This window comes from Lathamus discolor, chromosome 10, assembly GCF_037157495.1.
Source record: "Lathamus discolor isolate bLatDis1 chromosome 10, bLatDis1.hap1, whole genome shotgun sequence".
Lineage (NCBI taxonomy): Eukaryota > Metazoa > Chordata > Aves > Psittaciformes > Psittacidae > Lathamus > Lathamus discolor.
Window position 1 is genome coordinate 1159842 of NC_088893.1, and position 144179 is coordinate 1304020.

Genomic DNA, 144179 nt, shown 5'->3' on the forward strand with positions numbered 1-144179 from the left:
AACCCAGCATGCCACCCAGAGGCCATTCCTGTTTTCCACTGGTGAAGTATATCAGCACGACAATTCCTAAGCACTGCTTTCTCACCATCATTCTGTTTGAGGGTTTCTCTTTGTGTTCGCATTGTGAATTCTTGTCCTCTTGGTCCTAATAGAGCAAGTTGGTTAGATGGTATTAGTGTGGTGTGTTCATCCAGAATATAGAGAACAATCAAAAAGTAGATGGCAGGTACATAGAATAGAAAATGTAGTTATTTCTTTGGAGCTCCACTGATTTTTCACACATGTCAGATAGGTAAACAAAGTATCTCTCTGGATGTTATTAAAAGTCAAAACCACGTTGTACATTTGAAAATCTCTGTTAGTAAAGAGTGCCTTCAGGCAGCTCAACTTTTTAATCTTGATTTTATTTACTGAACAGAATGTGAATAAGCTATCAGCGAGATTAGGAGTGAAAGGCGGAGAAACTCAGTTACCTGTATCCTTTATGTGATACTGAGGAACTAATTTGTTCAGTCAACTAAACCATGTTTCTCAGAGCTGTAGGGAAGTTGGACATTGTTTTGGATACTACTTTTGAATAATATAGTAGACATCTGAGTAGGAGGAGGGTTGAAAGAACAATGTGATCATGGGGAAAAACCTCAAACTTTTCAACCATTGTTGTCAGCATCCATGATTATTCATTAAGATGTTTCCATGCTCAAGTGATGAAGTAGCTAGATAAATTTCCAGATGTGAAAGCCTCATTTCTGATTAAAAGCAATAAATTCATTAAAAGATGCTGCCATGACTTGCATTTGCTATCAGTCATGCATGAGTCTGTGAAATGTAAGTGAATAGCAGCTTCAGCAACCTTCAAACTTAAGAAAGAAAGTAGACGAAATCTTCTTATAAACAGCCAAGAAAAAAATGTGAATTGCATGTGGAAAATGAGAAAGCTTGCAGGGATGGCGTGCTGTAAATAGGAGTAATCCTGGATGCAGCACAGATATGCGGCAAAAATAATACAAACTGAGGTTACTGGTGTTTGTTCAGCCTCTAATGTGACAGCATTATTCACAGATCTTTCGGTGCTATCTAAAGATTTGAGTAATCATCAGAGATAGGACAGAATAATGACTAAACAGACTCATTTAAAAAAGTAAAATTGGCCCTTTCTGAAAGGAAGATTAATACTGCTCCAAATAGCAAATGTATGGCTATGGGCCAGACATTGATCATGTTACAAGGGAACCTGTAGCAGGAACAGAACTGCTGTTTCCCTTTTTCCAGTCATCGGGAACTTCACCTGACTGCCATAATTTTTCAAATATGATGGACAGTGACTTAGTAACTTCATTCCTCAGCTCCTTCAGGACCCGTGGATGGATTTCATCAGGTCCCATGGACTTGTGCACATTTAGGTTCATAAGATGATTAAGAACCAGATCCTCTCCTACAGTGGGCCCAAGGTCTTAATTCTCAGTCCCTGCCTCTGCCTTCCAAGACTTGGGTGGTGTGGTCAGAGCCTTTGCCAGTGAAGACCGAGGCAAAGAAGTCATTCAGAACCTCAGCCTTCTCCAAATCCAGGGTAGCCAGTTCTCCTAATAGCTTCTGGAGAGGGACCACGTTGTCCCCAGTCTGTCTTTTATTTGCAATGTAATTATAGAATCCCTTCCTGTTATCTTTCACATCCCTAGCCAAGTTTAATTCTAACTGTGCCTTAGCTTTCCTAACCTGCTCCCTAGCTTCCTGGACAGCATCCCAGGCTGCCTGTCCTTGCTTCCACCTTTTATAAGCCTCTTTTCTCCTTCCTAGTTTCCTCAGCTGCACCTTATCCATCCAAGGAGGTCTTCTGGCCCTCCTGCTGCACTTCCTTCTAGCTGGGATGCAACACTCCTGGGCGTGTAGTAGGTGATCCTTGAATATCAACCAACAGTCTTGGGACGCCTGCCCTCTAGAGCTATATCCCATGTCTTGAACCTGAGTCATTAAAGCTAAACAAAAAGTCATATATATATAAAAAAGTTTACCTTTTATTTTTCCCCTAAATGTGTGAATCAGATTAATTAATTTTGCACTTCTGAATACATTCCCAATGAACCCAAGAGCATGTGGCCAAGGTCCTTGCATATAACACGTTCTGGCAATAGAGTAGCATAAGGGCTTTTCTAAGTGTTGTGGTTTAAGCCCAGCTGCCATGCAGCCCGCTGGCTCACTCCCCCACATCCTCCCCACCCCACCCCACTCCCAGAGGGATGGGGAGGAGAATTGAAAGAATGTAACTCCCACAGGCTGAGATAAGAACAGTCCAGTAACTGAGGTATAACACAAACCGCTACTGCTGCCACCAGTAATAATAATGACAAGGGAAATAACAAAGGAAGAGAATACAACCACTCACCACCCGCCGACTGATACCCAGCCCCACCTAAGCAGTCATCTAGCCCTTCTGGGTAACTGCCCCCTGTCTATACACTGGCCATGATGTGCTGTGGTATGGAATACCTCTTTGGCTAGCTTGGGTCAGGTGTCCTGTCTCTGCTTCCTGCCGACTTCTCCTCCTCCCTGGCAGAGCTTGAGACTTGTAAAGTCCTTGGTCAGAGTAAACCTTACTGAGCAACAACTGAAAACATTGGTGTTATCAGCGCTATTCCCAGGCTAAAAGTCAAAAGCACAGCACTGCACCAGCTACTAAGAAGGAGAAAAATGACTGCTACTGCTGAACCCAGGACACTAAGTTATCATTTTTCATCTTTAGCCATAAATATGTATCTACAGTAGGACACATTCCCCTAACTCTGCAGGTGCGGGTTACACGAGAACTTGGCTCTCTAAGTGTGTGAGCATCTGTATTACCAGTATTGCAAGGAAGGGATAAAAGTCAATAGAATTTTTATGACTGCTTTAGCCTCTAGCTAGGGGAAAAGGGGATGAAGTCTGTGAGTCAAGCAATTTTCTGTCATTAACTAATGAATATTTCTGTTTTCACTACAAAGCACTCTTTTGTGGTATGGGAAAAATAGCTGATGACTATGGCATCATAGATGATATAGGAAGACTGAAAAATACTGAAGCTTTAGCAACTGGGAATCAATAATAGAGATTGCCATTTTCATTTTTTAAAAAGCAGAAATAGAGAAATACATTGCTGGAATACCAGCATATTCTCATAACAGCAGTAGCCTCTTGAACAGAAGCACAGTGGCTTCTGTCTTTTCAACTATGGAACTAATTAGCTGTTGTCACTTCCAATTTTTAACCTTGGTCTATTTGTTCATTTCATTTTTATTCTGTCTTTAATTGTAGCACATCCATTTCGGCTTTATGTGGCATCCAGGATTAAAATCCTGTGAATGAGTGAATGAGCAGACAGCAATGCCTCCAAGCTGAGCATACCCTGTGTGAAGGTTGTTTTCTATGGAATCACCGTAGCTACCCAACAGAGACAATTAGAATATATCTGCTCCAAAATGCCCTCTGTTAGAGCATTGGTGACTAGCTAATTACAGGCACTTTTACAGCCCACAGAGACAGTAAGACTCCACTGCCACCTCAATAGAAGGGCTCACAATCATCCAGAAAATACTTTGTTGCTTATCTTACAGAGGGCTGAAATCTGGCAAAGGACTTGCTTCTTTCCAAGGTTAGAGCCTTTACTTACTCACATTGTTGGCTCATCTGGTCTGTGGGCTCTACTGACTGTCATTTATAGCCTGCATTAGTATCTCCTGTTGCATTTCTGCTGGAAGAGTATCTTAAAGAGAAAAATGTATGTGCCAAGTTCTTTGAGTGCCAGTCTCAGAGTATTCTTCTGTGTGGTCTTCCAGTGTGTTTGGATGGATCTCCATGTTATTCCAGCAACCTTCTCCAGCTTATCTGTGTGTGAGCTTCGAAGCATTTCTTCTGCTTTATTGTTGACCTGATACATCTGATACATAATTCAAAATAATAACTAAAGGTAATTACACAGGTTTTGATTAGAAATAATGGATGCTTAGCACCTAGTAACACAGACTAACACTTGAGACATGAAGTTAGTATGCTTATGCACTGTTCAACTAGAATTCACAGGTTGATTAAATCTTGCAGGCGAGAGTTTTAAGCTGTTCTGATCTCCTATGGACATTAATAACAGGCACGGCATTTGTATAAGGCTACAAGCTGGAGATGTTTTTGTTTGGTAACTCAGCAGTGAGGCCCTGGGCTCTAGTGCTTCTCTGTGTAAGCTGACTCGAGTGGTATCAGAGCTTTTGCCTGTATCCTAGCTATGGAACAGAGAGTTAGATCCTGAAAATATGCAGAGTTAGATCCTGAAAATATTAACAGGTACATGTTAATAAAAAGAGGTGGTGGAGCCTGAAATGACTCTTTTCCCACCAGCTTCTTCAAGTATTACAAAACGTATCTGGAGAGGCAGCATGGGGACTCTTGTAATAAATCTAGATTGGCCTTTTGCCAAGAGGAGTTATCATTGGGTTCAAGGATCTGGGCTTCTCCTGAGGAAATAAAAAAGCCTCATAGTCTCATGTTTCTATCTGTACAGTTTACATTAAATTAGAATCTGTTTTATCCATTTAGCAGTCTGAATAATAAAAGCTGTATACAGCTGCACTAGCACTGTGCTATGCATTTTCATGACAAGCTCATGACTATACTGGAATTGCAACTGCAATTCAGATGTTAGTTACCGTATCCCAATTTTTTTTATTAGGGCTTCTTTTAAGTACACATGCCAGGGAGGGAGGGGAAAAGAAGAGTAAACAGCATTTAAGATTTTAATATATCTCTATTAAAGACAGTTAATGTAAGGGAAATACAAAAATTGTATGTTTTCAGACTGACAAGCATAATAATTTTGCCAAAGCATGATTCAAGTAACTGTCTAAATATTTGGAGTGTCTTCTAATAAAAATACACTCAACCTGTTTTCCACACTCAGATTAATTTGAAAGCAGAAATGACATACAGTTCAAAAGAAGGCATTAAATCATAAAGGACCACATTGTTCTCTCCTGGAAATCATGATTTCGTATTCAGGCTAAAGTCTTAAATATTCGTGTATTTTGCCAGCTGTTTAGCAGCTTGAGGTACTTTGAATAGTTTCAAGAAACTGACAATAAGACTTGGGCAAAGTAACATTCATTGGTGGAAACAGCAAAGTAAAGTAGACAAGTAAGTCAAGGGAAGGGGAGAGGATGAAAGGAAAATGGCAAACTCCCTTCACCTCAGATTTTTCCCCAGTTTGAAAGGAATATGCGTGTAAGAGAGTATCCTGCACTCAAGGGGAAGCCTGTAGACTAAAAATGGATAGTTACACATGGCTTGCAGGCCTCAATTTATGGTAAGAGTGGCTGTTCCTTATGGTGACTTTTCCCTGCAAATACAATAAAAATAAGTTATAAGAAGAATGCAGTTGTAGATATTTCAGGCTTTAAAAAATACCAGCTGCTTACTGCATTGGCTAATAAATCTTTGGACAACCAACATTATTTATGAAAGAAATAGATTAAGTACAAGGTGCCATATGTTATATAGTATGTCATTTCCAAACAGAACTTTAACAACAAAAACTTAACTGCACCTTGGCTCTACCTGTGACATAATATACTTGTTGCTTTTGGACTTTTTTTTTTAATACTTATGCATTTTGTAAAGTGCTTTATGTGAGCATGTAAAGTATGTGTTCTGAATTAAAAATGTGTTGGGTGGTTGTCTGCAAATGCAGAATACTGGATCAGTATGGCAACTGTTTACTGTGTGTTACAGCTTTGAAGGGGTTTTGTTTTTGTAGATTTGTTCTGGTCATGCATGGTGTAGTTTATTTGGGCTTTATTTTATCTTGTGTTGAGGAAGATTTTGCTACTTAACTTACCAGCTCTAAAGTCAAGATGGAGTAGTTTGGTCTGTAGAGAGAAAGTGTAAGAGTGGTTGTATGTGGTCAAGCCAAAGGAGGTCCACAGCCACCCTGAGGAGTATCAGAATACGGTACTTGTAGTGTAAGTGAAAGTCCACAGAATAATAAAACTTACTTACTCCTTGTCACACTGTATTGCAAAACAGCATTAAATAAGTATCCTACAATATTTGCATAATAAAATCTGCTGCCTTCAAACTATAGAAGCCAACTCCTCACATCAAGTGTAAATACAAATTTAGAGTTCAGATTTTAACAAATTAAAAGCTCAGATTTACTTTTCTCATTCAGGCTTGGAGCTAAGTGGTCTCTGATTTGAGGAATGTAAATTCTGGATCCCTTTAAACTAAATGGCAATTTTGTATTTAACAACTTCCATAACCTTTCCACTCCGTTTGCATACAGAATACTGTCGTACACACACTGTGGTGGTTTTGCTAGGATCAAGTTACATTTTTGATTCGTGAAGAAATGCAGCTGACTCCTGAGAGCTGTGTTCTTCACAAAAAGTGCCTCGCATGCACTTCCTTTCCAGCAGTAAATGAGGACTGAAAAGAATACCTGCTTATCTGTCTGTTCCTGAGTCTTCCTTGTTAGCAAGCAATGTGATAAGAGCTCCATAAGTCTAGTTAGTCTGTGTCTAAGACTGCATATGAAGACAATTCCTAGCGCATTGGAAACATGGACCAAACTGCCTAAGTAGCTTTAATGTAGAGGTAAAACGAATAAAATGCACTGGGGGCAGCTAATATTCAGTTATCACTTGTTTTTAACAAGGTAGAGGAGGACTCTGGTAAATCAGGAGAGCTCTTTGGAGACTGATGTAGCCAGCCATTGGATGTCACTGTTGCACTACTCAATCCCTGCTGGAAGACCATTTGTCTACTAAAATTCTCTCTCTTAAGGAATAGATAAGAACTGGGGGAGGGGATTCTGAGTTAGATTCATCTCTGCTTGTAAATTGAAGCCAGTAACTTGCAGAAGATTGAACAACACAGGCAGGGTTTTTTCTGTCAGTGTTGAAGGAGGCAGAGTCCATTAAGGCATGGAGGCGAGTAGTTGCTCGGTTGTGATGAAGAAGGGAGAAGACTGTCTCAGTGACAGATCCTGGGTTGATTCTTTTTAATTTTGATGGATGTACAATGGAACAAAGCACAAAAAGCTTTAAGAAGGAAAGAAAGAGGGACTAGGCAGTGTAGAATGCTTCTTTTCTTCCTACCTTAGGATAAGGACACTTTCTATGTGAAATAGGAGTATATCTCATGCTTCAGTCTCCTTCACTGAAAATTGATACTTTGGGTTTATTTCATCCCCATGTGGTTATTGTACTCTTTATTTTTGATGGAGGTACAGTTTGGATCATCAGCCCCTAACTTGTTAATGCGTGCATATTATAATGTTTGTCTTATAACTTTGATCAAAGCACTGTATAAACATGTTTGTGAGCAGTAATTATTGTGGACCTATTAAGGAAACAATAAAACATGTATCGGTCTAGCAATATAAGGAAAATCAAAAGCAATGGTTAATCCAGAGTTCTACATCAAAACTCATCCCGAATAGGCTGCACTGGTTTTATACATTGTATTTGTGCAGTTGCGTCCAGTGGGAGAATTTAATTTTTTAAGGTTTCTACAGCTTACTGGGGAAAAAACAGTTCAAATTATCTTAGATATGAGCATTAGCTGTCCTAAAAGTTGGTAAATAGATACATTGTGTTATAGGGAGATATCTCTGGGTTTATTGTTAGACCTGGCTTTATTTAACACCTTAATAATCTAGAAGGCATTCTAGTAAGCAGACTGGCAAATAAATTCACAGGTTATATTACATTTTAGAAGAGCTGTGAATACCTGTGAGATCAGATGATAAGTTAAAGAACATGCAGTTATGAATATGACAGAAAATAATAAATAAATTCATCCAGAAAGTGTACAAACAGAGAAAATAGTGTTTAATTGTCCTGGGTTTACCAGGAGCCATTTTGCTCCTTCTTAGTAACTGGTGCAAGCTCTGTGTTTTGACTTCCAGCCTGGGCAGACAGCTGATAACACCGATTGTTTTTAATTGTTACTAAGTAATGTTTATTCTGGCCAAGGACTCTGTGAGTCTCATGCTCTGCCAGGGATGAGGGGAGGCCGGGAGGAAGCAGAGACAGGACATCTGACCCAAACTCTGACCAAAGGGGTATTCCATACCACAGCACATCATGCCCAGGATGTAACGGGGAGTTACCCCGGAAGGGCTAGGGACTGCAGGGTTGGACGAGGTATCGGTCAGTGTTGGGCTGGGGGGAGTGGGGCGAGTTACTGGTTGGCTGGTGTTGAGGTGTTGTATTCTTTCCTCTTGTTATTTCCTTTAGCACTATTATCATTGGTGGTAGCAGCAGTGATTTGTGTTATACCTTAGTTACTAAACTGTTCTTATCTCAACCCGTGGGAGTTGCATTCCTTTTGATTCTCCTCTCCATCCTTCCAGGAGCAGGGGGAGGGAAAGAAAGGGGGGGAGTGAGTGAACGAGGTTTGTGGTTGGGTTTAAACCACGACAGTTCTTTTTGACGCCCAACGTGGGGGGCGAAGGGTTGAGATAACGACAGTTTTTTTTGGCGCCCAACGTGAGGCAAGCTCCAGAACACCTACAATACATTGATGACATTATCGTGTGGGGTGATACAGCGGAAGAAGTCTTTGAGAAAGGGAGGAAAATAATCCAAATCCTGCTGAAAGCCAGTTTTGCCATAAAACGGAGTAAGGTCAAGGGACCTGCACAAGAGTTTTTATTTTTAGGAATAAAGTGGCAAGATGGACGTAGACAGATTCCCACAGATGTGATCAACAAGATAACAGCAATGTCTCCACCAACTAATAAGAAAGAAACACAAGCTTTCTTGGGTGCTGTGGGGTTCTGGAGAATGTACATGCCAAATTACAGTTCGATTGTAAGCCCTCTCTACCATGTGACCTGGAAGAAGAATGATTTTAAATGGGGTCCTGAGCAACAAGAAGCCTTTGAGCAAATCAAACGCGAGATAGTTCATGCAGTAGCCCTCGGACCAGTCCGGACTGGGCCAGATGTCAAAAATGTACTGTACACCGCAGCTGGGGAAAATGGTCCTACCTGGAGCCTTTGGCAGAAAGCTCCAGGGGAGACTCGAAGTCGACCCCTTTGTTTTTGGAGCCGGGGGTACAAAGGATCTGAGGCCAGCTATACCCCAACTGAGAAAGAGATACTGGCAGCCTATGAAGGGTCTCCAGCTGCTTCGGAAGTGATTGGCACTGAAGCACAGCTCCTCCTGGCACCCCGGTTGCCTGTACTGGGCTGGATGTTCAAAGGCAGGGTCTCCTCTACACACCATGCAACTGATGCTACATGGAGTAAATGGGCTGCACTAATTACACAACGAGCTCGAATAGGAAATCCCAGTCGTCCAGGCATTCTAGAAGTCATCATGGACTAGCCAGAGGGCAAAGATTTTGGAATGTCACCAGAGGAGGAGGTGATGCGTGCTGAAGAGGCTCTACCATATAACGAACTGTCAGAAAGTGAAAAACAGTATGCCTTGTTTACTGATGGGTCCTGCCGTACTTTGTAAGTGTCAGAGACGGAAGGCAGCCGTATGGAGTCCTCGGCGACAAGCTGCAGAAACTGCTGAAGGAGAGGGCGAATCGAGTCAGTTTGCTGAGGTGAAAGCCATCCAGCTGGCCCTGGACATTGCTGAATGAGAAAAGTGGCCAGTACTTTATCTCTACACTGACTCATGGATGGTGGCAAATGCCCTGGGGGGGTGGTTGCAGCAATGGAAGCGAAGCAACTGGCAACGCAGAGGTAAACACACCTGGGCTGCTGCACTGTGGCAAGATATTGCTGCCCGGATGCAGAACCTGGTGGTGAAGGTACGCCATGTAGATGCCATGTACCCAGGAGTCGGGCCACTGAGGAACACCAGAACAACCAACAAGTGGATAAAGCTGCTAAGATTGAAGTGGCTCAGATGGACTTAGATTGGCAACATAAAGGTGAATTATTTTTGGCCCGGTGGGCCCATGACACTTCAGGCCATCAGGGCAGAGATGCAACATACAGATGGGCCCGTGACCGAGGGGTGGACTTAACAATGGACACTATTGCCCAGGTTATTCATGACTGTGAAACAAGTGCTGCAATTAAACAAGCCAAACGGTTAAAGCCTCTCTGGTATGGAGGACGATGGCTGAAGTACAAATATGGGGAGGCCTGGCAGATTGACTATATCACACTCCCACCAACCCGCCAAGGCAAGCGCCATGTGCTTACCATGGTGGAAGCAACCACAGGATGGCTTGAAACATACGCTGTGCCCCATGCCACTGCCCGGAACACTATCCTGGGCCTTGAGAAACAGATTTTGTGGTGACACGGCACCCCAGAGAGAATTGAGTCAGACAATGGGACTCATTTCCGGAATAACCTTATAGACACTTGGGCCAAAGAGCATGGCATTGAGTGGGTATATCACATCCCATGCCATGCACCAGCCTCTGGGAAAATCAAACGGTCCAATGGGCTGTTAAAAACCACACTGAGAGCAATGGGTGGGGGAACTTTCAAGCATTGGGATGCACACTTACCAAAGGCCACCTGGTTGGTTAACACTAGAGGATCGGCCAATACAGCTGGCCCAGCCCAGTCAGAACTTTTACATATTGTAGAGGGGGACAAAGTTCCTGTGGTGCACATGAAGAATTTGCTGGGGAAGACAGTCTGGGTTATTCCTGCTTCAGGTAAAGGCAAACCCACTCGTGGGATTGCTTTTGCTCAGGGACCCGGATATACAAGAACTGGAGATGCTGGGGGTTGAACCCAGCTTGTAATACAAGAGCAGTACTTCAACACAAAGGGTAGTGAAAAGATAGTGAAGCCAGTATGATTTTACAATGACAAAATCATTAGGATGTTTTTTTCTTTCTTGAAGGCCCCTGTGTTCCTGATGCTATAATTCTTTATTAATTTATTTAAAAAAAATCCAAAAAACCAAAAACAAAACAGTGAGTTTTTCACTTCTGGTATTTAAATAAGAAAAAGAATTAGTAAAAAAGAATTCAAGCATTTTTTGAAAAGTACTGTGCTTTTTTAATCTTATCTTGATATATTTGTGACTTAAACTGTAAATATTACTTTGACAATGCTGATTTGTTCCGCATCTGAAAAGCTGACAACAATTGTCAGAAGTGAAGGTAGGTTAGAAAAGGTCAGCAAAAATGATTGATTAAATGACTAGAAAGGCTGATTAAGAGAAAGCGGCAAGATAAAAAAATAAAAGCAATTTGTCAAAATGATGATAAAATACATGTATTATAAATATCTGAGAACACTGAGTGATAACTAGGTTCAGAAAATATGACAGATTGCTTTAACTATGAATAGTAACAACAAGAGCGCTACTAAAACAAAAAATTAAATCAAAGGATATTTACCAAAGTAATGAGTAAATTATTCTAGATGGTAGAAGGAATGTAAGGGAGGAAGTAATTAAATAGTTTTTGAAACTGAGCACAGGATGTGAAACCTGGCATTGGTAGGTGGATAAACTAGAGAGAGCCCTTCCAATTCCTAATCCCAGCTTCAGGTTTTTCCTCTACTAGATACATGATTTCTGTCTGCCACCTTCAGGACCAGATTGGGGAAATACTCAGATTGGCTTGTGCCAGCCCTTCTGCTGCCATAGGTATCCATCTTTACACAACAGGACTTCCTGAACAAAATTGCTACCTTGGATAGTCTCAGTATGTGACGTCGCGGGTGTAGGTATATGCATGTTCCTTTCTCTTTGAGAGGTAAAGGACAGTGACAAACAACTCAAGTTTAGGGGTAAAAATAAAAACCTGCATACTATGAGAAAGCTAACTCAGGCATGGGGAAGCTGACGCTTTGCAGGCTGTCAAAGACTGGCCAAAGAATGTGAAATATTCCGAAGAGGGAGCTTTACCTGTTAATGACAAGTAGCAGTGTAGGGTACAAAATGGCATAGCCTGCTCAGGAGCATGATGGCAGTGAGACAATTTTCATGTTTTGTGAACAAGGAGGTGTTTAAGTTTCACACAGAATTAGAAATGTTGACCTTGCTTGTATACAGGGATGCAAATAACTGCTAGCAGCAGGCTCTCCCTAGGTGACTCTAGAAAAGATAGCAGGTTTTGTATGAATTTTTAGAGTTGACCACTCTGCCGGACAGCATGAACAGTTTTTTTTTTTACTTTTAGTGTTGATGCTTTAAAAAGCTGCTTTCTGATATATGCTGATGACATTTTTTCTAGCCGTACCTGGAGTGTCTTAATTGGTTCTGCTCATGTTTAACTTATTTTGCCTTCCACTCAATTACCAAAAGATTCCCCTCCACTAATGTCCAACCACATGTTCTTCTCTTCTATTTTACTTCCATCTATGTGTGTTCCCTCAGCATATACAATACACAATGGCTAAATACAACTTTATATTGCCCCATAGACAGTTTTGTCTCTGATTACAAACACAGTTGATATTAAACGTGTCAAGTAGCCTGTTGCAAAGTATAACTTGTGTATGCAAGTATAAACAAGAAGAATTCCTATGTAAATGTGTGTCCTGGGTTGAGCAGCAGCAGTCATTTTTCTCCTTCTTAGGAGCTAGTGCAGTGCTGTGTTTTGATCTTTTGGCCTGGGAACAGTGCTGATAATGCCGATGTTTTCAGTTGCTGCTCGAATGTTTGGTCTGCCCAAGGACTTTCTGAGCCTCATGCTCTGCCAGGGAGGAGGGGAAGCTGGGAGGAAGCAGAGACAGGACACCTGACCCAAACTAGCCAAAGAGATATTCCATACCACAGCACGTCATGCCCAGGATGTAACGGCGGTGAACCGGAAGGGCTGGTGGGTCTGCAGGGTTGGACGAGGTATCGGTCGGTGCTGGGCTGGGGGGAGTGGGACGAGTTATTGGTCGGCTGGGGTTGAGGTGTTGTATTCTTTCCTCTTGTTATTTCCTTTAGCATTATTATTATTGGTGGTAGCAGTAGTGATTTGTGTTATACCTTAGTTACTAAACTGTTCTTATCTCAACCCGTGGGAGTTGCATTCTTTTTGATTCTCCTCTCCGTCCCTCCAGGAGCAGGGGGAGGGCAAGAAGAAGGGAGGGGAGTGAGTGGACCAGGTTTGTGGTTGGGTTTAAACCACGACAATGTGTAATGATTAGGAAGGAACCTTTAGCAGAGTCAAAGAAGATTGCAAGTGTGCATTTGTAGGCTCTGATCCAGCAAAGTCCTTAAAAACCTTTTTTACTTAAGAAGGAAAGCAGCCCAATTGAAGTTAATGGGACCATTCAGGCTTAAAAATAAACACCTAGATTGAATACTTGGATTGGAGCCAGGGATATTAACAGGCAGGAGCCATTGTATTTACAAATTGTCTTTCTCTCAGGCAGCAAGCCAGTAAAACAGGATCTGTAACACAATCTGTAACAATCTGGGATTGACAGAGAATTAGAAGAAACAGGAAGAAAGGAAGAAACTTCCACAGAAAGGAAGTAAAACCCCCTGATTTTTGAATCTGCTTGCAGACACTAATAGTTTCAAAGACTGAAAGAAGCTGCTTTAAAATTAAGGGCTTGGATCAAGCTGCTCATTTGATGTAGTAACTCAAACATAGACTTAGCACGCTTGGACTCCACATTTCCCTGCCATTAGCTGTGCCTTTATGATGTCAGATTAAAACTTCCTATGCCGAACTTTCATGGTTTATGTGGATCTATCCCAGGGCTTCTAGCTGCAGGGGAAGGAAACTCAGTTTGGTCAAAAGGGAACTAGGGAGTTGGTTATTTTTCACCCAATGAGAAGTGCCTTTCTAACATGGCATTTTGCTAAAAGTAGTAAGATGTGTGCTGCATGCTATTCACTCTCTGCTGGCTAATGATGCACCTTCAGTCCCACTTCTGTCTAATGCTCTGTACAAATGTCTTTCGCTGTCTCACATGCAAAGAAAATGATGCTGATGAATAAAACAAAAGAATTTGCTGACTTCTGTCTGAAGTCACACCAAGTACTAATGAAAACGTTAGATTTGAAGGCAACTCAATACAGAATCTCCACTCTGTTTTCTTTTATGTAAATCACACATTCCAATTGATAATAAAATGAAATTCCTTTCCTTACAGCGACAAATCTGAAGAACATTATGCAATGTGAAATATGCAACTTTGTCAGAATGTTGTCAGGTAGTACCTTTCACTCTGGAGGACTATTTGTAAGCACAGGGAAGCATCAAGAAAATAGTAATAAATTGCTTTGTTACACTGTTCTGGCAGCATTAATAAATCAATGTGAAGGGGAGTTCTGAAGGGCAAATGTTGCTGTAGGTAGGTGTCCAATTTAATTTTACTCAAAATTAATATTTCAGATATGATAAGTGAGTTGGCAGGAACACATTGCATGATTAATTCTATGGAGTCAAAAGTGCTTTGATGGCACTTTAATAGCAGCTTTACTGATCTCAAAGTCCCTTCAACTAAACAGTGTGCTTGAGTTCCCAAATTACGTTATTAAACCTGTTTTGTTGGTTTGTAAATAATAAAATGTTTCATATTAAAAGGTGAAGTTAATACTGATCCCAGTTCTACCCCTGTAAACTAGATGGGTATTTGACTAGAATTTACTTGGAAATGTAGCAGTTTAAACAAAATCAGGTAAAGGTCAGCCTTTTGAGAAAAAAAACATAACCTATTTTGTTAGGTATCTAATTCTCTTGACCCACAGGAGAATTTTTAAGTCCTTGTTTTTTTGCTGGAATAAACCAGAGAAATGTTTGAAGGTTCATTAGTATCCAGTCAGGAGGGACCGAGAAAGTTTTTGAATGTAGAATGATGTTAACAACAAATACGCTTTTTGTTTCATAGTGAAGACATTTCATCCCTGTGTCACAGGGACCTTTGCAAATGCTAATCAGTGAAGATTTGCAGTACCCTTGTCAAATTTAATACCTAACATTTGTATGTACAAAACCATTCTCTTTAATGGAGTTGTCCTTTGTATTGGACATCTGCTGATATGCCAGCTTCTGAAGGAGAGTCTTCTATTATTGTTATAGATAGAAAAACTGAATTACAAAAGGGCAAGCTCACATCTAAGTTAAATGCTGCCTTGAATTTCTAAGTATTTTACAACCTTTTGCTGATCATTTCTGTTGTAAGCCACAGAATTCTAAACTCTTGAGACAGGCTAGGTTCTAGAAATTTGTAAGAGTAAAAAGGCATTATGAACAGAGTGTTTGGATGCATATTAAAAATGAGGAGAAGATGCATTTATGCAATACAGATGAAAAATCATGCAGATGCATAAAATGTATAAGAAAACTGATTAACTTAAGGAATGTAAATTACCCTTATGTTTATGCATTTCTTCAATTCAGAATATTCATTAAATGCCATAGAAACAAGACATGTTGCTAGCTGTTTCCAAGAAGGTAGTTCTCAACCTGATTTACTTGTATTTTGAGCATAGTATATATATTGAATTTGTGTAGAATCTACAGTTTATACCCTTTGCAGCAAAACACACACAGGAACTATTTGGGTGAAGTTTATGCCAGCTCATCTTTCCCAAATTTTATCTGTTAATGTTAGGACCTGGATTATGCCGGGTTCAATGTACAGCCATTAAAGTCAGGAAATGTTCGTGGCAAAAATAATCTCACTGGCAGAAGTAACGTGGAGGCAGAGGTGTTGGGTGCAGGGGTGCCTCTGCTTTTCTGCTTTCCCTGCTGCCCTGTGTGCTCCCTGTGGTCTGGTTCTCAGCTTCCCTCCCTCAGCACCACCAGGGGGATGTAGAATTGCATGTCCCCACTTCACAGTGTCTGCTCCTCAAGCTACATGAGGAAGACAATCAGCAATGAGACATTGTAAATGGGGACAGAAAGGCATGCACAGCTTTTAAAATGAGTGTTGCATCTCTGCTGTATCTGTGCCTTCCCTGTGGTGTGATACTGCTCCAGACTTCCTTCTGGTGCTCTTAAAACCTATCAGATTGAACAGGAACTAGGTTTTGTGACCAGCTTTGAATTGGACCCCATGTACCTTAAATCTGGGTGATAGCCCAGGGTGTCCCCTAAATATTCCTGGTGACAGCTGGGCTTGTCAGAAAGCTGTTTCCTGCACTGAGCACATTTTCTCCATGCCTACCCTCAAGCACCTTGCCACCATGAACTCTGTTTTGTCTCCAGATCCTGGCTCTGTTTGCAGCAGATCTGAGCCCAGCTTTGCCAGAGACTCACTAGTTCAGCCTTTCTGCATTGCAAATACACAGAAGACTGCCACTTTCTCTCCTGTTGGAAAGCCATTAGTAAAGAACAATGTAAACCAGGCACTGTTTGACATCCAAACTCCACCCGTCAATCATGGAAGAAGCATCGTTAGTTTCTGAGGGGCTTTCTTATATATCAAGATGAGTAAATGGAAAGGTGAGAATGAAAAATAAATTCCCTTATATAAATGGAGCACTTGGATTATAAACTAACCATAATGCTTTGTTTCTGTTGCAACACAGAGGGACCGAAGGCTCTTACGGTAGCAGTTCTCTGATTCATTCCTTGAAATTAACGCAGTCTTTTAATTTGAGGCTGCTGGTTTGGCAAGAGAACTTCAGAAACAGCACTTTGATGTCTTTTTGTAGCTGAGGAAAAGCCTTTAATTAGGTCACCTAAACTTAATTTGCCTTTAAACGGTTCTCTTTCACAGTTCCTTTTTCCTTTCCTGTCTTTGATGTTTCAAAATATATGCCAGTGATATTTAAGTTTATTTATTATGCACTGGCATTAAACCTTTGTTATTAACATTTACTTATATGCTTGAAAATTGTTTAATTAATTAAGTGTATAAGGATAATTATTCATTCATATTTCATTTAATATCCTACATGCTTGTCACACTATATATATATATTGTACTCTGTAGCAGTACAGCCTGCACTGCATGGGAAAGGGTGTTTCTTCTCCCAGCACAGTGGCCTTTTTGGTTTCAATTCCATTTCTAAGATGAAAATTAATTTTTACTATTTCTCCAAGAATGGACCAACTTCTGATCTGAGCTGCAAAGTTAGACACAGACAGATCAGCCTGAATGTGGGAAAATATTATGGAAAGAATTCTATAGGAGCTAACGATGGTGTTTGATTGTATTATTTAACAGTTCTTTAAATATATTGTTTGGGAGGTTTAGAGAAGGAAAGTTTTGCTGCTGTGCATGTTTAGACATGCACAGTTTTGATATGGAGTTCATACAATTATTCTCATCTGAAGAGGGAGCAGAAACAATACCAAATGGCCTGTTGAAAGGATAGAGTTAAAAGCATCCTTTTCAGCCCATGCAGTGGTACAGACCATTACCCGTGCACTGTTAATGATCTGTATTAGCAGCCCCATACCGAGCTCAGTGCTAGTCATGCCTGGATCATTACAGAGACTGAAATTCAACTCTGGTAAATGCTGATGAATATTTGTAATGCTAGTCTGGGAGGCACCTAATGACTGAAATGGATTTGCACAAAGCATTAAGCATCTTTTGTGCTTGATCTGAGGGTCTCAGAGATGAAGAAATGGTTCAGTTTGGGGGATGATGTGTTCACAGGGGTTCTTCAGCTAAACCAGGAACTGGGTATTTTTCAGCAGTTGGTGTAGCAAAATGACTTTTTTCGCCAGGCTGAAGTATGTGCACCTGTGTCTCACCTTGTTGAGGATGTAGGGACACATGTTACCTCATCTGGTATAATAAAATAATTCAGTTGATAGAATAAAATAATTAGTAGGGAAAAAATAGACCAGTTTGAGGACAGTAAGCTGATGGTTTCTATGAATATGGTGCTATTCTGAGAAAAATTAGTAAATGGCATTCTCCCATCATTCCATCATTTTCAGATCTGTTTTACTTGGCTTTTTTGTTTGTTGTTTTCTTGTGTGGTTTTTTTTTTTTTTGTTTTGTTTGGGTTCTTTTTTTTCATTTTGTTTTTGTTTTTTAGGGGTTGTTTTTTTTCTGCTTAAGGAGAATCCCACTTTAAAACAGAAATAAGGTGTATATATAACATCAGAGATTAGAATACATACGTATGTCCCTTTTATATTCAGAAACATGTCTCCTTGTCACTGCTGTGTTTATGGGCCTGCTATTTTGATTTTTATTTTTTTATAAGGATGTGGTGATATATCAGAATGTCAGAATTGGGTGGCTAATAGCAGAGCCCTGTTATGTCGAGAAGGGGAGCTGTTAGGAAGGGTAGCTATGCTTGTGTGCTAAAGGCTATAGAAGAGACTTATTAGTCATCTTAATGCCTCTCTTTTTTACCTAAACACCATTGTTCCCTGCAGAGCATTCTCCTTGTTCTCTATAGTTGTAAGCAATCCAGATGGATGGAAAGCCGTTGTCACTACAATGAAACAAAAATTTAACAAAGGACAGGATCACAGCACTGTGTACTGAGATTTTTAGGCAGCTGCATGTGGTGAACAGGAAAACATTGAAGCTTTCTATGTCTGCAGGAGATGCAGAGACAGAAAGTGAAGACGTCAGACTGTGATCAGAAGCAAAGCATTATTCTTCCAGTAGTTTGAGTGGTGGGTTGTTTTTTTTTTTTTTGTTTGTTTGTTTGTTTTTTGGTGGGTTTTTTGTCTTTTACACAAAGCATGATGGGGAGCAGGGGAAGGGGGGTTGTCAAATATGAGATAAGTGACATATAACAAGGAAGATTTTGTGATCCAGCCTTGGGGAAACATTGGCAGAAAAATCTGACACCTGATACATCATCTGGTACATTCCAAAGGGGAAAAAAATGTGTTCTTGGTAGTTTCTGTAAACACCTCAGAGACAAGACTTGCCTCTGGCTCAGGACGGCATGACAGTATTGATAAAGAACAGAACTCTTACAGATGCAGGGAAATTAATGTGAATTTGGTATTGAAATGCTAATGGTCTCTTTCAGTGCATCATACGTTGAAAGTGAAATCACACAGTATGTTACATTTGGTTTTCCTGTTCTCACATGCTGTGATTAGACTTCACAAATAGAATCACATTAGTTGTATGTCATCTTAGCATCTGCAATTGAAACTCAAGGCTGTAGCTTGCAGCCTTTTGACTGAGATGCAAAAGATTTCCTGGTAGTACCTTTTTGTAAAAGAATTTACTGTCCTTGTTTTCATAAAAAGATCTATTTTTCCCCCATAATTTTAAAAAATTTGGTAGCCCACTGAGTTATTTCGTTGCTCAGAGATACTTTTTTTTCTGCTGACAGGTGATGAATAAGGAAAAACCTCCTGTACCAAAAGGTATTCCTAATGCTCACATTATTGATAAACTGAGGTGAGGTTCAGTGCTGTACACACTGAAAATAAATATGTGTAAGGGAAATTTTCCTGCAGGTTTGGGATGATTGTCAACAGCTTCTTTGCCATGAAATAAAATTAGTCTAGACCATTCACAAAGAAGATGGGGAAAACTGATTTTTGCTAGTTGGCTTTTCTAGCATAGATTTTGTGATATCACTTTAGAAGATTACTTTGGAAGTTCTGATACATAACTCTGACTATTAACAAAAGAAAGCAGCAGCTCTGTTTGACAGCCCACACCAAGATATGGCTTAGTTGTACAGAAGACTTTCTTCCTTGTAATGTAATACCATAGAGCTTCTAAAATTCCTGTGTGCTAGATATATTTGAACTCTGGATATTGACTTTTATTCATAGCACATTTTTATTTGTATTTTGAGCTCTAAGGATGAACCAAGATTAGACTTACATGTCTGGGTTCTTGCTAACCTTTTTGTGTTTTGTGCAGCCCTTCATACTTGTGCAAAATGACAGTCCAGTGCAGTGGGTTTGATCTCCAGGGCACAAACAGGTAAAGCAAGACAATTTTCAGACAGCTACACTGAGTTTACACCTTCACTAGAAAGTTGTTGAGATTTCACGAACTGAAAAGGTATGAAAATCTGTTGGGTGTAAGATGCTGCCTAGTGAAGGGTCCCTGACTTGCTGCTGACCTGCCATGGAGCCAGCATTTGTACACTCCTCAAGTGGATACGAGTTTCTCCCATTCAGATTTAGTAGTAACTATGTACAGGATGTTAGACACTTCACATAGTTTCAAGTGTCTGCACCAACATAAAAGACAGTAGAGAATTTAATTTGTAATCAGCACTGATGTACCTGATTTGCAGTACGGCCTTGAGTTACCCTTACACAGGCTTTTAGCAGGCTTACCTCAACTTGGCTTACTACCAGACGCCTGTCTGATATGTTACTTCGGGGTAATCACTGTAAGACTGTGTGAATCTGTAATTTCTGGACTATTTTTATAGCAGCCATTGTTAGTGAGATTCTGTGAAATAAATAATCAACAGTACTCTTTAGTTCATATTTGCTTATCTCATTTCTGATAAGTACTTGGGACCTTGCAACTAATAAATCATTGACGGCAAAAAATAAGAGTATCTGCCCAGTATCTTTCATCTTTCATGAAGAATCTGTCATCTAATTGACACCTTTAGTCTGAAGTTTCTGAAACTGTGTTGCTCTTAATAAATGTTAACTAAGCATTAACTTGTCATTGATCTGTGCATGTTAAGGAAAAGCAAAGTCAGCACACACAAAAAGCAAAGGAGCACTTCAGATTTGCATTTTGCTGTAAAATGCTCTGATTTTTGCAGAATAAAGCAGCAATGCTCAGTGATAGGCAAAATAATCCTTGTATATCACCACTGGGAATTAAAGTGGCATAACTGAAAGACAGGCTGCTTTCACAATAGGATAGCTGCTAATCTGGTCCTCAGGTGTAGTCAAAGTACTAGAGTGTTAAGGGATAGGTGGTTTTATTAGTTGCTGTACTCACAAAATTACTGTATATTTCTCTTGATGTTTTAGGGGGATCCTGAATGTCTTAGACACCAGCTGCTCTTTCTTTCTTAACTGCTGCCTCTGTCTTACCAGGGCTTTCTGTTACACAAACATTTGATTCAGCTTTCAGCACAAGCAAGGATAAGAAGTCTCTTGGAAATGTTAACTAGGTTGCAGTCAGAGGAGCGTTTTTTTTCTAGAGAGCATTGGACACCACTGAGATAGGAATTCTGAACTAGTAATGAGAGGGCTGGCTGGCCAGCTGCCCTGCTGCCTCTTTGAATGAAAATAGGGGAAACTTCCAGTGGCAGTAGCAGATTTTACCTTACATTCTATTACTGGTTATGCTTACAAAATAAAATTGAGGTCTCAGCCTAAACTAGCCAAATAATGCTAGAATAGCTGTGGTGAAACACAGTGTACTGGCAAACTGTACAGCAAAATGGGCTTTATTGCTGTCTCTTGTACTGATTACTTAGAGGAATAATTTGTTCCATTTTACCTCTGTCCACAATAAAGCTTTTGCAAACATGACTGATAAATACTGCAAAATCATACTCTCAAAGAGTGCAATTTTAAAGGGTCAAAAGGTTTTGTTGTACCTGTCCTTATTACCATTATTCAGCTCTTACAAGCTGTAAACCAACTGGGCAGAGAGAGAGTACTGGGAAGAGGAGAAAGGGGCTCACAGCTGAACAATTGTAGCAGCTAAGAAATTTATTTCAATTTCTGTCTGCCTCTATCGTTCTTATTTCGTTAAAGTGCTGAAGAGGAAAATAGTTGTGAAGTATGATATTTAAGGAAATAAGCTGTCTGTGGCTATTTAAAGTGTCTTGTTTTTCATAAAGATTCATTCCACCTCACCACAAAAGAGAGATTTTTAATTAGACTTTTGAATCCCATTAGGAAAAACAAATACCAATACTTTACTACTTATATATGACTTGATGCAAAACTGCTGAACTAATTAGATTCTAATAGTGCTAATGACTGTCATTTCTTATTAATTATAAATAAATCTAATGCAAGACCATATAAAAAAATGTTACTGCCTGCTTCTACCCTTAATATAAAGCATTTTTATGTACTTGAAGTAATTTTCTTTTCCTGTTCCATGTCGTTATTTTGTATCACTTTATCATAACTGGCATTCTATTTTCAGGTGGATCTAGTCAGCAGGTAGAATCTTTTAAATGTACTAAGTGGGGTTTACATTCTTAGAAGTATTGCAGCAAACATTATGATGTTGTAAAAGACAGCAAAACCAAAAGATATCTCAACATTTGTAGGAAATCTGCTTGAAGCAGTCAGGTACATGGAAATTAATAAAGAGCTACAGAAAGGTTTTCACTAAAAATATGATTAATGGAGGAAAATGTGCTGATAAGTAGGGTAATACAGTGATGCAATTATAAAAAGAAGTCTGGACACCTCTGCTGCTGTCAATGGTTCACAGTGACCTTGTTCAAAATGTGAATCGTATATCAGGTGACACATCAAAATGTTTCTGGAAAACAGCCCCAGGCTTTGACCTTTCAAAATCCAAATCTAGACTGCAGAAACATGGGTGTAAAAATTGAAAATGACTTGTATGACTCTAGCAGTAGACTAAGAAGTAAACTATGTGTCAGCGTAGAAGAGACCAAAAATAATTGTAGACATTTGTACAAATAATTTGAAACATGGGCATAGCTATAAACTGAACTTCATTGAGATGCTTAAAAATCAGGGTTCTCTATAGCTTAAAGAAAAGTACAGTATTTATTGTAGTTCTGGGTAGAAAGGTATGCTAACACCTCAGAGCTGAAGCACATGCATCAGTACATGTACTGTACATGCACATGTATTGTAGGAATTCTTTTTTGAGATTTATATCTGTATCAGTTATTTAAATAACTGTACTTCACAGCTGACAAAAATTACCCTTGGTTACTATTAATATAAATACTCTACAGTACCTTTAGAAAATACTGAGTGAATAACTTTACTCATGTTACTTTAAAGAAATACAAAGTGATATTTTAAATTGTTTCTCTAGGAGTGCTATCATAATGAGAAGATATATGAACTAGATAAGTGGGTTTAATTTACATATTAGGAGCCACTTTTTTCAGTTACGATTCTGTGAGACTTTATTACATTGTCCTAACTCTGGAAGCCCAGTTTAGGATCCAAGCCTGAGTTAAATTCAGTAACCAGAAAAGCGTAGCTCTGCAATTCCTATTTTATTTGTACAGACACGAATGCAAGAGACAGAAATTAGTCAAGAGAATTTTATACACACATTCCCCATTTATATCCAAATCCAGGCTAAATGTCACTGTCCAGGCAAAACTCTGTAGAGCTCTTTTTAAAAGTAAAAGCCAAGACCCTGCAGAAGAAACCCTGATACTATGCTCATATTTACTGCCAGCCCAGTGCTACTTGCAGAAACTGCCATTACTTTTGCTGTATTTTCTTTGTGACAGAATACTGCATTCAGGCCCTTAGGCTGCCTTTCATCCTGGCACTCAGTAATGGACAGTGTGTAAAAATCTGTAATCAAAAGGTAAAGACTGCAGCATTGTGTACAAACAATTGAGATATTTATCCTGAAAGACATCCAGGTTAACATTTTAGCTGGGGACACTAGGGAAAACCTACCTGTTGGGGTGAGTGAACTCCTTTCTGTTTTGTATTGTGTAGTGTTCAGCTGTTCCCCAAGCACATTCAGTTGTGTGAGCTTGCAGCATAGAGCTGCTGCAGGAGTGATTTTAACATGACAGCCTTCTGAAATTCACTCTCTCCTGGTTTCTCCTTGTTCATGTCCAGATTCCTATTTGAGCAGCAGATGCTGAAGAGTTCTATAACCTTGTCTAAACATAAATGTTGCATCACTTTCATGATACTGGTGTAGTTTCATCATTACTATCATCTCAGACCTCGCAGCAGATGTAGTTATCCTCATATAGGCACACCTCCATTGCATAACCCTTTCCTGTATGACTAAAGGAATAAACCGTATGGTGTAAGGTCCATTTATTGCTGTGCCATCTGTCATTCTAAGAATTACACCCTAACTTAGTTATAGTTGATCTATATGATTGTACAAGCAGAGAAGACATCTGTCTAAGGGAAAATAGAAAAGCCAATTCAAATCAAAGTAGATAAAGCAGAGTGATAAAAAATGAGGGGCAGCAGGAATTTCTTTATCTTTGCAGCACTATAAAAAATTTGTGTATTTGTGTCCGCTATCATGATTCAAAGGCCATTTGTAGAGACAGCCTCACAGAGCTACTGATGCAAGCCCTGTTGGCAGGATTCAGGGCTGTTTTGGGTCTCACCTATGTGACTACACACAACTATTTCTCCTCACAGTGCCAGTGTGTAGGGAGGTGCCAGAGGGGTGAGCTGCAGCCTCCTGATGCACATTCCTTGGATGCCTCCTCTTCTTTATAAAAGACTTTGCTTCATGGCAATATGACACTCACAACATCCGTCACATTACCCTCTGCATCATGTGAACTTAGCATCACCCCTCATAGAAGCCAGTAATCAACAAACAGCAGTAGAAACAGCTGTGGTGTAGTCTTGGCATTTGCAGGCCCCAGATTCCAGCTTAACTTTGTCAAAACCTTTGAGCTTGTATAGAGACTTGCAGGAATGCTTGAATCCTGTCAGAACAACCTCCTGCTATTTTGTGTGCTAGACCACTAGAAGCCAAGCAGGTGGTTTAAATCTCCCAGGTAAGTCACATATGAGGCCAGATTTTTTGAAATTACTGTTTCTTTTTTGATGCCCTTAGATATTCCTGAAATAAAGCCACAAGAAGGTGGCTTGGGTCTCTTACAGAAGCACAGAATGGTATAATTTATTTTATCATTTACTCGAGCTTAAATTAGATGCAAAATGAGAGTAAAGGAAGCGAGAATTTAAATCCTTTTTCCAGTCTTTTTGGTTTGCTCCTATGGTCCTTCAGCCCTTATGTACATGATAAAGTGAACGCTCTGTACAAAAAGTACTTAGCCCATGAACAAAACACCAGGTTAACTCATGACAAATTGAGGTGTCCTAGCTGCAAACATATGAGTCAATTCCTAAAAGTGATTTAGCTTGGCCCCGACAGTAGCAAATGTAGCCCTGGATCTAAATGCCCAGTGCTCTCTAATGCCTGCTTCTGTACGTAGCCTGTTTCTTCAGCTTTCCAGTACACTCTGATCTCTTGTACGTGGCTGCTGCCATACAGTTAGTCTCCAGCAAGCATTTCAAGCCTTAGCTGTCCTTTTCTGTGTGTGTCGTATTAGTGACGCCTGGAGGAACCAGTCTGAACAGAGTGGAGTTCTCATGGAGGTGGTGATGGTGGGTCAAACTCTGGCTCTGCTCTCCCTGCTGGTGTGCTGCTTGGCACCTGAGCCTCCTCATATGCAATATACTTCTGATGAGGGGAGAGCAGGATATATGCCCTGAGCAAGGTGGAAACAGGAAGAGAATTGTGGTGTTTGCAGGGCTTCTCAGGAAGTGGGATGGGAACACTGACCTGTCATTAGGCTCTCAGGATTGTGTCTAGGGCATTAAATCTTGTTTGAGTATATCACTGTTACGGCTTTTCTCTCACGGTTTCTTTGACTTCCTGTATCTCCTGTTCTGTTTTCAGATAAAGAACTGAAATACCATGGAGACAAACTCCTTATAAACACCAAGCAGACAGGCAGGTCAGCTGGTTTTCAGCACATTATTTTACATGACTTACTGAATAGGAGCATAGTGAAGGCTGGCAAAACATCCAGTTATACTGAAGCCAATCAATTGTCTCATGCAGGGAATAGAGATAATTCTGTTCATAATAAAAGAAGCAGCAGCTCTCTGAGAAACCAAAAGTGGCATGCTGTGTGATGTATCTCTCTGTTACAATTTCAAAATCAGAGGGATAATTTAGTTATGTTCTGTCTTTATTTGTGATGTTCTGAACAGCAGCAACTTTAATTTGCCTTCCCATACCACATTTATCCCTCTAAGTCAGAGATTACTAACCAATTCATCATTAATTACATCCAAGTTAACAGGACTACTTATAAATTAAAACAATACTCACTGTCTGGGTGTCACATTCTTATTTTTAGCCTGAGGCATAAAATTTAAAAAAAAATAAGAAAAATAAAAAACATCTAATTCTCATGGCAACCTGCTGGTGACAACAAAGTTACAGATAAGCATACTGTACACTCAAAACCAAGCAGAGCCCTGCATATTCTTGGAGAGATGGACTCAACAGATTTTCATTAAATTGCTTAATTATGTTTATATAAAAAGTACCTGGTTTCTTCTGATTTTAAAGTGACTGTCTGACCCAACAATGCCTTGGTTAAGTAAAATAATGACTGTGAAGAAAATTGCAGATGCCAGGCAGGGGTGACAACAACACCTTTCTGTTTCTTTTAGGCACGAACTAGAATTCTCATTCAGAGAGCAAATTTAACTTCATCTTTCCAAAGGAGTCATTGTGGTGCCCATCTTTGTGGGCAAATGAGATCACTCTGATCAGGTGTGGCTGTGAAATAGCACTTAATGTTATTCATGAGATCTAGCCCACCTGTTTCTTAAAGCCCAGCTGGTGTACAGGGGCTGTTTGCTCCTATTGTCCTCTAAGCTTGGGGAGGCACAGCACCTTTTTGAAAGATCTGAGTGGATGTCTAGAATGAGAGGTTTTGGGAATGGTCATTTGCTTATCTAGGTAATATCCTGTAGAAAAGTGTCCAAATGTAGATGTCATTAATTGATAAAATAAGTTAGTAGGGTTAGTTGTGCGTGTATTTCTACTGAAAGAGAAAGGAGACCAAAGTCTCTGTTCAATACTATTCCAGGGGAGAAACTGTGCCCTCTGCAGTATTGAGTTCATGGTATCCGGGGAACCAAAATTGTTCACTCAAGTGTATATTGAGGTCTGAGATGATACCAAGAGTCAAATACTGAACAAATATGGTTGCTTTGGCAAGCCTGACTTGATGTTTGAGTATTAAACTCTTCATAATATTATTAATCAGGCTCCTTTCCCTCTCTTCTTTTCCCTCCACCCCCCAGCAGAAATAAGCTGGTTTGTTCAGACCCACTGAATCTAAGCAGAATTCTAGGAGTGATATCTAGCTAAACACAGTCACAAAAAGGTTTATACAAGCTACTATGAATAGAAAACAGCAAATGCCATAAAACTGTAGCTGTACCATGCTAGTTGGCTACAGCTTGGATTATTTCTACCTTTCTGCAGAAAAAAAAAAAATTGTAGTGAATGCATTTGTAGTTAAACATCATGGTGAAAGATGTAAGAAAACAAGTAATGAAACTTAGATTTGTTTTGGGATTTGTTGGGTTCTTTTGGCTTGTCTTTTTTTCTGTGTACAGAGATACAATAGTGTAAGTGGCAAAAATCAAGTGATTTGCTTCTTTAATTTTGTCTGATCAGCTGTAGCTCTAGATTATCATAGAGATTTCCTGGAGATGAATCATTCAGTCTGCTTAAGAAAATGAGAAATGTTTAATACCAGTTTTCTGTTGAGAAACCCATGTTTAGTTAAACTGCAAGTTTCACCTAATGAAATAATTTGCCAAAATCTGGGCTATTGTCCATGAAATGGAGAGAGGCCAAATAGCAAAGCTTGTTGATTGATAGCAAAGACCTATTTTTGCTGTCAATTGGGTCTTTTTATTTCAAGCTGGACAAAACTTTAAGATATGGTTTTGTAAGCCTTTTGCAGCTAATTTGTGACATTTCGGGAAAATCAGGGATCATATATTCAGATAAAAAAACACTTAAGAATTTGTCATTTTTCATCTTCTTTTTGCCAGTTTGAGCAGATTTGGTTACGTGTTTCACATTCCTGCTGAAATAGCATTTGCTCCCATTTTCTCACTGTGCTAGCCTGCTGTAGCAAGGCTTGAATTAATTTATTGAAATTAATTTAAGAAATCAGGGGATCAGTGTTGGGACCGGTCTTGTTTAACATCTTCATCGCTGACATGGACAGTGGGATTGAGTACGCCCTCAGCAAGTTTGCTGATGACACCAAGCTGTGTGGTCCGGTTGATACGCTGGCGGGAAGGGATGACATCAAGAGGGACCTTGACACGCTTGTGAGGTGGGCTGATGCCAACCTCATGAAGTTCAACCATGACAAGTGCAAGGTCTTACACGTGGGTTGGAGCAATCCCAGGCACAGCTACAAGTTGGGCAAAGAAGAGATTCAGAGCAGCCCTGCGGAGAAAGACTTGGGGGTGTTGGTCAATGAGAAAATGAACATGGGCTGGCAGTGTGTGCTCGCAGCCCAGAAAGTCAACCGTATCCTGGGCTGCATCAAAAGGAGCGTGACCAACAGGTCGAAGGAGGTGATCCTGCCCCTCTACTCTGCTCTTGTGAGACCTCACCTGGAGCATTGTGTGCAGTTCTGGTGTCCTCAAAATAAAAAGGACATGGAACTGCTGGAGCAAGTCCAGAGGAGGCCACGAGGATGATCAGGGGACTGGAGTACCTCCTGTATGAAGACAGGTTGAGGAAGTTGGGGCTGTTCAGCCTGGAGAAGAGAAGGCTGCGTGGAGACCACATAGCAGCCTTCCAGTACCTGAAGGGGGCCTATAGGGATGCTGGGGAGGGACTGTTCGTCAGGGACTGTAGTGACAGGACAAGGGGTAACGGGTTAAAACTTAAACAGGGGAAGTTTAGATTGGATATAAGGAGGAAATTCTTTCCTGTTAGAGTGGTGAGGCACTAGAATCGGTTGCCCAGGGAGGTTGTGTGTGCCCATCCCTGGCAGTGTTCAAGGCCAGGTTGGATGAAGCCTTGTGTGGGATGGTTTAATGTGAGGTGTCCCTGCCTATGGCAGGGGGCTGGAACTTGATGATCTTGAGGTCCTTTCCAACCCTAGCTATTCTATGATTCTATGATTCTATGATATCTTTGAATCACCTCATAGCCATATTTTCACTAAGTGTCTCAGAAGGAAAAAAAAAAAAAAGGCAAAAGGCTTCTATTTTCTTTTAAGGATGGGAATTTTCGAAACATTTAACTGACGTATCAACAAGCCTTTGGTGCCTTTATGTTATTCAAAGTGCAAGCTATGTTTTGTTGCAAAAAGCCTGTGTCTCAGCTTTATTTTTAGTGTTGTCAAGAGAGCAGATTGGAAAAACTGCATTGATTATTTTTGTGTTTGCTTTTGCCAGAAAAAATGTTGCAGATTATTTTAAGAGATACTGCAGGTGAGTCTTTGCCAGTAAGGCATTTTCACAGTGATATCCTCCACACTTGTGGAATAAGTGGGAGCTGGCTGTCTCTAACTTTGCTTTGTATTGGTGAAGCTTGCAATATTCTTTCTGCTAACACCTACCTTCATGGAGGCCGTGCCTTAACACAAGAAACACTTTTTTCCAAAAAAATTTGTAGGTTCAAGGTACTGTATACCTATGTGAAGTTCTGCGAATGTTGCATGTAAGCAGAAGGTCTTCGATAATCACCTAAGATTGCAAGCCAAACCTTACCTAGTTCTGCTAAATAGCTCAGATTAGATGATAATACAGTAATGATAGTTACTTTTCATTGAGTCTGCCTTGACATCTTCTGTTCTTTGTTTTGTATTCCTGAGGGATGGAAATACATTCCTTCTGTTCTCTGGGTTTGCAATTAGGAACAGGGCTGCCTGAAGAACCACTGCTGCACAGCTCTGTGTTGTACAGTCTAGTAATTTTAGTCCTCTTTGGGAATTCAAGGGGAAACCTGAGGTACCAGATTTGTCAAACACTTTTCATGTAATATGCTTTTTCTCAGCTTCTCAGCTGCCGAGGATGACTTATTTGATTAAGAACCTTTTTAAAAGGTGCAGTCTTTATCTGTTTCATAATTCTCATTTGTACAATTGGTGTCTTCCTCCTATCCCCGTTCCTTCTCCAGCAGATGAATTGTTCTGCTAAAAGGTCAATTTAGTTTTCATTCTATAAATCTATACAGGTATTTTTGTAGGCATGATTGGGTAAAGCAGTATGTAAAGATGTAGATGGTCATATGTAATGGGGACCTCTTTAAAGGAGGATTGACTGCTGAAGCAGGTTGCTGAAGCAGATAGCTGTTAGTTCACAGAGGCATACACATATAAAGAGAAAATACATGGCTACATATGTATAGCTTTGTCAGAGTGAAACTGACTGATGGAGACACTACAGATGTTAAACAGACATCAGCTTGGAGGGCTCACTGGAATAGGAATTACTGGCAAATCCAGATGTCCATCTCAGATGCTGCCCTTCATCATGTCCTGTTGTGATGCGACACTGCCCTACACAGCAAAATGCAGTGCAATCTACGCTATTGCCTCTGGAAGAGGAAAATAAACATTTGCTGTCTATCAATTGGATAGCAAGTCTTTTATCAGCTCTTACGGTGTTTGTAAATGGTTAAGAGGGTAAGCATCCATAGTTTAACATGTTTGTTCTGATAACATAAACTAGTGTGTGGGTAAAGCAAGTTATTTCTCTCTGCATTGGAGTGCTGTACAGTGAGCTGGAGGTGCAAACTCTGACAAACAAACATTGGTTATAGATACAAAAGAATTATCACAGTCCATCTAAATGTAGGTTATGTTCATAGAAGTTGTTTTCTCTTGGCAGATTCTGGCAGTGGGGAAACATCAGATAAATGTTCTTCTCTTATTTCTCATTCTGCTGTCTGGCAGGTAAAATAGACAATGTTTCTTAATCTTTAAATTCATGCTTGTACCACTGGAGTCTGTGTCTCTGCTCCTGTAACCTAAATGTTCTAGCAAGTGCTGGTGACCCTAGCTGGGGAGACTGCAGATGAAGGGAGCCCAGAACTGGGAAAACTTCTGCTCTTCAGTCCTTCTCTGATAGCTGATAAGGGGAAGCATGTCCTCTGCAATTTAGGTGGTAGAGATGTATTTGGCTGCTAGTCATTCATAGCTGATAAAGAGGAAAGCAAAGCTATGAGGAACCTGAAGAAAAGTTAGCAGGTTATTTTGTCTTTTGAAAGGGGGAATGGACTGTTTCACTCAAGGCAGCTGACATGCAAGCACATGGTGCTCTGCCTCTTCTGCATTCAGTGCTGACCCAAACACTGCACATTTATTTTGAAATAATGTGTAAAAGTCAATTTTCATGTGTACATGTTGCTAGAAAGATTCCAGGCAACAGTTTGGGTGGAACTTGGAGGAGAGGGAAGCAAAGGTAACCTGAAAAGAAAATGCTTCATTTTTGCATTCTTCACTTTTATTTGCAGAATGTATTAAGCTAGGCTTGTATGTGCTGCCAACTGGATGCAGCCTGGGCTGCATGTATTTCTGTCACTGCTTTACCTCGATATCTCAAGTTTCTTTGCTTCTCCAGATGTGTGTTGATATTTGAGGATGCTGTGAAAACCTATCGTGTGAAGATGATACTTCAAGTTGTTTTCTTAGCGAGACAACCTGGAGACGAAGTTTGCAGTTGAGCAGATCATATTTCTTATGTGTCCTGTAATATCAGATCTGGTTGCTTGGCTTTTCCAGGGTCTCAGAACCAAAAGACTATGCAAGAGAGCTGTGGTAGTTACTTTGTAGTTTGATCCAATCCAGTTTGTTTCCTCTATCTTTGATGTATCTTACTATGACACAGAGAATATAAAGATTGTCTTAGAAATGTCCTATTGACTGATCTGTTAAGGAGAACATGCATGTGAAAATGCTTTGTAAAGCAGCAAAACTAAGCCTTGTGGCTAGGAACAATAGGCTTGGTTCTGCTCCAGCATCTGCCAAATCAAGGAAGTGAAACTCTTGTTTATTACACAAAAAAAAGATGGTATAGTGATGTTAGTGTTATCATGGGAAAACGACTGCACCCTAGTGAAGCATGACTCTAATGGTGGGGAATTACACTGCTAAAACATGTAAGTATTGTAGCATAAACACTGAAACATATACTCTGTGGTATTTTTCATAAAGGCTTTATTGCAGATCTTCTTGTATTAACATACTGTCATGAGACCAAAACTGGCATTGTCTTTGTCTGGAGCATTCTTGAGGGAAACCATACTTTCTTTTGAACCTTTATCTAGGGCTTATAAATGAAAAAAACACTTGACAGGATTTGTAGTCCTCATTAAATGATTATGATACTGGATTTATCTTGTCCTGTAGGTAAAAGCTGCTTGTCTTCTCCATTTCTTTACAGAGCAGTTCAGATGAAGCACTCCCAGAAAAGAGGAAATGGGCATAGTGGTAGAATTGCATTCTGGAGGGAATAAGACAAGATTGTTGTAACTACTTTACTGCTTCTCATAATAGCTACCTGAGTAGTGTGTGTAGGGATGTAGCTGTTTGGCACTTTCACTTGTTTTCTGCCCCAGAATCTTCCCAAGGGCCAGCCATTTGCTGTTGAAATTAAAGCCTTTTTGTCAGTGCCCTGATACATGTCATTTTAATGGCAGCATTTCATTGATGCCTGTGGCTCCAAACCACTTCTGAAGTGCTTTCTATTTTATCATCTGTGGTGATAGATGCCAGGTGATACAGAGGATGTGTATTGACTTCCAGGTAGTTGAGAACACCATTCACATTTACATGTCGTTAAACATTTTTGGGGGAGCATTTTTAAGTTGTGCCTCAATTATGCGTTTAATAACTCACTGCATCAGCTTCAAGGAAAAGGCTTCACTTTACTACTGGAAAATAAGCATGACAGTTTGTGTACTTAGCTGTGAATTCTTAAGATGGTGTTCTCTCTGCTCTGGCTTTAAATGGGTGAGGGGCAATGGTGGCAATGTTTTCTGGAGTCTTGGCAGATATTTCACCCACAGCCCATCATCCTGCTGCAAAATTACAAGCATACTCACCACTCCTTCAGAGAGACTAAATTTTTTTGGTGGTTTTATTTCCCTTATGAATAATGAAGGGCAATTTTCTGCAGACATATGATATCCCCATGTACGCAAAGCAAGAGAAGGTGCTTTGTTAAATATCTGTTTTGCTGTAGGCAAGCTGATCTGATTGCAGAGGCTGTTACATGGGGTAGCTTGCTGGGGAAAGTTTCTGGGATCATAATATAAAAGCTAATGGGGTATGATGCTAATAGGGAATGATTGACTTTTGGGTAGGATTTGTGGTTCCAGTGACGCTCTGACATTTTCACAAGTAACACCTCTACCAGCACAGCCAAGGAAAGCAATGCCTTGTGCACCCAGCTGAAAGGGCCGGCACCTTGAGCTGGGTGGTGCAAGGACATCTTGGATAAGGAGCCCACTGAATATTTGTCTTCTTAGCAGTATCATCTCTCTTCTAACAGGGTGTGGAGAGAAGGGCTGCATGCATGAAAGAGAAGGACATTTTTTCCATTGGCAGGACTCTGACATGTTGGATAATAAAATGATCTGTATATTTTCCCCCCTCTAGTCTGAACTGTACTGAAGCCCACACATAAACTCTTCAGACCCATAATGGTTTAATTTTTCAAAAGCTAATGTAACAACCTATCCATTCTCCTACAATTTCCATTTATTTTCTGTGTATTTCAAAATGAGCCCTTTCCTCTGCATTAGTATGTTCTGCCACCCTCAGTGCTTGGGGCACAAAATGAAAATTTGTTCAGAATTGCCATATAGTTATGACAAATACAACTTCTTTTAAGTGCAGGTAGAAAAGAAGTTGGGGGGGGTAGAGAAGTATGTTTCATATTTAAGAAGGCGATACACCTACCCCTACCTGAGAAGAAATAGCGAGTCCCATGGAAATGCTTTCTTTCCCAACCTTGCTCTTTAGTCTTCAGACAGGCAATTCAAGAAATTGTTGATAGTTCTCAATAGGTTTTGATTTATCTCCCCCTTTCCCTTTATCCCTGTTTACCTACTCTGCACATGCTGATCTCTCTTACTGTAATAACACTCTTAGAATCATAGAATCAACTAGGTTGGAAAAGACCTTCAAGATCATAAAGTCCAGCTATCACACCAGGACTGCCAATACCATTCACAGGTTTGAGACTACACTTGCATTTTTCCTCTATAGGTTCCTGCTAAATAAAAGTCAATATTCAATGGCTAGGGCGATGGACCTTGATGGCTTCATCAAATCCTGCTAGAGCTATCTGTAGTGCTAAATTATTCTGCATACACCACTGCAAATATTATTCTGTCATGGGAATAATTATGGTTTGGGGTTCTTTGCCAGATAAATCTAAAACGCGATCTCTTCCTTTCATAATCCTGATGAGCAAACATTTCAGGTCTGTCTACAATGGTTTTTGATGGTTGATGTGACAGAAATTGCCAGTCGATAATTTTCAATTTCTCCTCATCAGATTCAGCCCATTGCATGATTAATCCTACTGGCTGCAAATCATTATTGACAATCAAAAACTCAATAGGAACTCCATTCACCACATGATGTGCCTGTCTCCCACTTGATGCTGCTTCTACCATCACTATTGCTTGTTTTGGTGCTGGTATTAATTGCCTGGGTGCATTTAAGTCTGTGTCACCCTTCAAAAATTCGAACAACGGTTCTAAAGTTTTGTTGTCAATTTCCGATAATGTTCGAATCCAACTGATATTTCCTAACAAGACTTGCACATCGTTAAGTGTATGGATATCGACCTTAATGGTTAATTTTTGAGGTTCAATTGTATGATCTAAAGTTTTCCAGCCCAAATATGTCCACGGTGTGGTATCTTGAACCTTTTCAGGGGCAATTTGCAATTTATGTCGTTGTTAACACTGAACACTGTAATTCTTGCTTCACGGGTTCTAGGTCATTTTCCCCAGCCACCAGTATATCATCCATATAATGCTACACTAATAGTTGTGAGTGCCTCTCCCAAAACAGATGCAATGCTACATCAACATAACCTTGACACATTGTTGGTGAATTTTTCATGCCTTGTGCAATACCACCCATTGATATCTCTGCATAGGTCCTTGTTTGTTTGTTACAGGGACCAAAAAGGCAAATTTCTTTCTGTCTCTAAGATCGATAGGTATTATGAAAAAACAGTCCTTTAAATCAATAACTAAAATGTTCCAATCTCGATAAATCATTGTGGGTGAGGGTAACCCCAGCTGTAGAGGTCCCATATCTTCCATCACCTCATTTATCTAACGCAGATCATGTAACAGTCCCCACTTCCCTGATTTCTTTGGGATGACAAATACCAGGGTATTCCATGGACTTCTTGATGGCTGAATGTGTCCGGCTTGTAGCTGCTCCTCGAAAAGCTGTCGCAAAATGGCAACCTTTTCTGTGGTTAATGGCCATTGATCTACCCAAACTGGGTTTTCAGTTTTCCATTTCAGCTTGAGAATTGGTTGCCCTCAGTGGCCCATCCTAAAAAATTTTTGACAACAGGGTACATCCCATTTGTCCTAGCCAGTCCCTTCCCAACAGATTCATGGGAATTAAGGCCACATATGGTCTGGTGAAACCCTGAGATCCATCTGATGTTCGAAAGGTCACTAAATGAGTGCTTTGCTTACTTTTGGTGTTTCCTCCTATGCCTACTAAAGTTCCCTGGGGATTAATTAATGGCCAGTCTTGGGGCCAGTTTTTCTCGGCAATTACTGTTACATCCACTCCAGTGTCTACTAGCATATCAAGCTGCACTGATCGATTTCCCCAGCTCATCGTTATTCAAATCTGTGTTTTTGTTTGCTGAATCTCTGATGTCCACGTAATATTTGTTTCTTGTCCTGTGGAGTTGAAGCCTCCAGTTCCCCTTTTCTTTGACCCAGTTTTGGGTGCCTAATTTAAAAATGGTATAAGTTGTGCTATACGTGTGCTCTTACTGGAGGGCTCGGAGTCCATACCATTGCCTTAATCTATCCCATATAGTCCGCATCAATTACGCCAGGCAGCACAAAGATACCCTGCAGCGTTACACTCGAACGTCCTAATAACCGGTCACTAAGGCCGTGGCCTAATGGTCCATGTGCATTAAGCGCCACCGTGTGGACAGTAGGTGTTATTAATGTGACTTCTTCAGTCGTCACTACATCCACTCCAGCACTTCCGCAAGTTTTTGTGGCGAGTTGGTCCAAGCACCCTGAAGGTTGTTGTTTAGCGACGGGGGTCCTCTCACCACATTCAGGGGCATTTGTGTCATGGTGCACCCCTGCCACGTGCTGCGCTTCCAGTTTCCCAATCCCTAGCCAAGGGGTTTGCCCTCCCGATCATATTTGGACTGATATTGGTTGGCATAATGATGACCCTTTTGACATCGGGGGCACAATCCTGGCACCCGGTCTGATTGGCCCTTGGATTTGGCCGCTTTGCCTTTCGGGCATTGGAAGCTAAGGTGACCTAGTTTGCCGCAAAAATATCTTTTATTTTTGGCTCGTAGGGGTTGCATGGCAGCAGCAAATGCGCCGGCTAACATTGTTTATTACTGTTCTAGACAGCCTATGCAGTCCACAGCCTCTACCATCTCTATTAATGGTGCAGATTTTGACAGACACAGCAAAGCCTTTCTACAGTCCATATTTGCATTCTCAATAGCCAGTTTTAGTAACAAAGACTCTTTCGCTTCTGGATGATCAAACTGCCTATCTATGACTTCGCACAAGCGATCTATAAATTGCATATAGGGCTCATCCTTCCCCTGTCTTATTGCAGTAAAAGAGACAGGTTTCTTTCCCGTTTCCGGAACAGCCGCAAATGCCCTTAACACTAAGCGTGCTGAGTCATTTAAAATGTCTGGCACCATTCGAAGGTGAACCTCAGGAGCAGCAAACGCACCTGCCCCCATTAGACGACCTACCCCTACTCCCAGGCATGGATCGCCCTGTTGTTGAGTTAAATTCTCTAGAGCCTGCACCTCACAAAGCTCCGCCCATCTGTCCTTCCACAACAACTTTTGGGTTGGTGTTGAAATCAATGCTGCTGATTGATGACAATCAAATGGGGTCACAAGCTGTCCACCCAAGACATTTTCCAATAATGTTTGGGTAAATGACGATTGTAGCCCATTTTGCATCACAGCTTTACCTCCTTTACCAGTTCCCAATTGAAGGCCTGATGGGTCCGGGGCTGATTGGGCTGGACCACCACTGGAAATGCTAAGTGAGGGGTTAATTGCAACTTTTCCCCTTCCTTGATTCTGTCTAAATGCGTCTTTCTCCACCCTTCTCTTATTTTACTCCCTTCATTTTCCTCTTGTTGCTCCCCGCAGCTTGCAGCCATCATCATTCTGCCTGAACCCTTTTTACGTGAAACCACAGGTCGCATATGTGGCAACGATGTTATCTTTTGTGACATCACAGTCCCCTCCTCATCAGAACTTTCTGACTCACTTTCCTCCTGCTCTGCTTCACTCTCATCCGTCTGGACTGCTATTTCTTGTTTTGCTGACTCTCCACTGCGAGTGGATTCCTCCTTAGGGTCTCCAGTCACTAATGTTCCACTGACTTCCTCTGTCACAGTTTTTTCATGATGCATCTATTTTAGCGTCTCATATACCAAACGTCACGTCGACTGTGTACGTACAGCATTTGAGTCAGCCCTTGTAGCATGATCAAAGATCAGATTACCTGCTTTTTTCCAAATTTCACAGTCAAATACATGCAAGCGTTTCCACGGACAAATCTTTACTTTTTAACCATGCTAGCAATAGTTCCACATTGTTTCTTTCATATTTTATTCCTCGTCTCTTTAACATTTATTGCATCATCCTAACTATTGTCCTTTCTAAGCTCGAGATATTCGAACCTATCTTCTCTCTTTCCCTCTTGTCTCTCTGCTGATCACCTGAATTTTTCTCTGAAGCAGGTGAAGCTACCCCTGCAGATTTCTGGTCTGCTTGGTCCGGCTGGCAAGACAGTTGTTCAGCCAAGACTGTCCTCTCGAGAGTCCGCAGCCTTCTTCCACGAGTTGCTCCTTTTGTTCCGCAATCAAGTTGGGGTCACCATTTGAAGAGATTGAAGACACAGACTCTGATTGTAAGTCCAAAACCCTTCTACTTCAGATTACAAAGATTTTATACGTTTTAGATTATGTCCACACGCTCAGAGCTACAATGCGATTGGCTAGTTGCTGCTGTCCACGCGTGCAATACCAGCTTTTAATTGGTGTCCTGGGTTCACCAGTAGCTATTTTTCTCCATACTGTTCTGGGTTCAGCAGTAGCAGTTATTTTTCTCCTTCTCAGTAGCTGGTGCAGCACTGTGGTTTTGATTTTTGGCCTGGGAACCGTGCTGATAACACCAATGTTTTCAGTTGCTGCTCAAATGTTTGGTCTGGCCAAGGACTTTCTGAGCCTCATGCTGTGCCAGGGAGGAGGGGAAGCTGGGAGGAAGCAGAGACAGGACACCTGACCTAAACTGACCAAAGAGGTATTCCATACCACAGCACGTCATGCCCAGGATGTAACAGAAGGGCTAGGGACTGCAGGGTTGGACGAGGTATCAGTCAGTGCTCAGCTGGGGGGAGTGGTGTGAGTTATCAGTCGGCTGGTGTTGAGGTGTTCTATTCTTTCCTCTTGTTATTTCCTTTATCATTATTATTATTATTGGTAGCAGTAGTGATTTGTGTTATACTTCAGTTACTAAACTGTTCTTATCTCAACCCCTGGGAGTTGCATTATTTCGATTCTCCTCTCCGTCCCTCTGGGAGTAGAGGGAGGGAAAGAAGTGGGGGAGTGAGTGGACAAGCTGTGTGGTTTATGGCTGACTTTGTTTAAACCACGACAATTGGTTATTTTGCCTTTTCAACATCTTCCTTTCGACCTTCTCCTCACTTCTCAGTTCCTTCTACTTCTCTTTTTCATCATCTTTGTTCTGCTTCTTTGCTCCACTTTTCTTGCTCAAGGTTAGTTCCCCAAAGAGCTAAGTTTACAGTCTTGCTCAAAGTTAGTTCCCCAAAGAATTAAGGTCACTCAGCATACTCTGACCAAGCTCAAACTCCTCTTCTCCTACACTGTCCAAACCTTTGCACTGAACTCTTTTTCTCATTCCAGTTCCCTTTCATCTTTTCCTCCAGGCCACCTTCCAGTCTTGCTTTCTGACCCTTTCTCCTTAAAATTGGATTCACACCAAGGCAAACTTGAAGGCATAGAGGAGCTTGCCAGTGGATTCAGACTGACAACTGTCTTCCTGCTTGGGTTTCCCCATGCAAGGATTGTTGCTGATGCCCAAGAAAGGCAGCAGTAGGTGATGCTATTGTCAGGGGACACCAATCCTGACACCTTCCTCAGAGAGACATCAGGAAACCTGTTCACTGAGGTTTTTCTGTCTTGTTCTTTTTCTACCTCTTTTTGACCCTTTTCTTGCTCTTTGATGTGGTGAATGCATTTTAGGTCTACTTGTCATCTTAATACAACCAAATTAGTGTAGGCAAATGTAAAGAAGTCAGGTAATAGTCTATCTGCCAGTGAACATCTAATCTGCTTTTTATAAGCACAGGGAATTCTGCCACAGTTTTTCCTCAGTTGGAGACAAAGACATGCTGTCTTCTCTGTGCCTGCATTTTGTTCCATGTTTTCTCCATGTCTCTCATAAAACATTACAGATTTTCATTCTGGAGATCTCCATCCCTCAGAGGCAGGGACCTGACTTGCCAGAATGGCCATCTAGCTAGGTCTGAAAATTATGGGACAATGAAACAGATTATGGTTGTTTCTTCCACCGAAAGTTTGCCTTATAACTACCTTCTGGATTTTATCTAAAGTATGCAGATGACCAGCAGCATGACCATGTGTGCACACCCTCATAATAGTTAGGCATATGGCGAAAATATCACTTAACCAAGAATTACTTCAGTTAGCCTTCCTTCAGTACTCTAGAAGGAAATTAATGGTGGCAAAAGCTGGTAATTATAGTCTGTGCTGCTTCAGTTTCAATAGCTGGTCTGGCTTCCACTGGTTCAGACTGCATCCAAAAGTGTTCTGCAACCTTTCTGCTCATAGAGACAGTGTCAGCAGACTGTCTGCAACTTATCATTTGGAAAAGTCCATTCTGCATAGCCTGTATTTCGTAATAGCCAGGAGTGGTGCATTTTGTTATTTAATAATTATTTTCTGTGTTGGCTAGACAGTCAGAATTTCAGGATGGATATCTGGGTACTGGAAAACATGCATGAAATACAGCCAGTGGGAAAGTACATTAAGATATGTGTCTCTGGCTTCATACAATTTCCATTCCCTCATCATCAAAGAATTTTGTCCGTCTCTCAGAGGTCTGCAATAACTCAGACAATCCTGGTGAGCTTAAACCATTTCTTTTGCTATCTACAGAGACTTGAAACATCCCAAGATTCCTCCAGAAAAGCAGTTTCATATGAATGATTGTTAGCCTCAGGCTGAGTAACAGGGAGACTGACAAAAGATTGTGTTTGCTTGTTTTAGTGCCAACAGTGCAGTTTTACCCATCTCTTCTCCACAAGTCACACAGGTTGGGCAAGCCTGCTCAATGTTGACATGCACTGTGTACCTGTGGGTTAATGGAAGGAAGAGGGTGTGTTATGTTGGCAGGAGTAGCTCTTACGGCAAGCCTCTGTAAGAATAATGCATTACTAATTTCAGTACATGTTATGTATGTCCCTTTGCATCTAATGTCTATTTTGCATATTTCTGATTTTTATTTCATGGCCTTTATCACTGTGATATCTTAGTACTGAAAGATTTTTGGCTTTGTAAGCTTTAGATATTGTTTTTCCCTGTAACTGTCTTCTCTGATTCTAGGAAAAAGAGAAATATGTAATTTTAACCGGGGCAACTCATATCACAGCCAGATTCAATATTAATATAATAGATAGGCATACACCAAATATTACCTTTTAATACCGTTATTAGTGCTTTTAATGTACTTCTTTGTTCTTCAAGCTCAACCTGTGGGAATTTTTTTAAACTTTTTTTGAAAAGAGGATGTCTTTCTCGGTGACATGGACAGTGGGATTGAGTGTGCCCTTGTCAAGTTTGCCGATGACACGAAGCTGCGTGGTTTGGTTGATACGCTGGAGGGAAGGAATGCCATCCAGAGGGACCTTGACACGCTTGTGAGGTGGGCTGATGCCGACTTTATGAAGTTTCACTATGCCAAGTGCAAGGTCCTACATGTGGGTCAGACCAATCCCAGGCACAGCTACAGGTTAGGCAGAGAATAGATTCAGAGCAGCCCTGCAGAGAAGGACTTGGGGGTGTTGGTCAATGAGAAAATTAACATGAGCCGGCAGTGTGTGCTCGCAGCCCAGAAAGACAACCGTATCTTGGGCTGCATCAAGAGGAGCGTGACCAGCAGGTCGAAGGAGGTGATCCTGCCCCTCTACTCTGCTCTTGTGAGACCTCACCTGGAGTATTGTGTGCAGTTCTGGCGTCCTCAACATAAAAAGGACATGGAACTGTTGGAACAAGTCCAGAGGAGGGCCACGAGGACGATCAGGGGACTGGAGCACCTCCCGTATGAAGATAGGGGAAAAGTTGGGGCTGTTCAGCCTGGAGAAGAGAAGGCTGCGTGGAGACCTCATAGCAGCCTTCCAGTATCTGAAGGGGACCTACAAGGATGCTGGAGTGGGACTCTTCATCAGGGACTGTAGTGACAGGACAAGGGGTAATGGGTTAAAACTTAAACAGGGGAAGTTTAGATTGGATATAAGGAGGAAATTCTTTCCTGTTAGGGTGGTGAGGCATTGGAATGGGTTGGCCAAGGAAGCTGTGAATGCTCCATCCCTGGCGGTGTTCAAGGCCAGGTTGGACAGAGCCTTGGGGTGACATGGTCTAGTGTGAGGTGTCCGTGCCCATGCAGGGGGGTTGGAACTGAATGATCTTGAGGTCCTTTCCAACCCCAACTATTCTATGATTCTACATGGCATTTCATGCTGATTCTGAACACCTTAATAGGTGTCTGCTATCAACAGCAGTGTCCTAGAGGCATGAATTAAAACCACACTGCCTACACTATTTCTTTAACCAGAAATGTGCTCATGCCTTAGTGTGGACATGATACTAATTAAGATAACTCCTTGGATACCATCTATGAGTCCAAATCTCTGTAAATAGAAATGCCAGCAATGCTGACAGTGAGCTGAGCGTGAGGTCTTTTCTTTGTTGCCCGCATTAAGCTATGCTGTGTCCTCAGAGATAGTGGAAATCTTTGTTTCCATCTGTTCCTCGAGAAAACAAACAAGTGGTACCCAAAGATCTAGAATACTTAAAAAGTATTAGTCAACTTTTCTAACAGTTGCTATTCAGCTAATCAAGCTCAAAACAGCAAATGGTTGTGAAGATGTCAGAGATACACAGAACACCCACTGTTTGAGCTCTTCCCATTCTCATTGAAATAAGCTCTTATGGCCCAGCTAGTGTAATCATGTGATAAAATACTCAAATTAAGAGCATTTAATAAAAAAACATGCTGGGGAGCTTTGGTGAGTATCTTTTTAGTGTATTTTTTGCATTCATGCTAAAGACATTAGAAATAATTTAATCATTGCCTGATTATAAAAATGTTAGAAATAATGGGATCATTGCCTTATCACATATGGGCTAATTCAGAGGCTCATTATTTATTTGTCAAGCATTAAGCATCAAATCAATTTGGCTTGATACTTGAAAGCAGGACATTTAAGATGAAACTTGAAATTAAGATTAATAAGTAAGATTAAACTGAACAAGAGCAGAACAATTTTGCTTGCTAGTGTCATGCCTGCAAACAGATGGATAAAGTCAGTCCTAATCTAATGTGCTTTGAAGTGGCAATATTTTGTGGAATGAGTAGCTTAGGGTTTTGGACAGAGGCCTCTTTTCAATGCCTCCACTTTAGGTTTTGTGTGATCCATAGCTAGGGTTACTTTGAGGTTTTAAACAAAAATATAAACCTTAGGGGGAGAATCTTGAATTTTGCAAAACCTTTTCCTCTGAAGTATTTTGAAGTTTTTTCTTTGTCTGTTCTGCAGATTGGACAGTTTATGAGCCTATTTCATAGTCATTTTGCATCTGTGTAGAAGGCAGAGGAGGCTCTGCTTCGCTTTTCCAGCTGCTGCTTTTTTCAGTACTTCTGCAGAACTAAATGTACTCTTACAGTGAGCGTTGCAGGCATTCACTGTGTCTCCATTGTGCAGTACGATGGGCTGAATCTCAGGAATGAGCTTTTACACATCCATCCAAGAGCCCTGCCACTGCAGAACAGCAGCAGAACAGACTTGCTTCTGTGGGCTTTCCGACAGCAGAATCTTCACTGGTGTGCATAGGGACACATGGGTGGAATAAGTTCCCTGCATGTTTCATAATTTTATGTCTGCTGAATAAATCTTATTTAATACAAGCTGTCAGACAACATTACTATAATTCATTTGCATAACTTGAGGAATTTACTTCACATTAGTTTAACCTTGCAGAATGTGTAATGCGTATTTGTGCCACTGCCCTCCGTTTCCCAGAATCAGGCTGCTCACGTGTTTCTCAATCTGTGATTGATTTGTCTGCAGATGCTAATGTGAGAGGTGAACATAAACACTGTTGTTACAAAGATCTGATATTTGGAGCTCTCTTTATTGTTCTATTTATTCAATTAAATGAACTGCTCTTTCTCGCATTTAATTAAAAAAAACATGGTTTAATTAGATATTTTTTTCTCCTAAACCAATGCACACAATATTGACATTATTTTATATAAAAGTAAAAATCTATGCCTTTAAAGGGGAAACCTGTATTTTGTTCAGGCACTTTTGTGTGTATTAGGAGGTTGAGATTTTTCTAGTGTATTCTTGCTTGAGACACAGCCACCACTTGAAGGTGTGTTCATAGGTATACAGCACTTGTGATGAAGCAGTTAAATTGTTCATGTAATAAGAAAGTAGCAAAGGAAGGGTGCCTGCAGCTGTTTATTCCTGTCTCTGTGGGCCATAGTTATTATACAAGGGCTCAATCTGAAGGTTTGTTACCTTTTTTTCTTTAAAAAGCCTTAATTCTTCTCTTTTTTTTTTCTTCCAGTTGTCTGCAAAACCTCTCAGTATTGAGTTTTGTGCCAAATATAAGAGAAAACCCAGATCCTCCCACTTTCCAGGTTTTTTTCATTTTTGGCATGACATACAAGATTTATTGTATATACAGTTTAAATTGCTATTACATTTAAAACTAATATAAAATGCATTTTAATAATTCATTAATATAATTCATGAAGGACAAGCATGGGAAAACTGGACTTCAGCCATTCTGTCTCAGGGTGGTCTTTTGAAATGTAAGATTTATCTCCTGAGACTGAAGTTAGAACTGGAGAAGCAAAAAGGAACTTGTTTTAAAGAGAGAGGGCATTAGATGGCTTCTGCTGAAAATCTGTTACTTGTACTGCTTTTAGAGGTTGTGAAGTAGAAAGGGCCAGAAATGTGTTTGATGTGGATTAGTTATCAATGAGCGACTGAAAACAGGACATTGATTCAGCATCTCCTTTCCAGAACAGAAAATCCTGTCACCTTGTTATGGGCTGTGGATAATAAATTTACATTTTGTAAGGGTCATACTGTGAAGAGAAGGTCTACCTGGTGAAACTAAGAGGCGATTTGAAGATCAGAAGGCTTCTCAGAAGGGAAGAATACCCTCTTACAACAATAAAAATGAGAAATCACCTCTGCACTTGCTCCAAATTTTTCAAAAACTTGAAGAGGATACATTTTTGACAGCATCTCATCTCCTCTCACCTCTGTGCAGACACTATGCTTTCTCTTCTTCTCTGGCTTCTCTCCCTGTGGTGCTTTGATGGGGACAGCTGGGTTGGCTCTGAGGCAGGAAAACAGATTTTCCTAGCCTGGGGAAAGCAAGAAAGCTGTTAAGCCTTTACCCCAAACGGTATCACTGTGTTAAAGTAAACATTGTCTGCAACTACCTGAAGGAAACCTTTTAATTTTTGCCCCTTAGCTGCGTAAGGGGGAGGCTAGCACCTGTTTCAGTTATGGCATGAGCAGAGTGGTTCATCCAGAGGAAGTTTGCCTCTGACGTAGAATTAAATTCAAGAGAACCTCTTAATGACTTAAGCATAGAACCAACTTGATATTTCAGTATTTTACAGTCTGATTGTTTCCTTGGCACAGGAGAAGAGGATATGAAGCTTGTTTTGGCCTTGTCTCCTGACCCATGATATCTTTCCATGCCATTCATTTCTTCCTTTCCACTGGTGGCAAGTTCAAGGATAAGCCCAGGCATTCAGAGCAGGCTGAAGGTTTTGCCTTAAAAACACCTGATCTGTTTTATGGAGGAGAAAGAAGACTGAGAGGCAGTGTATTCCTCAAAATGCCAAGTGGCAAGTTTTCCTCCTGCCCACCTCTGCTACTATCGGAGCCCCCTCCTTGAAATGCTGCGCAAGGAGAAGACTAAATAGGAAGGTAGAAAAATAATTCCAGAATATAAGTAGGCTTCTTTTTCTGGTTGAAAAGAAAAATCTTTACTTTTCCAATTTTGGAACAGCACCTGAATTATGGGAGAGGTGATTTTTTTTTATTATTTTTTTTTTTTAAGAAAAAAAGAATCAAATTGAGTGCCAGGCACTGCAGTTTCCCATCAACTATGCTAGGGCCAATGCCATTGCACCAGTGCTCCATTTGGTGATATGTCCCATTTCTTAGGTTTCATTCAGAACTAGGGCACACATAGCACCAGGGCTGATTAATGAGGAAAATCTAATAAATACAGGTTGAAATAGAAGTTGTTAATGTTGAGAGAATGCAGTATCTTTGCACAAAGAGTTAAACTGTAAAACTTAAGGCAAGGACTCTACTGAAGGTAAAGGAGGTCAACTAAGGTGACATTTGTGTAAGGACTGGCATGAAGGAACTCTCAGGCTATACAGATATGCCTGGGTGAGACAGGCTGAGGGAAGTAAGTTTCATCTCTTGCTTGAATCCTCTTATCTTCCAACTGCATGCCTTTCCCTGTCCAGTTTGACCACTGAGATACTGTGAAACCCTGCTTGAAACCTGAGGCTTAAATCGATTGTTTCTTTTTTAACTTTCTCCTTTGGGGAGACGATAGTAGTAGCTGAAGGAAGTAGGAAATCAAATCCAGGCACAGGAGAGAGGAGCTGTTAAAATTTTATCATAATAGCTGGCACAGAGGGGAGTGAAGATAAACTCTTCCTAAGAATAATGGTAATACATATAAGAAAGTCATAAACCGATAAGAGTCTGTATGACTCTTGTAGGGGTTGTCTATACACGTACTGCTAAGGGCTGGCTCCTGTTCACATTTGCTTCACAGACAGTCTGGAAGGGAGTTTGCCTCCGAAATGCAAAAGAGGCACAGACTGTCTCCAGACCTCATCCTTAAGAGTTCTTGATTTTAATTGCTGTCAACACATCCTACTTCTGTTGTTTGCAGGCTTGATGCTGGAATGATAGTGTCTTATTTAGTGTGTCCTCAGAACACCAGCTATAGAAGGATCAACAGTTTCTGACTGAAGATTTAGTTACAGAAAATTAAAGGGAACATTAATAACTGCATCTTGGAGGTCTCTGAAGATCAGCTCACACATTTAAAATTTATTACTGTGAAGCCTGAAGTAAATTACTGCCAGATAATGGCCAAGTTGTGTCCAGAAGTCAGTTTTCATGTATCTCTTTTCTGTTCTATTTATATCTTTTCCTAATAAACACACACACAAACCCCCCACACCTACCACACCCGCTGCTCCCTCATACTACTTGTTGTATCTGTTCTTGAATTCTGCCTTAATTTAGATCTCCAAATTTGCTGCTCCATGTGGAAGTTAGGACCTGGTCAGGTTTTACAAGAGAAACCTCATAGAGGGAGGGCCCTGTTTAGTGAATAAGTAGTTCCATTGTCCCTAGTTTCATTCTGAATTAGGAGAAGTGGTTGCTGTCTCTAGGAGCATGTAATTTTCTAACATTTATATAGCTGGTTATTTTTAAATGTCTTTAAGATATCAAAGGAAAAGGAGTTGGGGCAGTGTAGCTGGAAGTGGATTCTTGCACTGATGCTGGTAGTCTGAGGTGACTCCTGGACTTGCTGCCCATGCAGTGAAAGGGACCAGCCTCCCAAATTAACCAAGCTACGTTCTTAACCATTAATGGTATGAGTCTCACACTCTCTTTCCCTTCAAAAACTATTGAGGACACTTGGAGTGTTGTGTGGCACTTACTTTCAGATAAAATATTCCTTTCCAAAATTATGTCATAGCTCCTGTGTGCTGTTAGGACATTATTTGTTTTTATGAAGAATGGATTATTCTTTTTATTACTTTGAAGATGTACAGGCTGACATTCATTCATATTGTCTTCTTAGAAAATAAATCTTGAACTTCCTATTATGCATAAATGAAATACTTTAATGTGACTTTATTTTCAAAACATGATGAAGTATGAGGCCATCATTTTCCATCTGACTGCTTCTTCAGCAGTTTTTTCTTTCAGTTATGAAAAAAAAAGTAGGACAACAAAAATTCTCTTCTTTTTTTTTTTTTTTTTTTTTGGACAGTTCTTTTTGTTGATTTGTACTTTGGGGGTGAGTATAGAGAATCAGGAAGTCATCCATGTCTTGCTACAAAAGTTTTCTCATGCTTCCTTTTCCTGAGGTTGTCGAAGAGGATCTTGTCTGGATAAAACTTATATTTAATAAGGTTGAATCTTCACTATAATCCCATCACTTTCTAATTATTTTTCACTTAGGTATTTTCCATAAATATTGGCATGACCTTTCAGAGGGTTTTTTTCCCAGTATACTTGTGGGAGGTTTTTAGTTTTGTTTATGCCTGTCTGATTTTTACCTTGGAAAATACGCCCTTGCTAAGTTTCCAGATGTGTGAGGGTGTCGTGGTTTAAACCAATCCACACAGGTCGTCCACTCACCCCCCCCCCCCCCCCCCCGACCCTCCCCACTCCAGGAGGGATGGGGAGGAGAATCAGGAGAATGTAACTCCCACGGGTTGAGATAAGAACAGCCCAGTAACTAAGGTATAACACAAACCACTGCTGCTACCGCCAATGATAATATTGATAGGAGAAAATAACAAGAGAATATGATACCACCGCTGAATGAGTTCGACCCCCCCGAAGAGAGAGAGCCTGCCCTTCCGGGTAACTCCCAGTTACCTCCCTGGGCATGACGTGCTGTGGTACGGAATACCTCTTTGGCTAGTTTGGGTCAGGTGTCCTGTCTCTGCTTCCTCCCGGCCTCCCTCGTCCCCGGCAGAGCATGAGACTCACAGAGTCCTTGGCCAGAATAAACATTACATGATAAAACCAATCGGTGTTATCAGCTCTCTGCCCAGGCTGGAAGTCAAAACACAGAGCTTGCACCAGTTACTAAGAAGGAGCAAAACGGCTCCTGGTAAACCCAGGACAGTGGGTTACAATAAAAGCATTTCAAGGGAATATGTTCTTAAGGAAAGAGGTTAAACTTTCTTGATGGACTGGTTGTGGCAGCAGGAGAGCCATTTAAATTTTTGTTAATCCATTTTCTCATTATGCTTCAATTGATGACAGTTTGTTTGCTTCATCTTTCAGATTAAATTGAATTCTTTTTTCCTGTTTACCAGCTGAACATGTTTCTTTGTAAATAGAACATTCTTGCACTCATGTCAATGACTCTTGAATTTTCAGAGTGTCTATTAGAAGTTGCTTTCAGCTGAAGAGGTCACAACAGTATCACAGATGCACAGATTGCTACTAGATTAATAGAATTATCAGCAGGGAGAAATTATTAGTAGAGAGTTTGCATTTGAATATAGCATTTTATTTTAATGCAGCTTGAAAACCATATTTTAAGTAGGAAAGTTTCACTTGAAAATGTTCTCTATGCCCTGCTCTTGAGTAGATGGGGATCTCAAAAGCCAGCCTGGCAGTGTTGTGGGTTAATGGCTCAGTATATACAGCTTGCCTATGTGTTTCAGTTCTTCACTTGTGTCATGAGGCAGAATGCAAAACTATTAAAAAAGTGTGAAAAAATGAATCATCTCAACCACAGAAAAGAGCTACTAATGTGACACGTGGTGAATTAACCTCTCTGATTAATATTAATTTTTATATTAATTTTCATAAGTGACCCTTTTCTTTGAGAAATTATTTAAATAGGAACACAATTAAGGCCACAGTTTAGTATGTGTTTATCAGTGAATGTCGTTTGAATCATATACAGAAAAGTTCTAATTCATACTCTTGTCCTGTACGTGTGCGTGTTTGTCTATATAAACTTACATATGATACAGCCACACAGGCATCTATGCAAAGCTTGTGGGTATAAATAATGGCTGTATAGTCTTTATAGGAAAACTGAAATAGTTAATTGTGAAGTATGAAGCTATTCATCATATGAAAAGGGGAAATAAAAAGCCCTAAATACGAAGTTTGTGGATGGAAACATTAATTCACATATTTCTGCAATGGCAGGAGGTGCCAGTTCAGTACCTTATCAGGATACCTATGTAAAGATGAAACATATAATGATGCTGTAAATGTTACTGAGTCAGTTTTACTTGTGAGGATACTGATTTAATTTTTCCCACTGGAGGAACAGTGTGATTCAAGTGAAATACCTGTATTTGTGGCTATGAGTCTTTTATGGGTGAAACAGCTGGGGATAAGGGTAATGTGTGGACACAGACTGGTTATCTCATAACTGGATGAATAATCTTCCCCCAGGGTAAAGGAACGCCTTGGTATGCATAAGTCTCTAGTAATCTAAATCAAATTAATTTTGTCACTTAGAGAGCTCTGTGGAGAATATTTTGATTTGGCCCACAGGGGGAAAAATGAACGTGGATCCCAAGGAGAGTGAACCATTCACATCTCTCATTGCCTTCAACCAGACCCTAAGTTCCTTAATTGTGATAAATAGCAAGAAACTCTAAGGGAGTGATTATACGTTGTCTAACAGAAAGAAAACTTTCTGGTTTATTTGTACCTTTTTTGTCTCTTGTTATATTCAGACAAAGTATGTTTGATTGTACTTTGAATGTTAAATGTAAGAGGTCTTTTTAAAGCTAAATCATGAATCATGTATTTGCCTCAGAAATATGCCATTCAGAGTTACTTATTATAAGTTATGATGGTTCTATTGGGATTAGATAAACCAACGAAATGCAGCATTCGGGTACTGGAAATATTTAAAATACAGAGTGTTGCAAATACGCAAATTATAGAGATTGGAACACTATTAGAATATGTGTTTAAATAATTAAGCCTTTTGTGTAGCTAACAATGTTTTCTTGGAGATATATATACCAATATATATACACAGACATAAAATATTTTCAATTTTATGAGGGATTAGGAGCCCTATCCAGTTCTTTGGCTAAGAGGTCAAAAATGCAGTGAACTGTGCTTTATGTCTGCCTAGCTTGAAATCAGTAAAATAATAAAGAAGATTGCTGTGGAAGCTTGAATTGCTTTGCTTTGCACTTGATAGAGTGGCAATTTTAATTATCAACTACGATGGTCTGCTCCTCCACTCAGAGTGTTTTGAGCAGGCAGAGTAGCAAAGGGAGCTGGCATCAGGTGGTTTCTTCCAAGCTTTCTTCCAACTCTTCCATCCCACTTCTTCACACTGCTTGCAGCATTCATGCTTCCTGCTCTCTCTCTCATGGACTGAAAGAAGGTGTTGCTTATGCATGTCACTGAAAATCACTCTCCTAAATCTATTTTTAGAAGAGGGGAAGAATGAATTTGTATAGAATATTATAAACTTCAGTGAGAAAATGCTCCCCTCACTGTGCAATTCCAGCTGGTTGCCTTCTCTCAATATGCTATTAGGTGGTCCTACTCCCAGTCATGTTGAAAGGCAAAAATCTCATGATTTCTAATTTACAAAATGTTAACAACAAAGTACTCTAATAAATGAAATTTATTGATGATCAGCTTTTCCTCCCTCTTATAATACATTTTGGCTCAATTTCATAACAATTTTTGGCTTTAATATGAAATGTCAGCAACATCTCCAGCATCCACCTTGTTCCTGCTATCTACTAATCCTATTTTCATAAATATCATTCCTGATGCTTTGTGCATTTGTAGGCTTTGTACATTTAGCCAGTGATGAAAGTTATATAACAGAAACTTATAGTTTCATGTGGAGTAGCTTAAATCTATTTGAGATAGTAATATAATTTGCTGATTAATTTACCAGTTCACTCAGTGCTCATTTTGTATCAAGTAAATAATATCCAACAATCACTCAAACACTGATGACATTAGCTCCATTGATAAAGCTAGTGGAATAAACCAGTACAAACTGTATTTGTTTATACAGGCATGGGGTCTGAAACTGGGGGGAAATAGTTTAAATGCAGAACTACAGCATCACCTGAATTTGTAGGAAAGAATGGTTGTCTCCTGGTCCACTGCAAAGTGAATCAGACAGATGGAATTTTCATGGGAATTCTTAAAGGGATTCTCCATGTCTACCTGGAGCTGGTGTAAATGTTTAACTGTTCTCATCTTTGATAATAGCATTAGATGATGGAGAAAACAAATATGGGTGAAGAGAAGAAAGGAAAACAGGTGGATGTTCCATGGCTGCTGCTTTTCTCCTACTGCATTTAAACCAATATGAAATAACCTCCTTGGGTTGCGAGGCAGTTTGTGCCAGTGCGAAGTCTCCTCCTGGGCTGTCCATCGTCCCATCTGCAGTTCTGACACTGCAAAGGGCTGGGTGATGGCCATGTAGGGTGCAGTGTATGTGAGCACGAGAAAGCTGCAAAAGATGCTTTTTTCCTAAGAATTATTTCTTTAAATACAATAATGCTGTAAGCAGATCAGATATCATGCATGTGTTTACTGTGTGCAAATGATAGGGCTTAAATTTCTTTGGTGTACACGTTAAATACTTGAATATTATTAATTTAGCAATCTGGGAGTGGAAGCCTAAGTTTTAAAAAGAATGTTGTTTTGTTTTGGTTTTATTTTCCTGGAACTTTCTATCATTTATAAAAAGCACATGCAATGCCTTTGTGATGGGGACATTTATGTGTATGGCCTTTGTATGTGTCCATACTTAGAATGATCCATAGACACAGCTGCATCAGTGGCAGCTGGAGGTGATCGTTCTTCAGTACTGAGATCAGGATGGATTTCCTTTCACTGTGGTCTCTTCTGCATAAATTTTCTGATGACAATATTGAGTTAACAAGCCTCAGTCTTTTCATCAAATGTAGTATAAGAAAATTAAAGTGTGCAGCTGAGATTAGGTGTTTTCAAGTACAGAGGCTTTATGGAGTCATGCCTCTAGAGTGGACCTATGTATTTTATAGTAGCTTCATTGATGTTTCTTTTAGGCACCTTGCTTAATAGGGAGGAGGATTTTTATTTTTTGCTGGAGACTCTTGTTTTGCTCCTGCACAGGATACAGAAGATTTCTGAGCTACACCTCTCCTTGTGTAAAACAAATATGATTTTCTACAAGAGTGTAGTCTGAAGTTCACATTGTTGAGATCCACTTTTCCAGGAAGTACCGACCGGGTGATACTTACATTACCTCTCCAACTTTTGAGACAGCCACTTAGTTAATCTCTCAGCATTTTTCCAAAATATTCTGGGACTTCCAGTTATTTTTTTGTAGCTGAAGATCAGTACCAACATGTGCATGTTATGCTTCAGAGCCACCAGAAAGATTTGAATAATCAATATTTTAAATAATCTGGAGAGGTGATACTCATAAGTGTAGATCAAGGGAAAAAACCTTGCTTACGTGGATTCTGTGAAGTGAGGTTTTACTGTAGCATCTTATAGGAGGAAAAGAAAGGGAAGAGAGCTGTGAAACCACTAATTTGCACTTTATGAATGTTTACTTACAAAATACTTTTGTGAGTATTTGTGAGCTAGATGATTAAATTATACCATATCCACCAATAAATGCAGCTGTCAGTCACTTTTCTGCACACAGACCTAGATCACGGTTTTCACGAGTCTGGTTTGGAGGTAAGCATGCTGTGTTTACTTTTTTGAAGGATGTGGATTTTCTATACCAGCCTTTTTCTCATTTTAGCAAAAGTTGTCATCTCTGTGGAAAATGTTTACTTGCCTAAACACTGCTGATAGACACAGCCCTAGAGATTCTGGGAAAGCACATGTGTAAAAGAGACAGGCATGAGGTCTAGGCAGGTTCTCGTGATTCTCTGGGCAGTAAAGTTCTGAAAGCAGATGTGCTGAGCTGCAGAAGAGTGCTGGTCACAGGCAGACTTACTCAGTGTTCTATAGTTGAGATTAGGGAGGACTCTGTCAGGTCTGCCCTAAGAGTGAAGTAACAGAGATGACCCACAAGGTATGACACACTTGAAGGCAAAGGTTATATTGTAGATACTTATGTTAATGCTCTAATTCCTTCACTGAGCAATATAGACTGGAAAGGTGGAGAAGGACCTGCAAAAGTTCAGCTGCCGAGTTCCTGTAATTCATTCATTCTCACTGAATGCTGTGGCTCTGATTTTGGAACCTGTCTGTGGGATCTGAGTACCCAGGTTTTGCTAAAAGCAAAAACCAGCAAACAGCCATCCCCTGTGGGTGGCTGCATCACTGCAAACATGTGCTTTACAGGGGCACATGTGACCGCTTAGTTTATTCGTAAGCTGTGAAAAAAACCTGAAGCTGAGTTAATGAAACAACTTTACTACATTTTCAGTGAGAAGCATGCCTACCCATATTTTCTCTTGGGGATAGTTTCCTTTCTGAATACGTAGCATAAATAGTACCAATGGATTTTATCCAGAAAATTCTGATATAATCTAGATGTGCCTATTTTTGGGGGAAAAAAAGTTATGAAATACTGAAGTAGGCAAGGTGGTTTTGTGGAGGTGGTGAGCTGTGTATCTGTTTTGCATATGCACATTTAGTAGATGAATGTATGTAAAGCTGCTATAGCAGTTACACTTCTTTCTTCCCTTTTGAAATGTCCTGAGGTTTGTTTCTGTTTCTAATGATGAAATTTTTTGTATATTTCCACTTGCCTTGTTCTTTTCATACTGATAGTGTTACTCAGAGTGGATTAAATGTCTAACTAATAAAAAATACAGAATAATTGATTTCAAGAAAAGAATTGAGAAGGTTTAGAGGAAATATTTTGACTTTTCCAAGTTTACTTGACATGTTTTCCATATAAAATAGTTTTTCATCTTATAAAGTACTTAAAAGAAAAGGATTAGGGATAAACCTGCATTTCTGACACCTCAAGAGAAGCTATGTTATCAAAAGGAAATTGACATTATAAAAATATAAGATGTAATGCATCAAATATGTATATATCTATCTATACATGTCTTTAGGAGATTGTTAGTGTTAACACGGGTGAATTGTGAACACAATCATCTATGTTTAAGGGGTCTTGGTGAAAAATCATTATTCTTCAGACAATGTCATGCACATTAGCTATCACCTGGTACTTTTTTGTACCTTCTATTTTCTGGACAGATTCCAACCAGGTAGTTATATTCTTATGGTTAAAGACTTTTAAAATTTCATGTGAATGTGATGCTCATTGTTAGTTCCTCTCCTAAACTCTTGTGCAGTTTTGCTCTCCAGTATTAAATAGCATCACAGCCCTTAGCTATAATCCATTCTTGTTTACAGCTAAATGAACCCTGTAAATTTATCTGGGACGAAAGGTAGTGTAGAAACACCATGGTGATGCTACTGCTTTCGTCAGGGAGTTCCCACAGATCCTCAGCTTGCCATCATCCTGGTCACTCACTTCACACTGCTGAACCTCTATAGGATCATTGCACTGTCTTGGCAAAAGTTATGAACCAGTGATAGTATATAAAAAAAGTCCTGGGGTGTCTATCTCAAGTGCTCTGTGAACCACCTACTCCACTACTGTTTGCCTACATTGTATGCTGAAATTCAACGCGTGAATTGCTGTTCAGGGGTCTCTGCTTCTTGGGGCTCAGGCTACTGTTTGTAAACGGAGCTCAGCTACACGGACAGTCATGTTACCGCAGAGGAAGGTGCTTGGCCTTGTAGTGACCCAGCTTAATCTGTTCACCTGCGATTAGTTCTGCAGGGTACTGAAAGAGAGAAGTTCCAGAACCGTAATTGAGGGAGGAAATGCAGAACAATGCAGGAAGAGCAGCTAATGAAAATCTTGAGAAAGAAGGCTTATGTATCTAATAAGCATGGATATTTACATCTGAGAAAGACTGGCAAATCTGTGCAGGTTTTTAAACCAGACCCAAATAGTAGCATCAGTCAAAATTAACAGTTTTTAACACGCTAATTGGATATTATTATGGTTTCATAGCATACCTTAGCAGACTTCCAGACAATGTATCTCTCAATCTTGATAAACCTCCCTTACTTTGGGAATAAGGGAGGTTTAAAGGTTAGGAAGCTTTAAGATTGCTTAGAAAGCTTTAAACAATCTTAAAGCTTCTTCATATGCATCAAGGAGAAAAAAATGTATCATCTCCTTCCTCATTAAATAAGTCAATGAAGAAGCATAACCCTAATCAGTTATTGTATTGAGTTCAAAGGGTCTGGACGGTATGATGTAACTTTCATAGGTTTGTAATGAGTGGTGTCCCTCAGGGATCGGTGTTGGGATCGGTCTTGTTCAACATCTTTGTCGCTGACATGGACAGTGGGATTAAGTGCGCCCTCAGCAAGTTTGCCAATGACACCAAGCTGTGTGGTTCTGTTGATAACGCTGGAGGGAAGGGATGCCATTCAGAGGGACCTCGACACACTTGTGAGGTGGGCTGATGCCAGCCTTATGAAGTTTAACCATACCAAGTGCAAGGTCCTACACCTGGGTCGGAGCAATCCCAGGCACAGCTACAGATTGGGCAGAGAAGAGATTCAGAGGGGCCCTGCAGAGAAGGACTTGGGGGTGTTGGTCGATGAGAAAATGAACATGAACCAGCTTCAGTGTGCGCTCGCAGCCCAGAAAGCCAACCGTATCCTGGGCTGCATCAAAAGGAGTGTGACCAGCAGGTCAAAGGAGGTGATCCTGCCCCTCTACTCTGCTCTTGTGAGACCTCACCTGGAGTATTGTGTGCAGTTCTGGTGTCCTCAACATAAAAAGGACATGGAGCTGTTGGAACAAGTCCAGAGGAGGGCCACGAGGATGATCAGGGGACTGGAGCACCTCCCATATGAAGATAGGTTGTGAAAGTTGGGGCTGTTCAGCCTGGAGAAGAGAAGGCCGCATGGAGACCTCATAGCAGCCTTGCAGTATCTGAAGAGGACCTATAGGGATGCTGGGGAGGGACTCTTCATCAGGGACTGTAGTGACAGGACAAGGGGTTGGCTGAAGAACTGAATAACTAATTAAGCTTTTACTTTGCTTGTTGAGAATTGACAGAGACCTAGTTGTGTCCTCCAAGCCTTGGAGCCACAAGAGAGTGCCAGTGTATTAACTGGTTTCATTAGACCAGTATCAGTTTTCAGTGAGGCTTCAACATCCACTGATCCAAGTAGGGAAAGGGATCCACATAACTGTGGAGAGTATCAGGCCACAATTACGCTGATTATTCAGACAGTATTCCATGTTCTCAGCAACCACTGTCATCCTTTTTGCTGTACAGAGAGTGATATATACCTGTTTGGCAGATGTCACTGTATGTGAGGTACAGTAGGACATTGCACTGCACCATTAAGTGATTATTAAAATCTAGATACAAAGAGCTTGTTATAAAGCAGATGTAGAAAGAAAGAAAAAATAATTCATATAATTATTTAACTTCTCTACATTGGAGTAAAGTACAAACTGCAGTATTCACTCTTCTGATTAGGAAGACATGAGTGTGGTCAATGAAGATAAAAACAAAAGAAAAATTTCTATAATACAATAAATCTTTATTTTGCATTCCAAACTCCTCCAACCCCAGCTTAGTAATATTTTTTACCCGTATGAGTATGTTAGAAAGTAATTTTAACTATTTTCCATGACTAGCTGTTAGAATTGAGAGACCATGAATTGCATCTTGTATATCTAGACATTAAAAAAGGACTGACCTCTTGACACCATTGTAGTTCTTGATAAAGCCTGATGCATTCAATTTGTTGTGGCTGCTTAATGGTTCTGCTCACAAATTTGAATACATAATGAAATTCCTATTAGAAGATGGCATTATAATAATGGATGGCATAATAAAAGTGCCAGAAACTGTATGGAAATATTGTTCAGTTAACCCCTTGTTTCAGAACACAAGTTTAAAACAGACTTTTTGAAATACACACAGGATATTTGTTTTGACCTCTGGAAAGGTACTCCTGGGGTTGTTTGGTTATGGTTATTTTTCTTCAAGATACTGGAAGGTGATCAGAGGTGTAATACAACAAGATAGAACTGTATGCTGTATTCTGTGGATGAATTATTTTTGTACACTCTAGAATAATTGCTGTTTCTCAGAGCTGTATAAAAAAGGAAAATTAATGTTGGTAGTAAGGTAGTGATAAAAAGCATTGATGCAATTGCAATTGCAGGAGAGAACTGCAGTGTTTCCATAGTCTTAGAAGACAGATTACTAGAAACCTCTTACTTTTACATCTACTTGGAAACTATGTAAGGTCGTAAGCATTTTTGAATTCTCAACCCATCCTCTCTGCAAGGGTCTAATTATTCTGTATAAGGAGCCTCTTAATTCTTGCTCTGAGATGAATTTCCATTTATGTGCCTTTGTCAAAGCTTAGGTTCCTGCTTATAGGAATGCAGCTTTGAAGATGATGGGCTAGTTTTTTTCTATCCAACTAGTTTAATTTCTCCACATAGCCACATATAATATTTATTGAAAGAAAACAAAATCCAAAGTAGTATTTGAAAGTAACAGTCAACAGACAATATTGCAAAAGTTGATCCTTCTTTCCATTACCAATGTTTCTCCCTCTTCTTCCTATTTCTCAAAAAAGCTCAGTGCAGGTATGTACAATATAAGCCAATCACACTCAAGTTCTTTTGTTAAGTTCTCACTTCTCCCATTCTGTATAACGTTGATTGAGTGTCCTACGTCCTCAGTGTGTCTAATGCATTAAAAACCATAGAATGTAATGCTGTAATTATAAAAGCTTAAAGGAAGAAGCCTGTTGAATATACTTCAGATAGGTTATCAGCTTTACCTTTCCAAATGTGTGCTATATAGAAGCTGATTTCCTAAAGAGTTTTGTCACATGCATATATCTTGCTGAGCATGGTTTTGCACACTCGGGTATGAATAAATTATTTCCATACCTCTAATGCACCCACTTTTTTTCCATATGGGTCTTAGGCTTTCCTTTTCCTTAAAATTGTTATTTTGCTGCTGAATTAAAAACTGTGGAAAGAGACAAGATGGAGTATTTATCTGTGAAATGAGACAGCCCATTTGGGTCAGAAAGAAGCTGTGGCAATATCCTATCTCTTCTCTAAGCAGTGGACATTGAAACTACTAATCTGCTTGAATGTAATGAAAAGGCAGGAGAAAAAAATACAAAACCCAACCATATGTTCATACTTAGAGAAATTTGCTTAACTAATTTTTGGTGTCCCTGTCTGTGACAAGGGGTTGGAACTAGATGATCCTTAAAGTCCCTTGCAACCCAAACCATTCTGTGATTCACTTATCTTTCTGTGAGTGCAAGACTTTATCTCAGGTCTTAAGTATTGTTACATGTGTTTTTTCAGGGAGGGGTGTTTATATAATGACAATATTTTCATATTAATTAGCAATTACCGAAGTCACTGGAATGGCTTAGGAGACACTAGCTGTTTTAAGGAAGCAATGAAGGAAGTGGGTTTTCAATTATAGACAGCCCTGGGAACAAGAAATAGGGAAAATAAGAATGGACCCAGTGAGAGCAAAAAGAATGAAGGAAGGGCAAGCAACCAGATTTTTGCATTCCTGTTTAAACAGCGAACAAGAACAAAGCAGAAGAACAACAGAGAAAAAAAAGTCAGGGAACTGTCATTGGTAGCCAGTTCAAAATAAATGAAGTCATCCTACTGAATAATGTGAATTTTGGATCAGGCTCATTCCTGCTGTATCGGCATCTGGAAGTAGTAAAACAGTACTATGGCTAGGGAAGGTGGTAACCCTGCTGCACGAGGAAAATGACTTGTCTAGCTGCCAAGGCCACCTACGTCAGCAAGGGATCTAACTATGAAGGGTGGCTGCCATGGAGCTGGAACTTTGACACCATCTTCAATTTGTCATTGTATTGATTTTTCTCATGTCAGGATATGTGAATAAATCTATTCAGAAAACTGGGCATGCAGACTGGTCTTCTGTAACTGCTGCCCAGCAGGGCATTCCCCAAAGGCCAGCAAGTCTTCTCCAAATTATAATGAGAAAATGAATACATACATAAATAAAATCTATCATGTTCTTCAAAATATCAGAGAATAGCTGCAGAATCACAGCAGTTATCTTGAATAGTGTTTCATATCTTTGTCCAAAATACAACGTGTTACCAAAGTCAGTGCAAGATTGTTCACTGATTAGGTTCTTAGTACAATTCCTCAAAACTTTCAGATGTTTATAAATTTTGGAGGTGTTCATGAATAAACAAGCTCCTGGGGAATTAAGCAGCTTAAAGCTTAGTGGTTAGTCATGCCTGCAGGATACCTGTGAGATAGAGTACAACAACTCTCTGGAGGTCTTTCCGTGGAGTTCTATCCCTGGGAAGAATGCGGCACTTCTCAGTGGTGGGACACAAACACAAAACTGGGAGGAGTGGCTGACACACCAGAAGGCTGTGCTGCCATTCAGCGAGACCTGGACAGGCTGGAGAGTTGGGCGGGGAGAAACTTGATGAAATTTAACAAGGGCAAGTGTAGAGTCTTGCATCTGGGGAAGAACAACCCCATGTACCAGTACAGGTTGGGGGTTGACCTGCTGGAAAGTAGCGAAGGGGAAAGGGACCTGGGGGTCCTGGTGGATAGGAGGATGACCATGAGCCAGCAGTGTGCTCTTGCGGCCAAGAAGGCAAATGGCATCTTGGGGTGCATTAGAAAGGGAGTGGTTAGTAGGTCAAGAGAGGTTCTCCTCCCCCTCTACTCAGCCTTGGTGAGGCCGCATCTGGAATATTGCGTCCAGTTCTGGGCCCCTCTGTTCAAGAAGGACAGGGAATTGCCTGAAGGAGTCCAGCGCAGAGCCACAAAGATGATTAGGGGAGTGGAACATCTCCCTTATGAGGAGAGGCTGAGGGAGCTGGGTCTCTTTAGCTTGGAGAAGAGGAGACTGAGGGGTGACCTCATCAATGTTTACAAATATGTAAAGGGTAGGTGTCAGGATGATGGAGCTAGGCTTTTTTCAGTGATATCCAGTGACAGGACAAGGGGCAATGGGTGTAAACTGGAGCATAAGAAGTTCCACGTTAACATCAGGAAGAACTTCTTTACTGTAAGAGTGACAGAGCACTGGAACAGGTTGCCCAGGGGGGTTGTGGAGTCTCCTACACTGGAGATATTCAAGGCCCGCCTGGACAAGTTCCTGTGTGATGTACTGTAGGTTACCCTGCTCTTGCGGGGGGGTTGGACTAGATGATCTTTTGAGGTCCCTTCCAACCCTTGGGATTCTGTGATTCTGTGATTCTGTAATCAAAGTTAACACACAGTATCTTAAAAGCAAATCCTTAATAGATCAATAAAGGCTTGTATGACAGCTTTGTCATCTACTCATATGTTATGGTTGATCAAACCATGCATGCATATCACCTGTATTAAACCAGTGTTTAAGTAATATCACACACTAAAAGGAACAGGTTTACAGCAATCTCAATGAGAACTGTTCTAAACTGTTGCATTACAGCTGTTACATTCTCATTCCTTTTTAATCTTATCTCTCTCAGCTGGAGAAAACCTTTCTTAATTCTCAAAAAATTTCTATCTATCTGTCCCAAAATATACAACTTGTAAAAAAATCATAGTATACACTGTATTTTCTCAGCATAAAGGTCAGAGACGAACATGACTAAAAAATAACGTGCTTGGCCTGCAGCTTTGTCATTTATTGATCTACATGTCATTTGTCTCCATAGAAAATGCAATTATTGCTTAAACACTATACAGTATGTTGCTAATAGGATACAAATGTCACCACTGAGTAAAAAGGTCCCACTTGCATGTAAATGATTGTCACCCCAATCTCATTCTTGTTCCTGCCATTATTTTGAAGAAACTATTAAGAAACAGGAGACCTAGTCTTATTTCTGATGATGTTAATGGGAGCTCAGCTGTTGATTTAAGTGGCAGAAGTGGTTCCAGATATCTGGACTTACGCAGGTGCTTTGTGCTTCTTTAGTTTTATAAAGTGCCGTCAAAGCAGATCACAAAGATAATGGAGGATTTCCTACTGTAATGCAAGGCCAGTGCAGGAGCAGCAAGCAGTGATTCCATTAGTGGTGTATGTTTAGAAGAAGCTGCTGTGGCTTTCTCAAGATTATGGTATCAAGCCTAAAACTCAGACGGGAGTCTGTTCTTTGTAAGCTCCTGAGAGGCATAGAATTTTCAGTGTTTGCACCTTTCTTGTTTCTTTCTCTGTCACTACATGACTTTGATGAGTAGGGTCACTGTGGTAAGCACTTTCTCCTCAGCTGATGACAGCAGAGCCAAGTGTGCAAGGACAAAACAAACAAACAAAAAGATAGAATTAATTTACATATATTTTTGCCTCTGTAGTTGGAAAATAAAGCCCTGAACAGTTCTTCCAAAAACACTCAAGAAAACTATGTCAAAAACACCGTAAAAGAAATGTTATTTTTCCAACTTCCTCTGAGCCTTTTGTGATGATTGCTTCATTGCAATGCAGCTTTTTTAAATTATTGCTGTATCTCATTTAGATAAGGAACCTCCCTGAAATGGCACTACGTGGCATTATACTGCAGAATACCTGGCAAGCTATAGAGAGGTAAAATTTTGTGTACTAAGACTAATTTTTTTTTTTTTTTGTGTAGCTTTGAAGCTACTGAGGAAAATCTTCATATAAAAGAGAAAGAGGAAAGAGAGAAGTAGGAATTTAAGAAAGATTGCTGAATTTCCTGGAAGAGCTTAATGCCCAGTGCCATGTAGAGAAACAGATTTTCACCTCTGTTATAGGAGAATGTGTAATAGCCTTAGCTTTTTCACATGATAACATGGTTATTGGTTGATAAATGTGCTTGTATCTTTAGTAAGAAGTTCAATTTTTCAAAACAGAGAGGAAGGGAGTAAACAGCAATTTGGAAACAGCTCTGTAAGCTCCTGTATTGTCTGACAGGTGGTGAAAGTCATGATCTTAAGGATTTTAATTTATTTATTAAACAGATAATAATAAAATATTGTGGGGTTAGAATACAGTTTGTTGTAAATATTTTTGTTGCTAATAAATCTTAAAATTGGTTAGACTTCAAGATATTACATAACAAGATTTTTGTTTTTCATACATACTAATGAAGTAATCATAGTAACTGGGAAGCTTTACAGGGTGGTAAGCACCGTGCAAGTGTATGTGGTAGAAATGAAACTGAAAGAATAATTGTATTACCAACAGTATTTGGTGATATTGTAAACCCTTTAGAGTGAACTGAAGATCTCACAAGCACTTGTATTACAGATGTTTCAAAAACTTGGTTTTCCTATGACAAATCATCTGTTTATCAGTGGTTATGTGTAATTGCCAAGGAAAGGAGGGGATGACAATACTGTCTTGAAAGCATCAATTTCTGTACCACATTATATGAACTGAAGGAGGTCAGACCAGTATGAACTTGGCTAGTTTAAGCCTTATTTCCATATAAGAAATTTGGTTTCTGGACCTCTCAAACCTGGAATATTTCATTGAGTTCTAAAAAAAAAAAAAAACCAAAAAAAAAAAAAAACAAAACCAAAAGAAGAAAAACACAAAGTCAATTTAGTATTTTCATTTAGATTTGTCATGAAACTTTGTGGCTGAAGTTATACAGCACAAGTCATCTGACAGACTACTTGGTCACTGAGTGACTGGTTCCCCTTCAGCCAGCAAAGACAGCTGCAGTGATGGGGAAAATTATCAGGGACAGTTCATTTCAAATTTCAAAAATTCTCTTCACCTTTAAAAGGTTTTCCCTTCATAGATGTAATTTTTCATTCTACATAAGCTGCTAAAAGAGAAGAAGGACGAAGTGTTGCACAGCTTTACTTCCAATTTGTCTTCCATCTTTGATTCTTTTCAACCAAGGGAAGTCTGGGAGTTAGCTGAGAGAAAGAGAAAAATGCCAGGGTTACCAACAACACTGATTTTCCAGAAAACAGACAAAGAGTTTTTTTTCAGAGGAAGTAGCTCGAATGATGACAACAAGCAAAAAAGTGTCAACTGTCACTTCTGCTTTTTTAACACATACGTGTTTGATCTTTAAGCTACACATACAAGAAACAGACAGACATCCAAGGACATTAAATCACAGTACTTTAAAATTCAAAGTAACATTAAAATACGGGCATTAAATTACAAAAGTTGACATTTCTGATTATTTTGATTAGCCATATTGGAAAAAAAGAATCTTAGCTCAAACATCAGAGAGAAGTGTCAAATTCATAGAGTCCTATATAAGTATACTTCTATTAATGTCAAAATACTTCTTATTCACAAAGGGAAATTTCATTCAGGACAGCCAAATTTTTAAAGTGGATTGGGTTCAAGCATGCATGTGTGCACAGAAACACCTCAAAACTAGGCAGTATGAGCTTAATTCCAAGAATTCCTACCCCAGTATCTTCTAATTACTGTGACTGCACCTGAATTTTATAAAGGATAAATATAATCTCTATATATGTATCCTAAATATAGGTAGTGATATATCCTAAAAAATTCTCTATCTATAGGTATGAATCGATGGCTAAACTCTTCTCAAAGAAAAAGTTCTCACACGCTCTGTCTGACGTGAGGCTCTGCAATGGCTTGCCTAGGGAAGCTGTGGCTGCCCCATCCCTGGCAGCGTCCAATGCCAGGCTGGGCGGGGCTTGGAGGAACCTGGTCCAGCAGAAGGTGTCCCTGCCAGTGGCAGGCGGTTGGAACTGGATGAGCTTTATTTGGTCCTTTACTCAAACTCAACCAATATCGTGATTCTAAGTACTGCTGTTAGGCCCAGGCTCTGGCCATACAAGCTGCTTGTGCGACTGACAAGACTGCTTGTACTGGCAGTCTGTACCGGCTGCCTGTGGGCTCAGGTGCCAGAAGCTGTAGAAATGGAGTATCAAAATTGCGTGGTTCAAGCCCAGCCGGCAAACCAGAACCACGCAGCCCCCCGCCCCGCCTCTTCCTCCCCCTACTGCCAGAGGGATGGGGAGGAGAATCAAAAGAATGTAATTCTCACGGGTTGAGATAAGAACAGTCCAGTAACAAAGGTATAACATAAACCACTGCTGCAACCACTAATAATAATAAGATAAAAAGAGTAACAAGGGAAGAGAACACAACCACTCACCACCCGCCGACAAATACCCAGCCCGACCCAAGCAGCGATCTAGCCCTTCCGGGTAACTGCCCTCTGTTTATATAGTGGGCATGACGTGCTGTGGTATGGAATACCCGTTTGGCTAGTTTGGGTCAGGTGTCCTGTCTCTGCTTCCTTCTGGCTTCCCCTCCTCCCTGGCATGAGACTCACAGAATCACAGAATCCCAAGGGTTGGAAGGGACCTAAAAAGATCATCTAGTCCAACCCCCCTGCAAGAGCAGGGTAACCTACAGTACATCACACAGGAACTTGTCCAGGCGGGCCTTGAATATCTCCAGTGTAGGAGACTCCACAACCCCCCTGGGCAACCTGTTCCAGTGCTCTGTCACTCTTACAGTAAAGAAGTTCTTCCTGATGTTAACGTGGAACTTCCTATATTCCAGTTTACACCCATTGCCCCTTGTCCTATCACTGGATATCACTGAAAAAAGCCTAGCTCCATCATCCTGACACCTACCCTTTACATATTTGTAAACATTGATGAGGTCACCCCTCAGTCTCCTCTTTTGCAAGCTAAAGAGACCCAGCTCCCTCAGCATCCCCTCCCCCCTTCATAACTAGTTTAAAGCCCTGTCAATAAGCCCTGCTAACTCCTGCCCCAAAACCCTTTTTCTTCTTTGGGACTGGTGTATCCCGCCTGTCACCAGCAAACCAGGTGTCCCATACAGCAGCCCGTGACTGAAAAACCCAAACCCCTGCCTTTGGCACCAGTCACGTAGCCATACATTAACCTGCAGAGTCTTCTTATATATCCCTTCACCCTCGCTTGTAACAGGTATGGAGGCAAACACCACTTGCGCTCCAGACCCTTTAACCAGCCGTCCCAGGGCCCTGTAGTCTCAGAAAGTCCTTGGTCAAACTAAACATTACTTAGCAACAACTAAAACATTGGTGTTATCAGTGTTGTTCCCTGGCTGAAAGTCAAAAGCAAGTACTGCACCAGCTACTAAGAAAGGAGAAAAATGACTCCTACTGATGAACCCAGGACAGTATCCACCCCTTATTCCATACCATTTACGTCATGCTCAGATCCCACATTTTTCAATATACCATCACTCTTGTCTCATATATATATATACATCCATACATGCATGAGAGAGAGAGATCATTCCTTAGTGCATGGACCAATCCCTATAAAGGTGCTGAGTTTATCCAGTCCATGATGTTGGGCTCCATCTCTTGCAACAGTCTTTCAGAGCAGAACAGTGTTGGATTGTTGCCTGCTGATGCCACTGCGGAACTTGTCTTGATCACTGCTGCGCTCATCTGGTTGCATCAAAGTTCATTCTTTGTTGGAATGATGGTCGGAGGGAAGTCAGGGCCAGTTGCTGGTGACCTGAAGACATTTAGTTGGTGGGCTGTAAAAGTATTACATAGCAGGCAACAGCATACAATTTTCATGGGCTGTTTTCCCCTAAAATCAAATCCCCTTGAGGTACACATTGGAATTCCCCATCTTCCCACATTACCCATCAAGTATATCTGGGTCCCTGAGCAAAAGCAATCCCACAAGTGGGTTTGCCTTTACCTGAAGCAGGAATAACCCAGACTGTCTTCCCCAGCAAATTCTTTATGTCACCACAGGAGCTTTATCTCCTTCTACAGCATATAAAATTTCTGACTGGGCTGGGCCTCCCTATTGGTAGATCAACTGGTGTTGACCAACCAGGTGGCTTTTGGTAGATGTATATCCCAATGTTTGAAAGTCCCACCACCCATTGCTTTCAGTGTAGTTTTTAACGACTTATTTTACCATTTGTTTTTCCCAGAGGCTGGTGCATGGTAGGGGATGTGATATGCCCACTCAATGCCACACTCTTTGGCCCAAGTGTCTATCAAGTTGTTCCAGAAATGAGTCCCATTGTCTGATTCAGTTCTCTCTGGGGTGCTGTGTCACCACAAGATTTGTTTCTCCAGGCCCAGGATAGAGTGCCGGTCAGTGGCATGGGGCACAGTGTATGTTTCCAGCCATCTGGTGGTTGCTTCCACCATGGTAAGCACATGGCACTTGCCCGGGTGGGTTGGTGGAAGTGTGTTATAATCAATCTGCCAAGCCTGCCCATATTTGTACTTCAGCCACCATCCTCTGTACCAAAGAGGCTTTAACCCAGGACACAAAATTACAGACCTTTTCCTACATTAAAGAAAAAAAAACTTCTATGGAAATGCAGGAAAAACATACTCCTAAGCAAGTGACAAATTTTACTTTGAAAATGTGGGTGTCTGGTTAAAATGTATGCCACCTTTCTTAACTGTTACAGGACTAACGATGGATTACCTTCCCTGGTTATTTACATGCCTGTCTTTTTTTAGGGAAAGCATAGTAGCCACTACTATTCTTAAAAATAGTATGGGTGTGTGCATATTTCTTGTCTTCTAAAAACTAGAACTTACTAAAAAAAGATTAAAAAAAATAAGAAATTGGCATTTGGCTTTCAGGATGACAGGCTTCTCACTCTGATAGGGAGAATTATGACACTTTTTTGAAGTTAACCTGGAATAGCGAGGACATCACTATTAAGACTATGCATTATTCAGAATCAGTAGTTAGAGCCTATTAATGTAGGTTGTGATTCTTGATATGGTCATAGCTCATTTCCCTGGGGGTATGATATTGCACCATCTGGTGGGATGTATTTAGAGGAATTCATAATCATAAGTATGGGAAGAAGTAGCTGAGCAAAATTATGAATACTGGGAGAATGTATGTGAGTAACCCTTTTCATTCACAAGGAGGGTGGTGGAATCAGAAATGGAAGGTGTAACACCTTAGTTCATACTGTTAATTCTGTCAGAGTGAACCACCACAATATTTGGAAACCATGCATTGTATTGATAAGCCATCTATGATGGATGATAGTAGGAGTCAGCTGCATAATGGCTGGATTCAGTAAACAACTTGGACATGTTTCAGCTCTAAGTGTGAGTGCTTAATAGGAATTCATAGAATAGTTAGGGTTGGAAAGGACCTCAAGATCATCTAGTTCCAACCCCCCTGCCATGGACAGTGACACCTCACACTAAACCATCCCACACAAGGCTACATCCAACCTGGCCTTGAACACCGCCAGGGATGGAGCACTCACAACCTCCCTGGGCAACCGATTCCAGGGTCTCACCACCCTAACAGGAAAGAATTTCCTCCTTATATCCAATTTAAACTTCCCCTGTTTAAGTTTTAACCCATTACCCCTTGTCCTGTCACTACAGTCCCTGACAAAGAGTCCCTCCCCAGCATCCCTATAGGCCCCCTTCAGGTACTGGAAGGCTGCTATGAGGTCTCCACGCAGCCTTCTCTTCTCCAGGCTGAACAGCCCCAACTTCCTCAGCCTGTCTTCATATGGGAGGTGCTCCAGTCCCCTGATCATCCTCGTGGCCCTCCTCTGGACTTGTTCCAACAGTTCCATGTCCTTTTTATGTTGAGGACACCAGAACTGCACACAATGCTCCAGGTGAGGTCTCACAAGAGCAGAGTAGAGGGGCAGGATCACCTCCTTCGACCTGTTGGTCACACTCCTTTTGATGCAGCCCAGGATACGGTTGGCTTTCTGGGCTGCGAGCGCACACTGCTGGCTCATGTTCATTTTCTCATCGACCAGCACCCCCAAGTCCTTCTCTGCAGGGCCGCTCTCAATCACTTCTTTGCCCAGTCTGTAGCTGTGCCTGGGATTGCTCAGACCCAGGTGTAGGAACTTGCACTTGTCGTGGTTGAACTTCATAAGGCTGGCATCAGCCCACTTCACAAGCGTGTCAAGGTCCCTCTGGACGGCATCCCTTCCCTCCAGCATATCAACCGGACCACACAGCTTGGTGTCATCGGCAAACCTGCTGAGGACGCACTCAATCCCACTGTCCATGTCAGCGATGAAGATGTTAAACAAGACCGGTCCCAACACCGATCCCTGAGGGACACCACTCGTTACTGGTCTCCAGCCGGACATCGAGCCATTGACCACAACTCTTTGTGTGCGGCCATCCAGCCAGTTCTTTATCCACCAAGTGGTCCATCCATCAAATTGATATCTCTCCAATTTAGAGACAAGGATGTCGTCTGGGACAGTGTCAAATGCTTTGCACAAGTCCAGGTAGATGACATCAACCGCTTTACCCTTATCCATCAATTCTGTAGCCCCATCATAGAAGGCCACCAAATTGGTCAGGCAGGATTTCCCCCTAGTGAAGCCATGCTGGCTGTCACCAAGCACCTTGTTGTTTTTCATGTGCCTTAGCATGTCATCCAGGAGAATGTGTTCCAAGATTTTATCAGGCACAGAGGTGAGACTGACTGGTCTGTAATTCCCCGGGTCTTCCATTTTCCCCTTCTTGAAAATGGGGGTTATATTTCCCTTTTTCCAGTCGTCGGGAACTTCACCTGACTGCCATGATTTTTCAAATACGATGGCCAGTGGCTTAGCAACTTCATTCGCCAGCTCCTTCAGGACCCGTGGATGGATTCCATCATGTCCTACGGACTTGTGCGTGTTCAGATTTTTAAGATGGTCTCGAACCAGGTCCTCTCCTACAGTGGGCCCAAGGTCTTCATTCTCACAGGCCCTGTGTCTACCTTCTAAGACCTGGGTGGTGCAGTCAGAGCCTTTGCCAGTGAAGATCGAGGCGAAGAAGTCATTCAGAACCTCAGCCTTCTCCAAATCCTGTGTAGCCAGTTCTCCCGAAAGCTTCCTCAGGGGGCCTTATTTTGTCCCTGGTCTGTTTTTTGTTTGCTACGTACCTGTAGAATCCCTTCCTATTATCCTTAACATCCCTGGCTAGGTTTAATTCTAACTGGGCCTTAGCCTTCCTAGCCTGGTCCCTAGCTTCCCGGACAACATCCCTGTACTCTACCCAGGCCACCTATCCTTGCTTCCATTTTTTATAAGTCTCTTTTTTCCTTTGAATTTTCCTCAGCAGCTACTTATCCATCCAAGGAGGTCTCCTGGCCCTCCTGCTGCACTTCCTTCTAGTTGGGATGCAGCACTCTTGGAGCTTGTAGCAGGTGATCCTTGAATATCAACCAACAGTCTTGGGCCCTCCTGCCCTCCAGGGCTATATCCCATGGAACCTTACTAAGCAGGCTCCTGAAGAGGCCAAAGTCTGCTCTTTTTAAGTCCAGGGCAGTGAGCTTGCTACACGCTCTTCTCACTGTCCTGGGGATCTCAAATTCGACCATCTCGTGATCACTGCATCCATGCCTGCCCTGGAGTACCACATTCTCAACAAGACCTTCCCTGTTGGTGAGCACAAGGTCAAGCATGGCACCTCTCCTTGTCGGCTCCTCTATTACTTGCAGAAGGAAGTTGTCTTCCACACAATTGAGGAACCTCCTGGATTGCTTGTGCCATGCAGTGCCATCGTTCCAACAGATGTCAGGGTGGTTGAAATCCCCCATGAGAACAAGGGCCTGCGAGCGTGAGGCTTTTCCTATCTGTCTGTAGAGTGCTTCATCCACAGGTTCTCCTTGATCAGGTGGTCTGTAACAGATTCCCACAGTAATGTCTCCCACGGCTGTTTTCCCTTTAACCCTGACCCACAAACTCTCTGTAAACTGCTCATCTGTCCCCAGACAGAGTTCCATACTCTCCAGCCTATCCCTAACATAAAGGGCAACTCCCCCTCCCCGCCTGCCAGGCCTGTCCTTTCTAAAGAGCCTGTAACCTTCCATTCCAACACTCCAGTCATAGGAGCCATCCCACCATGTTTCTGTGATGCCTATTATATCATACCCCCGTAGACCTGCACACATCTCTAATTCCTCGTTTGTTCCCCATGCTATGGGCGTTTGTATAGAGGCATCTGAGACGAGATCCAATTGAAGTTGGCTAGTTGGCTGGAGCAGCTGGAATATATCTACATTGTTCCGAGCATTTATTATAGGTGTTGGCAAATGACTGGGTGTGTTGGGATGGAATGATGCCCCCCTCCCCCAACACATCTAGTTTAAAGCCTCCTTGACCAGTCTGGCAAGCCTCCTACCAAAACTGTTCTTCCCCTTCTTTACCAGAGCAGCTCCACCAGCCCCCAGTAGATCTGGCCTACTAACTTCAGTCCTATGTTCAAGACACCCAAACCCCTGACTATGACACCACCCTTTTAACCATTTATTAACCTGGCCAATCCTCCTAGCTCTTTCTTGGTCCTCCCCTGTGTCCTGGAGAATTGATAAAAAGATTATCTGAGCACCGGAGCCCCTAACCACATCTCCCAGGGCTCTGTAGTCTTTCTTTATGGTCCCCAGTCTACTACTACCTATATCCTAGGGATATAGCACCCACATGGATCACCAGGAGTGGGTAATAGTCCATGGAACTTACTAGAGCAGGTAGCCTCCCTGTAACATCCCTGATCCGTGCCCCTGGTAGGCAGCACACCTCCCTCGAGACGGGGTCAGGCCGACAGACGAGTGCTTCCGTCCCTGTCAAAGTAGAGCCCCCTATACTACGACCCGCCGCTTTTTCTTTGTAGTGCCAGTAGAGATCTTTACCTGTGCATAATCCGGCTGTTTGTGGCGCAAGTGCGTTTCCTCATTAGTCTCCTGCAGGACAGCAAAGCGGTTCTGCGTGGGGACAACAGATTTAGGAAGAAGCTCCTTGCTTTTAATTGTCCTTTTCCTCCTTCTTTTGTTATTTTTCTTTGTCACTAATTCCCAATTTCCCGGGTTGGTGGCCTCCTTCTTTCCTTCGTGAGCTGGAGGGGAAGCTTGAGGCCCCTGCACAGTTTGGGCCTGGAGCAAGCAGCCCTGCTTCCTCTCAGCTACCCTGACACCTTGCAGCCCGCTAATAGCATTCCGCAGCTCAGCCACCTGCTGCAGGAGGACCTGCACCAGGGAGCACCGAGCGCAGCCCTGCCCGTTGTGCACCTTTCCCTCACCAGAGCAGTGCAGGCACCCTCTACACCCCGAGCTCTGCACTGCAGCCTCCCCTCTCATCGGCTCTGTCTGGGTGCCTACGCTGGGCACCGCCGGGGCAGCCAGAGCGGAGCTCCCAGAGCGGGCCCTGGCCATACGACGGGTGCTCGCCATTTCGCTCGCCGGCCCGCGCAAACTGCCTCGACCCGCTCTGCTCGCCGCGCTCCCTGGGGCAGGTTTTTAACCCCTCGGGGCTGGTGCCGCTGCTCCTGGCTCCGCCCCCTGTGAGTCCCTGCTCGCCTCAGCGGAGCTGCCGGCTCCTGGGCGGGTCCTGTAGAGGACTCGAGGCTCCCTCGGTGGCTGTCGTCGCTCTGGGTTGAGGCTCCTGGACGCTGATCTCTCCCACCTCCGGTGTTAAAGGCGTCCTCTCTCGAGCTACCACACACATTTCTCACAGTTTGTCCTTTGTTAGAAACAAAAGCAAAACCAATTGAATATTTGTAGTTCCCCTGACTGTACAGTTACGTTTGGGAAAAAATACTGTGCCACTGATGAGATATTTTCAAGCCAGATGATAAAAATGTAATTTTCTTAGAGTAAAGTAATTTGAAATACCCTCTAATAAGCTGCTGATAGAAATCATCTTCAATGGATCTCTACATTTGGTTAGAATTTCATACCAGCTTAAGTGTTTTTCTCAGTTGGAGGCAATTTCAAATGAAGAAAACAAGCAGAAGTGAAGAAAGCAAGGAAACTTTCTGCACTGTATCTCATAATACCTCCAAAGGTTTTCTCACACCCTTTTTTGTGGAATCATTTGGTACAGTTCATCCGTATCTGACTGTGAGCTGTAACCATATCTGAACTGTCCCCCAGCACAGAGTCGCAGTTTTTTCTAAAATAGATTATCTTCTGATACATTGAAAGCAGCACTTAAAACAACCTCAGTAGTGTGAGGAACAGACTATTCCCTCTTATAGTCCTCAGTGTAAGCTGAGAACATCACAATATTTTTTTTCACCTGCATTCATTCTTACAGCTGCAAGGCTGTTTTCCTGCCTTTGTTTCACTTTATCCCTTTTTTCCCTTTGACTTACGCTTCCCATTTCATTAAGCCCTATTTTCTATTTTAACTTTTTTTTTCTCTTTATTGCCTACTCTTCTACCTTCCCTTAGAATTTACTCTGTTTTCTGATGCCCATAATTATCCTCCTCCTGCTCCACTGTTGCTGTGTTGTTACAAAGCCTTCTACCAAAATGGCAAGGAAAAGGACAGAAGGAATGAGCTAATCATGAATCAAGCAATGAAGCATTTGCCAATGGGTTAAAGCAGTAATCTTGGCTGTAAAGCAGGATGTTAGTGCCAATGACAAATAGCCAATAGACAACAGTTTAAAATCTAGTGAAGGAAGTTAACAAACTTGTTTTACAGCACCATGCATCTGCAGTTACAGTTAACCTCATATCATTCATGTTGGCGTCATGTTTATGGCTTTGATAGAGATGAAGGCAGTACAATTAGCAAATAAAGAGATGTCATTTTTAAGTGGCAGCACTACATACATTAAATCTTTTCTTCCTCTTTCTCTTCAATAGTCATTGAAGGTATTTGGCTCATATAAAGAAAGGTATGCATCTGCTAAGCAAGGTTTGTTTTGCAGAAGAGTAAATCAGCAATGCAAAGGATGAATGTTACCCTCCCCCTCCCTTTTATTCCCCCCTCTTATGTTCCCAAAAGTTCCATACTGAGACAAGGGGAGTTCCTGGAGTTTTCTCCAAATCAATACATAGAGTTAATTTATAACTGTTACTAAAAGCAGGTTGGTAAGGGGTGTTTTGACCTTTTCTGTAGAGATAGTGTAAGGTTCTTTATTTACCAAAATCTGACAATGACGACCTCATGTGAAGATTTGAGCATTTACCTGTGGAAAGCATTTTAGAAAAGGTTATCTAAAAGCTTTCCTGCCCATTCTTCCTGTACTAACTTGCAATAGTGGTTTATATAATTTTGAACAGCATCAAACTTTAGAATAAAACTGGGTAACTGCTTTTGTGTAGTCATTTGTCAGCATAAAGTTTTACCAGTAGCATTCCTTCACTACTTTTTCAACAGGCATGTTTGTGTTAGTCCAAGTAATGGAATAGCCTTAGGCTAAGACAGCAGTGAGAAGAATCAAGCCAAGACACTTAATTTGACTCTAGCCAAATTAGCACAGGCTTCATGGAGCTCTGTACAGGTTTGTGGGCAATAATTTAGATCTTTCTTACTTTAAAAATGCTACACCACTACTTTGTACAGATTTCATATATATGAGATATATATCAAGGGAAAAACTATTAGACAAGTACAACTCTTCAATTTCTCAACACTCAACAGAAATAATTGCTGCACTACAAAGATTTAAATGGAGATTGCCACTTTTATAATTAATTCTTTTTTGTTTCATCCGCTTTACAAATTGAAAATGAGCTTTCAATGCAGAACATTTTGAAATTGTGTGAAGAGATGGATTTGGAAATGAACTTAATTAGCTACAAATTGTCCCAATCAATCAGTATTCCATAATGCCTTTGTAATATACAGAATTCATAACTTACTTGGGATTTGACATAATACATATGCCATAATTGCAAAGTAATCATGCTAACAGTGTACAAAATTTTGCGTTGTGCTCTATTGGGATGAAATGTCTATGCTTTCACACACCAGACTGGATTGGAGGCAAAAAAAGGTATTTTTCCACTAACCAAACAGAGGACTTCAATAGATTAGGGCATTTCTTCAAGTCTTGAAGGCCTTTCAGATGTTAATAGCTAGAAAGAAAAAACTCTTTGAATTCAGTGTCCAAACAATTTGGCATTTCAAATGGTAGTGTTATTGCTACACAATCCATGAAGTTTGCAGCATGGAAACCATAAGCTTACATAAGTAGACCAGGGAAAATAAATCCCATGCAAAAAAGCTTTTCAAAATTTTTGTAGGTTTCCAGAAAGCTTTTGTAAAGTAAAGCTTTTGCAGAATTGAGGCTATCGAATAGCTTTGCATGTTATTTTGATGCAGACTGAGAAGAAAATTTTCTTGAGTTTGTCTTTTTCTACCTCCCAAACAGAGGTAGCCTTGAGGTAAGGAATCTAGTGGGCTGTCTAGTGACCTCAGACAAAACATTTGACTTCTTATATCACATACTTTGTGTGTAAGACTCATTCTGCTGTCCTTAATGTGCCACTGCCAATTGCCAGGGTCAGACTGGATAAAGCCCAGTGTTGGAAATATTCTGCTCATGATCTGTGAAATTAAGATACAAACAAGGTCAAGTACCACAATCGATCAGTTTGTTTATTATAAAAAGTTAATTATTATAAAGAAGATAATTATTATAAAAATGATAACGATAGGACAGATCAGAAAAAAAATATTGAAATTAAACAAGAATGCAGAGTGCAGAGAGAGTCATAACTGTGGATTCAGAAGCATCCCAAGGGATAGATATCCATAGTTGTGGTGAGTGTCCCCAGCAGTGATTACCTTTTTCCCCTTTTATAATACATTAGGGGGAAGTACCTCTGCTCTTAATGACCCATACAGCTAATTCCTGATAGATCACATGCATCCAGTTTTGCTGGTCTTGCAGCCAGCTCTTCAAATGCACCTCTGTCAGCAGCTCTTGTGGTAAAGGACAGCAATTCCTCACGCCAATCCTTGAGACAATGGATGGTGGAGTCTTATCTCAGCTCCTCACACCCATCTTTGAGATAGTGAACCTCAGTTGCTCACACCAGTTTTTGAGACAATGGACGGTTGAGTCAGATTTCAGTTCAGTACCTCACACCAATACAATAGTTTCAGTTTTGGGAGCCTGATGTGCAGCCATGGCTAACTGGCCTGCTGATACTGTTCAGAGACCAACAGCCAGAACGGACGTGATGCGCATGATCATCAAGAATGTGCATCTTCTATAGTCCACATTTGAAGGTGGCACTAGCAACAATTCGATCACATGATTATGCTGTTCAAGGCTGTATTCTAATCCTAAGCTCTATTTATTTTCTAAAAATGTTCCAGAAAGAATCACTTCTTAGATCTTCATTGCTGTGCAAGGTAGTATTTTGTATGCCTCTTAGAGCATCACTTTCTCTTGTCTACAGCTTTTGTGAAAATATTTTGTTTCTCACAAATTTAATAACTTTTTACAAAAACAGGAGAGTGCTTAGTTTTGGCTTTGTGCCTTGCGAATACTTTCCTGATTCTGCTTGTGCAGTCATTCTGCTTACAGTTTCAGTATTGCTCCTATAAACTTTTGGACTTTATGCATCTCTGTTTTGCTCAGATTACATAGTCGGTAATGTAATGTAACTCATGGTGTCTCTCTCTAGCTTTGCCTATCAAAACTTACTTGATTTGAGCAGTTTTGCAGCTTGGAAATTCCTCTTTGCATTAGTCTTCTCCATTTCAGTCACCATTTTCTGTCCTTATTTTTCTCCAGTCTTTAAATCTCTGATTTCCATTAAAAAAAGCTCTTGATTTAAGGATTCCAAAAGACTTCCAAAACTGTATATCTGATTCAAGTCTCAGAACTTCTATGTTTCTGAAGTTACTATTTTGATTTCTCATATGAAACTGAGGTTTTCTAGAAATTTAATTCCTAGAGTACAGTATTTTTCAAATCTCTGTAACATAAGCTGGTTGAATTGAGTTGTAACTCTTACATAAATCTAAGGTTCCTGATTGAATAATATTTCAATAAAAAAAAGTGAGACATGACTTTATAATTCTTCGTGGCTATGCCTCCATCCACAAATAGATCAGATTCTTGCCTAGCTCTTTGAGTTACTGGTTTCATCCATTAACATCTCAGTTGCACAGGAAACATCTTATGTCCTCCTTCTTGCTTCTTTTTACTTCCCTGTTTCAAGCCATGCTATGTCCTTTGCTTTAAAAGGCAGTGTTTGAGGTGGGGTCAATGAGAAATCTCTGTTAAGAATTGCAGCTGAGTCCTTAGTATGGTGAAAAGAAAGCTAAAATCTTAAAAGCTAGCTGAGGAAACTTGAGAAGTATGAGAGTACTGAATATCTCTTCTGAGCAAAGATCTGACTGGCTGTCAAAATTCATTCATCCAGGTGTTTTTACTAAATGGTCAGAGATCCTTACCCTGTGAGGAGTCCTTTTAACTGTGACACGGCTGTTGGTGATAATCTCTGGTCATAGAATACAGGACTACCAGGAAGCCAGGGCATTACTGAGTTCTGTCCTTTCTATATCAGACTATTTCCAGTTTGCATGTGCTTTATTCTTTCATTCCTGGTAGTGATGTAGCAACCTGGTTCTCTGATGTGACAGATTTGCTATTTGACTGTCCCCCCTTCTTTCTCAAAGAGTGACTTCTGAGAATGTACCAATGAGCTTTAGCTGCACAACAGTTTCAAAAGTGGTAGACCAAATGGATCTCTGCAGTTTGATCTGCACAAGCATTTGGATTATAATGAATTTTCAGTTTATGTATGTGCAACTCATCTATGTGGGCACTGCATTTCAGGCCTCGTAAATGCAACTAAAGTAAGCAGAATAAAATTTTCTAACAGCAACTGAATTAAAAGATAAACAGGTAGCAATGCATATGGTTAGGGGCCTTCTTACACTTTTCATTCTTTGTTTGTTCCTCGATGTTTTAATCCATGTGTTCTTCTGACAGTATCACACTTTAGTTTTAGTAACAATTTTCTTTCTTTTATTTATATTGATGAGGCATTCCTCAGAATATACACCTCTGTTACCAGATCTCGTTATGGTAGTCTGGAAAGCTTTTTGGTCTGTAAAAGCATCGGACATGCTCATGCAAGCAAAGATCTTTAGTATCTTAATTTCAGTAAGGTGGTTTTGGCATAGGTAAAATGGCAGGGAGAATGTTGGATATTCTTATGAGTGCTTTGGATACTGGCCCAGTACTTTGCTACCTCTGCTAGAAATTACATGAAGTATCAATAAGTTGGGGTTTTTTTAAACTACATTTCAGAGGAAAATTATTTACTTGTGTATATGTCTGTCTCATTTGCCATCTTAAACTGGGATATAACTCATTTAGAATAGAATTTCTTGCTTCAAGTCTCTACATGTTTGACCTTGCACCTTAGAGTATCATATTTCTATCTTTCAGCATTGAATTTATATTGCATATATATCTCTCTGTGTATATATATAATACATATATTAAAATCACATTGTATTCTAATAATACCTCCTCATGTCAGCCCATTTGTTAGCACTGCATCTACTGTGTATGTCAAAGAAACTGATGAAATGGTTAATAACAGCATAGATCTTAAGCGATTCCTATAGGAACTCTTTGCTTTGCTTTCAACAAATTTATTTGTTTTAGCTAAGGTAGCTTGCTTTATTTACAATTCTCTGCAAATATTTCATATTTCTAGCTTTCCATTCAAATGCTGTGATGAAGTTCACATGGAAGCTCTGCCATGTCTTCCAAAACGTCACTTTTGGTTTAACCTGCCTTGTTCTTTTATTAGGAAATGCTTGCTGATATCTGGGGCATTCCATATGTTGTGGAGTTACGGTTGTGTTATACTGACACTGGAATTTTTAAGGTATTTTTGTGTTTATAATTTGAAATTCTGAGAACAAGAGGACTGCTAACTTAATTGAAAGGGTTTTTTGCCTTATTAATTTTATTGACCATGTTAACAGAAGCTTGATTTCTTTGTCTGGTTTAAAATAATCTGAACATAGTCCTTTGCCCTTGTCGTTAGGGGACCAGAGGGAGCTGTTTTATTTGCTTGTGTTAATGGCTTGCTGTCTTTGATATCGTAACAGAACCCTTTGTCAACAGCAGTGGTCTTCTTGATTGTGTTCTACTAACAGGATTACATGAAAATAGACATCTTTTTTACTTGAAATTGTATGCAAGGGAAAAAAATAAGAATAATACACTCATACTTGCTGACTATTCTGAGGAAATAAATGCTTTCTAAACTATGAAACAACAATAAGAAAATAAAATGTCTTATACTGCAACAACAATGCTACTTGCAAGGCTAAAATACATCCTCCTACCCCATATCAGTACAACCTAGCAGGCTGCATAATGTTTGTGATACCTAATTCTTGTCCTCTTTTTTTCCTTCCCAAGTTGACCTTTGCATGTGCTACTCATAGAGTAGATTTCTAGATTAAAAGACTAGTTTCTCTAGAATCCCTTTATACTTATTGTTCATACAAAAATTTGGCCAGTGTCCTTTAAGTTATGTTTTTTCAGAAATCTGCTCTCCAGATGAATTCCTTCTTTCCCTCTCTTCCTCTTTCCTTCTCTCATTCCCTCCTTTCCCTCCCTGTTTATCTCTCAAAAATGAGATTGCAAGGCTCTTTGATGGCATGATGCATCAGTGAGAATGCATAGTCAGCAGCTGCAGATATGAAGAGCAAAGCTTATCCTACCTGACTGTCGTGGTTTAAGCCCAGCTGGTAACCCAGAACCATGCAGCAGCTCTCTCACTCCCCCCACCCCTTCCTCCCTCCTCTCCTGGAGGGATGAGGAGGAGAATCGAAAGAATGTAACTCCCACAGTGTCCTGGGTTGAGCAGCAGCAGTCATTTTTCTCCTTCTTAGGAGCTAGTACAGTGCTGTGTTTTTGATCTTTTGGCCTTGGAACAGTGCTGATAACGCCGATGTTTTCAGTTGCTGCTCGAATGTTTGGTCTGCCCAAGGACTTTCTGAGCCTCATGCTCTGCCAGGGAGGAGGGGAGGCCGGGAGGAAGCGGAGACAGGACACCTGACCCAAACTGACCGAAGAGGTATTCCATACCACAGCACGTCATGCCCAGGATGTAACTTGGAGTGACCCGGAAGGGTTGGGACGGCAGGGTTGGAGGAGGTATCGGTTGGTGCTCGGCTGGGGGGAGTGGGGCGAGTTATTGGTCGGCTGGTGTTAAGGTGTTGTATTCTTTCCTCTTGTTATTTCCTTTATCATTATTATTATTGGTGGTAGCAGCAGTGATCTGTGTTATACCTTAGTTACTAAACTGTGCTTATCTCAACCCGTGGGAGTTGCATTCTTTTCGATTCTCCTCTCCGTCCCTCCAGGAGCAGGGGGAGGGCAAGAAGGGGGGAGTGAGTGGACGAGGTTTGTGGTTGGGTTTAAACCACGACACACAGGTTGAGATAAGAACAGCCCAATAACTAAGGTATAACACAAACCACTGCTGCTACCACCAATAATAATAATGCTAAGGGAAATAGCAAGGGAAGAGAGTACAACCGCTCACTACCTGCTGACTGATACCCAGCCCAACCCCAGCAGTGATCTAGCCCTTCTGGTAACTGCCCCCAGCCTATGTACTGGCCATGACGTGCTGTGGAATACCCCTTTGGTTAGTCTGGGTCAGGTGTCCTGTTTCTGCCACCTCCTGGTTCCCCTCTTCCATGGCAGAGCATGAGATTCAGAAAGTCCTCGGTTGGAGTAAACATTCCTGAGCAACAGCTAAAACATCAGTGTTATCAGCATTGTTCCCAAGCTGAAAGTCAGAAACACAGCACTGTACCAGCTACTAAGAAGGAGAAAAATGACTGCTACTTATGAACCCAGGACACTGACCAAACTCCCTGCTGTGTGACACAGCATCTCCTGTCAAGAGTGGGAAAAGATCCAGTAGAAAGTTAAGAAGCTAATGAAGTAAGGCCTGTTTGATTAATAGCTAGAGACTAGGATGCTACCCACTAATGAAAAGAAGTGAGGAACCAGACAAGGATGGTCTGGTCAATCACATAATTTATTTCAACAGTAACTCAGCCTCACTGAAAGCAGAAACTAGCTGCTCTTTTCCTCCCTTTTTCCAACAGTTCTCCAAAAGTTGTGCTTTCTGCTCATGTATATTAAAAGAACCATGTTTCTTACAGGAACATTTGATAGTTCAGTCCACAACCTTTCTTTTTTATAGCAAAAAAGTCTCAGAGAATGCAGTTCTTAGGATGAAGTTTATTATCCCCTTCAAAGCCTGCATTTTTTCTGGGATCATAGGAGGAAAAATGCCCTCTAGATATTCCATAAAAGTTGTTTATTCTCTGGGATGACATGATGAGTGACCAGTATCTCTGTAGAGGGTGAGCCTGACATTTTTTCTTTCTGATAAAAGATAGTCTGTGATAAGGAAGATTTTGATGTTCGGGAAAGTGGCTGATACCCCCTATTTAGAGAAGGGTTATAAAGCTGGGTATTAATGGAACTCCAGCTAGTGACTCTTCCTGACAGTATCTGCTCTTTGCAGTGCTTGCATTGCTCTGGCCATGCTAACCTGGCCTTGAAAATGCCCAGTTGAACAAGTTGGCTTCTATAGATAGAATAATGAGCGCTTCTCATAGTCCAGCCAAAATCATTATGCTTGGGGTATTCTCTCCAGATGTTCACCAAATTGTGCACATACCGCTTTGCCAGCTAACTGTATGTCAGGAAGCTTGTATGTCTTTAGCTTTGCCCAGCAGGGATTAGCTGGCAGAATGGAGTCAGCAAGAACTGGGCTGTCTGTCTGGGGCAGTATGCAAGGAAAATGTGAAGTTAAATATCCAATAAGTGTGATAGAAAATGCAGTCCAGGGAGCAGAGTTCAAAAAAGCCAGCAGGCAGGGTCATGAGACTGCAAAAGAGAACTGACTGTTCAAAGTCTGTAATTCATAGCTATGTAGTAATCGCCTTGCAAGCTATCTGGGCAGGGAGGCCAGTGACAGCAGAACAGACACATACCTGGGATGAAGCCCAGCCTGCACACTCATGGAAGTTTCCTGGGAAGCAACTACCAGCCACTTTTTGGATGGATGATAAGGTGGCACTGTGATATGGGCAACAAACTGCCCAGTTGTTAGGAACTGCCAGACCTTCTTCAACGGTAGCATTGTTCCTATCACAAATACAGAAACCTGGCTTTGCCCCTGATACCAGTAATCCTGAAAATATGAATATTTGGAATATTTAGTGTCATAAAGAAATAGGTTCCTGTTTACAGCAGCACTGAGCTAAGTACTTGGACAGGTGAGAGCTCCCCCTGGCAGTCGGTGAAGGCAGCAAGCAGACAGTTGAGCACTGCGGTGCATGGACAAGTCACTATTGATTTAAGTGATCTTACACCCATAAAGGATTTTTTCCACCACTTATTAAGAAACAAGAAGTAGATAAGATGAGTTTCATCAGAAGAATGAAATTATTGCTGGAAATCCTTCTGCCTTTGAGTCTAATGTGTGAAAACGCAGACAAGGCTGCCTAAACAAAACAAAACAGAAAGCCAGCTAATGCCCATAAAGTTTCCAGACACTGCTTTTTAGTCCTCAGAACTCCAGGAACAGATGAAGGGCAATTCAACTGCTCTTAATGATACTCCATAGAACATATGCTTTATCTCAAAAAGCCGACTTCTCTAAATATCATTGACACAATAATGTGCTAGTGTCAGTGTCAATGTAAATCTGTACACCATTTTATACATCTTGTGGTTTGTGAAACATCAAATAGTTCATTTTGCTATATAAAGGAAAGCTGACCGGGCTCAGCAGTGTTGTGTAGTAACCTCCTTAGATTTAATTCTGTATTTATTGGTGCAATACAACTTCAAGGAATAGTAATTCTTGTTTTGGTTTTGGTTTTAATGGGCAGAGCTACACAAAAGTATGCTCAGGTATAAATCAGTGTGTCCTAAAGAAGTTAGGGGGATTAACCTAACAGCCACTGTTAAGAACATACATGAAGATAAACAGAAAGCATTTACTTACAGTATAAAGGATGGGGCACATTAGTAAATTGGGTTGTTCAAACAAAAAGTAAGGGAAAAACAAAGAAAAATTGCCGTTGGGTGACTCCCTGCATCTCAGCTAAAGGATTTTAAAGTATTTATGGAGCAGACAAACATCCCAAACTCCAGACAAGAAAATTTTGGTGATGGTAAACAGTGATTTTGCATGTTTCTTACAATATCAATGAAATGTATGATGACAGCCTCATTGAGAAGACTGAAAGTAACAAAGAAGATGAGATATTCAGCCAGAAGACAGAGTATGCAAGAAAAAAACCAACCCCCAGATACAGCTCTTCATAGATTATTCTTGATTAGTTTTATAATTAAGAGATTTTTCACTATTAATGGTAGACTTGTGGCTTGACTACAAGTTTAAAGCTTTGACAACTAGACAGAATTACTCTTTGTTGTGTTGGTAACTGTGGTGGATTTATTTGTTTGTTTATTTATTTACTTTTAGTTAGGAAAAAATATTGTTCCAGGAGAATTTGGATTGGCAGTCCTTAAGTCCTTAAGACCTCTCCATAGAAAACAAATCTAAACTAGCTAATGATGGTCTTACCTTCCCTCCTACCACATCAGCTCAGTCATGTTGGTGGCAATAGTCCATCTGTGAAAGATTCCAGCTGAGACTGAGAGTGTCATCAGCAAGCTTGCAGATAACACGAAACTGAGTGGTGCAGTTGACACCCCTGAAGGACAGGATGCCATCCAGCGGGACACAGGCAGGCTTGAGATAGGGCTCATGCAAACCTCAAAAGATTCAACAGGGCCACGTGCAGGGTCCTGCACACGGGTCGAGTCAACCCCAGTATCAATACAGGCTGGGGGATGGAGGGATTGAGAGCAGCCCTGAGAAGAAGGACTTGGGTGTACTGGTGGGTGAAAGATTGGACATGAGCGGGCAATGTCCACCTGCAGAACAGAGGCCAATCATGTCTTGGGCTGCATCCAGAGGAGTGTGGCTTTGACCTGCTGGTCAAGGGAGGTGATTCTGCCACTCTAACACTGCTCTGGTGAGATCCCACCTGCAGTCCTGTGTCCAACTCTGGAGTCCTCAGTACAGGAAAGACATGGACCTCTTGGAGAGGGTCCAGAGAAGGGCCACAAAAATGATCAGATGGATGGAGCACCTCTGCTGTGAGGAAAGGCTGAGAAAGTTGCAGTTGTTCAGCCTGGAGAAGACTTTGCGGACACCTTATTGGAGACTTTCAGCTCTTAAAAGGGGCCAACAAGAAAGATGGGGAGAGACTTTTTAGCAGGGCCTGTTGCAATAGGATGAGAGGTGATGGGTTTAAAATAAAAAAGGGAAGATTCAGGCTGGACATGAGGAAAATATTCTTTACAATGAGGGTGGTAAAATCCTGGCACAGGCTGCCCAGAAAGGTGGTGGATGCACCATCCCTGAAAACTTCCAAGACCAGGCTGTATGTAGTTCTGGGCAACCTGATCTAGATGCTTATATCCCTGCTTATTGCAGGTGGGTTGGACCAGATGATCTTTGGAGATCCCTTCCAACCGATACTAATCTAGGATTCTATGATTCTGTTGATGGAGGTGCTGTACAAAGGCAGTAAGAGAAAATCTCAAAACATTTACAGGATGTATAGTCACTATAGATCAGTGGAGTGAGATGTGATGAAGTAGCTTGTTTCATGTTAAACAGCAAAGGATTTGTCTTATTTAAAAGCAGAGGCATCAATGCTTATTAGCAGTGGGTAGGGTACAGTTACTTGTCCAGTGTGCAGTGGGTTGATAGCAAGTACATGCGAAGACAAGATGACTGGTAAGGAGGAAATTGAGCTCCTGGATTCTCCTGTCAGGCAGTTTTCCGTTGATATGTACTGCTCCCTCCAGATGAGTGGAGTCTCTGATGAGTAAGGACAGTTTTATTAGCTATAGGCTACTTAGTTGATTCTATGCCAATTAAATTAATTTCAAAAGGATCTGTGTAGTTTTAATAGTTCTTGTACCTTGCAGAAACAAGTGAACCCTGAAAATTAGCTGGATCTAGACCCCTAAGAAAAAGCTATTGTCACTGCATTTTAGGGGATTACTATTTTGCAACATAAACAAAATGGACAAGGCCAGGCTGGACAGGGTTTTGAGCAGCCCTGCTCTAGTGGAAGATGTCCCTGGCCATGGCAGGGGGTTTGGAACTAGATGAGCTTTAAAGTTCCTTCCAAACCAAACCAGCCTGTCATTCTATGACAATTGCTACACAGACCTTGCAAAGTATCAATTAGCCAAAAGTTACCAACCACTTCACAGCTGAGTTTCCTTAAATCTGTGGCTAAGAAAGTGCCGCTGGTAGGCATTTTGGTCTCTCCATTGGGTCAGTGGTATATCTAACCAGGCAGTGCTGAAGCCTTTAGTGACTGTGCAGAAGTTCCCAAGTAGTGGAAACCATTTGCATCTGAAAGGTGAGTGCATACTGTGAGTGAATTTCTGCCCTCCCAATAACTTGAATTAAACAAAGTCCCTCAGCCTTTTCTAGGTCAAGCCCAGTCTGGAAGCTCAGATTTACTAGCCAAACATAATGGTGTTGTGAGTTACAGTAATATCAGGAAAGGGATTTTAGATGCTAAAGATTCTATAGAGAAAATAAACTCATATCACTGAATTCCGTATTTAATTTCTCATGCAGTTTGTTGACATTCTTTTTCAGAAAACCTTACACATTCAACTGAATCTCTTAAGAACTGTGATAGAATTAGCTAAGAAGCTTATTTCCATTATTTCACTCATTTTATCACTTTATGGTCTCGGTAATTCTTCACCAGTACATTTAAACTAATTAACTATTTGTTATGGTCATTTTTAGTTTGGTTTAGTTTTCACTTAGGAATCCCTCAGTTCTTTAAGAGATTGACTTGAGTTAAATATCTTCAGTATCAAGAATGAAGAGAGAAGGAGAGACGAGGCTGTAAATATTCCTTGTACTGCTCTTTTTACGAGCTGTAACTTCCACTGAAATTAGGAGTAGTGTGGAATTGAATGGCTAGAAATAAATGTCACTACAGCTGCAAATCCAACACTTTCTTTGTCTGGCAGGACCGTGCAGGGCAGGCCTGTACAGCAGCAGCAGCAAATGCAGCAGTCAGTGCTGAAGGAGAGCAAGGTCTCACTGGTGATGATAGTAATACCCCTGTGCTTAGTTGTGTGTTCTGCTCTCCCTTCTGAAAGAACATCAGATGGGGTATTAGCAGAGCTTGCTGCAAATGGGGTTGACAGAGGATAGGAGGCTCTAATGCAAGTTTTAGAAAGGTCAAAGCTAATTTTTTTTTGTCACTGTTCATTTATCATTTCTTGAAGACTCAGATAGTTGTGGTCAGTAGCCCAATGTACAATTGGAGACCAGTAACAAGTGGTGTCTCTCAGAGGTTGGTGTTGGGACCAGTCCTGTTCAACTTCTTTGTCCGCGTCATGGAGAGCAGGATTAATGTGCCCCCAGCAAGTTTGCTGATGATACCAAGCTGTGTGGTTTGGTTGATACACCAGAGGGTAGGGATGGGATCCAGAGGGACCTTGACATGCTTGAGAGGTGGCCAGTGGAAACCTCATGAAGTTCCCAGAATTTTCAGCACTTGAGATGAACTGGGAGAGAGCATTTACAGATTTGGATGCTATGATATGTGCAAATTTATTTTTCACCTTATCCTGATATAAGGCGTTTATGTGAATCCCTCCCCACTACATCTCAAAATGCAGCATGCTGGAATTACTTCCTAGGTTACTGCATAGTTTTTAGATTAATCTCCCATGGCAGCTTAGCTTATACAAATGAGCAAAGTTTTGAAAAGCTCTGCTTACCTCAAACAGACCTTTTTTCAAAGGGAAGTATTCCTTTTAAAACAATAAGCTTTAGGATTTACCAGTCAACTCCATTGTCCTGGGTTCAGCAGTAGCAGTCATTTTTCTCCTTAGTAGCTGGTGCAGTGCTGTTCTTTTGACTTTCAGCCTGGGAACAGCACTGATAACACCGATGTTTTAAGTTGTTGCTCAGTAATGTTTACTCTGACCAAGGACTTTCTGAGTCTCATGCTATGCCAGGGAGGAGGGAAAGCCAGAAGGAAGCAGAGACAGGACACCTGATCCAAACTAGCCAAACGGGTGTTCCATACAACAGTACATCATGCCCAGGATGTAGAACTGGGGGCAGTTACCCGGAAGCATTAAATCACTGCTCGGGTCTGGCTGGGTATCAGTCTGCGGGTGGTGAGCTGTTGTATTCTCTTCCCTTGTTATTTCCCTTAGCATTATTATTATTGGTGGTTGCAGCAGTGGTTTGCGTTATACCTCAGTTACTGGACTGTTCTTATCTCAACCCGTGAGAGTTACATTCTTTTGATTCTTCTCCCCATCCTTCCGGGAGTGGGGGGAGGAAGTGGGGAGAGTGAGCGGACAGCTGCGTGGTACTGAATTACCAGCTGTGCTTAAACCACAACAGTTCTTTTTGGTGCCCAGCGTGGGGCACGAAGGGTTGAGATAATGACAGATCTGACTAGAATGTGTCTAATCATATGTGTGATAAGCATTCATTGTTTTGGATTCATAGTCACTCATCACAATGATGATTTATTGGCTCTCAAAGTTGTTGCTCTTGATCTCAGAGTTTCAGCATGTCGTACCTTACTTACAGCTGGTATTTGCTGTGTTAGTGTTTATCGGCTGGGGGCCTTGGGCTAAGGTTCTTGTTTCACTGTACTTTATGGTAATGACTTGTAATACAATAGAATCATTGATCATGAAATTGATCTGGCTTGTGTTCCCAGTGTGGTCACCACCTCTATACTTTGGGAGGTGTATAATAGAAGTGTATATCAATTACATATCTTTTTGCCTCACCTCTGGTGGTCAGCTTGTGAGGGAGACATTCCCACACACCCTATTCACAAGTGCAACAGCTACTCAAACTCTGACTACAACAGATAACACAGCTACTCCAACTCCAAGCACAGCAGCTACACCAGCCCCAGTGACAAGTACAGCAGGCACTTCAAACTCCAACAGCAGCAGACAGTGCAGCTACTCCAGCCTCAGTGACAAGTACAGCAGCATTGTTTGAGAGTTCTGAAGGTTTGAATGGCCTTTGGGTACCCTTGAGACCTGCCTCCTGATTGTAATGGGGATCAGCATGTTGGCACACATACAGAGTGTGTTTTACCCATGACCATTTTGTCTGATCTCGAAAGTTAAGCGGAGTCATGTTTGGGTCTTTTCTAGGATTGAATGATGATATAGGACCACCAAGAGATTTTCCCCAAGGCTGGACAGTCATGAGTGGCAGGGTATGTGGGAAAGTATGGGCAAGTATCTAGTCCACTGGGACCCTCCAGTGCTTTGGAAGAGTCAGAGATGGAAGGCAGCTGTATGGAGTCCCTAACAACAAGTTGCAGAAACTGCTGAAGGAGAAGGTGAATTATTTTGAGCCTGATGGGCCTATGACACTTCAGGCCATCAGAGCAGAGACGCAACATACAAATGGGCTCATGATTGAGGAGTAGTCTTAACAATGGACACTATTGCCCAGGTTATTCAAGACTGTGAAACGTGTGCTGCAATTAAGCAAGCTAAATGGTTAAATCCTCTTTGGTATGGAGGACAATGACTGAAGTACAAATATGGGGAGGCCTGGCAGATTGACTACATCACACTCTCTCTCCTGCTCTGAAAGACTGTTACAAGAGATGGAGCCCGACATCATGGACGGGATGGACTCAGCAGCCTTATAGGGATTGGTCCATGCACTAAGGAATTATTTCTCTCTCTCTCTCTCCCTCTGTGGATGTATATATATGTATATATATAAGAGTGATGGCATATTGAAAATGTGGGATTTGAGCATGACGTGAATGGTGTGGAATAAGGGGTGGATACCGTTCTGGGTTCAGCAGTAGCAGTCATTTTTCCCCTTCTTAATAGCTAATGCAGTGCTTGCTTTTGACTTTCAGCCTGGGAAAAACGCTGATAACACCAATGTTTTAGTTGTTGCTAAGTAATGTTTACTCTGACCAAGGACTTTCTGAGTCTCATGCTCTGCCAGGGAGGAGGGGAAGCCGGAAGGAAGCAGAAACAGGACACCTGACCCAAACTAGCCAAATGGGTATTCCATACCACAGCACATCATGCGCAAGATGTAGAACTCGCGGCAGTTACCCGGAAGGACTAAGTCACTGCTTGGGTCGGGCTGGGTATCAGTCTGCGGGTGGTGAGCTGTTGTATTCTCTTCCCTTGTTATTTCCCTTAGCATTATTATTATTGGTGGTAGCAGCAGTGGTTTGTGTTATACCTCAGTTACTGGACTGTTGTTATCTCAACCTGTGGGAGTCACATTCTTTTGATTCTCCTCCATATCCCTCAAGGAGCAGAGGAAGGAAGGGGGTGGTGGGGGGAGAGTGAGCGGACAGCTGCGTGGTACTGAATTACCAGCTGAGCTTAAACCATGACACCATTTAAAGAATTTCAGTTCCAATTAGTATAAAGTATTATCAGGTTGTTTTTTGAGCCAAGGACAATGCAAGTGAAATTTTGTATTTGCAACAGAATACAGCAGAAAAATATGAAAACACAGCTGTCATCACATAAAGCTTATTTATCTTTGCAGCACTTCACACAGACTCTGCAGAGAGGAAAATTCCCAGAGATTATATTTCTCTGGAAGATCAATGCAACAGTTTTTTTTCTATAAATATTAAAATTTAAAAAAAAAACCCACACTATATTTTTTACTGGTGTGTCTGCTGTTACGTTGTTTTGTGTGCCTGTAGTATAACTCAGGTGGCAAACCAGCTCTGCTTAGGAAGAGAGCATTCCTATTACAGTTTCAGGATAGCATCAGTACTGTGGCTCTTGAATGGAAACAAGAGTTAATGTAATCTTAATAATTAAAAAAACCTAGTAAAGAATTTTTCTAGAGTTCACTCTTTTTCAGAAGCTGAATTTCAGTGCTCATAAAGAGTTAATGTTTTTGGTAAGAGCCTCTTGGTTAATTATATGTTGAGCTTTTTGATAAAAATAATAAAACTTTGATGTTACACCATTACAAGGTTCAAAGCTTAGACAAGGGCAGAGAGGCATTGCAGGCATTACCACTTAAAAGCCACACCAGCCCAGAGAGCAGGATGCTGTTGACTGTTAGCGTAGATATAACATGTACATACATATACGATCATTGTAACAAAAACATCTTTAAAATGTAGTGCATTTGACTATACTGATTTTACTATATTTTTGTCATTTATTTGGGAGTCCAACATCACTGGACATACAACTCATGAAAGTGAAAATACAGGGAACTTGAGTTCTCTATGTGCAAATTTCAGTACTATGTACTGTAAACACACCCTCGGGTATGACAAAATAGTTAAACTCTTGTTTCAAATTCTAGGTCACTCTATTTTCATACCTCTCTAATCTCATATTCTCCTTTAAATTATAAATTCCTCAAGTGGCATGGACTAAGCCAAGGGAACTCTTGGAATTTATTTGATATGGTTTTATTAACTTTACTGCAGGTTGAGGTTATGATTTGGTGTGTTGGAGACGTTCAATGATGCCTCCCTCAGGATTTATTCTCTTTTAATGAAGGGTGAGAGACAATATCAGTGTACGTGATATGTGTTTTAGCATGGTTGATGGGTTTCTGCAGCTAAAGGTATTTGTCATTATTATTTACTCTGTATTATTTATACTGCAAGCTTCTTGGAGGCCCAAGTGCCATGCACTAGGCAGTGTAAAAATACAGATATTATCTGTATTTTCTGGCTGCCTTTCCTGAGAATAAGAGATAAAGGCAAGCCTTGAAAGAAGTGTGTCAGACTCCTTCCTCCTCCTCAGGTACAGTTAATACTCTGGGACATGTCATTGACTGGTAAGTGATCGATGGTGGTGTGTTTAACCATTTCAGTGGTTCTGGCATTCTAGGAATTGTAACATTGTTGGGCATTTTGCTGACTTTGTGTTCATGATCCCATTCTACTGTTTGGTTCAGAAAAAAAAAAGACTACTATGTAAATTCAACGCTCAGTAAATTCACTAAAGTCTCAGAAAAAAAGATGACATCATGAAGGGACAGTGTCTAGAACAGAGTGAATCTGAGCCCTGCAATACTTTATTTAGTAATAACTTTTTATTTGAATGTCATTATTGGAAGTTTGGCCTACTCAGTACGGCATTTACGAGGAATGTATTTCTTTCATGTAACAAGCAATAGGCAGTTAAGTCAATTCTAAGTGTCAGGTATGTTTGTTTAGGCATACATTGGAGTGTCTTCAATAGCAATTTTTGCTCCTGTTGAAAGAAATTAAGAAGGGCTTTCTGTAACAAAAATGCCAACTGAATGCATATGTATTGCATAAAACCTTTGAATTTTCCACCAGCTGTGATAGTGAGAGGCACTGAATACAACAAAGGAGGTTGTAGTGAGGTGAGGGTCGGTCTCTCCTCCCAAGTAACAAGTGACAAGACAAGAGGAAAAAGACTCGAGCTGCACCAGGGGATGTTTAGACTGGAGATTAGGAACAATTTTTTCCCCAAAGAGTGCTCACACATTGGAACAGGCTGCCCAGGGCAGTGTGGAGTCACCATCCCTGGAAGTGCTCAAAAACTGTGTAGACAAGGCCCTCAGTGATATGGTTTAGTGGTGGCACTGGCAGTGCTGGGGAATGGTTGATCCTATGATTCCATGAAAGGCAAAGACCAATTAAAACATCTCTGCTTTGTTTCAATTGCAAAATAAGCCATGTTCTCTAAATATATTGAATTTAATTCAGTGAGTGAGCGAATACATCAGAGTAGTATGACTGAATCATCCTAGTGGTTAGTTATTTTGTTGTTTGTTGTTTGTTGTTTTTTTTTCTTAAATTGGAGTGGAATAGAATTTTATCTACTGGTTAAGTAAGTTCACAGGTTTGTCTGTCATGGTAGGTATTTTTTGGTCTAAGTAATGACCCAAGTTCTTCAGTTGCTATGGCTCAGTATTCCTGAATATAAATTATCTGCAGGAACTATAATCACAGAATCATAGAATAGTTAGGGTGGAAAGGACCTTAAGATCATCTAGTTCCAGTGGCGCAGGATCACCTCCTTTGACCTGCTGATCACGCTCTTTTTGATGCAACCACATGGGTAGTTTCTGGGTTGCAAGTGAACAATGAAGCAGCTCATGTCAAGTTTCTCATCGACCAACACCCTCAAGTCCTTCTCTTCAGGCTGCTCTGAATCACTCCTCCGCCCAGCCTGTAGCTGTGCCTGGGATTGCCTCGTCCCAGGTGTAAGACCTTGAACTTTGCATTGTTGAACTTCATGAGACAGGCTGAGGAAGTTGGGGCTGTTCAGCCTGGAGAAGAGAAGATGCGTGATGACATCAGAGCAGGCTTCCAGTATCTGAAGGGTGTCTACAAGGATGCTGGACAGCTTCATCAGGAAATGTAGCGATAGGACAAAGAGTGATAGGTTTAAACTTAAACAGGGGAAGTTCAGGTTAGATATAAAGAAAAAGTTCTTCACTGTGAGGGTGGTGAGGCAGTGGAACAGGTTGCCAAAGAAGTGGTAAATGCTCCATTGCTGGCAGTGTTCAAGGCCAGGTTGAGCAGAGCCTTGGGCAGCACGGTCTAGTGTGAGGCGCCCCTGCCCATGGCAGGGAGTTTGGAAATAGATGATCTTAAGGTCCTTTCCAAGCCCAACCGTTCTATGATTTTATGTTTCTATGTAACGAGATATGTGATTCTGGCAAAGTTAATAACTCTAGAAGTTTAAAAATTTTTTTCCAATAAAATCTTTTTTTTTTTTTTTGATAGCAGATTTTGTTGTTTTTTTTTAATCAAAACAATGCCCTCTAGGAGTCCTACCTCAAGAAAAAAAAAACCAAAACAAAACAAAAAAAACCCCCACAATTAAATAGAGTAGGCAGGAATGCAAGCTCAGGTACACAGCGATACATAAATGGCTAGAAATGTACTTCAGGCTGACACTGACTACAGATATTTCATTTGTGTTCACTCAGACATGTTCTCAGCCCTTTGGACTATGTGTTATAAAGTGTACCCATGCCATGCACAATCCTGAGAGATTAATGCTGTTGGTCTCCTAATGATCTGCTTATGAAAGTCCAGTGAACTTTCTTAAGATGTCTCTTTCACTGTCAAGAATTGATTCCTGTAATCATAATCTCCCGGCTGGCACATCAAAGACACAATCAAATCTGGCAGCTACACTATTGCATCACCAATACAACCCACTCATTGTCCTACAAAAGCTAAGCCATCATTTTGATTATCAATACAGTTATTTTTTTCTTTAGTTAATAGATTGATTCCTTTAACATTGCAGAGTGGAAGAAATAAACTTCTTGCAGTTTTTTTTCTTGTTTTAGACAATCCTGATAAATGCTGTTTTGGACTGATTATCTTACTCAACAGCTCAGTTAGAGACAGCAGAAACCTTGGTATTTAAAAAATGTTCTTCCCTCCCCATCTTGTTTTTTGGTGGGTTTGTTTTTTGTTTTTTTTTTTTTTTGGTGCCATCTTAGTTTACACTGTCTACTTGCCATTAAAAAGCCTTAAAGTTTTCCAGTAGGCATTAGTTTGGCCATTAGAGTCTTGCTGCTATAATTTTTCTCTGTTACGTTGGCATTACATTCCAGTATTTAAAAAGCAGCATCAGAACATCCCAGGTTCACAGGTCAAATTCATTTGAAAGTTGGATGGAGCTCTGAATGCTACTAATGGAAAATTGATCCTGAAAGATAAAACTCATTACCTAGGAATGCATAACTGGAGTACTACCTCAGCACAGGTCTCTATGTGTCCTTTACAAGAGTAAAGTCACTAAACATGCAAGGAATTTTTATTTATATATTTTCTTTCGAAAGATCATTAGAGGACATTGCGGTGTGATTGTATGCAAACTGTTAAAGAATCTTTTCAGGTTTTGAGGGAGAAAAAGAAAATCCATCCAGAATTTTCTTGCTAAAGAATGAACTCATTGAATAAAACTGTCATTATAGGGCCTCACTGGTGCATAGCTGCTATCCACCTGGATAGAAGAGATCTAAAGAAGCATCAGCATGGCTTTGAGCAGAGGGTCTCACTTTGAAATCTCAGGATAACTACAGAGTTCTGGGGTTTATGCTGTGTGTGCAAGTTGTTTTTCTGCTGTGCTTCTCCATCAGCATTTGTGCTGTGTATGATTCTGTATGTGTATCTTAACCTCATCCTAGATGCAACTGAGAAGACATTTTGTGTTTTGCCTGTCACTCAGATGTGTCATTGAATGCTATTACCTCTACAGGTGTCCAATCAGAACTACTGTTTGACTGGAGTTGCTTTGGCTGAAATACTTAGGCTAACAAAGGAGGAACCATTACAGCCTATTACATGTGAAAGGAACTTTCTCTGTACTCTGTAAGTGGCACAATTTGTTTAAGATCTCTACCAAAGTGTGCCCTAAGTGGATTCTTAGTGCTTCCCTGTAGATTATGGATCCCCTGCTATGCCCCTCTGTTTAATCCTCTTTCAGAAAATCTCTTCTCAAATACTCATTTCTGTTCAGTTATTAGCATCATTTCTGCCTCACCTGTGTTGCAATCCTTTATCCCTGGTTTACTGGAAAAGTGAAACATCATCCTACAAAAAAATGGGTCTCTGTGGGATTATTTCATTTTATATTTCTACAGAACTTTTTAAAAGAATTGTTCTTTGTACCTGGGAATTAAACATACCAATGCTGGGAAAAATAATAACACCTCTAGTGGCATTGTGAACAGCTGGTGTATGTAGTGGTAATTCACTGATGCACAGCAGACAACACATAACTGATGCACAGCAACTGGTGTACCTTTCATCTGTTTGACATAAAAATCAGGTGGACAAAATTCAAGAAAAGATGACAGGAATTGCAGTGAGCTGTTCACCAGAGCTTCAGACTCTGCAAACAAGTTACTTCAGGAGCTCATGAAAAATGTAGCCTCTCTGCCTCTTTTTGCCCAGCAGTGTCATGTCCAAATCCTTTCACCCTTAAATCACACTGCCTCTTGCTTCACTACTGAATCTTGCCCTTTTTCCTAGTTTGTTGCTGCCTTAGATGCTTCTGTTGTTCCAGAGACTAGAGAGGAATAGTTACTAAAAGAGATTTATTTGGAAAGGTCAGACTCTACATTACTTCAGCATTAGGTTCAGTCTGCAGAATAATGATTTCATTTAGAACACTGAGATTATTCAGATTTAGCACTTATTTTAATATACAACTTTGAGAGATCAAACATATGTCAAAGTAAGGTGAATGAGTGAATCTCCATTCTGCTGAGGGCTTCTGAAGAACTGAAAGCTTTAATATTTTGTTCATTCATTTACACTAAATTTTAGTTTCAATAAAAAGCCCTACATATTGCTGATATTAAAAAAAAAACATAGCACATCTCCCCAAAATTAACTTTCTGCTCCAAATTAGAATTCAGGTTGCTTCACATTTCCTGTTTTAGGCAGCGAAAAGATTATAAACTTTTAATAGACAGAAAATGGCAGAAATTACTCTTTTCTTATAACTGTGAATGTTAGTCTAATCATATATGGGTAATACCAACAGGGTTTCTTTGTGTTAGCCTATAAATTAGTATCTGTTGTTTTCTGTTACAATTCATTAGTGCTTCCCCGTAAACTCAGTTATATCTTCTTTTCTGATACTTGCACTATGACAAAAATAGAGCCGTTATGAAACTCCAGACTTTGAAATTAATTATTTAAATCTCTGCTTCATTGACAAGGATCTCTTTCTAACTGTTACAGGGCTTTATGCCTGCATGATTTAGTAAAGCACATATTTATATACATAACAGTAAAACACAAGGGAACTATAGCCCTGTGTAATAGCATTTGGAAATTCACATATATATGCCAGACACAGTGTGCACACAGATCAAAAAGAGACTATACAGGCATTTCATTTAAGTATTTGACAGGGTACAACAGATTCAGATGTATAAGAGAAACATATGAAACAGCATTAGCTGGTTATGGTCTTACAAAATATGTGGCTTGTGCTTTATTAAAATTTTTGTGGGTATCATAGTGTGGTTTTAAGAGGTGTTTGAAGATTTATAATGGAATAATTTGATGGATATTTAAGGGACCTCTTCCCAGTGTGAGAGCAATAGGGAAGAAAGTGTTTGTTTCAAATGCAACAAGCAGATAAAAGATGCTGGAGTCATGGGGTAACCTGAGGCAGGGTTTGACCTCCTAATACTCAGGAAGAGCCAAGTAAGATAGACACAGGCTAAGGAGAGCTTTGAACATGAAGATGAGCAGTTCATGTTTGAGGTAACAGAGGAGGAGGAGGAGGAAGTGCCTAAAGAAAGGGCCAGTAAGAAAAATAGCTAAGATAGGAAAATGGTGTTTTCAGAGATTAGTAGGAAAGGTTGCATAGTTACCTAAATTATTATTTAAATTAGGTAATAATAATTTATTAAAGTATTATTTAATAATAATTATTATTGCATAATTATTAAAGGTTGCATATCTGTTTTGCGTGTCATGCAGAAAAGTTCTGTAAGGGGTTGGCATGCTCTTGACATGAGGTACTGGAGAGAAGTTGGATTTATAAAGAATGCCTGGGTCCCGAGGAAAGCACGGGGTAGGGATACTGAGAAGACTGTAGGTACTTTATTGGTTTGTTTTATGGGAGGGATAAGGGAAGATGTTAGGGGTAAGTGATTAAGAGCTCTCTCTTAGTTATATAGGTAGCTCTATGGAAGTAGCACCATATAGACCCATGGAGAACTCACAGATGCAGCTCTCTCTTAGTCTCGGTAAAGACAGGTCTGGAGTGTAGCTAAGATTGACAGACGTCATAGCTAGAGCCTGAGTTGTGTTTGTGACGGAAGTATTTGAGAGAATGTGGGACAGATCAAGGGCGGAATGCTGAGAGACTTGCTGAATGCTGAACAGAGAGTGAGGGTATGAAAGATTAGAGGTACGAAGAAGAAATATCATGAGAGGTGAAATAGAAAGCTGAAAGACAGGATTTGAGAAAGAAGACGGCTGTGTATTTGGGTTTACTCCTTTTTCTCCTTTTTTTCATTGTGGGACTCGGCTCCGCCATTTTTTGTGATATCTCAGAAAATCTTAAGTTTTACCTTCTGTTCAAAATGGCCAACCAAACAAGGATTGTCATGGCCACAGAGACTGTGTATTAGGGGGCCAAGGACAGCTCAATGTCAGCCACAAATACCCCCTTACCCTCCACCTTGTCCTCCTCCTGCTCCTGCACCACAGACACTGACTGGCTGCAGCTAGTAACCCAGAACCATGCAGCCACTCTCTCATTTCCACCCCCTTCTTCCCCCTGCTCCCGGAGGGATAGGGAGGAGAATCGAAAGAATGCAACTCCCACAGGTTGAGATAACAACAGTCCAGTAACTAAGGTATAACACAAACCACTACTGCTACCACCAATAATAATAATGATAAAGGAAATAACACAGGAAGAGAATACAACAGCTCACTACTCTCAGACTGATACCCAGCCTGACCAAGCAGTGATCTAGCCCTTTCAGGTAACTGCCCCCAGTTCTACATCCTGGGCATGATGTGCTGTGGTATGGAATACCCATTTGGCTAGTTTGGGTCAGGTGTCCTGTTTCTGCTTCCTTCTGGCTTCCCCTCCTCCCTGGCAGAGCATGAGACTCAGAAAGTCCTTGGTCAGAGTAAACATTACTGAGCAGCAACTAAAAACATCGGTGTTATCAGTGTTGTTCCCAGGCTGAAAGTCAAAAGCACAGCACTGCACTAGCTATTAAGAAGGAGAAAAATGACTGCTACTGCTGAACCCAGGACACGGGCGAAAGGTGGATGTACATTAGGCAGCTCACTCTTACACTTAGAGGTGATTTATTTTTATTTTGTATTGTAGGACCTGAACAAATATCAATTCCTTTTTTAGTAGATGTCGGTGCCCAAATTTCTGCCATACAAAAAAAAGGATGCCCAGCAATATGGGACTAAACCCTCCAAAATGCCCCTAGTGGTATCAGATGCATTCGGAAATGTTAAGGTACAAACTTTGGTACAAGCCTCTCTTAGACTCCCTGGAGATAATAATTCAATCATTGTGCAAGTGGTGATGGGGGAATTTCCATCAAATCTGTTGGGAATAGGTATCTTAAAGAGACATAAATGGACAGACAATACAGGGAGTACTTGGACATTTGGAGCAGGTAAGTTAAATCTGTGACTCCTGGTCCCGCCTCCTCCTCTTCCCCCCTCTGAATTAACTAATGTAAAGCCATATCCTCTACCTCTAGGAGCCAGAGAAGGCACAGCTCCCATACTGGCAGAATTGCAGGAGCAAGGAATTGTAATCCCCACTCACTCACTTTATAACTCTCTGGTTTGGCCAGTACAAATACAGAATGGGAAACAGCGGCTGCTGATTGATTATCATCGTCTGAACGCCAATACAGGGCCATTAAATGCTGCTGTCCCTAACATTGCTGAACTCAACAGTGCTATTCAAGAACAAGCCCATTCAATTTTCACCACTATTGCTGTAAAGGACATGTTTTTCATGGTTCTTCTTCAGCCACAAGACCAGGCTTATTTTGCCTTCACTTGGGAAGGGCAACAGTACACGTTCACCAGATTACCCCAAGGATTCAAACACTCCTGCACTTTATCACATCATGCTTTAGCCAGGGAATTAGAACAAATTCCTCTGGAAAGGGAGGTTAAAACCTACCAGTACATAGATGATATATTAATAGGAGGCAAGCAAATAGAATCAGTAAGCAAGGCACAGTCCATAATTATTAAACTTCTAGAAGGGCTAAGTTTATGGATTCCACCTGAAAAGGTACAAGTTCCTGCCCCAGAGGTAAAGTTTTTAGGAATCTGGTGGAAGGGAGGCACCGAGTGCATTCCAGACGAGACTTTGTTGGTTGTAGACCAAATACCTAGACCTACCTTAAAACAAGAATTACAACGAGCACTAGGAACCTTAGTCTTTTGGCAAAAACACATTCCTGATTTTTCCATAATAGCTTGACCATTATGTGATTTGTTACAAAAAAGTGTTTCTTGGGATTGGACTCCTGTCCATGAGGAAGCCCTGCATTCATTAATATTTGAGGCCTCTAGTTATCAAGCTTTGGGTTCCATTCACCTCACTGACCCAATTCAAATTGAATGGGCGTTTCCTCAGTCAGGCCTGTAGATCCATCTTTGGCAAAAGGGACCAGAAGGACCTCTGAGGTCCACTGTATTTTATTCACATAGCTTTAAGGATGATGAAAAACACTACACAGTATGGGAAAAGGGACTGCTTGTGGCAAGCCAAGCATTATGAGAGGCAGACCATACCATCCACCAACAATCAATCATACTTAAAGGCCCTTTTAAGGTACTAAACCCCATCCTAGCTGGAACCCCACCCCCTGATGGGGTGGCACAATGTGCGTCCTTACGGAAATGGTATGCATAGACAGAACATTATTGTACCATTTTTGAAGTATCAGAGAGCACACCCGAAAAATAAGCTATACAAGGGGAATTTTCCCTAAACCATATGGATGATCCTCCATCTCCAGTTATACAGGTTGCTCTCATTTTCCAAACAGTTAGGAAAGGTTTGGTTCACCGATGGCTCAGATAGACTTGAGGGAAAGGTATGGAAATATCAGGCTGTGGCCCTGCAAACTCAGACTGAGGAAAAAATTGTAACAGAGGGAGAAGTCAGCGCACAAGTAGGAGTACTAATTGCAGTTTGGAGCGTATTCCAACATGAAGCTCAATCTATCTTCTCCTGTTTATATCTATACTGACTCTTTTGCTGCCTTTAAGGGGTGCACTGAATTGCTTCCCTTCTGGGAACAAAATGAATGGGAAGTGAATCGGGTGCCAGTATGGCAAAAGGAAAAATGACAAGATATCCTAAGAACTGCTACGCAAGTCATCTTTGCCATAGGCTTCCCATCAGGATGGAAGCAATCCAACTAGTCAGTGGAGCAATAACATAGATGAATTATCTCCTTTGGCTCCCCTACAAAATGAATCCATAATGGAAAATTGGGAAAGATTGTTAGAATGGCTACATATTAAAAGGGTGCATAAAAGTAGCAAGGATCTCTGCTGTGAAGCACATGCCCAAGGCTGGCCCGTCACCAGAGAAAACTGTCATACTTGCATTTCTGCGTGCAGCCTGTGTCGTAGTCGACTTGATAAACACCCTCTAGACCAATCCCCCTTACACATTAAAAGCGAGAAAGGATTATGGGACACTTGGCAGAGAGATTATATTGGCCGTTTTCACCGATCCAAAGGAAAGCAATACATATTAGTAGGAGTCGAAGTCGTATCCAGGGTAGTACAAGCAGAAGCATTCACACGTGCAACAGGAGAAAATACTGTTCGAGCCCTAAAAGGATGGTTCAGCTCCTTCACAAAATCCTGATCAATCCAATCAGATAATGGCTCCCACTTTACTGCCAAAGTTGTCCATGACTGGGCCACAGAGGAAGGGGTCAAATGGATTTTTCACACCCCCTATTACCCTCAAGCAAATGGGATTGTGGAAAATACCAATGGTCTGCTTAAAAGGTTCCTCAAACCACAAAACCCAGGATGGGCAACACGAATACGGAAAGCTGTCACTCTAGTAAATAGCCGATGGGGAAAATTTGGGAGCCCCAAAATCACGGCATTTTGCCCGGGACCTCCAACAATATCACCCACTCCTCAAGGTCCTGATCATCCCAAAACACCATTACATTACCCTGGACAACCAGTATTTGTAAAGATCCTCACTGTAGTAGAAGTTCCCCTAGTGCCTGACACCCCACTCAATGAATATGCCTAGAAGGCAAAGGATGCAGTGGGAAAAGAGCACAAAATTAATACTTGATGGATCACCCCACCATTCTAACCTATACCAGATGTGGTTTTCTTCTAACAGGGACTAAGAATTCCCTTTTATTTATTTACAGGATGAAGAGATGCACCTAGAAGAAAAGAACTTGGAATAAAGACTTTGACTGCATGTATTTATGTGGTTTGGTTTCAGTAATATTTATAAAATGTCTGTATTATCACAGGAAAGGGGAATCTGGCTATCTATAATTTGTTTCTCTTGGATCATCAGAAGTTCCTCCGGTGATAGGATAGCTCCCCAGCTAAATGAAAACACTGAGTTCTTGTTACCCGGGAGAGCTGTAGTTTGAGCTTTCAATCTGACAAAATGCTGCATATGTGGAGGACCAATGGGACTGTCTAGTTGGCCCTGGATTTCCATCCCTTTGGTACCTGACCAATTAGTAAACAATTACAGTTCCATAGCAAATGTCCTCTACAATGATACCACACCTTGGCCTATAACATACCCAGAAAGGGGTCACTTCTGTCTATCTTGTAACCAATCAAATGGAGTCTGAATGGGGAAAGTCAATACGAGTGGACTTTTAGGCTGGGTTGTAGTGGGTATTCAAACTGCAGTAACAAATTCGCTGTTCCTGTACGGGGATGGTACACCTCCACTGGAGATTACTGGAAAACCCTGGGTTCCTGGTGGAGTTTAGACATAACTGGGGGAAATTGCACCTACCATCATAACCCAGGATACCAAGCATGGTGGTGTCTCAACACAGTGGGATCACCTTTTTCCATAGACCTGTACTTTGAAAATTGGAGCAAATATATGGCTAACATAAATTGGCCAGGGCCATATCAAAACAGTTGTACCAGCCTAAAAGGTCACTATTGGATATGTGGACATTATGCGTATAAACTCTTGCCTACCAATTGGATGGGAGTGTGTTATAGTGGAGTGATCTGACTCTTATTCTTTTTACTTGATGATAAAAAAGGTGATCAATTAGGTGTCCCAGTTTATGATGATCTCTCAAAAAGTAAACAATCCCTTGACCTCTCTACCCTTGACTGGTAGTTCTGCACAACGGTGGGAAATGATGAATGATCCCCTGAAAAAATTATTGAACGTTACGGGCCTGCAAACTGGAACCCTTACGAACCCATAAGTGGTGCTTGAGAACCTATCTATAATTTAAACTGTATCATTCAATTACAAGCCATTTTAGAAATCATTACAAAACAAACTGCAACAGCTTTAGATTTACTAGCCTCACAAGCCACTCAAATGCAGACAGCAATTTTACAACATAGATTGGTTCTCGATTACTCACTAGCAGAAGAAGGAGGAGTTTGTGGAAAATTGAATGATTCCAACTGTTGCCTACAAAATTATGATAGTGGAAAAGTAGTTAAAAGGATTACCTTGGGAATTTGTAAATTAGCACATGTTCCTGTTCAGACATGGAACAGGTGGGACTTTCATATGCGGTCCTGGCTTCCAGGAGGACCATGGGCTAAAAGGACATTTTATTACTTAATTTAGGGACTTCTTATGTTACTTATACTACCTTGCATAGTTCCTTGCATAATATGCTCAATTAAAAGGGCAGTTATCATAGAATCATCGAATCACAGAATACTTAGGGTTGGAAAGGACCCTAAGATCATCCAGTTCCAAACCCCCCTGCCATGACCAGGAACACCTCACACTAAACCATCTCACCCAAGGCTTTGTCCAACCTGGCCTTGAACACTGCCAGGGATGGAGCATTCACAGCTTCCTTGGGCAACCCATTCCAGTGCCTCACCACCCTTACACTAAAAAACTTCTTCCTTATATCCAATCTAAACCTCCCCTGTTTAAGTTTGAACCCGTTACCTCTTGTCCTATCACTACAGTCCCCAATGAATAGTCCCTCCCCAGCATCCCTATAGGCCCCCTTAGTTATCAATATACATTTTGCCGCTACCCCAGCCAATCCCTCAGAAACACAAAAATTATTGAGAGTATCTGCATATGCTGAAAATGAAACGGTAAACATTGTATAAATTGAACAAAACTGTAAATATTGTATGAATTGTTTATGAATAGTTATGTATACCAGTTTTCTTTGATGTTTTCCTTTTTTCCTTTCTTTCTTTTCTTTCCTTCTCTCTCTTTTTCCTCTCCCCCTTTTTCCTAACCCCCTGTGAGCCCAATGGATAGCATCCCAAAAGAGCTTCTGAGTCATGGAGTGGTGTGGGACTCGTCTCTGCCATTTTTTGTGATGTCTCAGAAAATCTTAAGTTTTACCTCCTGTTCAAAATGGCAGACCGAACAAGGACTGTCATGGCTGCAGAGATTATGTATTAGGGGGCCAAGGACACCTCCATGCCAGCCACGAATACCCCCTTACCCCCCACCTCGTCCTCCTCCTGCTGCTGTTCCCGCGCAGTGGATGCCGATTGGCTGCAGGCGGGGCCCACTGCAGGTACCTGGCAAGCAACAGCAAGCCCAGGGGCGCGAATATCCCGGCCACGCTCAGCAACACTGACATCACCGAGAAAGTGATTGGCGTAAGATGGCTCACACAGAATGACTCAGCAAAATTAAAAACTATAAAAGAATATCACTGAGGAACCTGTGTGTGCGCCCACCACCGACTGCTGAGGACTGTCAGCAGATCCACGGGATGCTGCTGGATCGAGGGCGGTGACTAGTTTTAACCTCTTTTCCCCTCTCTACTTCTTCCCCTTCTCCGTACGTTAGATAATTGCCCTCAAGAGTGTAACTAATAAAACGACACGAGTCTGGGTTACCGTTGCCGTGCCTCGTTTGTGCTTTGTCCGAACTCGGGGATCTTGAATCTATTTATCAGTCGGGATTCTTAGGAAGGGGTGCCCTCTCTCAGCGGGCGGATAGAGCACACCAATAAAACTATAGGCCGACACCTCGTGGGGCTGACTGCATTGGGCTATAGCCGGGCCCCACTAGGGGGCTGACTGCATTGTGTTCTCTACGGGTTGCTGTCAAGGGCCAGGTGACCATTGAAGCCTTGTGCTACTAAATAGGAACCTGGCATTCATCTTTATTTGTCACGGTATTGTCAGGTCTCTTTCTGTATTTGCTTCTTGCTTAAAACTGCAGCTGCTGCCTGCTTATAATCTCTTACATGTTGGCCCCAGGTTTTCCATATTTTCTATATTGTTTTGTCACCCTGCATCCCTTCTTTAATATATTTCTAGCCTGTATTTCTTTCAACACCAAATCCAAGTTTCTTTTACTAATTTCAGAGCTCTTCTGCATACTGGCTTCATTTGTCTACCCATGTATATTTTACTGATACTTTGCTTCCTTCCTCTTTGGCAATGTCTGCATTTCATTAAAAATCTTGATGACTTCTTTCTTACTGTCTCTTGAGCATGGATTTTTCTTCCAAGGCTGATATATAACTTAATCTCTTCTTTTCTCTTCTGCTATTATATATAAGCACCACAGAAATTACCAGCTGAAAATATCCTTCTGCCTTCATTTTTGTAGCAATTATAAAATCCTGGAAATGGGATTTCTCCTTCCATCCCATCTCAGGATACTAAAATGAGAGCTAAATAACAGTTGCAGGACTATTAAAATTTCTGCATCAAAAGCTTACTTCTTCACTGCCTTAAACTGCATATTCTCATTTATGTCTGTTCAAAGTGAATACAAAATCATAATGTAAAAGGACTCTTCAGGACTGAAGTTGATGGAAAATCAGGCATGAAACTCAAAAAGGAAAAAAAAACAGCTGCCCTTACCATTAGCACTTAACATAATCTGTCATTTTGTCAATGGCTGAAGGAAATGTTTTAATGAAAAAAAAATCACGGAGATGTAGGTAGTATGTGAATGATAATTGAAAGTTGCTTGTTGTGAGACTGACCCTTGAAACCTCAATAAACACGTTACTGAGTTTTCTAATCCAGTTGGTATTTCAGATGTCTCTCATTACAGTGGTGTTTGGGCATCTGCTTTGCTTAAATCCTGCCTGTGACTGCAGCACAGCTGCATTGTTTACAGTATTTTATGCTTAGATCAGCTCTAACACAAAAAGCGACTAGCCAAAAGCAACAGAGATCAGTGGCTGAGCTTAGAAGTAAAACTGAGGAAGCCTCATCACCTGCTTCCTCTCTACCCACTAGACACTAGTTATTCCATAAATATGTGATCAAAAGATTGTTCTAATGCATGACTCTACTTGAAAAAAAAAAAAAAACCCACAAAAAAGTCAGTCTCCTCAGAAGCATTTAATAAGACCGAGGTGGCAATTCTTTAATTGTAAGTCAAAATGAATGAACATGTTACTTGTAATGTGTGTTGTATCTGTTATCATTCCTGAAACATGACCTGTCACAAGTAGGATATTTAGTGGACAGTACAATGAAATCATCTGTTATTTATGGGAACCTGTGAACTCTGATCAAGGAGGACTATTTTCCAAGCTGGCTCTAAAATGAACGTGAAGCCTGAGCCTGCCAGCTTGTTCTGTGCTGCCACCTACTATTTAACCATGATACGTCTGAGCACTGCTTGTGTTTAGCATCTCTGTTCTCTTCTGCTTCTACACGTAGTGTCTCACTGTAAGCACGAAAACTAACCTAAGACAAAAAAAAAAAAAAAAAAAGTCACATGTGTTTATGAACAAATTTCTATGAGAAAATTCAACCAAAGTTCTTTTAATCAAAACATTAATCTTTCAGACACATATCACAAAAGCTAAAGCAAGCCTGGTTGGCACTGCATCTTTTCAGTCATTCTGAAAATTTCTCTGAAAAGCTATCAGCAGAAGGCGGTTGGGAAAAGAGGCAGCACAGATGCTGAAAACCAGTTCTAAACATGATGATATTTTTTGTTTATCTCCCTCTGTGAGTTCAGTCCTTTGAAGAGGCAATGAAATAGATTTGGCAATGTCTATCAATGAAGTGAAAATCACATTAAAGAGTATGCTAAAAATGCAACAGTGAGAGATTTAACTCCTGCACTCAAAAATTGGCCTGAGTTTGCTTTTATTTAAGGGCATGAAAAGCTGTAAGATGCCAGTGTTTAGAAATTGTGCTGGATTCCTTCTTGTTTAGATGACAGCACAGTTTATCGTAGATTACAGTGATCTGAACCTCAACATTAGCAATGAAGTCATGCAGATTCCAATCTGTTTTTCAGGTTGGTTTGCTGCTGACTGCAATCAGAAAGACACTGATACCTGCTCTCAGTATTCTGAGGCTGTTATTTGGGCTTTTATCGCAATCAACACCATCAGCAGGCTCTAAAATATTCCTATCAGCTCAATGCGCTAGTCTGTTCACTAGGATGTCTCCAGATATTTTTTAACATATTGACCTTCACAGTCATGAGTTCCAATGTCAGCATGGATGGGATGATGGGATTCCTCCTCTCAGCTTGTCTCTTGTGTCTTTTTTTTTTTTTTTTTGAGATGTTATTTCTTTCTCTTTTGCCATAATTTGTCATTTCGATCTACACAATTTTTCCAATAAAGACTTTTCAAAACTTTTTCTTTCCAAGCTACAATTGTGTTGGCATAAAGTGATCTCCTGTCAGTGACTTTATCCAGGATACATCTGCTCATGTAATTCCTGGACATGGTGTTAATTAGATTTCTCTGATGCCTATCTTGCAGCAGATGTTTTAGGCATACCCTTTACTACGTATCCAATAGGTCAGAGACAAACTTTCCTAGGAACAGAGTTGTTTCTTTTGTGGTGGAGATGAAGCTTGTTACCATTTTAAGTGTTTTCCTTTTGCAGATCAATGAAACACTGTCTCAAATTTCATTGCAACATGAAACAATTCATCTTCATCCATTAACAATATAATGCAGTAATATTGTAGGGCTCACTGTGTTTGATGGGAATGATATAGATTCATCTGTTTCTTTTTTCTTTTTCTTAGGGTGCATTAGAAAGGGAGTGGTTAGTAGGTCAAGAGAGGTTCTCCTCCCCCTCTGCTCAGCCTTGGTGAGGCCGCATCTGGAATATTGCGTCCAGTTCTGGGCCCCTCTGTTCAAGAAGGACAGGGAATTGCTTGAAGGAGTCCAGCGCAGAGCCACAAAGATGATTAAGGGAGTGGAACATCTCCCTTATGAGGAGAGGCTGAGGGAGCTGGGTCTCTTTAGCTTGGAGAAGAGGAGACTGAGGGGTGACCTCATCAATGTTTACAAATATGTAAAGGGTAGGTGTCAGGATGATGGAGCTAGGCTTTTTTCAGTGATATCCAGTGATAGGACAAGGGGCAATGGGTGTAAACTGGAACATAGGAAGTTCCACGTTAACATCAGGAAGAACTTCTTTACTGTAAGAGTGACAGAGCACTGGAACAGGTTGCCCAGGGGGGTTGTGGAGTCTCCTACACTGGAGATATTCAAGGCCCGCCTGGACAAGTTCCTGTGTGATGTACTGTAGGTTACCCTGCTCTTGCAGGGGGGTTGGACTAGATGATCTTTTTAGGTCCCTTCCAACCCTTGGGATTCTGTGATTCTGTGATTCTTCCTGTATAGCAATAAATATTTGGGTGTCATAAAGTGTTTATTACCGACTAGAAATATAATGTCTGGATCACTGGAACAGCATTTTCACCGCTGCCTATGTGTATTCCAGACTTTTGGTGCGTTTGCAGTTTTTGTGCACTATTTTTAACAGGATTTCTTCATGCCAGGGCCCTGTGCACCATTACCCTTGCTGCTGTTCCCCTTCCTCTTACACAGTGGAGACGCCAAACTCGCCCAACAACTACAGTGTTCAAAAATATATTGGGATGTGACAAAGACAGATAACAGAATGATACTGCTGAATTTAGGGATAAGAAACTGTCGTGGTTTAAACCCAGCCACGCAGCTCATTCACTCACTTCCCCCCTTCCTCCCTCTTTCCTTCCTTCCACCCCACCACCCCCCCTCCCCACCCCCCCCCCCGGCTCCCGGAGGGATGGGCAGGAGAATCGAAAGAATGTAACTCCCACGGGTTGAGATAAGAACAGTCCAGTAACTAAGGCATAACACAAATCACTACTGCTACCACCAGTAATAATAATGATAATGAAATAACAAGGGAAGAGAACATGATACCACCTGCCGAAACGAGCCCGACCCCCAAAGAGAGCCCGTGCCCTTCCGGGTAACTCCCAGTTACCTCCCCAGGCATGACGTGTTGTGGTATGGAATACCTCTTTGGCTAGTTTGGGTCAGGTGTCCTGTCTCTGCTTCCTCCCAGCTTTCCCTCCTCCCTAGCAGAGCATAAGGCTCAGAAAGACCTTGGCCAGACCAAGCATTTGAGCAGTAACTAAAAACATCGGTACTATCAGCTCTGTTCCCAGGCTGAAAGTCAAAACACAATGCTGCACCAGCTACTAAGACGGAGAAAAATTGACTGCTACTGCTAAACCCAGGACAGAAACCAGCTAACCAGGCTGCAATCCAATCTCTGTTCCTTCCTTAAGCCACCCACATGCCAGCACTTCCTCATGGCTGGAAGCTCTGAGTTTCCTCCCACAGCCCTTCAGGACCTGCCTGTCCTGCCCCAGCTCTTCTGCCTTCTTGCTTCTTTTTCAGAAGAATAATTATATATTAACTTCCTCAAGAACTTAAAAAGGCCTTCTTGCTTCAGAGAAAGAGTAAGGAAATCATTGTCTTAATAGTTCTGCCTTATTTTTTCACCTCCTCCTAGCGGAGCCCAGTGTAGGCTTCTCCTGGGAAGCCTGGTATTCAGACTAAAAATGTACTGCAGAGTGCAACTGCTTCCTGCATTTGCAGTGGACTCCCTGCTCATGACTTCAGTCAGCCAAATCTTGGAGCTTTCTGTGGTGTATAATGCTAGTTCTCTATTGGGGAATTTGGAAAAAAATAATCTTCAAGTTACCTGTTCTTGGCTGTACTGGGACTGGTTGATTATTTCCACTCCACACTCCCTTCCTTGTTTCACTGCAGCAGCACAAAAACCTGATGGGTAGATATGGTCATAAAATGCCTGTTGTCTGGCAGTGCTGCCTCCAGACAGTTTTTTAGGAGAGGACCCTGCTAACTGAAGTATAAAGGTTGTAGAGTATTGGCAGCTAGACCCCCTGCTTTACTGTTACAGTGAAGATTCTTCTCATGTTAGGTAAAGAAGTACTGGGAATGATGTGTGAGAGATCTATAGGATTAAGGACAGAGGGCAGCCTTTTTCCAGAAGGGAGTTGATTTGCACCAGATAAAACATTGCAATTTGATTCTTTAACATATAAGAATACTGATGTGCTTAATATGTAACAATAAGGGTATTTTACCATTTGCTGCCTTTCTTCATAAAGTACTTTTCATTTCCAGGGAAGGCAGTAGTGCTCCGAATCGTGCTTCAGAAGCACATAATTTTGGTGCAACATTTCTTGTTTATTACTTCTGTTTGCTGGAAAAGTGCAGAGAAAGAAAAGGAAAGAAATAAGGATCAGGAAGAAGGGAAAAGACAGCAATGAACACCATCCTATTTACACTTAAATCACAAAACTGCCAATCTTAACATACAGCTGTGGCATTCTGCTACTACAGGCATTTCTTCTTCTTTTCTTTCATGATAATGAAAATGAAACACTATTGCGCCTTGAAAGTTTTACTTCTGCAATGGGATTTCAGTCATAGTGCATTTGTCCAGAAACCGTCAAACCTTGAGATGAATAAAAGGTCTGTCAGCTGTTACATCTATAAGCTCTAGTGCCCTATTTTCCTGTGTACCTACCTGTCTTATATTGTGTGAGCAGGCTATACCGAAGTGTGATTATTGCTACATTTATAATGTGGTGCACTCAGAATCAAAAATAGCGGATTAAAAGGAAAAATATATTGTTTGGTAGGTCTTAAAAGTACAATTATTAAAACATAAAAAAAAATAAATTAATCTAATACAGATGTAACAAGGCGGCACACAGGTCTACTTGAACAATTGCAAATTAGCTCGAGAAATTATTTTTTTAATAGCTCACTCTGTCTTGGAACAAGGGTAAAACTGGTGAAATAGGCTTTCCTTCCACGTAGGTCTTACAGCAGCCCCTACAGCAGAAAATGCAACTTTAAAGAAGTATAGTGTACTGTATAATTTATTAGCATACGGGTTTGCCTATAGTATGTACTAAATCTGCATAACTTATTTCTTAGCAATGCAAAGTTGGTTTTGGTTTGGTTGTTGTTTTTTTTTTTCAAAGTCCTAGCATTTATTTTTATTTGCTGAAATGAAAGGTTTGAAAGCAGGTGTTATCAATGCCATCTCGTACAGTGTAAAGTATACAAATACATTGTAATGTTACAGATGGAAAGTCAAGCAGAAATTATGAAACCAAAACTGTAAAACAGCTCCTTGTGTATGTTCATTGTGAGGTAATCACTGTGAAACTTACAGGTACTTCTGAGGCTTTTTAACGTAAAAATAAATGATTTATTTCAATATCAGTAGTAACGTGTCTTTTCCCACCACGTCATTATTTAGAAAGTCTGATCTCCAGGCACATGATACTATTTTGACTGATATTAAATAAGTAAACAAATAAACAAAAGTAAGCCAAAGCAGATGTTTGGCAAGATTAGTTTCCACCAAACAGTTTGAACTCAGTAAAACTTCAAGCATCAGTCCACAATTTTTGAGAAAACCAGAAGTATGCATTGAGAATTGCATTGGCTATGTGTGTGTACTGTAGGACGTGTAAGTTAATGATGGAGTTGGATCAGTCACACAAATTGCAGATAAGCTGCTCTACACTCTTCACTGACAAACCTAAAATTATGCCTCATGACATCAAATGGGCATGCACAAAAGCCTGCCCTTTGACACTGAAAGAAAAAGATAGGGACAATCTTTACCAATAGGAAATTACAAGATCTTCACTTGCAAAGGCTTTAATAGTTATATGAGAACTTGTAAAGTAGTGTCTATTTTAAGAAAAAGTCAAAATCCCCATTTTGTTATTTTTTGTAAATGTCTGAAATGGTAATTACATCAGGAATCGTCAACTACTTGCTAATGAAGAAGTATCTAGGTATGTGCCTCAGCTTCAATTAGTAAAACAAGTTTGCAGTAAAAGTGCAAATGCAATAGAGAGCTGCTATAGAAAATTCGTTACGAGCTGTTGAAGAAGCTTTTGTGGCAGAGTTTTAAAACTAGTTGTGGCTTTCTGAGTTCTCATTGGTAGGATAGTTGAAGTGACTGCTATAGCTCTGCAACTGCTTCTACATGATCTTAAACTTTAACTTTGGACTTCAGGATTAAGTCCTAGGAAGTAAATGTATAGATTCATCTGTGAATACTAATCACAGCAGATTAGTTGACATTCTGTTCGGATGTTTCTTCTAATTTCCTGATGAGAACCACTGCCTTCTCTCCTCTCAAAAGTACATCTATAGTGCAATATAATGCAAATCACTGGGCTTAGCACTTTACAACTTCAGTATGTTTATTTTTGACTCCTTGCTACTTTGAAATTCAAAGTAAACCTGATCTAAGACATTATCTGGCATTAAGCTGGTGAGAACAGGGGAAGAAAAAGAAAAATCAGTCCAAAGACTCTCTGGGTACCCTGGTGGACTACATACAGTCAAGTCCAGATTAGTTCTGTCTGGGTGCGTGGGTGTTGTCATTACCATAGACCAAATTAAATAATTGCCTCCTGAATCAGAGAAAGCTTCTGAAAGAGTATGTGCCTTTTTGTCGTACTGTGAATGGTAAAGTTCTGATTTACCATGCTGTTTTGCTACTGATAGTGATAATTTTGGGAGAAAATTCTAATCAGAATAGACATAATGTCATGTTTTAAAGACTGCTGAAATGGGGTTTTTAAAAGGCTGCTGATTCAGACCCATTCCCTGGCCTAGCATATATTCATAAGTGATGAAAAGATATGCATATACTTAGAGATGAAGACACACTCAGTGAAGAGTCCATTCTGTTATTTCCATGTATTCACATTACCCAGTCCCAAAACTATAAGACTATAGCTGTGCAAGGAATGAGGAATTGGTTTTGGAAGGGAATTACAGAGGAGAGCCATCATGTGCCGTGGTAGATATACCTTGCAGAATGTCTGGAGAGAACATTGCTTTAATGAAGTTGAGAACTGGAAGTTAATGACTTTGGAGTTGCCAGTATGTGTCCTTTGTTGACTGCTGCTGAGCCAAACACAGATGCTTGATGCATTTAGTTTTAAAAGAAGGAAAAAAATGGGGGGAGGAGTGCAAAAAAAAATCATATTACTCCGGTCTTCAAATTCTACCAAGTTTCAAGGTGGCTTTCTTTTCTAAATGACTTTTAGGAGTCATCTCTTACTTATGAGAAGAGAGGTGCAATCTGGGGTTACCTAAATGCAACATTACGCATGCAAAAAGAGATATTTCCTGGAAAACAATGTGGGGTTTGTGCAGTATTAAAAATTATTCAAAACTCTTCACAGGATAACAGAAGCCACTGGGGGTACTTTGGGATGGTGATACTACTGGAAGCTGCTGCTTCATAGATCCCACCGCACCTGGATTAAGGTCAGCGCCTAGATAGTATAAGTACGTTACCTAATGTGATTCAGAATAAGCAGTTTTCATATTGATGGCTTTCTTGCTGTATTGATGAAAACACAGTTCACTGCTATAATGAGGACATCACTTAAATTACACTGGAATTGTTAACATAGAAGTAGGTTGTTAATAAAATAAAACTGTTGTGTGCTTATGGTGTTCTCATTATGTTAATGATTTCTGTATTAGCCACCGTTGTGTTACACTAGCAAGAAGTGAACCAACCCTGACATTGTAATGATAAGGTTATTTATGTACTAGAACTTGTCTGCCATATTAGAAAATTCCTGGGACCTTCATCAGGGATATTGATATCCAAAGGATAGACAGAAGACTGTCATGTCCATTTTGACATCTGAATGTGTCATAATTTGGAATTTTAGCTTCTTCATTCTTAACTTGGACATTCGGGTATCTTAAAGGTCTGTAGGATTTCAGTGTTTCTTCCCTTCAGCCCTTATTTCAAAAATCCTACCCAGACATCTTGCATCTTTCCTTAGAAATGTTTTTGTCAATAGTGAAAGAAATAAGAATGTGTTATTCTAACTGAAAAATTTTCTGTTGTTTGGAACTGTTGCTGGTACAGCAGTGGTGAAAAAACACTGAAAGAAGGCTTGTATAGAACTGACAAAAATATATGGAACTTGGCAGTGGTACAAACATTCCAAAGGTAAAAACAAAAGCTTACCAAAAAAAAAAAAAACCCACCAAAAAAAAAAAAAAACCCAAAAAACCAAAACCAAACCAAACAAAACCCAAACAAGCAAACAGACAAATGAAGAAGGCAAAACTGTGCCTTCAAAAAAGTGTAAGTTTACACGGGGGAAGTAAAAGAAATAATTAAAGCACTTCAATATCACAAAGAAATGCCTTTTTTAGGAGGGATTTTATACTGAAAACATGAAGAATATAACCAGTAAGCCTTAGACAAGCTGACTATTCTTTTGAAAAAATGCTTGATTATTAGCGCTTGATGTTTTGTGAACGTTTTCTGAAATGATATATTCTTGTTTTTTGGACAGCCCACTAATATCAAAAGTTACTCATGTCAAGAAACTCCTTTCAGAGAATGCATAATACCAATCTTTGGAAAAATAAGTTGACTTTTATAAACGGGGAGTATTCTAAACCCAGATTCACTTTTACTGCTTAATAGCATAGTTACAAGAACTCAGCTTTGCATTCAGTCTAATTCACACACATTTTTCAGTATTATCTGTTCAGTGGAGGACCACGAGAATGATCAGCGGGCTGGAGCACCTCCTGTATGAAGACAGGCTGAGAAAGTTGGGGCTGTTCAGCCTGGGGAAGAGAAGGCTGCGTGGAGACCTCATGGCAGCCTTCCAGTATCTGAAGGGGGCCTACAATAACCTGAATAAATTTCCGAGGTTGAGTAGCTCGAGAGAGGATGCCTTCAACACCAGAGCGAGGGTAAGATCAGCATCAAGGAGCCTCAACTCAGAGCGCCGAGAGTCACCGAGGAAGCCTCGAGTCCTCGACATGACTTGCCAGGAGCCGGCAGCTCTGCTGACGCGAGCAGGGACTCACAGGGTGCGGAGCCAGGAGCAGCGGCACCAGCCCTGAGGGGTTAAAAACCTGCCCCAGGGAGTGTGGCGAATAGGGCGGGCAGACGGGGCATAGTCCAGCATGGCAGTTTGCGTCACAGCTACCTGCGGGCAGGAGAGTGGAGTGTTGAACACCCTTCGTCGTATGACCTGGGCGTCGTCTGGGAGCTCTGCTCTGGGTGCTCCAGCAGTGGCCAGCGTAGGCACCCGGACAGAGACGATGAGAACGGGAGGCTGCAGCACAGAGCTCGGAGTGCAGAAAGTACCTGCACTGGTCTTGTGAGGGAGGGTGCACAATAGGCAGGGTTGCACTTCCTGGTGCAGGTCCTCCTGCAGCAGGTGGCTGAGCTGCGGGAAGCTGTCAATAGGCTGCAAGATGCCAGGGAAGCTGAGAGGAAGCAGCACTGCTTGCTCGACGCCCACACTGTGCAGGGGCCTCAAGTGTCCCCTGTAGCTCATGGAGGAAAGAAGAAGACTGTTAACCCAGAAAGCTGGGACCTAGCAACAACAACAACAAAACCAAAACAAAACAAAACACCCCTCCCCCCCAAAAAAAAAACGACCCACAAAAAAAAAAAAAAAAACAAACACAAAAAAAAGAGGAGGAAGAGGACAGTTAATAGCAAGGGGCTTCCTCCTAAACCTGATGTCACCACCCAGACCCACTTTGCAGTTCTTCAGGGGGGTAACGAGGAAATGCACTCACCACATGAACAACTGGCTGATGCACTGGTAAAGAACATCATTGCTGGTGCTGCCGGCAAAAAGCGGGGAGTTGTAGTAGCAGGTGACTCTACTTTGAAAGGCACAGAGGCACCCATCTGTCAGCCTGACCCATTCTCAGGGGAGGTGTGTTGCCTACCAGGGGCTCAGATCAGGGATGTTGCAGAGGGACTGCCTGGTCTAGTAAGTCGCAGTGACTATTACCCACTTCCTGGTGGGTGCTAGCCATATAGACAGCTGTAGCCTGGAGAATATAAAGAAGGACTCCAGAGCCCTGGAAGAGGTGGTTAAAGGCTTTGGAGTTCAGATCGTCTTTTCATCAATTCTCCAGGATAAAGGGCAGGACCTTAAAAAGGTTAGGCAGATTTGCCAGGTTAATAAATGGTTAGAACAATGGTGCCATAGTCTGAGGTTTGGGTATTCAGAAAACAGGACCCAGTTTAGGAGGCCAGGTCTCCTGGAGGCTGGTGGAGCTGGTCTGACAAGGGGAAGAGCAGTTTTGGTAGGAGGCTTGCCAGGCTGGTCGAGGAAGCTTTAAACTAGATGTGCTAGGGGAGGGGGGCATCATTCCATCCCAACACACCCAGTCAGTTGCCAGCACCTATAATGAATGCTCGGAGCAGTGTAGAGATATTCGAGCTGCTCCAGCCAATGAGCCAGTTTCATTTGGAGCTTGGTTCAGATGCCTCTGTACAAACACCGGTAGTATGGGGAACAAACAAGAGGAATGTGTGCACGTCTAAAGGAATATGATGTCATTGGTATCACAGAAACACGGTGGGATGGCTCCTATGACTGGAGTGTTGGAATGGAAGGTTACAATCTCTTTAGAAAAGACAGGCCTGGCAGACAGGGAGGGGGAGTTGCTCTTTATGTTAGGGATAGGCTGAAGAGTATGGAACTCTGTCTGGGGACAGGTGAGCAGGTTACAGAGAGTTTGTGGGTCAGGGTTAAAGGGAGGACAGCTATGGGAGACATTACTGTGGGGATCTGTTACAGACTGCCTGCTCAAGAGGACTCTGTGAATGAAGCACTCTACAGACTGATAGGAACAGCCTCACGTTCGCAGACCCTTGTCCTCATGGGGGACTTCAACCACCCTGACATCTGTTGGAGCTACGGTATGGCCCGGCACAAGCAATCGAGGATGTTCCTCGATTGTGTGGAAGATGGTTTCCTCCTGCAAGTAATAGGGGAGCTGACAAGGAGAGCTGCCATGCTTGACCTCGTGCTCATCAACAGGGAAGGGCTGGTTGGAAATGTGACACTACAGGGCAGCCTTGGTTGTAGCAATCACGAGATGGTTGAGTTCAAGATCCTCAGGACAGTGAGAAGAACGTGCAGCAAGCTCACTGCCCTGGACTTCAAGAGGGCAAACTCTGGCCTCTTCAGGAGCCTGCTTAGTAAGGTTCCATGGGATATAGCCCTGGAGGGCAAGGGGGCCCAAGACTCTTGGTTAGTATTCAAGGATCACCTGCTACAACCTCAGGAGTGTTGTGCCCCAGCTAGAAGAAAGTGCAGCAGGAGGGCCAAGAGACCTCCTTGTATGGATAAGATGCTGCCGAGGAAACTTAGAGGGAAAAAAGAGGCTTCTAAAAGGTGGAAGCAAGGACAGACGGCCTGGGAAGAATACAGGGATGTTGTCCGGGAAACTAGGGACCAGGTTAGGAAAGCTAAGACCCAGTTAGAATTAAACTTGGCTAGGGATGTGAGAGGTAACAGGAAGGGATTATATAATGACATTGCAAATAAAAGACAGACTAGGGACAACATGAACCCTTTCCAGAAGCTATTAGGAGAACTGGCTACCCTGGATTTGGAGAGGACTGCGGTTCTGAATGACTTCTTTACCTCAGTCTTCACGGGCAAATTCTCTGACCTCACCACCCAAGTTTTGGAAGGCAGACACAGGGACTGTGAGGATGAAGGCCTTAGGCACACTGTAGGAGTGGATGTGGTTCAAGACCATCTTAAGAACATGGGTGTGCACAAGTCCATGGGACCTGATGAAATCCATCCAGGGGTCCTGAAGGAGCTGGCAAATGAAGTTGCTAAGCCACTGTCTATCATATTTGAAAAATCATGGCAGTCAGTTGGTGTTCCTGATGACTGGAAAAAGGGTAATATAACCCCCATTTTCAAGAAGGGGAGAGTGGATGACCCAGGGACGTACAACCAGTCTCACAACTGTACCTGGCAAATCTTGGAACAGATTCTCCTGGAAGGTATGGTAAGGCACATGAAAAACAACAAGGTGCTTGGTGACAGCCAGCATGGCTTCACTAAGGGGAAATCCTGCCTTACCAATTTGGTGGCCTTCTATGATGGGGCTACGGAACTGGTGGACAGAGGTAGAGCAGTTGACATCATCTACTTGGACTTGTCCCACATGACATCCTTGTCTCTAAATTGGAGAGACATCAATTTGATGGATGGACCACTCGGTGGATAAAGAACTGGCTAGATGGCCACACGCAAAGAGTTGTGGTCAATGGCTCAATGTCCATCTGGAGACCAGTAACGAGTAGTTCTCCTCAGGGATCGGTGTTGGGACTGATCTTGTTCAACATCTTTGTTGTTGACATGGACAGTGGGTAGAGTGCGCCCTCAGCAAGTTTGCCGATGACACCAAGCTGTGTGGTCCGGTTGATATGCTGGAGGGAAGGGATACCATCCAGAGGGACCTTGACATGCTTGTGAGGTGGGCTGATGCCAACCTTATGAAGTTTAACCCTGACAAGTGCAAGGTCCTACACGTGGGTTGGAGTGATCCCAGGCACAGCTACAGGTTGGGTGGAGAAGAGATTCAGAGCAGCCCTGCGGAGAAAGACTTGAGGGTGTTGGTTGATGAGAAAATGAACATGAGCTGACAGCGTGCACTCGCAGCCCAGAAAGCCAACTGTATCCTGGGCTGCCTCAAAAAGAGCGTTGCCAGCAAGTCGAAGGAGGTGATCCTGCCCCTCTGCTCTGCTCTTGTGTGCAGTTCTGGTGTCCTCAACATAAAAAGGACATGGAACTGTTGGAACAAATCCAGAGGAGGGTGACAAGGATGATCAGGGGACTGGAGCACCTCCCGTGTGAAGACAGGCTGCGAAAGTTGTTGCTGTTCAGCCTGGAGAAGAGGAGGCTGCGTGGAGACTTCAGAGCAGCCTTCCTGTTTCTGAAGTGGGCTACCTGGACTTGTGCAAAGCATTTGACACTGTCCCACGCAACATCCTTGTCTTTAAACTGGAGACATCAGTTTGATGTACAGACCACCCAGTGCATAAATATTTGACCGAATGGCTGCACACCAAGAGTTTTGGTCAACGGCTCAATGTCCAACTGGAGACTTATGATGAGTGGTGTCCCTCAGGGATCAGTGTTACAGCAGAGTGGAATTGGTTTGGTGAATAAGATGCACACAGAAGTGGGAAAGCTTTGGTTTGGTTCAGGCATGTAGCTGTTTTGCAGTTATAGCTCAGAGATTTATCACAGCAGCTCATGTTGACCTTTATATTGAAAATGGTCATGTTTTAAATTGATGATTAAATATTAAGTTGATGTTTGTAACTGATTAAATAAAATATTTATGTTTGTCCTGGTTTCAGCTGTAACACCTTTTTTTTTTTCCCCCCTTCCTTGTAGGTGGTGCAGTGCTTTGTTTTGGCTTGAGCTTGGGAACAATGCTGATAACATACCGATGGTGTAGTTGTTGCTCAGTAGCCCTTACCTGATCAAGGACTTTTTACTCTCATGCTCTGCCAGTGAGAAATTGCACAAGAAGCTGGGAGGAAGCAGAGACCAGACACCTGACCCAAATTAGCCGAAGGGGTATTCCGTACCACAGCACATCACGCCCACTATAAAAACTGGCGGGGGAGCCACCTGGAAGGCCCAGATCACTGCTCAGGTCAGGCTGGTTATTGGTTGGTGGGTTGTGAGCAAATGTATTGTGCATCAGTTGTGTTGTGTTTTTTTTTTTTTTTTTATCTTTTGACTTTCAGTTTTATATATTCTCCCCTTGTTATTTCTTTTATTATTACTATGATAGTAATAGTAGTATTACATTGTACTTCAGTTATGAACTGTTCTTATCTTTACCCATGTGGTTTAAATTCTTCCAATTCTCCTCTCCATTCCACCTGGGATGGGGGAAAAGAGGGGTGAGCGAGCGGCTGCATGGTTTTGAGGTACTAGCTGGGTTTAAAACATGACAATGGAATAATAACACACAAATCAGTTAATGCATTGACCTTCACCTCCTCAACTCCTCTCATTGAAAATCATTCATATAGAACAGACTGCTTTTTTGATTTTTTTAGAAGACATCTGGTGCACTCCTTGCAGTAGAAGTTAATATTTATTTCCAACTATGAATGTATTTTTTACTTTTAAACTCAACCTTGTTCACATCTTTTAATGTATTATTCCAGGTTTCTATAGTATAGTTGTACTCAATTTCTTTCTAAGAGGGAAAACCGATTAATTCTTGCTGCACTAAACTCTCTGTTCCTCAATGCTAAAAATTCAGTATTCCTCAAAAAAAGATGTATCTGTCATGTCTTCTCATATTCTTATTATGAGGTTTGTTGAGTGCTTATTGTGTTCTGTACCTCAGTCTGTAATGCAGCTTTGAGGTGCTTTTAGAGTACATGCGATCATTGGGCTAAGATATTTCAGAGATCAGTCTCTTTTTAATGATGATCTTTCAATTTCATCTCACTGTTCAAACATGGAATACAGTGAGTGTTTGTGTTTTGTGTTTGTGTGTATGTTTGGGTTTGTGGGGTTTTTGTTTTGGGTTTGTGGGGGTTTTCTGTGTTTGTTTTTGGGTTTGGATTTGTATTTTTGTTGTTGTTTTGTGCTTGTTTTTTGTTTGTTTTTTTTTTTTTTTTCCCACAGTGCTGCCTTTTTAAGCTCTTCAGTAGAAACATGTTACTACAAAGATTTAGATGTGTTTGAGTAGCTTGACTTTAGATTGTGTGAGACTGGTCACAAAGTGAACGGGTGTAGGGAGCTGGATACTTCAGAAGCACTGCCTAAATAATTCTTAAAGAGATGGGGAATTCCCTCAAACGCAAGCATAGCTGAGAATCGTGCCAAAGAAAAGGTAATTTAAGGATGTTGTGATTGTATCGTGTCAGTATTCTGAGCTGGCATATAAATGGACTGTTTTTAAGTCTGGCCTCTCAAAGTAATGTGAATAACAGCAGCTCCAAGGAGTTCTCCTAGGCTGGAGAAGGTGGCAATAACAGCATTTTTTCCTTTGTATTTTTCATTGTAGTATGGGTAAAGATCCAGTGAGAGATCCACACTCTAAAAAATTCTCCTCTTTTTGAAATGTTAACTGTGATTTTCTTCTTTGTTTCATTTTTAGTTCAGTGAGAATTAGGTCCTTAATTCTATCAGGCACCTCTAAAAATCCCAGTGTCGAGTTCAGGGGCCTTTGTAGGGATAGGTGCATATTTAATTGATGTGTCTTAACATATCAGACTATGTGTGGGATAAATAAATAGAAGCGAATATATTTTATGTTACATCTGCATCTGTAAATATTGCAAGTAATTTCTTGGTAGCTTGGCAACAAATGTGACTTCTGTTACTCTGAAACACTGCTTTTAAATTCACAAGTAATAATTTTTTCTAATGTTACTATGAAAGCTTAGAGGTTCATTATTTGAGATTGTTGGATTATTTTTGCTTATCTTTATTCAGCAGGGATTACATGCAGTTTGAATTAGCAGCACGGTACAAATCCACTTCAGATACAGTAAATTATATAAGTCTATCAACAGCTATTTTATTGTGGGAACAATGGAGACAGAAGGCTTGTGTTCTGTGATGAATGTAGATTAGAGAGGGGTCACCCTGACATACATAATTAGTTTTAGAATTTTAAATTAATAGGTAGTGAGCCCCTAAGGCATCCATACATTCAGGCTGTGGCTGCAGGATATCTGGTCCAGCTCCTGCCTGCTTTTGTCAGCAATGATACGGCTTAATGCACTGCTTGTATAATGGCATAATATATTATGGCAGGGTTACAATCACTGTAAAAACAAAATTAGAATAATACTTTGGTCATACTACATATATTTCACCTTTGGAAATATTTGCACTATAAAATTACTATTCGAATTTCAAGTAGAAGTAGATAGCTCAACCTGGTATGTCTTCAGGTGCTTTATGAGAGCTAACCAGATACTTCAATGAGTTTCTGCAAACAGTTAATTGAGATGATCTAGAGGTGTATGAAATTACTACCCTGTCCCGTTATATGAACTGAACTAACTTAAAATGACTAAACTAAAGGTGAACTGAAAGGTGCTACCTGCAAGACCTGAATCATAGCGTTAGAATGCAGACTGCTACCCCAAGCAGGAGAAAACAAAAGCTGAGAACTGCCTTTCAAAGAGTTTGACTGATCACTCCATCTCTCACAACGAATTGATCCATTATGAGTTTTGTCTGCTGCTGGCAAGAAGTCATTATAGTCAGGATCACATGTCTTCTTCATTTATAGAATTCTGTCTTCATTTATAGGCTTAGACATGATACCTGAGTTTTGTGAACTTTCTGAGATATACTGAATTTCAGTTTACTTCTTTCTGAGATGTACTGAGTTTCAGTTTAATTTGACTGGAGTTACAAATCTGTGAGTTTGATGTTTGGAGAGATTAAAGATCTGAGTAACATGTAAAGTCCCATAGGGTGTAACGGTTTCAGTTAATGTAGATTATTTTTCTGTTTATTTAGGTGTCAAACTGGTGAAAAAATAAAATAATTCAGTATTTCTTAAAACTGGAAACAATGCGGCCATGCATTTCAAGGAATTGAAAATGCTGAATTGTAGTAATATTGTGTGTAGTGAAACGAAATGTAGGAGGACAGGTTTTTTGATGATGTGGGTTTTCTGTATTCTTGTTGACATTTGTAATCAAATACATTGTTCATCCTTATTAAAAATGTCTCAACAGTTACCTTTCTACCCCACAGCAAGCTTGAGTTGAAGTGTAAATTATAAATAGCTTATTAATTGTAAATTTTTAGATATTTTAGTGAAGTTTGTAGGTCTTACATGAATCATGATATTCTAAAGTATCATAAGTCCAGAATTCTGAAGATGAACACAACTGCACAAAATTAGTTTATTGCCTTGTAATTGCACTTAAAATGTTATTGCTTGATGTCAGTCAATGGCTTTTACTTAAGTAAATGGAATTTTTGACAGACAAATCCACAGCCTTTTTTCCGTTTCCTTTTTTTTCTTTTTTTAGAGATAATACTATTGTAAGAAAATGTCAACAAGTAATGGTTTCCTGCTGCCACATAAATGCCATAGTAAACCAATTATTTATTTTTAAATTATCATCTGTTTTATGGAAAATAAATACTCAAGCAGTCCAGAAGTATCTATTTCCAAAGTAGAAGACACAGATCCTGGGACAGCCCTGTCTTATGGTGCATTTACTTACCTTATTATGCTACATGATTGATACATTGCAAATTGAAACATTTTGTCCAATGGGAACTGATGTAGTTGAGTGATTTTAATACAAAACTGGTTTTGTTGACTTCTTGTCTGTCCTTCTCTGTGCCCAGTTCAGACTACCTTTCTTGTTCACAGAATGTATGAAAAAACACTTAATTCCTTGTTTACCTGTGGCTTTATTTCTTTTATAATTTTCCAGAGCTACCTGGTTTTACATTCTTCATCCCTTCTCCATGCTGTCATATTGTTCATTGGTGAGAGGAGCGCAAAGGTTCCTCTTTTTCTCTAAAGACCCTTTTCTTTTGAAATTCTATTTTTAAATCTTTCTACTTTCTAGTAATGCTCTGACCACACCACCCAAGTCTTGGAAGACAGATGCAGGGACTGTGAGAATTAAGACCTTAAGCCCACTGTAGGAGAGGATCTGGTTCGAGACCATCTTAAGAACCTGAACGTGTCCATGGGACATGATGGAATCCATCTGGGGGTCCTGAAGGAGCTGGCGAATGAAGTTGCTAAGCCATTTTCCATCATATTTGAAAAATCATGGCAGTTGGATGAAGTTCCCAATGACTGGAAAAAGGGTAATATAACCCTCATTTTCAAGAAAGGGAAAATGAATGACCCAGGGACCTACAGGAATACCATCCAGAGGGACCTTGACACGCTTGTGAGGTGGGGTGAAGTTTAACCATGACAAGTGCAAGGTCCTACACCTGGGTCTGAGCAATCCCAGGCACAGCTACAGGATAGGCAGAGAAGAGATTCAGAGCAGCCCTGTGGAGAAGGACTTGGGGGTGTTGGTTTATGAGAAACTTAACATGAGCCGGCTTCAGTGTGTGCTCGCAGCCCAGAAAGCCAACCGTATCCTGGGCTGCCTCAAAAAGAGCATTGCCAGCAGGTCGAAGGTGGTGATCCTGCCCCTCTACTCTGCTCTTGTGAGACCTCACCTGGAGCATTGTGTGCAGTTCTGGCGTCCTCAACATAAAAAGGACATGGAACTGTTGGAACAAGTCCAGAGGAGGCCACGAGGATGATCAGGGGACTGGAGCACCTCCCGTGTGAAGACAGGCTGTGAAAGTTGGGGCTGTTCAGCCTGGAGAAGAGAAGGCTGTGTGGAGACCTCATAGCAGCCTTCCAGTGTCTGAAGGGGGGCTATAGGGATGCTGGAGATGGTCTATTCATTAGGAACTGTAGTGTGAAACAAGGGGGACAGAAAATCACAAAATGGAATATAAAAACCTTTAGAATCAGTTTTAAGTAATGCTAAGTTTGATGGCTTTGTAACAGTAGCAATGGAAAATTACTAAAGTGCATGGTACATAGAAAAAAAAATAGAGTGCAGCTAGAGAACACACTGAGCATTCTTGTGCAAGATAAATTGTTATAGTTGACAGAGTTTTAAGAAAAACAGGCTAGAACAGGACACAGGGATAAGGAGTATCTGGGAATGGCAGGTGTCCAGGATGGGCTACTGTTTAACTGATAAGTAGGAGGATAGGAGGATTATTATGTCTCCTGTGCTAACGAACCAATTAAACTGGTATGAGCATCTACTGCGCATGCTCCAAAGGCTGCCAGAAGTGATGAAGATTGTTGGAAGAAGTAAACGACCCTCAGAGACCACCACCACAATTCTGTACGCATGCGGGGAACTTTCTGGAAAATGACGTAATGTATGTATGCCCAGGGACTATATAAGGACGGCTTGTGGAGCAACAGAGAGAGACACACGTTAGGAGGAGCTATGCCCTGTGTCTCACGGTGCCGCAATAAAGAATACCTGCTTGTCAGCTTGAAAACTTTGTTGGCAAGTTTGTTCCTGGAGTTTTCTCCGAATCAATCTGGCACCCCAGATGGGACCCTCTCTGCTCGGCTGCAGGACCCGCTGAGGACAGGGCTCCCTAGGGCCCTCGGGAATTTTTCCCGGAGGGACCCCTCGACTCATTCGGATCACTGCAGGAGCAGACAAGGACCATCTTCATAAAAGGTATTCTTTTCTTTTGTATGGTCTGTAAGGTGCAGGGGGCATCTTGCATAAAGACTAAATTGGTAATTGGGTTGGTTCGTTAAGCGTACGCAAGGTTTGGAAGCCTTCTGTAAATCGAGATAGGAAATCTCGTAGGAAAAGGCGTATACCCGGCTGCTAGCGTCCGTTTGGTATACACCCACAAGAAGCAGGGGGCATCTTGTGGTTTGGGTCCTACAAGACGCAGGGGGTGTCTTGTGGAAATGGTTTTGGATCTTGTTGGTATTTGATTTATTTTGTGGCTTGTTACGTTAAGGATTTTGGCCGTGTGATTTGGTATTGGTGACAGGATGCTATAACTGTGTTATTAACTGTTGTTTGTTTGATAGAATTTTAGTCTCTGTCTCCAGTGTTGTAACTGTGTGGAGTGTGTCTGTGGGATCCCGTGTGTGTGTGTGTGAATGTGAGACTGATAATGGAAAGTTAGCAGAGTGAAGAGATCTTGAAAAAGAGTCTTTTAGGGTGCATTTTGGCACACTGGAAGTAACTTGGAGGGTCTCCTGGGGGCTCGGTAAATAAGAAAACATTGGTAAAATATTGTAACCGATGGTGGCCTTTGTATATTTTGGAAAATCAGGGAAAATGGCCTGAAAATGGAACTCTGAACTATAATATATTGTTACAATTAATGTTGTTTTGAGGTGGCAAGGAAAATGGGATGAAGTAATGTATGCAGATATGTTTTTAACTTTAAGAAACCACGTGGAGTGAGGGACTGAATGTAGAATTAATATAGCTCTGCCAGATCCCTTAATTTTCGCTTTGGAAAAGGACAGGGAAAAACTGAAAGTTAAGATGGAGAGATGTTGTTCAGCCTGTGATATTGGGGAAAGATGTTTAAAGTAAAAAAAACAGTAATCAGGAAGGTAGGTTGGAAAAGTATGTGTCACAGGTACCTCTGAGAGGAGCACCCCCTGCACCTGTCCTATCTGATATTGATAAGGAGGAAGAGATTTCTGCCACTGGCAAAAAGCGGCAGATTCACATTCAGAGTTAAGAAAGGGTTAAAGCAGAAGTGCTGTTGCAGAGGCAGGCATCTGCAGCCCCTGCAGAGCAGGGTGAGCAACTGTGAGGAAAAAAAACAAAAGGGAAAACCAAGGGGGAAAGGAGGGGAGCTCCAGCAGCTCCTGTGTTTGAGCCTGGGAGGAGGGATGTTGGGCAGAGGTGGGGGAGTGGGCCCTTCTTCTGTGGAAGCGGATCGGTGTGCGTGCTGTGGGGAGTTTGGACGTTGGAAGTGAGACTGCCCTGGGTGGGGGGGCAGTGCCATGGGGTGGATCCGGTGACTGAATTGCAACTAGACTGACAGGGACCTGGGGAATCTACCTTACCAGATCCACTGGTTAAATTAAAACTAGGGACTAGAGGAAATAAAGTGGAATTTTAGCAATTACAGGAGCAAGTTATTTGGTATTAAATCAGAGAGAAAAGAATTCGCTACAGATGTGGGAGCTACTGGGCACCAGGGAAAAAAAAAAAAAAAAAAAAAGTGAAGCATTCTTTCTGAAACCTTTAAAGTACAAATTGGGAAAACAAATAGGAATGCATAAATTTTTATGCATGCCAAATTCTCTAAAATCTTTATTAGGGTGAGAAGCAACATTTAAAGAAGGCAAAATGGAATTTAGAGTTAAAAATAATCAATTAATTGCAGTTTTGAGTTTATCTTTAATTCAGCAGAAAAGCAAACAGGAGGACCTCCCTGAAATAGAAGAAAAACTTAATCAGGTATATCTGGGAGTATGGGCACCTGAAGTTCCAGGTAAGGCGAAAAATGCTTTGCCTCTTAAAGTGTAAATAAAAAGGAGGGGGAGCCTTGCTCAATTAGAATAAAACAATATCCCTTAAAATTAGAAGATCAAAGGGAATCAACAATCACTGATAAATTTTTAAATATCGATTATTAATTGAATAGGACTTGGAATATAACACTCCTATCTGGACACTAAAGGAATATGATGGCAAAAGGTGCAGATTGGTTCAAGATCTCAGGGCAATCAACAAAACAGCAGAGTATATTCATCCAGTAGTAGCTAATTTGTATGACTTATTGGCTAAACTGAATAATAATCAGAAATGGTTTGCCATCCTGGATTTAAAGGACACTTTCTTTTGCTTGCCATTGGCCAAAGAAAGCCAAAGTTATTTGCTTTTGAATGGGAAAATCCTGACACAGAAAAGGAAACTCAATTAACTTGGACAGTATTACCTAAAGAGTTTAAAACAGTCCAGCAATTTTTGGAAATCAGCTAGCATGAGAACTAGAATCATGGAAGCCACCTACTCAGACGGGACTCTGTTACAGTATGTGGATCACCTATTAATTGCTACAGAAACAAAGGCAGAATGTATCCAGTGGACAGTGGAATTATTCAATTTTCTGGGACTGAATCACAGAATCACAGAATCCCAAGGGTTGGAAGGGACCTAAAAAGATCATCTAGTCCAACCCCCCTGCAAGAGCAGGGTAACCTACAGTACATCACACAGGAACTTGTCCAGGCGGGCCTTGAATATCTCCAGTGTAGGAGACTCCACAACCCCCCTGGGCAGCCTGTTCCAGTGCTCTGTCACTCTTACAGTAAAGAAGTTCTTCCTGATGTTAACGTGGAACTTCCTATGTTCCAGTTTACACCCATTGCCCCTTGTCCTATCACTGGATATCACTGAAAAAAGCCTAGCTCCATCATCCTGACACCTACCCTTCACATATTTGTAAACATTGATGAGGTCACCCCTCAGTCTCCTCTTTTGCAAGCTAAAGAGACCCAGCTCCCTCAGCCTCTCCTCATAAGGGAGATGTTCCACTCCCTTAATCATCTTTGTGGCTCTGCGCTGGACTCCTTCAAGCAATTCCCTGTCCTTCTTGAACAGAGGGGCCCAGAACTGGACGCAATATTCCAGATGCGGCCTCACCAAGGCTGAGTAGAGGGGGAGGAGAACCTCTCTTGACCTACTAACCACTCCCTTTCTAATGCACCCTAAGATGCCATTTGCCTTCTTGGCCGCAAGAGCACATTGCTGGCTCATGGTCATCCTCCTATCCACCAGGACCCCCAGGTCCCTTTCCCCTTCACTACTTTCCAGCAGGTCAACCCCCAACCTGTACTGGTACATGGGGTTGTTCTTCCCCAGATGCAAGACTCTACACTTGCCCTTGTTAAATTTCATCAAGTTTCTCCCCGCCCAACTCTCCAGCCTGTCCAGGTCTTGCTGAATGGCAGCACAGTCCTCTGGTGTGTCAGCCACTCCTCCCAGTTTTGTGTCATCAGCAAACTTGCTGAGGGTGCACTCAGTTCCCTCATCCAGGTCATTGATGAAAATATTAAACAGCACCGGTCCCAGCACCGACCCCTGAGGAACTCCACTAGTCACAGACCTCCAGCTAGATTCTGCGCCATTGACCACAACTCTCTGCCTTCTTCCTTTCAACCAGTTCTCGATCCACCTCACTACTTGATCGTCAAGCCCACACTTCCTCAGCTTATCTATGAGGATGCTGTGGGAGACAGTATCAAATGCCTTACTGAAATCAAGAAAAACCACATCTACCGCTCTACCATCATCCCTCCACCTAGTCACTTCCTCATAGAAGGCTATAAGGTTGGTCATACATGACTTCCCCCTCATAAAACCATGTTGGCTGTTCTTAATGACCCCCTCATCCTTGATATGCCTAGTGATGGAGTCAAGAATAAGTTGTTCCATCATCTTTCCAGGGATGGAGGTAAGGCTGACCGGTCTATAATTACCCGGGTCCTCCTTCTTGCCCTTCTTATAGATTGGTGTGACCTTTGCCATCCGCCAATCCTCAGTCACCTCGCCCATTTCCCACGACTTACCAAAGATGATGGAAAGTGGCCTAGCAATGACCTCCGCCAGCTCCCTCAGCACCCGTGGGTGCATTCCATCCGGACCCATCGATTTACAGATGTCCAGTTTGCATAGCTGATCCCTAACCCAATCCTCATCTACCAAAGCAAACTCCTCCTTTGTCCTGACTCCTTCTGGGGCTATAGAAATCCGGGGCCCTCGGGGAGAGTCTGCAGGAGTAAAGACAGAGGCAAAGAAGGCATTCAGCACCTCTGCCTTCTTTATATCCTCTGTCTCCAGGGTACCCACTTCGTTCAGCAGTGGGCCTATATTGCCTCTTGTTTTAGTTTTATTTGCTATGTATTTGAAGAAGCCCTTTCTATTGTCTTTAACCCGACTAGCAAGATTGAGTTCCAAGGAGGCCTTAGCTGTCCTAATTGCCTCCCTACATCCTCTAACCAGTGTCCTATATTCCTCCCAAGCGGCCAGCCCCTCCTTCCATAATCCATAGATTCTCCTTTTCCACTTGAGTTTGCCCAGCAGCTCCTTGTTTAACCACGCCGGTCTCCTAGATCCCTTACTTGACTTCCTACTCATTGGGACGCTCCGATCCTGAGCTTGGAAGAAGCGGTCCTTGAATGCTAACCAACTATCTTGAGCCCCTTTACCGCCTAGTACACTTTCCCATGAGACTTCCCTTAGCAGTTGACTGAAGAGGCCAAAGTTGGCCCTTCGGAAATCCAGAACTGTGGCTTTGCTAGGTATTCTATTCCTCCCACACAGGATCCTAAACTCCACCATCTCATGGTCACTGCAGCCAAGGCTGCCATTGACCGTCACCACTTCGACCAAACCCTCCTTGTTGGCGAGTACTAAATCTAGCAGCGCTGCTCCCCTAGTTGGTACGTCCACCATTTGCATTAAGAAATTATCATCAATGCACTCGAGGAACCTCCTAGACTGTGAATGACTGGCTGTGTGAGTCTTCCAGCAAATATCGGGGTAATTAAAGTCCCCCACGACGACTAAGGCATGTAGTCGCGAGGCTACTTCCAGTTGCCTGTAGAAAGCCTCATCAACTCCTTCGTGCTGATCAGGAGGTCTGTAATAGATCCCCACAACTGTATCACCCGTGCCAGTCAGCCCCTTGATTCGTACCCACAGACATTCCACTTGCTCCTCATCCGACCCCGGACAGAACTCAATACATTCTAGTTGCTCTCTCACGTAAAGAGCAACTCCACCACCTCGCTTCGCTGACCTATCTTTCCTAAAAAGGACATAGCCATCCATGACCACATTCCAGTCATGTGAACTGTCCCACCATGTCTCTGTAATCGCCACTAGATCATAACCTTTAGCCCGCACACAGACTTCTAACTCCTCCTGTTTATTCCCCATGCTGCGTGCATTGGTGTACAGGCATTTCAGGGAGCCAGTCCTAGTACTCTTTTTCCCCTGCGGGACAGGGTCTAAAGAGCTATCCTTTCCCACAAGTGAAACAAGAGATTGATAGTCCTCCTTAGCCCGCCATCCTTCAATCCCTAGCATGTTCCTCTTGGGCTTGTCCCCAACAGGCCCAGTTAAATCCCCTCCCCCCTTCCTAACTAGTTTAAAGCCCTGTCAATAAGCCCTGCTAACTCCTGCCCCAAAACCCTTTTTTTTCTCTGGGACTGGTGTATCCCGCCTGTCACCAGCAAACCAGGTGTCCCATACAGCAGCCCGTGACTGAAAAACCCAAACCCCTGCCTTTGGCACCAGTCACGTAGCCATACATTAACCTGCAGAGTCTTCTTATATATCCCTTCACCCTCGCTTGCAACAGGTATGAATGGTTATTGGGTATCCAAATGAAAGGCCCAACTAATCCAAACCTGAGTTTCCTACCTAGGATATGAAATAGCAGGAGGACAGACAGAACTTGGAGCTGCTAGAAAAGGAGCCATTTGTCAGACTCCATGACTGTCAACCACCAAGGAGCTCCAGGCATTCCTGGGAATGACTGGATGGGTGCAGACTTTGGATCCATGATTATGGTGTTCTGGTAAGACCACTATATGAACTGTTGAAAGGAAACCCTCCCTCTTTAAAACGGACTGATACAGCAGAGGGGCTTTTAAAAATTTAAAAACAGAGCCAACGAGAGCTGCAACTCTGTGACTTCCGGATGTGACTAAATCCTTTAGGCTATATTCCTATAAAAAACAAGGAATAGCCTTGGGGGTCCTTGCTCAGAAACTAGGACCATACAGAAGGACAGTGGCGTATTTTTCAAAACAACTGGATGAAGCGAGCAAAGGATGGCCTGGATGCCTAAGAGCTGTGGCCGCAGTCATCATAAATATTGAAGAGGCTCGCAAATTCACCTTGGGACAGAAGATTACTGTGCTAGTGTCTCATGCGGTATCAGCAGTCCTGGAGCAGAAAGGAGCCCACTGGTTATCTCCTTCACGTTTTTTAAAATACCAGGCCACACTTGTGGAACAGGATGATATAGAAATTGTGGTCACTAATGTTGTGAATCCAGCATCCTTTTTGCAGGAACAACTGACAGAACTACTAACACATAATTGCTTGGCCACCATAGAGACTGTGTATTTGAGCCGACCAGACTTGAAAGAAAAACCTCTGGAAGGCGCTGATTCTTGGTTTACTGAGGTAGTATCTTCATGAACAAAAGCAGGTGAACGAAAGGCAGGATATGCCGTTACCACCACTTCACAGGTAATAAAAGCTAAACCTTTACCAGCAAACACCTCTGCCCAGAAGGCAGAAATAATAACATTAACGAGAGCCCTGGAACTGCCTGAAGATAAAAGGATAAATATTTGGACTGATTCTAAATACGCATTTGGTGTGGTCCATGCACATGGTGCTATCTGGAAAGAGCAAGGACTTTTGAATACACAAGGGAAACAGATTAAACATGCTACAGAAATTCTACAATTACTAGAAGCTGTTCAGCTACCTGAAGAAGTAGCTATTATGTACTGTAAAGGACATCAAGGTGACTCTGATCAGGAAATTGGAAATAATTTGGCCGATTTTGAAGCCAAACAAGCAGCTGAACAATCTAAAATCATGTCCTTAATCCCTGATGGCAAACTAACAATTGAGAAATCTAAGCCTAGATATTCAAAAGAGGATAGAAAATTGATTCAAGATCTAAAAGGACAGGAAAATAAAGAGGGTGGGGTTCAGATACCTGATGGGAGAATTGTAACCCCCTATAACCAACTCTGGAAGTTAGTTCAGGAGGAACATAATAAAACTCATTGTGATAGTAACTCTTTGTATAAACACTTAAACAAATTGTAGGAAGAAATCTATATACTATAGTTCAGTTAGTGACAAAACAATGTCAGCTATGTCTTAAGAATAATCCTAAAAGTGAAAATAGAAATCAAATTAGGACAATTGTGAGAGGAAGTTATCTGGGACAGCAATGGCAAACAGATTTTTCTGAATTATCAAGAAAAGGAGGTTATCAATATTTGTTGGTGTTAAAGGATACTTTTTCAGGCTGGCCAGAAGCATTCCCTTGTAGGATAAATAATGCAAGACAAGCGATTAAAATATTATTTAATGAGATCATACCTCATTTTGGAGTACCAGAGGCAATTTCTTCAGACTGAGGTTAACACTTTAGTGCAAAATTGTCACAACAAATTAGCAAAAAAAATTTGAAATTGATTGGCAACTACGTGTTCCATACAGGCCTCAGGCCAGTGGGCAAGTAGAAAAGATGAACCATCTGATTAAACAGATTAGTAAAATATGTCAGGAAACAAATTTATATTGGTACCAGGCGTTACCACTGGCTCTATTAAGAATTCGAACTAAACCTCGGTCGAAAGAAGAGGTTAGCCCATTTGAGATTTTGTATGGAAGACCATATCAGTCCCAGTTTACAGGGGAAAGTCTTCAGGAAGTGAGAGAACAGTTTTTGATTAATTTAGGAAAACAATTGGAAGAGATAAATAAGAGAATAGTAGGGACAAGAGCAAGAGGTTTGGATTATCCGATCCACCCTTTCAGATCTGGAGACTGAAGGACAAGGGGTAATGGGTTAAAACTTAAACAGGGGAAGTTTAGATTGGATAGAAAGAGGAAGTTCTTTCCTGTAAGGGTGGTGAGGCTGTGGAATAGGTTGCCCGGGGAAGTTTTGAATGCTCTATCCCTGGCGGTATTCAAGGCCAGGTTGAACAGATCCTTGGGTGACATGGTTTAGTGTGAGGTGTCGCTTCAATGGCAGGGGTTTTAGAACTTGATGATCTTAAGGTCCTTTCCAACCCTAACTGTTCTATGGTTCTATGATTCTATGATTCTACTTACTGGCAATTGTATTACATAAGGCTTCCACAGAAAAATATCCTTCCTCCCTTGTGGCTCTTCAGTTCCATGGATTGAGTACCACATGCGAAAGGACCACAAAAGAGGGTGGAACAAAAAAAGAAGGAAAGATATTTATTTATACACCATCTTAGGAAAACACAAAAATCTATATTCAACACAGGAAGAAGCACCTGGGAAACATTCGTGTAAAAATGACTTGACATGTAGAAATACATCCGTTAATTTCTCTATGTATGTTTTGAAGAGATATATAAGAGCAGAACTCTGAAGACTTTCACATGAATTTACAGAAATTTTTATGTAATTCTTCCCTGAAGATAATTTCTTAAATGTTCTGTAATTTCCTCCATAAACAGCACATTTCTGTTTTTCTTCCCTGCTCTGAAGCGAGAGTATGTAGAGGCAGCTAAGGCAATTATAGAATCATAGAATCATAGAATAGTTAAGGTTGGAAAGGACCTCAAGCTCATCTAGTTCCAACCCCCCCCCCCACCACAATGGGCAGGGACACCTCACACTAAACCATCCCACACAAGTCTTCATCCAACCTGGCCTTGAACACTACCAGGGATGGAGCACTCACAACCTCCCTGGGCAACCCATTCTGGTGCCTCACCACCCTAACAGGAAAGAATTTCCTCCTTAGATCCAATCTAAACTTCCCCTGTTTAAGTTTTAACCCGTTACCCCTTGTCCTGTCATTGCAGTCCCTGACGAAGAGACCCTCCCCAGCATCCCTATAGGCCCCCTTCAGGTACTGGAAGGCTGCTATGAGGTCTCCACGCAGCCTTCTCTTCTCCAGGCTCAACAGCCCCAACTTCCTCAGCCTATCTTCATACGGGAGGTGCTCCAGTCCCCTGATCATCCCCGTGGCCCTCCTCTGGACTTGTTCCAACAGTTCCATGTCCTTTTTATGTTGAGGACACCAGAACTGCACACAATACTCCAGGTGAGGTCTCACAAGAGCAGAGTAGAGGGGCAGGATCACCTCCTTCGACCTGCTGGTCACACTCCTTTTGATGCAGCCCAGGATACGGTTGGCTTTCTGGGCTGTGAGCACACACTGCAGCCGGCCCATGTTCATTTTCTCATCGACCAGCACCCCCAAGTCCTTCTCCGCAGGGCCACTCTGAATCTCTTCTCTGCCCAGTCTGTAGCTGTGCCTGGGATTGTTCCGCCCCAAGTGTAGGACCTTGCACTTGTCATGGTTAAACTTCATAAGGTTGGCATCAGCCCACTTCACAAGTGTGTCAAGGTCCCTCTGGACTGGAGCATAAGAAGTTCCACATTAACATCAGGAAGAACTTCTTTACTGTAAGAGTGACAGAGCACTGGAACAGGTTGCCCAGGGGGGTTGTGGAGTCTCCTACACTGGAGATATTCAAGGCCCACCTGGACAAGTTCCTGTGTGACGTACTGTAGGTTACCCTGCTCTTGCAGGGGGGTTGGACTAGATGATCTTTTGAGGTCCCTTCCAACCCTTGGGATTCTGTGATTCTGTGATCCTTTCCCTCCAGCATATCAACCGGGCCATACAGCTTGGTGTCATCGGCAAACTTGCTGTGGGCACACTCAATCCCACTGTCCATGTCAGCGATGAAGATGTTAAACAAGACCGGTCCCAACACCGATCCCTGAGAGACACCACTCCTTACTTGTCTCCAGCTGGACATCGAGCCATTGACTCTCTTTGTGTGTGACCATCCCACCAGTTCTTTATCCACCGAGTGGTCCATCTGTCAAATTGATAGCTCTCCAATTTAGAGAGAAGGATGTTGTGCGGGACAGTGTCAAACGCTCTGCACAAGTCCAGGTAGATGACATCAACTGTTTCACCCTTGTCCATCAGTTCTGTAGCCCCATCATAGAAGGCCGCCAGATTGGTCAGGCAGGATTTCCCCTTAGTGAAGCCATGCTGGCTGTCACCAACCACCTTGTTGGTTTCCAGTGCCTTAGCGTGCCTTTCAGGAGAATGTGTTCCAAGATTTTACCAGGCACAGAGGTGAGACTGACTGGTCTGTAATTCCCCAGGTCTTCCATTTTCCCCTTCTTGAAAATGGGGTTATATTTCCCTTTTTCCAGTCATCGGGAACTTCACCTGACTGCCATGACTTTTCAAATATGATGGCCAGTGGCTTAGCAACTTCATTCGCCAGCTCCGTTAGGACCTGCGGATGGATTTCATCAGGTCTCATGGACTTGTGCACATTCGGATTTTTAAGATGATCTCGAACCAGATCCTCTCCTACAGTGGGCCCAAGGTCTTTGTTCTCACAGCCCTTGCGTCTACCTTCTAAGACCTGGGTGGTGCAGTCAGAGCCTTTGCTTGGAACTGGTCATCTTTATCTACCTTTTCTCTTTTTTCTCCCTGAAAACTCAATTTTGATTGTGCTTTGCTTCTACCCTTACTTAAATCCAGATAAAGTCTTTCAGGCTTTCCTGAGTTTTTGCGAGTTTGTCTGTCACTGAGACTAGCAGGTAAAGTCTTGCTGACATTTTATGTAATGGAGGAAAAGCAGAGAAAACAGAGTATGGGAGAGAGGGGAGAAGCGAACAGAACAAAGCTAAACCATCACAAATTTACAATGATAACTAATATCCATTTTCTAACATTACTTTTCTCCTTGTCATAGACTTAGAATTCTCAGCTCTGTATTAAATATGTATTAAAAAAGAAAGCCTGACACAGGAAAATTTGTTATGATAAAAAATTCTAAAATGTAATAGCTCTTGTTAATATATCATGGATACTATGGTAACAGGAAAAAGGGCTGCATTTTTCAGCATCACTGCTGTAGGTATGTATTTTTAATTTAAGTTACAATATCCTGCTGTTCCAAACATGCCATAAAATATGCAGGGATCTGGGGAATTAATTAGGTACATTTCATTTCTCCTTTAGCTAATCCCCTCTATTCTCTTAGTTTAGGAAGCTGTTCACATCAAAGACTGATAAACCACAAGAGCCTTATTTACTTTACAGAAGGCGCTGCAAATGCCAGTGAGATGTTGGCCTGTGCTTAAATTTTCTCCACTTAGTCCTTGGGATAGTGGCATTTGAATGTGACCCTTGAAATCAAACGTATTATTGCACTTGGAAAAAGCAAATAAGAGTGGATTAATAAGAACAACAACCAAAGCAGTTTAACAATAAACCTTTTCTATGGCCAACTAGTCTCATCTTAAAGTGCCACAGAAAGCATGCAAAACATCATTTAAGATAAGCAGCATGAAGTGTGCCCATTTCAGTTCCAAAAATAATTACAGTAAAATATCCTCCCATTTTCTGAATGAGGTTGCAGTTAATTAAATTGACTTGTTTTCAGTACATTTTTAACCCACTCTTTGATATCAAATCATATTATCAGAGAACTGGAAAAATTATGCATCTATACTGTTAATGATAATGTTGAGCTCGCACCCAGATGTGAGCTATGTCACAGCAGCTCTCCCCTTTGAGCATACTAAAAAGGTTAGCAGCAGGCTCTCATTTGGTTCAGCTCAGTGAGCTCATAAGGCCAGAAATGGAAGAGTGAGCTATTTTTGAATGGTTACTAAGGGGAGGCAGTGACAGATACTCATTTTCTCCAATTCACCAGGGGCAGTGGCTTCATTGTTGTAACAAAAACTGTTTGACTTAGGTGAGGGCTAGCTGGCTGAATAATCCTATTGATTTTCTTGAGGCTTGTTTTGCTGTGCATGTATTTTCAAAGCTTCAGGACAGAGATCATTGAGGAACTAAGTGCATAGAACCTGTTTTTGTAGTTTTGCAAGGCTACAAAAGAAAGAAAATTAGGCAGAATTCTAATGATAAGAACAAGCTCCGAGTGCATCCCAGCCTTTCCTGTTCCACAGCTGTAGGGTGACTATAGAGTATTATTGAAAAAGGCCAGTCTCCTTGCCAGTACTATCCTCTTGTCTATCACTGTTTCAGCATCCAGTTCAGGTCAGCGCAGTGGTGTCTTTTGTGGTATTTAATTTATTTGTTTTCTTCTTACATCCATTGTGTCATTCATTAGGGGAGAAGCCCAGCTTTTTGCACCACTGGAAAAACATTGATTTAAAATATACATCTGGTTGAAGATATGTGGAAAGTGTGAATAAAATCTCCAGAATAATTTTCTTGGAGGCTTTTTGCAATAGAGAAAACCATGTTTCCAGTAATTCCTCTAAGTCATTTCTTCCCAATTCTTTTCCACTGCAATTGTGAAATGCTCAGAGACTATTAACTGCTCTAAAACATTAAAATATTCACTTTCATAATTGCAGTGAAACATGACAATTTTTTTAAGTGAAATCTTCACATTAGGTTGTTATAGGAGACACAAAAAGAAAGATTCGTTAGCAGTTGTCTCTCTTTTAATAATTTTTGACATTTATCCAGAACACTTTCCCTGATAAATGTGAAATACCAAAATGCACTTGTGATGTTTATGATGGTTCTGAAGCTTGTGTAAGGCTTCTATGATGGAATTTGACTCTTTTTTCTTTTTTCTTAAATCAATTGAGTGATTCTCCAAAAATGAAACAGAGAGCCTGTATAATGTCTCTTCTCCGTATTGATCTTTCCATAGAGCCCAGGGGAGAATTTTTATCCTATGGTTCATTAGTGTGGCAAACACTTAGACATTTATCTGGAGAGAATAATGATGTTGTGTGACGTGCTATCAAATCACCTGTTTGATTTTCCACATTTGGAAAAATAGTTTTTCATTGTCCTTTCTGACCACAAGTAAGGCTGGAGCTAATTATGCCTACCTAATTTCCTTTGTTTTATTAGTAAAATAGAATACTTAAAGTTTACAATCTTCTTTGTTAATGCTATGCCTAGATATTAGGCAACTGTAAAAGTGCTGAGGTTTAGAGAAATCAGCTGACATTCAATAGCCTAAGATCCAAATAACTCTGCTGTTTTATCATGTTCTCAGTAGTATTTTGTAAAGTTCGCTCTAATTCAAGTAAGCTATCAGACATCTTTGAAAAGTCTACTACTGTGCTTGAAAAACTGGAGTATTCCCAGATTTAATGACAAAACACATCCTAATTGGGATCCTTCTATCTCACAGAGCAGTGTTTGCTCTGTAATCCAGGATTGGCAACTACCTTTGAAAGTCACTGCTCATCACTCCAATTCAAGTGATGTGGCTAAAGAGCAGGAGCACACACTTTATGCAATCTGTCAAACATATATAAGACATCAGTGGCAGGCAATGTTGTTTGTATGTTCATGGACATGTAAAGGAATAACCAACCACCTGTCTAATCTTATGGAATTTTATCACCAAGCTACTTAAATATTGTCTAGTTTTAATTTCTCCTCTTCTACCAAGAGATTGTGATACACAGTGATATGCATCTCTGAATAAGGAGTTTTTATTTCACATTGTAACCAAGAACATTGTTAGCATGTCAGAAGGTGTCTGGCACAAGAACAACAGAAAGAAAAGAAACTGTCAGCAGTGTTGTGACCATATGGATTACATGGAGTTTATCTTCCTTATATATTTTCTCCTGTCTAAAATAATGCTATTTTTTTTTCTATTTGTTTGAACAAGAGGGTATTTAGCAGTTATACAGTGGAAACCCGAAACATGGAAAACATCCTCCTTTTTTGCTGTAATAATTTAGTACTCTGAGGATAAAACATACATTTCTTGAATGTTATTTTCAATTGATGCCATATTCAAAAATACCCAACTGGCTTTCAGAGAGAGTCTATTTAATTTCAGTGACTTTAGATGAAACCTTTGTTCATGAGACTGAAACATGTAGATGCCCAGACATCTAGCAGAATGACTTCACATCGTTGATATTTGTTTGCTTAATTTTCAAAACAGGCTTTTTATGTGAAGGTCTGTTATTATGGAAATAATTGATAGTGCTGCTCAAAATGTTTCCATTATAATGGGGGTAAAATGAACATGTTATTTAGTAAATGCTTCTCTATCAGTAAATCTGTTTGCATAGAAGATTCATCCAACTTTTTTTTTTCCTTCCTGGAGGTAATAATGAAAAAGAATTTAGAGTCAAGAATCCCCAAATCTTGAGCCGTCCCATGTGTCGTCGTTCCCCCCCACTCCCACCCTCCCCCCCCCCGCCCAATGTCAGTCAGTAATTTCCAGTTTTAAGTTTTCAGTCTTCACAGCAAAATCTGATAATTATTGGCTTGGGTCTAGGCTTGGAAATTGGGGTTTTAATCTCTGGATTGTGTGATTATGAACTTTGAACTGCGTCTGTTGGTTTTCTGACTTGCATGATTAATCCATATTATTTAAAATATATTATTAATATACAAAAGTTTCAATGGGACATCATCTGAGTTGTTCAGAATTACATTTTGGAATTTCTCTTCAGTAGAAATTTTTGATGTCCAGAATTTTTTCATGTCCAATGCAGTAAAAGAGTTTAGGAATTTCTAAGTTTTCTGATGTTTCTGCTGGAATGAAAATTCTGGAATCCTATTTTGAAAAATTGAAAGAACGACTTATTTGCCAGAGTGAAAACTTCCCATTTACTCACTAGCTTCACCCATGCAAGGAGACACATTCTGTAAATACTTTCAACTTTCAAATCAGGCTGAAAATCAAAATAAAATGTTAATAAATTAATTCAGTGGTCAAGGTGAAACTCATAGGGCTGTTAAAAATAAGAAATGAAGTTTGCTTAGCCTTGATATGAAGGTGAGGGTTGAGAGTCATGAGAAGACTCCTTAAAGTCTCCTTATTCGGTTTTGTAGTCTTTATCTAGTATCAGGAAAAAGTTGTATCTCTTGTTAGTAACCTTCTTTGCCTGAATACATATCTGTATATACTTCTGTGGATCTTGAATACTCCACTCTAACATCTTTATTCAGATTTTGAATTATTTTATTTTTCAATTGAAATATTAATAATGATTCTTATTTTAAAACCCTAAATTACAAACAACACAATTTAAAGAGTTTTATGGATCATTAAATTATCTAGTAATGTCTGACATTTGTGAAGTAAAATATGGAAAACTTAAAATAGTTAATTCTCAGTCTTATAACAGAGGTACCTGATCATGAACATTTCCTGATGATTAATAAAAAAATGAAGTTAAGGGCCCTAGGCTATATTCTGGGACATCAGCCCCTCCCAGGTGGTCACTAATCCCCAGGAAACCTCCTGCCTAAAATGTCATTGCTTAATTAGGCCATTAGGGTATTGAATGTTGATTGCATTATTACAACAAGGAGATGATAAAATTACTACCAGGATCAGCAATGTAAGAGTAAAATGATCCCAATATATATAACGGCTTTAGCCAAAAGCAGCCCTCAAAAAATGTTATGTTCCTATGTGAACTAGCATTCCTTGATTGAAACATGAAGGAAACAGTCTGACCAAAGCAAGGAATATACAAATCAATAGATTTCTGTATCATAACTCCACATGTGCACTTGATTCCAGCCCTAAAATAGGACCTGAAATGATTAGTTGAGATGGTATTATAATTCAATCTAGTGACATTTTTTCAGGTTTATGTTCTGCATAATCAGAAGTGATTACACATTTTTCTCAAAAATCAAGCTTCGCAAGTGAGGTTACATAATTTTTTCAAGGGAGTGTTACATGCCTCAAACAAGATCTGAAAATTGGAAATTAAACCCAGAACTTCTTTCTTTTTAAGAAAAGAATACATAAACAGGGAAATGCTTCCTTTTCTTATATGCAAGAATCTATTTGTGAGCAAGCAATGTACATTTGACTGCATCTAATTTTCATACAGTTGTATAAAATAGGCAGAATTCGGTGTTTTATTTTATTGTAATCAGCCTAGACATGTTTTCTATCCCTAAATGTGGTGTTTATTGCTAAATGACTGCTGTAAGTATAGGTGACTAAACAGCTGAAAGACAATTGCAAGCTCTTGGTTTGTTCAGGGCTAAGTGTACCTATATCCAGCTTGTGCATAATGTTAGTGAAGCTTGAAAGGGGGATTATTCAGGAGCCTGTATGCTAATCAAGCTGTCATTTTAAGTGAATAAATCTTCAGCTCAGTTTCAGTTAAGGAGTAATCAAAAGCAGTTAGGTAAAGACAGTTGCTGGCAAGAGAATAAGGAATCTACGTATAATCTGATAATCAAATAGCATGAACTCAGGGGTTTTTTTAAGTCAAAGAAGCTTGAAAGATGGGCAGGGAAGACTATAATCACATCTTTGCTTCAAAAGACAAGGAACACTCTGGTTGCATCTTAGTTTTATTTTTTAAATATTCATTTTTGGCCTTTATAATTGAAAAGCTCTCTACAATCTAGGTCTGAATCAGAAAATATTATCTTGGTTTTGGTGGTTTTGAATTTTTTGTTTGTTTGTTTTTAACTTGTAGCTTATTATATATTCAGTATAACTTTTCAGGTCTGTATTACTCTTGGTTAGGTAGGCCACAATATTTTGAATTCAATCTTAATGTATCAAGAGATGGTGCTTGCTGTCTTGACAGAGTAATTCTGAGGATAAGTAAGACGTTGACAAAGTTAAACCTTAACACTCAAAGGATTTTTTGTGCTTTCTCAACAAGTTATTGTTTGTTTTTTTTTTTCCTCAACTTGGAAATTATACTTTCTTTTTTTCTTCAGAAAATAACACTATCAAGGAAGACATTGTGTCAGATTGAACAGTTAATCAGAGTTTTATTTAACTTAAAAGAATGTTTTATTTGAAAATTCTGAGATCTGACACTGAATTTGATAAGTTCTAAATTTACTTAAAAAAAATCTGTGTTTGCATCTCCTCTGGTAAAATACCTTGCCCAGCTCTACTTAATATTATGATCAGCTTAACAGTATGTAATCTCTATTTGTTAGTTTGCCATCTGTTCATTTTGGACAGTATTTCATATGTATCTCACAAAGGTATTGTGAAATCTGTTTCATCCAGATTTTACAGCCGGTACTTGGGGCCAAGTAACCAGAATCAACCAAGTGCATAGAACAAATATTAGAAATGTTTTTCTCTTTAATAAGATGATATCTACATGTAAAGCTTTATAGTATAGAGTATCAGATTGGTCTGTTCTGCATATCCGGTTTTGAAAAAAAGGTTATGTGCACAATTTATTAATGGGTTTTGTGAACTGATAGACACACAGTCCAGCAGTGGTCATTTGGGACATCAACTTCTTCAGATGCAGACAACCATTTCTTGAAGCTTAGCCCCTTATCAATAATTCCTTCAGCAATGTTCAAGATAACACTGGTAGTTTCTCCCTCACACACATGTTCTTACTTTAGGAATCCCAGACCTTTCATAATCTTGGAAATTAATGTTGAATGGTAAAGATAACTAGAAATATGTATATAAATAATACTACAATAACTGCTTGCTACTGATATCTAATTACAATAATGTTAGTGGCATGTTAAAATTTGTTATTTTGTGGCTACAGTGAGGTGTGTAATGCTTACATTATCAGCTATAGCTCTGGTTACTTTGTTTTTCAAAGATGACATCATCTACCTGGACTTGTACAAAACATTCGACACTGTCCCGCACAAAATCCTCGTGTCTAAATTGGAAAGATGGCAATCTGATGGATGGACCACTCAGTGGATAAAGAGCTGGCTGTATGGTCACATCCAAAGTGTTGTGGTCAATGGCTCAGTGTCCAGCTGGAGACCAGTAACAAGCGGTGTCCCTCAGGGATCGGTGTTGGAACCGGTCTTGTTCAACATCGTTGTTGGTGACATGGACAGTGGGATTGAGTGCACCCTCAGCAAGTTTGCCAGTGACACCAAGCTGCATGGTTCGGTTGATACACTGGAGGGAAGGGATGCAATCCAGAGGGACCTTGACATGCTTGTGAGGTGGGCTGATGCCAACCTTATGAAGTTTAACCATGGCAAGTGCAAGGTCCTACACCTGGGTCGGAACAATCCCAGGCACAGCTACAGATTGGGCAAAGAAGAGATTCAGAGCAGCCCTGCAGAGAAGGACTTGGGGGTGTCGGTCAGTGAGAAGCTTAACATGAGGAGGCAGTGTGTACTCACAGCCCAGAAAGCCAACCACATCCTTGGCTACATCGAAAGGAGCGTGACCAGCAGGACAAAGGAGGTGATCCTGCCCCTTGACTCTGCCCTCGTGAGACCTCACCTGGAGCATTGTGTGCAGTTCTGGTGTCCTCAACATAAAAAAGACATGGAACTGTTGGAACAAGTCCAGAGGAGGGCCACGAGGATGATCAGGGGACTGGAGCACCTCCCGTGTGAAGACAGGCTGCGAAAGTTGGGGCTGTTCAGCCTGGAGAAGAGAAGGCTGTGTGGAGACCTCATAGCAGCCTTCCAGTATCTGAAGAGGACCTACAAGGATGCTGGAGTGGGACTCTTCACTAGGGACTGTAGTGACAGGACAAGGGGTAAAGGGTTAAAACTTAGGGGAAGTTTAGATTGGATATAAGTAGGAAGGGGTGGTGAGGGTGGTGAGGCAGTGGAGTGGGTTGGCCAAGGAAGTTGGGAATGCTCCATCCCTGGTACTGTTCAAGGCCAGTTTGGACAGAGCCTTGGGTGACATGGTTTAATGTGAGGTGTTGCTTCTATGGCAGGGGTTTTGGAACTTGATGATCTTAAGGGCCTTTCCAACCCTAACTGTTCTATGATTCTATGAAAGTGTCAATTTGAATAAAATGTCAAAAGTATTTTTTATGTGCTGTTCTGAATTGGCAGTATATTTCATTCTTTCAGAAAGGTTTGAAATTATAACATCAAAGAAAAAAATCATGTTGAAGAGGACCTTCAGAGACCATCCAGTCCAACTGTCAGCTTTGCAATGTAAGCAGAGTCAGCTTTGCAATGCACAAAGCCTTTACTAGTTGAATTTTGAGATATTTAGAAGATGGAGAATCTGGACAGTCTGAACAAGTGCTTAGCCATTCTCGCTGTGATTTCCCCTCTCCCAATATCCAGTTAGAATTTTCCTTCTTTGTTACACCTTCACTCTTGCCCTGTGTCCTTTTAGTGTGCATCTGCAGGTACTTTACATCTGTGAGCTAAATAAACCTGTCTTCCTCACATCCTTCCTTTGCATCATATTTGCCCTTTTCTGGAACTCAGTTTCTCAGAGTCTTTCTTTATTGGGGATCCAAAAATGGGACACAGTACTCAGGTGTGAACTTCTGAGTGCTCAGAGGAGGGGAACAGTCACTATCTTCAACACTTTAAAGATCATTATAGAATCATAGAATCATAGAATTGATAGAGTTGGAAAGGACCTCAAGATCATCTAGTTCCAACCCCCCCCCCCCCCCCCACAATGGGCAGGGACACCTCACACTAAACCATCCCACACAAGTCTTCATCCAACCTGGCCTTGAACACTGCCAGGGATGGAGCACTCACAACCTCCCTGGGCAACCCATTCCGGTGCCTCACCACCCTAACAGGAAAGAATTTCCTCCTTAGATCCAATCTAAACTTCCCCTGTTTAAGTTTTAACCTGTTACCCCTTGTCCTGTCATTGCAGTCCCTGACGAAGAGACCCTCCCGAGCATCCCTATAGGCCCCCTTCAGGTACTGGAAGGCTGCTATGAGGTCTCCACGCAGCCTTCTCTTCTCCAGGCTCAACAGCCCCAACTTCCTCAGCCTATCTTCATACGGGAGGTGCTCCAGTCCCCTGATCATCCTCGTGGCCCTCCTCTGGACTTGTTCCAGCAGTTCCATGTCCTTTTTATGTTGAGGACACCAGAACTGCACACAATACTCCAGGTGAGGTCTCACAAGAGCAGAGTAGAGGGGCAGGATCACCTCCTTCGACCTGCTGGTCACACTCCTTTTGATGCAGCCCAGGATACGGTTGGCTTTCTGGGCTGTGAGCACACACTGCAGCCGGCCCATGTTAATTTTCTCATCGACCAGCACCCCTAAGTCCTTCTCCGCAGGGCCGCTCTGAATCTCTTCTTTGCCCAGTCTGTAGCTGTGCCTGGGATTGTTCCGCCCCAAGTGTAGGACCTTGCACTTATCATGGTTAAACTTCATAAGGCTGGCATCAGCCCACCTCACAAGTGTGTTAAGGTCCCTCTGGATGGCATCCCTTCCCTCCAGCATATCAACCGGACCACACAGCTTGGTGTCATCGGCAAACTTGCTGAGGGCGCACTCAATCCCACTGTCCATATCAGCGATGAATATGTTAAACCAGACTGGTCCCAACACCGATCCCTGAGGGACACCACTCCTTACTTGTCTCCAGCTGGACATAGAGACATTGACCACAACTCTTTGTGTGTGGCCATCCAGCCAGTTCTTTATCCACCGAGTGGTCCATCTGTCAAATTGATAGCTCTCCAATTTAGAGAGAAGGATGTTGTGCGGGACAGTGTCAAACGCTTTGCACAAGTCCAGGTAGATGACATCACCTGCTTTACCCTTGTCCATCAGTTCTGTAGCCCCATCATAGAAGGCTGCCAGATTGGTCAGGCAGGATTTCCCCTTAGTGAAGCCATGCTGGCTGTCACCAACCACCTTGTTGGTTTTCATGTGCCTTAGCATGCTGTCCAGTAGAATATACTCCAAGATTTTACCAGGCACAGAGGTGAGACTGAGATTATTAAGAGAACCATGTTTTCAGAGCTGCATTTTTTTTTTTTGTTTGTTTGTTTGTTTTGTTGGTTGGTTGGGTTTTTTTACTATATTACTTTATCCAATATATTTCTTTTGTTGAGTTTAATAAATATAAACAGGCATATAGACACACAAGCAATTAAACTTTGAGCAATATACCAGCTTCTTGCACAAAAATACAATGCAATTATGCAAACACAATGAAGGATAATAGGATTTTACAGAATTCAAATTTAAAGAAATTTCATTTTCTGTCATCTAGAATTGGCTTTTGTTACCTAAACTGAAAAAGAGAGGAGGATAATGAATGAAAAAAGAAATATCATAAATTATTTTGAAGTAAAATATTTCTCATTTTTATGGAAAACATTTTTCTCAAACTAATTGTTTATTATTGATTTCCCTGTAAATCCAGTACTTGAATCACCCTTACTGCAACAATATATTGGAAAAATCTTAGAATTTATTTGGTATCTCAAATCTGCAACCTCTGTGTTTTGGTTAGTATTACAGCACCAAGTGTAGCCTATCCACACTT

General features: G+C 41.2%; 1 long non-coding RNA gene across 1 annotated transcript; it reads left to right on the plus strand.

The window, feature by feature from the left end:
* Positions 1–37580: 37580 nt before the first annotated feature.
* On the plus strand, positions 37581–102355 carry LOC136019873 (uncharacterized). The gene is made up of 2 exons (XR_010615099.1): positions 37581–37699; positions 99672–102355. It is a non-coding gene; the product is annotated as an uncharacterized LOC136019873 (long non-coding RNA).
* The last annotated feature ends 41824 nt before the right edge of the window (positions 102356–144179 follow it).